Source organism: Acomys minous (genome assembly GCF_964271855.1).
Source record: "Acomys minous genome assembly, chromosome: 9".
Lineage (NCBI taxonomy): Eukaryota > Metazoa > Chordata > Mammalia > Rodentia > Muridae > Acomys > Acomys minous.
In genome coordinates this window covers 760259-900000 of record NC_140490.1, presented here as the reverse complement: position 1 = coordinate 900000, position 139742 = coordinate 760259, and the positions used below count along the sequence as shown (strand labels likewise).

The following is a 139742-nucleotide window of genomic DNA, read 5'->3' as shown; positions in this document are numbered from 1 at the left end:
GTGCTGGGATTAAAGGCGTGTGCCACCCTCGCTGAACCTCAAACACGGTTCTTTTAACTCATAATTTATTGGCAAATTTTTGTTATTTTATTTTTCTGAGTTGGAATTTTTTCACTCTTCTTCCATCTGCCATGTTTGCTAAATTAGAATAACACTCCCCAAGTACTAAAAATTCACTCCTGGCCTGGAGAGATGGCTCAGAGGTTAAGAGCACTGACTGCTCTTCCAGAGGTCCTGAGTTCAATTCCCAGCAACCACATGGTGGCTCACAACCATCTATAATGAGATCTGGTGCCCTCTTCTGGTGTGCAGGTGTACATGCAGGCAAACCACTATACATAAACAAAACAAAAAACAACAACCACTCCTTGTGTCACCAGGCTTGAGATCACTCTGCCAGCTGTACTAATCTCATTTCTCTATAGTAGCTGAAAACGTATGTTGTTCCTAAAATTTGTTTCTCATCATTTCATAGTCATTGAATGTTTATGGGAAAATGGCCAACCCAGGGTAAAGTCCACCGGTGAGTGTCCGTGTGATGAAGGCAGTGATGCGCACAGCTGTTGGTGTTCCTCCTTCCAATGTGGCCCCCATCCTGCTGCCCTCCTGCTGCCCGGAGCAGAGCTCTGCTTTGGGTACTGAGAATGAAGGCCATATCCTAACTGTCATCAGGGTCAGGACTCAAGAGTCTCAAGGACAGTGGAGAGAGCTACGGCCTGCTCCTGTGCTATCACACTGTAGATCTTAGCGGAGAAAGCGATTCTGTTTGATCTGTTGGCATTCCGACTTCTCTAGGCACAGCGGTAGTGGATATAAACATGTTTTTGTTTTGATCCCAAGTGTGGGATGGGCATTGGATGTAAACATGTTTTTGTTTTTATCCTAAGTATGGGACAAGGAACAGACTTGTGAGAGAGCAGGTGATGTTTATCCACTTGGACGTGGAACCACCTCGTGTCGGGGCTTGGGTTTTGCCAGACTCTGAGAGGATATATATATATATATATATACCCAAAATGAGAGGCAGGGGCTTTTTGGGACTTAGCTCCACTCCGAGGCTTTCAGTTCTGGCTGCTGTTCCAGGTCCCAGCAGCAACTTTGGCTAAATTGCTAGTCTGTTGAAATCCTGCTGACTACGCTCCCAGGAACTGAATTCAACAACTTCTACTTCTCCTGCTCCCATAAACCTCTTTTCTCACCTATCTAGGGTAAGTGGGTTGGAAGGGAGGTATAAGAATTTAATTAAAAAATGTATTGTATATCAGTACTTTATCTGCAGAAGAAGGCGTCAGATCACATTACAGATGGTTGTGAGCCACCACGTGGTTGCTGGGAATCAAACTCAGGACCTCTGGAAGAACAGGCGGTGCTCTTAACCACTGAGCCATCTCTCTAGTCCCCGGTTATGAGCATTTAAAGGACCCCAAATAAAGTAGGTTTGGAAAAGGTGAAGCCAATGCACTTCCTTATGTACACAGTTGTTGTTCTCTGGGCTCTGCTGGTTTTCCCAGCTGCAGTTTGGCTTCAGTTGTCAATCGGCAGGCGAGTGAGACTGATCACATGCTTCAGATCTCAAGGTCTACCCTCCTGGAGTCAGGGCCACTCTGGGTAATTTCAGGAGTGTGAGGAACAGGCTCAGTAATGAGAGTGTTAGCTCATTAGTGACAATCAGCCCACGGCCTTCCTGTGTTCCTAGAGGTTGGTCCCTTTGTCACAAATAGTCGGAGGTTCCGTTAGAGGCAGCTCCTCCTCAGGCAAGATTGCAGTCTCACGTGCAAACACGGAAGCTTCTAGCTTTACAGAAAGCAAGGTAGGTGATAAGAACATGGGTGGTGGGAAAACACAGAACCAGGGGAATTGTGAGTGATTTCTCTGATATTGGACTAAACCCTAAAGCAGACATAGGGTCATTTCAGGAAAAATGGGCCAGCAAATATTAAATAAATAAATATTATTTAATCTCAGTTGCATTGGGCTTTCTGTTAATAGCACAAAGACTGCCTCCTGTTAGAGCTTTCAGTGACTTGAAGATTACACCAATGCCCAGTAATGTTTGTCAAGCTGAGTGTGGTGACACAGGCTGGTACTCCCTGAGGCAGAGGAGATCATGAGGCCCAGAATTTGAGACCAGCCTTGAGTTCCAAGTCACTCTTGGTTATATAGCAAGTTCAAGGTCAGCCTGGCCTGCATGACACTCCGACTTTGATATGGAGAGGTTAGCGTGACGGCACACACTTGTACTCCCAAGCCTCAGGAGACAGATGCAGAGGGATGAATGTGTGCCATCTGGAGGCCAAGCTAGTCTATCCAGCGAGGTCCAGGTCAACGAAGGCCTCACAGTAAGACCTTGTCTCAAAGTATGACAAAAATTAAGGCATGGAGATTACTCTCTCTAGAACTTCATTCTTTTGTGAGTTTCTTCTTCCTTCCTTCTTTCCTCATTAATTTATTTTTGTTTTGTTGAGACAGCTTCTTACAACATAGCTCCAGCTAGCCAGGAACTTGCTATTGTAGCCTAGGCTGGGGTCAAACTAGGAATTGTGATGCTGTGGCATCTTTTTTTTTTTTTTAAGATTTTATTTTATTTAGTGTATATGAGTACTCCATTTGCATGTACCTCTGTATGCCAGAAGAGGGCATCAGATCATGTTATAGATGGCTGTGAGCCACCAGGTGGTTGCTGGAAATTGAACTCTGGACCTCTGGAAAAGCAGACAGTGCTCTTAACTGCTGAGCTATCTCTCCAGCCCGATGCTGTGGCATCTTAAAGGCTGCTCTTACAGATGTGAGCCACATGCCAATATTATTCCTTTCCTTTTCTTTTTTTATGTGTGTTTATGTGCTCATACACATACACATGTGTACACACACGTGTGTGAGCTTATACATGTAGGTGCTCGAGGGTATGTATGTGTGTGTGTGTGTGAGAGAGAGAGAGACAGAGAGAGACAGAGACAGAGACAGAGTGTGTGTGTGTGTGTCATGCATGTGTGTGCACCTTGGTTTGGAGGCCAGAGGTTGACAATTGCCTTATTTATTGAGACAAGGTCTTTCTTCCACTGAACCTTGAGCTCACTAATTACATTCAGCTAGACCAGCTCACCTGCAAGTCCCAGGGATCCTTTTGTCTTTACCTCCCCAGTGCTAGCATTATAGACACACACTGCACATCTGGTTTGTTTGTTGTTTTTTTTTAATGTGGGTACTGGGGATTTGAACTCAGGTTCTCATGCTTGCATAGCAAGCACTTTCAGTAAGATGAGCTATCTTCCTAGCCTGCCTTCCTTGTCCTTTTATTATAGGAAAGCAGTCCACAAGATCTGTTATGTATCAAAGACATGGGCATACTGGATTCCTTCCTGCATGTCTTTTTTGCTGTTGTTTACACGGGCTCTTGTGTAATTCCGGCTGGCCTCAAACAGGCTGTGTGGCTGAGGCTGGCCTCAAACAGGCTGTGCGGCTGAGGCTGGCCTTAGACTTGATCTTCTCGCCTCCATTGTCCCACTGATGGGATTATAGGGTACTGTAGTGCACCCAGATTTCCTATGCTGTTCCACTTCTCTGCATTTTTCTTTTGCCCATTTCTTAGATGTTGTCTGTAGTGAACCCCTCAAAAGTGATTTCTCTATGCTTCAGAAGGATGGGCATGCTTTCTCATTATTTTAAATATTTCTCTTTCATTGAAAAGTAAAAGTATATTAGCAGTGGGCAGAACGACATTGTAAGATGGCTAAAATGAGGTAATTAGCATATACTTTATTTCACACACTTTTTTTTTTTATAGAGGACTGGAAACCTATTGTCTAGTGACTCTCAGTATGTGATACATTGTTATTAACTACATCAGATCTCTTGGCCTAATTCCTCCCATGTAACTACAGTAGTGTCTTTTGACAAACACCTCCCCAACCCTCCTCCCGCCCTCCTCCCGCCCTCCTCCCGCCCTCCTCCCGCCCTCCTTACCCCCCACCCCCAGCCCCCATCCTCTGTTGTTCACTGTTCTGCTCTCTGCTTCAGTGTGACTTTGTCAGACTGCGTTCATAAGTGAGACTTTAAATGTCTTTCTGTGCTTACCCCCTTCCCTGTCCTCGAGGTCCATGGGGTTGCAGTGCACGGCTTGCTGTCCACCTGACTTAGTGTGCAGCCTTCCCCTGAGAGCCGTTCATCCATAGTGTAGGGTTCAGGCCTCCTCCTTCAGCTCCCAGTTCCACAGGCGCCCGCAGCACACTCACCACCTGGATGCACTAACCTCATCTCTCCTCCCAAACAGATTTAGCTGTTCTCACCCCAAAACATCATCCCCCCACTACGTGCTCAAATTTCAAGTCAGCCTAATCTTCCCCTTTCAACCATATTTAGCCCATTACATGCAATTATTTTCATCTGCAATGAATTCAAGGACCAGTCCTTGACACAACCCTGATCAATCTCACATCCAGATGACTGTATTTATTTTTTAGCTTGTCATACTTTCTTCCCCTTTAGCACACCTAGTATATGGAATTTTAAAATCCTGCTAAGAATCTTTGAGGACTCCTTTAAAACTCTTGCTATGGCATGTGTGGCCTCCTGTGTGTGTGTGTGTGTGTGTGTGTGTGTGTGTGTGTGTGTGTGTGTGTGTGTACACGCGTGCATGCAGAGTCTATGTAGCCCTGGCTGGCCTGGAACTCAATATATACACCAGGCTGGCTTAGAACTCAGATTCATCTGCCTCTGTCTCCTGCGCTCTGAGATTAGAGGCGTGCGCCACATTGTTCCTTGTTTTGTTTTTAAGGTAAAGTCTTATTCTGCAGCCCACGCTGGCTTGGAACTTACTGTATAGCCAAGACTAACCAATGCAGTCCTGGACTTCCCTCTTCCTTCTTACACGTGGCTTAAGCACATCTCTCCTTCAGTGCTAAACTGAAGATGGTTGTAGTGTTCCATCCCCAGGGCACCCCTGCACCTGAAAGGCTGAATCAAGAGGGATTGTTGAGTGTCTGAGGCCAACTCAGGTTTCAGTGTGAGATCCTATGTCACTCGCACTCTCAAAAGCTAAGTGTCCCTCCTCTCCTCTCCCCTCCCCTCCCCTCCCCTCCCCTCCTCCTCCCCTCCCCTCCCCTCCCCTCCTCCTCCCCTCCTCCTCCCCTCCTCCTCCCCTCCCCTCCTCCTCCCCTCCTCCTCCCCTCCTCCTCCCCTCCTCCTCCCCTCCTCCTCCCCTCCTCCTCCCCTCCTCCTCCCCTCCCCTCCCCTCCCTTCCCCTCCCCTCCCCTCCCCTCCTCTCTTGGTTTTTGAGACAGGGTTTTCCTGTGTATCCCTGGCTGTCCTAGAACTCACTCTGTATACCAGCCCGGCCTTGAACTCACAGAGCTCCACCTGCCTCTGCCTCCCGAGTGCTGGGATTAGAGGCATGCACCGCTGCCACCTCCACCACCATCCTGCTTTACTTTCTCTCTTTCCCTTCCCAGAATCATATACGCTTTGGGCCAACCTATCGGAGGCCATCTTTAGCAAACTTTCTAGCCGTTGCAGGAAACGCCACCATGATGCCCACTGACCCGTGGGATCTGGTGACTCTATAGCTTATACAGCCAAAGGCAGACCAACCGTAAGTCCGCTTTTTCCCTCCTCCTACTTTGGTCTCCAGAATTAGGAATCCCAATCCCATTTGGAAGCAGACTGAATCAGAAGAGTGGTAGTTGACATAAAAAGAAATTGGTCCCGGGAGTCGGGGCAAAGGGGAGGAGTCTAGGGTAGGAGATGGCTCCAGCGAGGAGTGGGGAGGGAAGGCTGAGGCCAGGCCCCAGTGAGAGAATTTGGGGAGCAGATTTTGAAAAGAAGCAGAGGCGTCCTTTCTCTCCAGCGGTACAAAAGAACATTTTGTACATCCGTCGGGACTGTGGGAACGTGGCCTTCTGGGTAAGGTCGAGTAGTACGGCTTTGGGTATCAAGCATAGAGTTATTGACCTTCTGAGATATGAACACAATGCAACAACCAGTCTCTGCCTGTGATGGGTGACCCACTTACTGACCTGTGCTCTAAGTCTAATGGGGACACTGTTTTTAGGCCTGTGGGCCAGGTTAAGGGATTTAACAAAGGCTGGGGAAAGACCTGGGATTAGCAACAGCTGGAACCTATTGCTACTGTGAACCGAAGAGAGCAGGGAGGCAGCGATGTCACCTGAGACTCGGGAAGCTGGAGCTGGGAAGGAACTCTGTGGCCGCGAGAGTGACACAGCCACAGGCACACACAGGGTGTGAATCCTGACTTTCCCCTCATTTCCCATTTCTGGGGAGTAATGCCCCTCTTTGGTCAATTTCCCATCGAAAGCCACAGGGTAAGGGAGCCCAGGGTCTGGCATCCTTGGGTATCATCTCGGACTGTTCCTTACTGTATCTGTAAGGCTGGAGTTCTAACAGCCACGACGTGAAGTCTAAATGGGCCCCGCACTCACGCCACAAACTCCACTGCAGTTTTCAACAAGCAAGCCCTTAGCCTTCCCGGGAGAACTAGGTATTTAGACTCAGCTGTGAGTCCCTTTAGGACCTTACATCCAGTAGTCGACCTTCAGCCACTTAGGACCGTCTACCCAGTGCCGTGTTTCTCTTTCTTAGTGGGTTTGACTTTTTCAGCATCCAAGAGCAGAGATGTTTCCACATCATTTTATGTGATGGGAGTTTTGTGTTACTTTCAGAATCAAACAAACCTAGGATCTTTGTCCACACACTGTGGTCTTTGTCCACACACTGTGGACAAACCTAAAAGTCACCACCAACTGCCTTGTAGCTACTGTGTCTGAATCAGGTGATTGTGGCACTTTGCCTCTCATTCATAAGCATTGTCTCTCATGCTTTTCTGTTTGGTGTGTGTGTGTGTGTGTGTGTGTGTGTGTGAGATACATTCAGGTATGCGTGTTTATGAGGAGGCTAGAGGAGGATATTTGGTGTCTTCCTCCCAGAATCCCAAATGTACATGACTTATTAGCTGTATGCAATGGCTGTCTGCCAGGGTAAATTCCAATAATCCCATAGTTGTTGGGTTTACAAGACTAGATGTCTCGGATGGTCTTCAGTATATGCTGGGGTCCTGAGGAGGTAGCCTCTAAGGCCAGTGAAGAAGTGGGCTTGCCTGTCTCCTTGCCCAGTGGGCCCATGACCGAAGTGGCCAGAGTGGCAGAGGTGGAGGCTGTGCATGGGCTCAACAGCAGGGACTTCTGCTCACCAAAGCTGGCCTGGCTACCGCTGCTGCCGAGCGCCACACCTGCCAACAGCGGAGACCGACGCTGAGGCCCAGATCTGGCACCTTTCCCTGGGTGGACCACTCTGGCAGGAACCACTTCCGTCGGGAGACACCACAAACATTCCATTGACCTGGAAGCTCAGACTTTCCCCTGGCTACTTTGGGTTTCTGATGCCCTTAAGCTAACAGGCTAGGGAGGAATAATAGGGCTGGGAGGGGGATTGATCCACGTTGATTGATCCAGTTGCTTCTCCACAACGGAGGGAATATAGAATGGGTGCTAGAGGAAGGTAGTGATAAATAAGTAAGGCCACATGGCCGGTGGCAGAAATGAGGGTTATATAACTGACATGCATGTTTCTGTCATCTCTTGCTAAGAATGTGCTTGCGCAGATATTTGTGTTTTCTTTCCTCACTTTCTTTATCACGTGATGTAATAGCACTTGAAAGAATATCAGTGGTTATCCTAGTCAATCTTGGAGATACTATGAGAAAGTCCCTTGAAGCACACGGTCACCTGTGCTAAAATGAATAGAGCGTTTGTAGGATACCTATCTCCTGTTAGGCGTGGTTATATGAAACACGACATAGGAGATATGATTGTGCACCAACTTGACAAGGTGTGGCTCTGTGATGGCTATTCTTGGTTGTCAATTTTACTACATCTAGAATTAACTAAGACCCAAGCGGCTGGTACCGCTGTGAGGGTTTTTTCCCCACCTCAATTAAATTATCTGAAGGGGGAAGACCCATCCTACCTCCAGATCTTCTGAGGTGAGATGACCCACCTTAGGTCTGGGCCACACCTTCTGGTGGCAGCCCATGTGAAGACCACGGAAGAAGGAAGCGCTTGGCCCTTGCCTGCTTGCCCTCGCTCTCCCTGGCAGCTCCACGCCTTCACTGGCATGAGAGTCTGAAGACCCGCTGAGACAGCAGTTTTGTGGGCTGAAGAGCTATTGAATTCTCGGACTTTCTGCTGGCTTGACAGTCATTGCCGGACTAGCTGGACCACAGCCTGTAAGCCTCTCTAGTAAAATCCCCGTTTTAAATACACATTTGTTCTCTCAGCTCTCGCCCTCTAGAGAACCCTGACTAATACAATGACGAATTATTATTCTTACTTTTATAAGGGTTTCAGGGCTTCAGAATAAAATAATTACAAGAGGAAAGGAGCCACTGGCCAGTGCTTTACTAGCAGCTTACGTCACACCTACTGAGGTGCATGACTGTCAGCATTGTACTAATGAAGAACTGGGTTCCATCCCTAGTACTGTAAAGAAAAAAATGATAACTTTAGTTAAAAGTAAAAGAAAACAGAAAGAGCTACGTATAGATACCATTCTGAAAATGGTAAAAGTATGAAACAAAAGAAATTATTGCTCACCAGGGATGTTGTAGGGACAGATGAACGGGCCGAGCAGAGAGAGGCTCTGGGGAGGTGAGTACCACAATGATGCACAGCGTTACACAAAGGGCCAGGCTTGGAGGACGAATGACGCCCAGTGACAACTCTGACATCAACGCTGAACCTTAGGGTGAAAATGATGTGCGCGTGCAGCCTCATCCCCTTAACGAGTGAACCACTGTGTTGTAAACGGTGAGGGATGCAATGTATAAGACTTACTTTGTTGTTGTTGTTTTGTTTTTTGAGACAGGGTTTCTCCGGGTAGCCTTGGCTGTCCTAGAGTCACTTTGTAGACCAGGCTGGCCTCAAACTCACAGCGATCCACCTGCCTCTGCCTCCTGAGTGCTGGGATTAAAGATGTGCGCCACCATGCCTGGCATTAAGAATTAATTTTAAAAATAGTTTATTGATTAAAAAAATCTGAAGTGTACAAGCAAAGTTGTAAGGATGATATGGAAAACTTTAAAAAAAAAGTCTCAAACCAGCCTGGCAAGGTGGCACAAGCTACAGTTTCAGAACTCAGTAGAGTGTTGTAAGTTCAAGGGCAGCCTGAGCTGTGTACTGTGTTGCTGACCAGCCTGGCCTACAGAGTGAGACCCTGTCTGAAAAAGGTTGGGGTGGGATAACAAAGCCAAATAAGTGAGTAAATAAATAATAAACCCTTACACAATGTTATCAAAACCAGAGGTCAGCATTGGCAACTATCGCTGCTGACTCCTGAACTGCCGCTAGACTTCATCTGGCATCCAATAATATACCACACGGAAAAACTCAGGTTCCCTTTGGGGGAGAAGCAGGTGGTAGGAAGCCTTAGTCAGTTTTAATGGAAATGCCATTTGATAAAGAGCTGGGCTTTGCCAGCTCTTTCCTTCAGTTTAAACCAGGAACTTAAAAAAAAAAGAAAAGACACAGCTGGGCACGGTGGTGCATGCCTGTAACCCCAACAATCAGGGAGTCAGAGGCAGGTGGATGGATACGAGTTTGAGGCCAGCCTGGTCTACAAAACAGGTCCAGGATAGCCAAGGCTACACAGAGAAACCCTGTCTCAGAAAAAAAAAAAAAAGACAAAACAGAAAAACCCAAAAGAAAAAGAAAAGAAAAGAAAGAAAAGATACAAGCATTCACAACAAATTAAGATGTGATTGACAGCATAAGAATGATTTAGAAGGTGTGACAAAACACACAAGGCGGCTACCAAAACAGAATTCAAAAATGCGTGGCAGAAATGCAAGCAACTTCACAAGTGCTAAAAAAAATATTGGATGAAAAGTCTGATTTTCAAGAAAGCATAAAGCCATGTTCATAAGAAGCTGAAGAATGGAATGGAAGATTGAACGAACTTATCCCACAGAAAAAAAGTCTAGAAACGCTAAAAACATATGGAACACGTTCTAAGTGATTTTTTAAAAAGGCAAGCATATGGGTTAAATTGGCCAAAAAACCCCGAGACATTGGACTCAATTGAAGAAAGATTGGAAGAAACCCACACAATGTGAGAAATTTGGAATTGGACGCCTGAATGGAGTGTGAAAAAAATTGATTGCTACAGCTGAGTTACTTGTGCAAAGGCTTGTAAAGAAAAAAAAATGTATATAGTACGTTAAAAGACAGCAGGGAAGAAATTAGCAAAGCTGGTAACCATAGTAGATATGGCCAAACAGCTCCTACAGTTGTTATTTTTCAGCTTGGTGTTTCTTGATGTGTCTTCTGCCTTTTCCCACGACTTCAGTCTGCTATATCTAGGTCCCTAAAAGAAGGTAATAAAAGGAGCCGGCCGTGGTGGCACACAGCTTTAATCACAGCACTCGGGAGGCAGAGGCAGGCGGATCCCTGTGAGTTCGAGGCCAGCCTGGTCTACAAAGCGAGTCCAGGACAGCCAAGGCTACACAGAGAAACCCTGTCTCAAAACAAACAAACAAACAAACAAACAAAAAAACCTTCAGGCAATTAGATGAGGAATATAAACCACAGGAATCGTCAGACATGGCATAAATCAACAACCGAGAGATGTAAAGCAGATTTGGGAATAGAGGGCAGACAAGGCGGAGAAGAGAGATGTGGGCACAAGCGGCGTGTCTGTCAGCACCTATTTTGCTATGAGAGGCTGGAGAGAAAGCCTCAAACGTCAAGGAGTACAGGCCGTGAAGAAGGGAGATGTGTTCGAGCCTGAAGGAGGTAATGGGTCGGGAGGGGTGGTCAAGGAAGAGGCTCCTCTTCTCTTCATAGACCAGAGCCCACCCCCAACCTCAGAGGCAGCAGCAGCCTCACAGATAGATGCTAGAGACACTTTGGTCACTGTAGGCAAAGTGTAGAAAGAACAGCAAAACTGTAGGAAGAAGCCTCCTTGCAAGTCCTGGAGTAGCTGGCTCACACAGGCACCATTGCTGTGGAATATGGCGCTGTGGATAAGGAAACGGAAAAGAGAAAACGGTGTCCTCAGCTCAGGGTTCGAGAACCAGACTGACCAAAGGTGAGAGCGGAAGGCACCAGGCCTTGCTTTTTGCACAGATCTCCTATCCCAGGACCCAGAGACTTTCGTACATCACCAGGACTTGCTCTGGTTGGTTCTCGTGCCTCTCAGAGTGGTGCTTTTGAACAGATGGTCTTCTTTGTATTAGAACTTTACTCCTCCACAAACAAGAGCCAAGAGGAAGCCCAACGGCCCTAAGAGTAAAGAAAGACTCCGGGAGGTGAGAACTCAGAGCTCCCAGGAAGGGCGAGACCAAAGCCCTGGCAGGATGTTCTTTCAGACGAACTTCAAGGGGAAGAAATGAGTTTTCACACACGCACGCACGCACGCACGCACGCACGCACGCACGCACGCACGCATGCACACACACACATACACACACACATACACACACACACACACATACACACACACATGCACACACACACACCCACCCACCCACACACCCACACACATACACACACCCACACACCCACATACACACCCACACACATGCACACACACACATACACACACACATGCACACCCACACACCCCCACACACACATACACACACACATGCACACACACACACACCCCAGAGGAAATTTACTCAATAAATACCATACAGATTCCCAAGCAGATATAAAGGCCATACAGATAGAAGGGTGTAAGAGCTGAGCTACAGAGCCGACATCAAAGTTTCTTCCAGAGAGATTGAAAAGAATCGGTGAGATATCATCAAAGCTAGTTTATTTGTTATAAAAAGAAAGACTCTGCAATCCATTGAGGGTTATTTAGGCCGGAGAAAACTTGGTAGTTTTTGAAGACAAAATTCACGCATATACGAGGTGTTTGGAAAACACCCTTAAGTTCTCAACTTCCAAATTGGTCAGAGAGCCAAGACTAACCATCAGGAAACCATCCCTCTAATGGACCGCATCCTCAAGGAAGAAGGACTATCCAACCGTGTGTGATGGGGAGCAAGGGCCCAGGGCCCTAAATGGACCATATGCTTCCCTAGGGTTGGGGTTCCCCTTGGCAAAGGATTCTTCATTTATGCCAACCCCATCATAATGCGTATCTTCTACAGAACCAGAGAGACTTTCCCCTGGTGTTCATCGAGCCCACAGACCCTCAGAATTGTCCTTCAGCTCTGCTTGCCACCTGAACTGGAGGCCACTGGTCTGAGTGTTGCTTCCCTCACCCTCTGCCACATATCTGATGTTACAGAGAAGCAGAAAAGCCCGAGGACGTGATGATCAGCTACTTTCTGTCTCTTTGCTGTGGCCTCCTGCACAAAAGCTGCTGTCTCCTGGAGCTGCTGGGAGCCAGCCCTTAGGGTCCCTTCCCACCCCCAGCACATCAGCTTGAAACTGGCCAGGCTAGGAGTTTTCACACCGCTACACAGGCAGGTGCCATGTAAATCCAACCGGAGCTCCGCTGCAGCGCTCCTTCAAACCCCAGGCCCCTCCACACTCCTTATCTGCTGCTCCCTGTCCTCCGGGGCAGCAGTTCTTCCTTATTCTTCCGTCACTGGTGTGTGGGCATCTCCTGGTTGGTCAAGGGCAATGTCTCTGCAGCCTGCTTTTCTTCTGGGCCCGTTTCCTCCCACGAGGTAGATAAAGAACAGCAGGAAGCTGGAATAGATAAGTCTCTTTGTGCTGGCCCAGTCTCTTCTCAGCTGGAACGCATTGTGCGGCCTTTCGTTTCCCTTCTTATTCAGTACTCAACATGGTGGGAGAATGGCTTCTTTACTCTTTTAATTTTTGTTTGTTTGTTTGTTTATTCGAGACAGGGTCTCTCTCTGTAGCCTTGGCTGTCCTGGACTTGCTTTGTAGACCAGGCTGGCCTTGAACTCACAGCAATCTGCCTGCCTCTGCCTCCCGAGTGCTGGGATTAAACGCGTGCACCACCACTGCCTGGCTCTCTTTTAATTTTTAATCACTTTTATTCTCTCTCTCTCTCTCTCTCTCTCTCTCTCTCTCTCTCTCTCTCTCTTTCTGTGTGTGTGTGTGTGTGTGTGTGTGTGTGTGTGTGTGTGTGTGAGAGAGAGAGAGAGAGAGAGAGAGAGAGAGACAAGCTTTTTTGAAAACTGTTGTTGGTGTTTTCAAGCAAGACTTGGCAGTGAAAGCATCATTATGGCTGCTAAGAAAGTGTCAGCAAACTCAGAAACTGCACCAGAAGTTGCTGGCTTTTTTTTTTTTCCTTAAAAGAACTAAATGTTCTTTAAAATCCATTCCCTGGGCCATTTTAGCAAGCTATGTAACTAGGTTATTTTAGCCAGACAACCCCTCTGTGCTGCAGCAGGTGACTGCTAATGAGGCTTAACAAGAGGAGGGGCAAGTTGACCTGGTCTGGAGCTAAAGCTGAAGGCTCCCCCCAGTTCAACTGTAACTGTTAGGAAATGGCATCTTCTTAAAGATTTCAAAACAGCACATGAGATCCTGATGGTTTATTTAGAGGACGCAGCCTTGTGTATTAACAGAAACAGTTCTCCTTCTCACTGATTCTTTTAAGCCTCTGTTGAATTAACTCGATAATATCCTGGAAGCACAGAAAATAAAAATTATTTTATTATTAGGCAACTACGGAGCTTGTTCCCAAAAGAAGAGACCAGAGTCTTTTTCCTCATGTTTTATTTTATATTCAACATATTAAACAAAATTAAAAAACATACAATTTATGCATTAGGGTGTTTTCAGTCATAGAGTTTTTTTTAAAGCCCCATAAATTCCTTAATAATACTAGGATGTATGACCTCATATGACAAGAAGTCTCAAGGGTTGGTGAGTCAGAGCTTCATGGATGCCACGAGGATGCAGGTAACTTCCATTCGTCTGCTTTGCTATCCTCGTTAAGTCTCCTCTGCTAACCACTCTGAGTCCAAAGTTCCAGACAGGAGCTGTTCTAGTCACCCTGCCTCAGACACGCATCTCACAGTAGGAACGCAACCAACGCCTGTGACTTCTGTGCTACCCGATCCACCCCCCACCCCGCCTCTCCCTTTCTTCCCCTTCCCCCCCCCCCACCAAGCAGGAGTGTATGTAATACATTTTTATCAGTCTTCTCTAAGGTAAGAAAAGCCCTTTCACCTCAGCATGGAGGTATGTGTGTGTTAGGAGGCAGAGCCAGAAGGATTGCTGGGAATTTGTGGATAGACTGGGTTACATAGTGACACCAGGCTAGTCAGGGCTACACTGCAAAATCCACCTGAATTAAACAAAACAAACCCTAATCCCCTTTCCAGGAACATCTTAGCAAACCACCCCCACCCCCCTCTGTATTTTATTGCTAAGATCCGAGGCTCGCTCATTGGAGCCAAGCATTCACAGGGAGATTGACCAACACTGGTTAGGTCAGGGAGGGCTTCTTACACTTGGGATTATGGGCATTTCCGGTAATATGACTGTGTGTGGCAGGGACCGCACTGCGTGATGCGGGATGTGGGGCATTTATTGGCTGCTTACAGTGTTTCCCCCTTAAGTGGTGACAATTGGTGTCTAGAAACGGCCCAATGTCTTTTGGAAGAGAAACCAATCTTCCTGCGGAAGGAAAGTCATTGGCCTAGGCCAGCCATTCTTTAGCCTGTGGTTGTAGATCTGCTGCCCCCAGAGCCCACCCAGAAAGGCCGGCAGAGATCAGCTGCCTGTGGGTTCCCAGTGAGTGCCACTCTGTCTAAACGCTCAGTGGTTAGGGTACATAGTGTTGTGATATTTCAGTATAATTCATATCAAAACAGCGCCATGACTTGGGGATGCTCTTATGTCTCTAGGAGATTGTGGTGCCCCTACTGTCAGTGTGTCTTTGCCTTCAGGCCTTCTTTTTAACGGCCAAGACTCTCTCTCTCTCCTCTTGTCCCTTTTACCAGTCATCTGCTGGGGATTAGTGCTCATGGTCTAGACTCTTTTTTGTTGTTGTTGTTGTTGTTGTTGTTGTTGTTGTTGTTTTTTCAAGACAGGATTTCTCTGTGTAGCCTTGGCTGTCCTGGACTCGCTTTGTAGACCAGGCTGGCCTCGAACTCACAGCGATCCGCCTGCCTCTGCTTCCCGAGTGCTGGGATTAAAGGCGTAGCCACCATGCCCGGCCCTATTTTTTTTTTTTTAATGAGTAAAAGTATAAATAGTTCGGTTAACTAGACAGCTGTGTATTGGGTGCCTGCTATTGTCTGGGGATGTGTGTTATAAAGTGGCCAGGCTGAATTAGTAGAACAGAGAGTTAGAGTGAGGTCTAGGGCGTGTCCGCAGTGATGTCACATTTCCGAGAGCCGACTGAGGAATCAGAGAGCTTGGAGGACAACTGTGATGATGGTGATGGTGACGATGGTGACTGTGTGTGTGCTACCTTTGGCCTGAAATATTTTTATCCTTGGAATGAAGGTGACTTTAATTCTTTATGTGATATAATAATTATCAAGATACACAAAGGTGCATTCTTCCTTTGTGGATTTTATTTTCCTTCGAGGCAGGGAATCTCTGTGATGGAAAAAAAAAAAAAAAAAAAAAGGAGCATGAAGGCTGATTCCGGTTACCAGGACACAGGGCTTCCCGCTCCCGCCCCTGCATTTTTGACTTTTAACTAGGATTCTCGGCTGAAGCTGCAGTCTTCCTTCCTGCCGGCCTCATACATTTTTGATTCTGTTTGAGACCCTGGCCTTCGATTACCAATGTCCTGCCTCTCTCTCCCTGTTTGTTTGTTGAGATGGGTTTCTCAGTGCAGTTCAGAATGGCCTGGAAGGCGAGATGCTCCCGCTTCAGCCTAGAGTCTTGCGGTTACAGGTGTGTGGCACTGCGCTCAGCTCCTAGTGAGTGAGTTCAAGGCCGTGCTGGGGGTACGTGAGACCCTGTCTCGAAGTATATTAACATATGAAACTGCTTACCTAGCAGCCTTTAAGTAAGTGCAGCATGACAGAAATCAAGGAAGTCATTTTGTTGGAGCCCCTTCCAAGTTGGACGCTCTCTACCCATGCTGCTCCAACCCTGCCCTTGTCCCATCTGCACCTGGTAAGCCACAAGGATAGTTTGGGTGTCAGCTCAAGGACCCCCTAAAAGCACCGAAGCTGCTATGACTTATGTATTCGGGTGGGGCCACACTGGGGGATTTGACTTAGTACATTTGCTGAGCAAGTGTGTGGGGCGCCAGGTGTCTTTCTCAGTCCTTCTTGACCTTGTTTAAAATTTAAAAATTAGATCTATTCATTTTGTTGTATGTACATTTTGCCTGCATGTATGAGTGTACGCTGCATACGTACTTGGAGCCCTCAGAGGTCAGAAGATGGACATGGACGGCTGCAAGCTGCCATGTAGATGCTAAGAATCCAACCTGGGTCCTCTGCCAGAGCAGGAAGTGCTCTTAACTGCTCTAGCAGCTCTCCAGTCCTGACTTATATTTTTGTTTTCACTTTTGTTTTTTTTTGAGACAGGGTTTCTCTGTGTAGCCTTGGCTGTCCTGGAACTCGCTTTGTAGACCAGGCTGGCCTCAAACTCACAGCGATCCACCTGCCTCTGCCTCCCAACTGACTCATTTTTAACGTGTGTGTGTGTGTGTGTGTGTGTGTGTGTGTGTGTGTGTGTACATATGCCATGGAGAGTCAGCTCCCCACTTCTGACCCATGGGTTCTGGGCATCAAACTCAGACCATCAGGCTTAACAACAGGTGCCTTTACTTGCTAAGCCATCTCATTGGTTCCATTTATTTACTCAATGATTTAAAATACTTATTTCACTCACTTATTTAATGTGTGTGCATTTGTGTGTGCGCGCCATAGTACCCATGCAAGGCTTGGCTGCAAGCACCTATCTTCCCCGACTGAGCCACCTCACTGCTCCTAGTCATTGGTTGTTGAGACAGGGCTGTAAAAGTAACTTTTATTTGCCTGTTTCAATTGTCATCTCCGAGACTTGTTGCCTCTGTCTGCTAACCTAGCCCTGGAAGCCTCATCCAATCTAACCTAGGCCTATACAGGTTGGCCTCAAACTTACTAACGAGCTCCTATTCCTTTATGCCTCCACCTCCCAAGGGGTAGGGGTTCAGGTGGGCACCACCATGCTGTTTATATAGTGCTGGAGGTTGGACCCAGGGCTTTGTGAAGAGTGGACACACAGCCATTGAGGAATGGCCATCTATGACAATTAGTGCTTAGAACTTTACTGGCTGGAAAACCTTCCTAGGCAGAATAATTCTTTGCATGCCCTGTATATTCATGCATGTGTTTATATGAACACACAGGCATGTGGGGGTTGGATGACAAACTTAGGGTTTGTTTCTCGGGCACTGTTCCCTGACAGGGTCTCTCAGTGGCGTGGAACTCACCAAGTGTGCTAGACTGCTGACCAGCAGCAAGCCCCAGGGATCAGGCTGTCTCTGTCTCCACAGTGGGATTACATTCCAGACGACCACACTTCGTTATTTTTTTTTTATGTGAATTCTGGGAATCAATCTCAGGTTCTCATGTTTGCAACGCATCTATTGAGCTGTCTCCCGAGCCAGGCAGTGTGGTTGTTTTGTTGTTTCAGACAGAATCTTGCTATGTAGACCAGGCTGGGCTGGAACTTGCTTCAATCAGGAACCGTTCTCTTCTAAGTGCTGGAACAGGCATGCATGTCTGGCCTCGAAGTTTGGTAATAGCCAACATGTGTTGCATTTATATCTAGATATTATGTTATGGACATTTATGTATAGTTTAGTTGTTTGATTTGGTTTGTGGTTTTTGGAAGAAGGCTTTACCATATAGCCCAGGTTGACCTGGGACTCATCGCAGTCCTCCTGCCTCAGCCTCACAAGTACAAATATTTTATGGGGCCTGTCCCGCCCTTGCCACCTTCCTTTGCTGTTACCGGCCGTTTCATGAGTTAAAGAACGGGGACTACAAATCAGACACAGATACCATTGCACTGAGGTGGCTCACACACTGGCAGCACATTATCATCATCCAGCGTTCTGACTTCCTGGGCTCCACAGGGTTTGTGGTTAAAACCCAGGGCTTTATTTTCCATGTATTTAATACTGCATCTAGGGTGATGGCTGAATGGGTAAAAGATCATCTTGCCACAAAAGCCTTATGACCTGAGTTCCATCCCAGGAACCTATACACACACACAAGCACACGCGCGCGCGCGCACACACACACACATGCACACACAGACACACACGTGCACACAGACCGACTCAACACGGAAAAGCTCATCCTAAATGTGGTCAGCATCACTGCATGGGCTGGGGCTCTGGGCTGAATATGAAAACAGTGCTGAGCATCCTCACTCACCTCCGTCTACTTCCTGCCTGTGGATCCCGTGTGACCAGCTGCCCCATTAATGCCACCATATCTTCTCTGCTTCAAATTGTAAACAACATAAACCCTTTTTAAAAATTAAGACAATCTCTAGATTTATTAACTATATTTTATGAGTGTTTTGCATGTATCTGTGTGTCACGTGTGCCTGGTGCCTGAGGAGGCCATTAGAAGGTGTCAGACGCCCTGAAGCTGTACTTACAGCAGGTGTGAGCTGTGTGTGAGCTGTGTGTGTGAGCTGCCGTGTGTGAGCTGCGTGTGTGAGCTGCCGTGTGTGAGCTGTGTGTGTGAGCTGCCGTGTGTGAGCTGCCGTGTGTGAGCTGCCGTGTGTGAGCTGTGTGTGTGAGCTGCCGTGTGTGAGCTGCCGTGTGTGAGCTGCGTGTGTGAGCTGCGTGTGTGAGCTGTGTGTGAGCTGTGTGTGAGCTGTGTGTGTGAGCTGCCATGTGTGAGCTGCGTGTGTGAGCTGTGTGTGAGCTGTGTGTGAGCTGTGTGTGTGAGCTGCCATGTGTGAGCTGCCGTGTGTGAGCTGCATGTGTGAGCTGCGTGTGTGAGCTGTGCGTGTGTGAGCTGTGCGTGTGTGAGCTGTGCGTGTGTGAGCTGTGCGTGTGAGCTGCCGTGTGGGGTCCTGGGAACCCAGGCCCTCTGCAAGAGCAGCACATGCTTCTAACCACCGGGTCATCTCTCTGGCCTCACAAAGCCCTTCATTCCCCAAGTTGCTTTTCTCAAGTGTTTTGGTTACAAACAATGAGAACGTGACTGATACAGCCCAGTGGGCCTGGGATAAGAAATGTGGCCCAGAGTGACCTTGAGCTGCCAACAGTCTCTTCTCAGCTTCCCAAATTCGGGGATTACAGGTGTGAACCACCATTCTTGGCTTACTTTTATATTTAAAAATTGCTCGCTCCCCCCTCCTCCCCACCCCCCCCCCCGTGTGTGTGTGTGTGTGTGTGTGTGTGTGTGTGTGTGTGTGTATGGGTATCCACACACCATGGCACTCATGCAGGGGACAGCTTTTGGGAGTGAGTTCGCTCCTCCCAGCAGGTAGGTCCTGGGGCTTGAACTCAGGCCGTCAGGCTTGCTGTTAGGCACCTTTACCTGCTGCACCATCTCACTGGTTCTTCTGACATTTTGATATTTAAGACTTCACAAATACGTCATACATATGTTCCAGAAGTTTTTTTTCTCCCTCCTGTGTGAGTCAGGTATTTAAAAAGTTGTTTTGTGTGTATAGGGGTTTTGCCCGCATATGTCCGTGCACCACGTGCGTGCAGTGTCGGTGGATGCCAGAAACGGGAGTCTGATTCTTTGGGACTGGAATTAACACGTTGTGAACCACCGGCAGGTGCCGGGAATTGAACTGAGCTCCTCTGGAAAAGCAGCCGGTGCTCTTAAAGGAGGAGCCCAGAGATCTCAAGTTCACTTTGCCCCTGGGCATGACCACGAACTCCTGGTCCCCTGCAACTACGTCCCAAATACCGGGATTACAGATACGAAGCAACATGCCCAGTGTACAGGTTGCCAGGGATCAAACCCACGGCTTATGGGCTCGCTAAGTAGCTCATTTTACACGTTTGAACTCTGACACAAAACCATACGCCGGGGGTAGAACCAAGATGAGGACCCGGGAGTGTCGGATACCTAATCGTGTCAAGCATGTTAAGGCTCCTGGACCACCGTGGGAGCGCTAATGGACTTGTCACTCTAGCCCTCCTCAAAGATTAGGGTTCTTGCCCTGAGGTCACCCCCAAGCTCCCCAACCTCGGCCACTTGGGGGCTCGCAGGCGCTTCTCGCCAGCGGCTTCCACCTCTCCCCGCAGCGCTCGCGGCCGCCGGCAGGGGGCGCCGACGCACGCAAGGCTCCGCGGCCCCGCCCCCGGGGCAACCGTCGATTGGGCCGGCGCGTGACGTCACGCCGGTTTAGCCAAACAAATGGGTTTCGGGGCGAGCGTTGGGCTCCGCCGCCCAGCGCTGAGCTCCTGGTCCGCCTCAGTCTTGGGGAGCGAGTCGGGCCTGTCGCCGTCGTCGCCGCGTCGGGCTGCCGCAGCCCCGGGCCAGGCCCCGGCCGGGCAGAAGCACAGGTGGGGGCGCGAGGCGGGCGGACACCGCGGCGGGGCCGGGCGGGCGTTGGGGGCGGGGACCGCGGGTGGCCGCGCTCCGGGGTGCCGCCGCCGCCGCCGCGTCCTCCGGGGCTCCCTCGGTCCGCGCGGCCCGGCCCTCCCCACCCTCCCCACCCGGAGGTCGAGCGCCCGGCGGGGTCCCCCCTACCCCGGGCCCTGAGGCGGACGACCCGAGCTTAGGCCTCCGCGGATGGGCTGCATGCGGGGCGCAGGTGAGCGCGGGCGCGTCTCCTCCCCGGTCCCCCGGGGGGCCCTCGGCGTGAGAGCCTGCGGCGGTGAGGTCACAGTTCCGAGGCTCTCGGCGTGCCTGTGATGTCAGGGCTCGGCCCGGAGAGACCGTGATGTCACACGCGGCCAGGCCCCGAGTGGCGACCTTGGCGCGCGGAAGGGCTGGGGAGGACCCGCGGGGAGGGAAGGGAAAAAAAAAAAAAAGGAAGTTCTGTCCTAGCAGATTTGAACCGAAATTGTGGGATCTCTGGCTTGGTACAGTTTGAATGTTAACAATTGTCAGGTGCTTAAACTTCGTTTCAGGAATCATCGTTAGTGCAGTTTAAGGACATTTGGTTTAGAGATAAAGAAATCATGGGGGGGGGGGGGAGCGGGGGAAGAGTATTCACTGTAAGTGCCTTTCAGGAAGCTAAACTCAGTTTGATGGTTTGATACAGCAGTCGCTGGGGAGGGTGCGCTGGGGCAGAACCAACCCCGGGGACTGATAAATTCAGTTGGCTTTATTTACCTTTTTTTTTTTTCTCTTTTGGCCAGTGATCTGCTTGTTAGCGAATGGACACGGCGAGCAGATCTTGAACGAACTTTATCTTGCAAAGAAGGGGAAGCTTGAATTAATGCAACATTCTTAGATATTAGTCAACCAAGGATTTAATTTCTCCAGGTGATTCTTGCTGCGCTGCACCCCCCCTTCATCAGGGATATTTGGTTTTCTGTGATTATAGTTCAGCAACAAACCTCCTCTTTGCCTCCGCCCCCACTCCCCCCTCCCTAAGACTGGGCTGTAACTTAATATAATAACACATCTGAAGACTACCTTTCGGGTCAGGTAATTAAAATTTTGTCGGTAGTGCTTTCTAATGTGAAATTATAAATTTTAGCAGGTGATTTTTTTAAGTGTTGATTTCTTCGGGTTTTCAAGAGAGCAGAGCTGTGTAGAGGCTGCTGTGCCCCACTAACCCGGGATCTCTGCCAATTGGTCCCTTCATCTTCTCCCTCTCCTAGAGTTTGGTTCAAAAAGGTAGGGCCCTTAAAACTGGTTCCAGTGAAGGTTTTCAGCAGGAGCTTCAGTAGGGCCCGTGCTTCCTTAGGCCCAGTTACTTGTAATAGTAGGGTACCCACAATACTTTAAGCCTCCCATTTGTTCTTAACATATTTGCATTGTATTTTAATAACTTGGGGTTTTTTTTTTACAGGGTCTCTTTCTAGCTCTGAGTGGCTGTATTACTTGCTCTGCAGTTCAGGGTAGCCTTGAACTCTGAGCAGTTGCTGCCTGTGTTGCCGTGCTGGGATGGCTTGTGTGCCACCACACCTGCCGTTCTGGGGTTTGCCGCAGCATGCTGATGAAATGCCAGTTAACACAGGAATGGCACCTCTGTCAGTACTGGATTTGGGTGTGTGTGTCCTGAGGTTCAGGCCAGGGTCTCCTACATATTGGCACTGAGCCACATTTCCAGGACTTACTGTGTATTTGACTGGATGTTTCTAAGACAAGACTTTCCCATAAATTTTTTTTTTTAAATCCTCACCAAGCCTTGGTAGCCATTGTGTGTCCCATAGAGCAGAATTTTTCCTTTAAGGCAATTAGAAATTGTAGGGTAACAATGTCCAGTGAAGGCTCTTACAGTAAAGCCTGAGCCGTTGGAACCCCAGTGATTGTATTAATGTGGAACTGCTGACATGGGGTGGGGTTGTGGTGGCAGCCAGCCTACTGTTAAGGCGAGGGAAGAGTCTCACAGGATATGTCTTAAACTTGAACACAATACTGAAAGGGAGTCATTGCCAGGCAGTAGTAGTGTCCTTCATGGCTCTGTGGCAGTGGCTGTCCACCTTCCTAATGCTGCGACCCTTTAATGTACAGTTCTTCATGCTGTGGTGGCCTTCAACCCTAAAATTATTTCGTTGCTACTTTATAACTGTAGTGCTGCTGCTGTTAAGAATGATAAGGTCAGCACATGTGAGGACATCTGATGGGCGCCCCCCAGAGGCGTCAGGACCCACAGGCTGAGAACCACTGCTCTGTGTACATTCACTGTGCTATGAGAAGTGGGAAGGGATGGAAGTCGGTCTGAATAGAAATGTAGAACCCTGCAGTTGATGGCAGTAGCTGTGTCAGGGGTGCTTGTCCACTTCGCTGCCTGTCTTGTCTGGCGTTAGTTAGTAGGTAGAGGACATTTTACCGTGTCGTGATGTTGCTGAGACAGAGTGGGCAGGAAGCAGCCCTGGTAAGGTGCATCACTGCATAACGCGCCACAGCTAGGGAACATTTGTGTTATCTGCTTTTAGCTTTTCACCCACGCTTTGCAGTTTTGGTCTCGGAAGCGCTTTTACTTTTTAAACGGTTTTATGGAAATTAGGGACTAAGCTTATTTCAAGACATTTGTCATTTGTTCACTTAGAGCACTTGAAGGGATGAAACAGCCCTGGGGACCGCGACATCTTTGTGGTGGACAGGGCAGCGTCGTGAGGCGGCAGAGCAGTGCCCGAATTTCTTAGGATGTGCTTATTGTGTCAGTTATGGTTACTAACACGCAGAATTTAGAATCGTATGAACGTCTACTTTATTTTCAACTTAGTTTGTGCTTACCTAGTTTAACTTCCACGGCATTGACATTCCTGCAGAGTTTACTCTTGTCTTAGTATTCGTTGGTAGAGCATACTTGTCTTGAGAGACTTCGTTTGGTGCTACTTTCCAAAATTTGCAGCTGTTTAAAACCAGACACTTGGGGAAGCAGCTCTGAATGCCTTCCTTGTCAGATCATGTGTGACAGGCAGGAATTTAGCAAGTGCATAATCTGCATGCAGTCCTTTGGGAGCAACAACAGAAAGGAGCAGATTAGCTCCAGTGCACCATGGGCCATTTGGAAATGGATTCCTGTACGTCCTTTGTCTAATTTATCTTCTCCACTTCAGTTTATGGGATTTTGAAGCAGATGAACCTACTGTATCATCATCCAGGATGGTGTTAATAATTAAAACGTACATGATCCTCAGTGTTTATTAAAATTACTTAGCCTTTTATTTTCAACTTCATTTTCTAGTTACTGCTCCACCGATCAGCGGCTCTCAACCTTCCTGTCGCTGTGACCCTTTAATACAGCTCCTCCTGTTGTGGGGACCCCAACCAAAAAGTTGTTTTCATTGCTAACTCATAGCTGTAATTGCGATACTGTTAGGAATCATAATGTGTCTGTTTTCTGATGGTTTTAGGTAATCCCTGTGAAAGGGCCATTAAATCCCAGAGGGGCTGCGACCCACAGGTTGAGAACCGTTGCTGTAGAGCATCGTATCATATTTGGCTTCAAAACCTAGCTTGTCTGTTTCCTACCTCAACCACAGTGTAAATCTGTGAGTCCAAGCCCGCACAAGTGTGCCTGCACAACACTGTCAGTCAGAAAACACTTTTTGAGCATCTTTGTGCCAGGGACATGATGTAAAGCCCACTGCATATTCTTACCTGTTTTCTTTCTGTTCTGTGTGTGTGTATGTACGCATGTGTGAGCTCTGTTGCATCCTCCTGTGTGGGAAGTGTGTGGAGACCAGACGTCACTATCAAGATGTCTCCCTCCGTTACTTCGCCACTCTAACCTTTGAGACAGAGTCTCACTTTATCTAGATTTGCTTGGCTAGTGAGCCCACGGGCTCCAACGGTATCTCTCTGGTGGTGGGGATACAGACATGAGCCCTATGCTTGCCGTTACCTGGGTTCTGGGGGTCTGAGCTCAGGTCCTCATACATGCGTAGCAGACAACTTACTCGTGCGCTGAGCTGCGACCCCGGTACCCTCCCTGCTGTTTTAACAGCCACTTAACCAGAGAGCAGAGGGTCTGAGGGGTTAGAGTCACACTGGTGACTGCTCTTGCTGCACTTGGCTGCACAGGTGTTTCATCCAGATGTTAGTTTAAGGATGTGTTAGAAACTCAGAAAGGAGAGAGGTTATCCTAGCCTCAGGCGAGGCCTGCCACCCCCACGTCCCTGATCTGTGTTGGCCTGGGATGAGTGGAAGGATGAGTGGCTGCAGCCAGAGCTCGTCTGTGTGGGCAATCAAAATTCAGAAAAGGAAGAGAGCCGTCAAATACCTGCCTTCTTTCCCTTGAAATGTTGGCTTTTTGAGGCAGAATATTACCTTCTAGTTCAGACTGTCCTTGAACCTACAGTGTCCCTGCCTTCCAAGGTCTGCGGTTCTGAGCGTGCTTCCCGTGTCTGGCCGTCTTCTGTCTCAGACGTGTTACTGTGAGCCCTCTCAGAGCATGAGCCTCTCATGGCCTTCGTTTTTTAGCCTTTTCTCTTCCTGACTTAATTTTTGGGGAAATATTAATCACTACAGAAAAATATTTGAACAGTTGAATACCTAAATACCCACCATCTAGATTCTGTAATTCCTTAATATTCTGTGAAATAGCTGAATTGTTTTATTACCTACATGGTTCCCTCCTTTTATTGGTCAAGCTTATATTTTTGTTTCTTTTATAGTAAGTGTACTTCACATTTACACACTCCAGAATCTTTATCTTTGTTTATTTAATTTTTGCTAGCATTTATAGTGAAATGTACAAATCTTTTACATGTCCATGTAACCACGTATCCTGTCGAGATCTCAGGACGTTACCGTTGTCACAGAAAGTCTATCGGCTTACGTGGCCTTTAGTCTTTTGCTGTGCTACTACATTCATTAGTTCTTTCTGAAACCGTCCGTTTGAAAGACCCGCTCACTGGCTCTGTCAGCGCACACTTGGGCAGGCTTGGCCGCAAATGAGGAGGGAAAGCTGTTTACTTCACAGGTCAGGAGCAGAGAGCCTGATGAGAGGCCTTGAGACCTGTCTGACCTTGTCGTCTTGTGAGGAGGTCAGAGACGCTCTGAGCCTTCTAGCCTCCAGAACACAGCATTGATTTCTGTTCGCAAAGACCCTAGGCAAGGTGCTGTGTTTCAGCGGCACTACCAGTGAGGGCGAGAGCAGCGCCTTGAAGCAGTGGCTGAAAGTGTGGGGCTGGCTTTGGAGTTGGGGGAGGGAGACAGTAGAGCAGTTTGGGGAGTGGGCTGCGGGGAAAGGAACTTGAAGGACAGTGCACCGTCACCCTCGGCAGGAGTGAGGAGGGGCATGGAAACTAGAGTGCTGCTGGACCGAGTTTACAGTGGACGGAACCGGACAGATTTGTGCTGGTGCCCTTTTTGGAAAACACCTTCCGAGCAGCAGAGAGTGCGGCAGAAGCAAAGTGCTGACAAGGCACATGGCCTCTCCTGACTGCTTATAGTAATACGGGGGTGACAGAAGCAAGTATGCGCACAGGAGACTTCATAACTAAAAGGGACAGAGAAAGCAGAGAGTCGATCTCAGTTCAGACTGGCCATGCTGTAAGTGCAAAAAGACACTCAGCAGAGAGCATGCAGGGTGTAGCCAGGTGAACTTTGGTAAAGACATCAGTGTAGGCTGATGGATGCCAGGTGCTGTTCATCAAGACAGTAATCCCTCAGGTATGTCTGATCTTTACAGCTGCCCTACTCATCACAGGCCCTGGATGACTTCAAGGTTCTGTTCCCTGCAGTCCAGTGGCTGACACCCAAGGTGCAGCGTAGGTCACAATGGCCGTCCCTCCGGAGGTCTCATACTTCGGCTGTGTGTGGCGCAGGCTCCTCTAGAGCAGAGTGCCTAAACGTGTGTCACTTGGATTGCAAAGTAAGCTGTGGAGATCCTGAGTCCAGGGACACCCCCAAGAGGTGGGACACGATGGGGAGCACCCCTAAGCTCAATAGCTTTAGGGATACGGCTAGGCCATAAGACCTCTGTAGAACCCTCAGCTTGAGGACATCCGCAGCTTGTGCTGTGTCCCTGCAAAGCCGTGGGAGTGGCTACTGCTGGATCCTGGGTGCCCCATCCCCAGATAGTTTGTCTGGACAGCAGGAGATTAAGTCAGAGAGAATATGGAACTTTAAGGGTTAACATGCTTGTAGGAGGTTCTGTGCTAAGTGATAGTTTTAAGAAATGACTTATTTAGCCAGGCACCATGGTGCATGCGCCTGGAGGCAGAAGCAGGTGGATTGATGCAAGTTTGACGCCAGCCTGATCAATTAAGTAAGTCCAGGACAGCCAAGGCTACATAGAGAAACCCTGTCTCAAAAAACCAAACCAAACCAAACCCCCACCCCCCCAAAAAAAAGACTTATTTATTTTGAAGTGCATGTTTTATCCTTGTGGAGTTGCGCCTGACTCACTATGCGTTGTTTGGTTTTCTAGGCTGGTGCTGCAGGCAGCCGCTCCCTTCACAGGAAACCCCACCTTTGATTCTCATTCGTACTCACTCAGAGGAAAATCTAGGCTGTAGATTTTTGAGTTGTTGCTGCAGTTGGTTAAGATATTTGGGGCTAAGCTGGATAGATGGCTCAGCAGTTAAGAGCACTGACTACTCTTCCAGAGGTCCTGAGTTCAATTCTCAGCAACTACATGGTGGCCCACGACCATCTATGAGATCTGGTGCCCTCTCCTGGCCTGCAGGTGTACATGCAGATAGAGCACTCACATACATACACACGGAAATCTAAAGAAAAAGTATTTGGGGCTGTTGTTAGAGAGAGGAGTGAAGATATTTTGTATGACTGTGGGAGAAGTGGAGGTGAAGGTTGGTGGCTTGAGTGTGTCCCCCAGATCCCGTGTTGAATCCCATCTCAAGTGCAGGAGCTTTAAGTTGTGACTAGGTGAGCCCTGATGAAGACAGCTAGTGCCTTAGAAAGGTCTAGCAGGACCCCTGATCCTTCCACCATGTGAGGCCATGAGAAGGTGCTCCCGTCTATGAAGGACGGGTCCTCTCTGCTGCTGTGTGGACTGTAGTGTCCAAGCCTCAGGCCCTTTCTGCTGCTGTGTGGACTGTAGTGTCCAAGCCTCAGGCCCTCTCTGCTGCTGTGTGGACTGTAGTGTCCAAGCCTCAGGCCCTTTCTGCTGCTGTGTGGACTGTAGTGTCCAAGCCTCAGGGCCTCTCTGCTGCTGTGTGGACTGTAGTGTCCAAGCCTCAGGCCCTTTCTGCTGCTGTGTGGACTGTAGTGTCCAAGCCTCAGGCCCTTTCTGCTGCTGTGTGGACTGTAGTGTCCAAGCCTCAGGGCCTCTCTGCTGCTGTGTGGACTGTAGTGTCCAAGCCTCAGGCCCTCTCTGCTGCTGTGTGGACTGTAGTGTCCAAGCCTCAGGGCCTCTCTGCTGCTGTGTGGACTGTAGTGTCCAAGCCTCAGGGCCTCTCTGCTGCTGTGTGGACTGTAGTGTCCAAGCCTCAGGGCCTCTCTGCTGCTGTGTGGACTGTAGTGTCCAAGCCTCAGGGCCTCTCTGCTTATGGGTGGACTGTAGTGTCCAAGCCTCAGGGCCTCTCTGCTTATGGGTGGACTGTAGTGTCCAAGCCTCAGGGCCTCTCTGCTTATGGGTGGACTGTAGTGTCCAAGCCTCATGTCCTTTCTGCTGCTGTGTGGACTGTAGTGTCCAAGCCTCATGTCCTTTCTGCTGCTGGGTGGACTGTAGTGTCCAAGCCTCAGGCCCTCTCTGCTGCTGTGTGGACTGTTGTGGCCAAGCCTCAATTAAATTCTTCTCATCAGATAGAGACCTTTACTTAAGGATCAGAGAAAAGAACTTTTGTGTTCTTTTTTAAGAGAGTGGAAATTTTGGTATAAAGTATCAGTAGAAGTAATTTTATGGCTTGAATTTAGATAGATTTAAATTTTTTAAAAAATTTACTTTCTGACGTTAATGTTTTCCTGTTGTGTCCATGAATACCATGTATTTCCTGATTTGTTCACAACCCCAGAACTGGAACCACAGGCTGTGCGCTGCCGTGTGGATGCTGAGAACTGAACCTGTGCCCTTGGAAGAGCTGCCAGTGCTCTTAGCCACTGAGCCATCTCTCCAGCCCCTCTTTTTTTTTTTTTTTTTTTTTGGTTTATCAAGACAGGGTTTCTCTACGAGTCCTAGGCTGTCCTGGACTCACTTTTGTAGACCAGGCTGGCCTCGAACTCACAGCGATTCGCCTGCCTCTGCCTCCTGAGTGCTGGGATTAAAGGCATGCGCCACCACGCCCAGCCTCCAGCCCCTCTTAATGACGTGTTTTGAGAAAAGAGTAATGTGAAATGTAGACTCTTTTCCTGTGTGTCATCATAGGTTCTGTGACTTCAGGACTTGTGTTCTCTCTCTTCTTTCTTTCTTTTTCTTTTTTTCTATTTTTAAATTTTATTATAGTTTATTCAGATTACATCCCACTTGTTATCCCCTCGATTGTATCTTCTTGTTCCCACCCAGTCCCCCTCCCCTAGACCTGACAGAAGGGGACCTCCTCCCCCATAGTATGGCCACAGCCTGTCAGGTCTCATTCCAATTGTCTGTTTCTCCTTCCTCAGTGGCTGCTGGGCCTCCAGGGGGCGGGGCCTACACAAACTGTTGCCCCAACCTGGGACAATGCTTGCAGTAAACCTAGACCCTCTGTTCAGAGCTAGCCAATGGACAGCTCATTCTCCATGGGTGTGTGTGGGGGGGGCACTGCCTCTGACAGGAACTGTGGTGTCCTCTCTTCTTTCTTGTTGCCTGGTTTTTCTCCTTTGCTAGCAGTTCTTTCCCGGCCCTCTGCTGTTCCTGACCCTCTTCAGGCTGCTCAGTGGTAATTCCTGATGCAGTTATGCTTCTGTTTGTACCCCATACACTTTAATTTGCTAGGTTTCCATCTGTTAAGAAGAACACCTCTTTTGTGTATCTGTTTGCCTTGCACTCACTGTTCAAGTCCAAGGACGTATGGCGTTCTCGGTAGTAGTTGTACCAAATGGGATTTAATGAGAAAGGATTTGTAAATGTTGGACCGTCTACATGAAATTGAGCTTCTAAGAACAAACTCCAGAGTAATAGAGCAGAGTTTGCCTGCTGGCTGCGTACTGCCAGCACAGACCTAGTACCAGTGTTTGAACCAGAAGCTGCTGCCACTATACTTGATGGCATTTTTGAGAGAATGCCCCATTATTCCTGTCTTTATGTGAGACCATGGCTTCCATGTGGGGCCATGACTGGGGTTTGTCTGCAGTGTCCTGTGAAGAACTGAGCTTATTCTCCCAGACTATCTTTTGCTTGAAGATAAAATCTTTTCTAATCTTGTTGTAGTTTTCTGAGAGAGTCTTAGTAAAATCAATGGTGGCATTAATTTTTAAAATGCTGTTGTAATAGAAAACCCACTCACTCACTGGCTAGCACCGTGAGAAGTCCAAAGACGAAGTCTGACTGAGTACTTCTGTTTTTTGACCTCAGTTTCGCTTGCTTCCTTCCTTTATTTAGTGAGCTTAACTTTTATGCGCTTTGTCCCTTTGTGGTCTTGGTACATTTGTCATAATTGAAGTGCCGTGTCCCCATGCTATGTGCCTCCACCTGAGGCCACGCAGAGGGAAAGAATTCTGTAGAAGCTGTGTGAGGGCTCCTAGGCTGTTGCACAAGTTCCTTTGTCAGTACGAAGTCTGAGACCCCTTCTCCTGAGCAGAACTTGACTGACACACTACCTACACGTTGTTGGAGAGGAGGAGTTCCTGAGGCCAAGGGCCTGTAGATGCAAACAGCAGACGCTCCCTGTGCGAGCCTGAGTCCACAAACAGCAGACACTCACTGTGCGAGCCTGAGTTCACAAACAGCAGACGCTCACTGTGCGAGCCTGAGTTCACAAACAGCAGACGCTCCCTGTGCGAGCCTGAGTCCACCTTCTCCTTCGTCCCATTAGACAAGCAGTCGCCCGATTGTAGTGACTTTGTCTTCTCCTGTTTAACCTTTGCCATCCTCTAGTGTGGAATAAGCATAGTCTGGTGGATTGAAGGAAGGAAACTGTCCTGAACTGCAGGTTGGTGCTGTCCATCAAAATTCAGTTTACAATTGTCTATGAAAAACGTGTCCGTCTGTGTGTGGTTTTTGACAAAAATTCCAGAGATGTTTCTCTCGTCCTTGCTTTTATCACTTTCTCTCTTTGAGGAATGGTCTAACCAAGCTGAGCCAGAGCTCAGAGTCCTCCTGCCTCAGCCTTACATCTGGCGATACTACTTTTGAGTTTGAACCTATTCTGTTTTTTTGTTATCATGCTTAAAAATAATTTTTAATTTTTTAATATGACCCTACTCTACTCTGAGGGGTTCCCTCAGCAACCCTGGTACTCAGTTTCTTCAGCCTTGCCTTTCCTTTTACACTGCCTCAACTAAAATGAGTCAGATATGGTGGCATAGCCTGTATTCCCAGAATTTGGAAGGTGGAGGAGCATCATCAGAGTTCAAAGCCAGTGTAAGCTATGTTTGAGGGCAGCCTGGGCTACATAAGCCCCTGTCTCAAAAAACCAATAATCAGACTCAAACCAACCAACCACAGTCTTCCATTATAAAACAAACAACAAAAACCCTGTTTCCTAAAACCTCCTTGGACTCTCAGTTCCTCCATGCCTTTCCACATCCTCAGGTGTGCATACAGAGTACTTAGCTAGTTAGTACTTGGTGTGCATACAGAGTACTTAGCTAGTTAGTACTTTGGGTGCATATAGAATGCTTAATTGTTCTCTAATCATCTCGTGTGTATTAGCTTTATCTTTCCTCTTGTGAATGGTAAGCCTCCTCTCTCCCTGTGCCCCTAAACCAGAGGCATATATTTGAAGTTAGCTTTTCCTTTATTTATGTTTGTATCCTTAAAGTTGTTAAAGTTATTTTGTTTTCTACTCTGTTGGCTAACTTTGAAATACATTTTTTAGCATGGAATTTATGAATTTGTGTGTGCGTGTTGCTGGAGATTAAACCCAGGGTGCATTTTAAAAATTAAAACAATTATGTTTATATATTGCTTATATGAGGCCATAAAGCCACTCTAGAAACTACAGAGATAATTATTGATTAGCTGGGGTTTCTTAGGATGAAATCTGTATTTGATAAGGATGGCTCTCTCAGAGCACCACTTTGGTTATTGTTGAAGGACCAGGAGAGGTGGACCAGTTTCCAAACTAGGGCAAGAGATCTTATTTCAAGTTGAGGCATCAGGCTCAGCCTCTGTGTTCTCAGCGCCTTCACAGCCCCACTCCCTTGAGTTGTGGGGTGCAGGTTTCCTCCGTCACGCTGTTCTAGATGACGAGCTCTATCAGTGTCTGGAAGATACGTTCAGAGAGGGTCTGAGGGCGCCAAGCTTTCCAAGAAATCAACCCCTCTTTCTTTAACACGACGAAATATAAATATGTTAACATTTTTAATTTGTGGAATTTTAGTACCCATTATTTTCTGGGATATGTAAGCTAGGCATTGATGCTAAGTGCATTAGTTAGTAGTTTTTGTTTTTGTTCATGTTTTGTTTTTGTTTGCTTGAGACAGTCTCTTCCTATATAGCCTAGGTTGGCTTAAAACTCAAGGTCCTTCCTGTTCTGGTGCCTGGGTTACAGGCGTGCCCACCAGCCTGCCTAAGCTCTGTCACCTTTCCTCTTAGCCCAGTTTCACAGATTGTCTCGTCTTTGATAAGTCTAAGTCTTTAAGAGTTCTCCCATTTTCTGCTGTTTCCCCTCAGTCCCTTATGTAGCACCCCCTTTGCTAAATATGTAGTGATGGTTATAAGTAATCAATTGATTATTAACAGCCATGTACATTATTAACTTCACTATAGGGCATACTTTTGTCCTGTTAGCTGGTTAATTAAAACTTCAAATTAAGATGTAACTTGACATTTTAGTCGCATATATTTTAAAGTATTGGAAAAATATTGTTACCTTAAAACTTCAATAAAAGGGCTTGAAACTTAAAAGAAAAACCAGTCTGATGATCTTGAAATTTAAGTGAAAACTTAAACTTTATTGCTGTAGTATTTATAAATCTAAATCTAAAAGATGAATTATTGTGAAATGCATTGATTTAAAGAGTCTGTATTGGGGATGATCTCAGTAATTAAACTATTGTATAAGATACTAGAAAATCACATCTGTTCTTACAGTAGTTAAATGACTTTGGGACTCTTTATCTTGCTTGCATTGCCTGAAATGTGTCTGTTTGTATGTGGGTGAATGCATTTGGAGAGGCTAGAGATGGACACCAGGTGTTTTTCTTGATCATTCTTCACCTTACTTATTTATTTATTTTGGTTGTTTGAGACAGCGGTTCTCTGTGGGGCCTTGACTATCCTGGACTCACTTTGTAGACCAGGCTGGCACCTTATTTATTTTTTAAAGACTTGTTTATTTTTATTTTGTGTGTATCTTGCCTAGAGGTATGTCAGTGCACCCTGTGTGTGTGGTGCCTGTGGAAGCCAGAGGAGGGCATTGGATCCCCAGGGACCTGAGTTACGGCTGGCTGTAAGCCCCATGTAGGGCCGGGGCACTGAACCTGGGTCACCTGCAAGAGCAGCTGCTAGAGGCTGAGCTCTCTCCAGGTCCATCCTTCTTACCGTCTGAGACAAGGTCTCCTGATGAACCTGACATTCACTGATTGACCAGGCAGCTCTCAGAGCCTCCTCTCCCCCCACCTCCACCCCACGCTGGGGTTACAGGCTTAGTCTGAAATGGCCGCCCTGCTTTTTTATGGGTGTATTGGGGATTTGAACTCAGTTCCTGAGGCTTAGTAAAGAAACACTTTACCCTGCTGATCCACTTTCTCAGCCCTTGATTGAATTTTAGTGAAGAGTTATAAAGCTTAAGGATTTACCCCACCCTTAACCTGCTTTAAGAGATGAGAGAAGGGGAGTACATGTTCCTGAAAGGTATTATTAGCCTGACATGGTGCCCATGCTTATAATGCCAACACTTGAAAGCCAGAGACCAGAGTTGAGGCCAGCCTAGACTGCATGGCAAGACCCTGCTTCAGAAAAGGGATATGGTAAGTTGTTTGGCAAGATAGATCAGTTGGGTGTCTTCCATCAAGCCTGACAAACTTGGGTTTTCTCCCCAGAATCTACATAGCAGAAGGAGAAAGCATACTTCCCCACGTTGTCCTCTGACCCACATCCATGCTGTGGCACACAAATGCACACAAAATAAAAATGTAATTAATAGAGCTGGGTGTGGTGGCACACACCTTTAATACCAGCACTTGGGAGGCAGAGGCAGGTGCATCTCTGAATTTGAAGCCAGCCTGGCTTACAGGGTGTCCAAGACAGCCAGGGCTGTTACATAGAGAAATCCTATCTCAACAAACAAACAAAACCCACAAAAACCCAAAATGACAAAATTGTAATAAATACATTTTAAACATTTATAAAATGACATTGTATTAGAAAATACAGCCTTGTCTTCAAGAACACTTCCCTTGAAAGGTTAGTGGTTGTTATCCGTGCCACATATATCCCAGAGCACCCACTGCTGACTAAGGATTGCTGAGTAGTCGATGGCTGTTGTCACTTTCCAAGCCTATTAGAAGCAATCTAATGTTTGGCTCTGTTTTGTTTGACAGTATTGGGGACTAAACCTTACAAATGCTTGGTGATCACTCAGCTACAGTTTTAGCCCAGCATGTGGTTTCTGTTGCTGACAACCAGAGTTGACTTTGGTACTTTCTGTCTTGCCTCTGTCCATCACTTGATTCCCTCACACCTAGGCTGTGGTGGTTTGAGTAACAATGGCCCCACAGTCATTAGGGAGGGCTTAGGAGGTGTGGTCTTGTTGGAGGAAGTGTGTCACTTGGAGGGGGGGTTCTTTCTTCCTGCTGCCTGTGGATGTAGAACCCTCAGCTCCCTCCCCAGCACCTGGTCTGCCTGTGTGCAGCCGTGCTCCTGCCATGACAGTGGACGAAACCCATGAAGCTGTAAGCCAGTCCCAGTTCAGTGCGTTTTTAAATAAGAGTTGCTGTGGTCACGGTGTTTGTTCACAGCAATAAAACACTAAGACTTGGGGGTTCTTAGAGTAATAGTTCCAGCATTATTTAAAACTATGGCTTTTGGGGAAAAATGTTTTCTGATTAGGTCCTGTGCTTAACTGGTTGAGAGTGCTAACGGTGACGCTTCCTGCTTCGGTAGGTTGATGCCCACTCCCAGGTGGCTGTGTCTCACCTCCTCTTTTAGCGCAGACTTTGTTCTCCCACCTTATAAAAGTTTAGCTTTCATTATCCCTCCCCCCATAAACCTTTGTGTTACTTCCATTTCCTGCTGGCTGCCCCTCATGCGTCAGCGGAGCTCCTGTCTGCAGCAGGGCTGGCTGGCCCCCCCCCCTGGTGTGGCTTATGCTGTGAGGGTTGAGTGCTGTGCCACCTGCAGTGCTGCAGCAGTGCTCTCCCAATCACAGGATGCCTCTCCTTCACCCTTGTTCCTATCGCTGCCTTGCTTTCCTGTAAAAAGAAAGAAGGAACGGAGAGCGGTGCTCAGTGGTTAAGAGCGCTTGTTGCTCCTTCAGACCTGGGCTCAGGGCCCAGCTTCCATGTGGTGGCTCACAACCCTTACAGCCCTAGTTGCAGCGCTCCCCAGGCGTGTGCATAATGCAGGCAAAACAGGCAGACACACAAAATAACCCTAATTTTAAAAAGAGATACATGGTACTTTGCTTTTTTTTTTTTTAAAAACATTTTTTGTCAATCTTTACATCTTAGTATACGAACAAAGCGTTTGTGAGAAAGCAAGCTGGAGCAGTGGGATAAAAACACATTTGCGATGCACGAGTCCAGGCGGCACTTAGGCCTGGGGTGGTGTTTGCGATGTTGCTCTGCTCTTCTGTTTCTACAGGACGGTATAATTAGCACAGGAAATGCACCTGCATGGATCGCTCAGTGCATCGTTTTCACTTGTCTGTACTCACGGAACAAGTGCTGCAGTCATGAGAAGAGTCCTCTAGCCTGTCCGTCTGTCCTTCCCGTCCTTTACTTTTCAGGTTGTGTATAGGCTGTGTTCAAGGGTTGGTCCACGGCCTCAGTGACCAGTCTGCATCTCCAGTCCAGGCAGTGTGGCTCAAGGACCAAACAAGGTCTCCTCTAGCTGCTGCTGAGTCACAGCAGTTTGTTAGCTGGGATGCATTGCTGTGGTCACAGTGGAAGAAGGGAGCCTGGGAAGTGCGGGCGGCATTGCGTCTTTCCCTGGCACAGACAGCGCCACCGTGAGCCCTTGCTGCTGTGCTACTTTGTGGATGAAGCCGTAGAGTTGACCCTAGTGTCATCTGCGGAGTACACCTGCTTTTTTCTTTTTTCCACCTGCCTTTTCTTTCTGTCAAGGTTTTTATATTTGCCAATCCCATAAAAGAATTATGGCCAAGACCAGCTCTTATCTGCCCAGCAGGATAGGTAGAAAAGTAATACCGTCCTAATGCCCTCCTGTACTGACAGCGCCTTGACAATGCCGACTGCACGTCAGCTACTGCGACGCTGCGTCAGATGATACACAAGCAGCACGTTTCATTGTCCTTAGTTCAGTCCTAACAGGAAACTAATGGCCGGTGGAAAAGCAGACAGGCTCTAACTCACAAATACTTCAGTGTGCTGACAGGAAGTAGTATTTTCCAGGAATCATTACGTTAATTGAAAAGTAAAGTAAGCTTAGTGTGTCAGTGTGCCCACAGTCCAGCTGAGGGGAGGGCTGAGGGAAGAAGACACTTGACCTAGGAGCTTGAGACCCTCTGTCAGAGAAAAGAAAAATGAGATCCGGGCACAAGGCTAGGTTAGCTGTATGTATGTACATATGTATGTAAGTATGCATGTATGTATGTTTGTTTTTTTCTCCCATGTACATTTCTTTCCTTTTTTTTTTTTTCTTCTTTTTTTTTGTAGGCCAGGCTGGCCTCGTACTCACAGAGATCCACCTGCCTCTGCCTCCCAGGTGCTGGGATTAAAGGCGTGCGCCACCACTGCCCGGCCACCTGCTCCAGCCAGGTGTTGTGATTTCTAATTGTTTATGCATGTTTGTTTTTATATAATTGTTTTGTTGTGGTTCTTTTACATTTCTGTTTGCTTCAGACGCACAGGCTGTATCTGCAAACGCTATGCAGCTGTCTCTTGAGGCCTTCAAGTGCATTCTGTGCTGGGGTGGTAAGGTGCGCCTGTAACTGCAGCGCTCGGCTGTATGACGTAGAAGATGGTAGTTTGGGGCCATTTGGAGCTACACAAGGAGGTTTTGTTTGTTTGCTTGTTTCTGAAATTTAGCCTTGGCTGTCCTGGAGCTCCCTCTGTAGACCAGGCTAGCCTCAAATTCACAGAGACCCACCTGCCCTGCTTCCCAAGTGCAGGTGCTGGGTTTAAAGGTGTGCAGCATCACCACCTGGTGGGTTTTTTTGTTTGTTTGTTTGTTTGGTTGGTTGGAGAGATGGGTCAGCAGTTGAGTATTGGCTGCTCTTCTAGAGGACATAGGTTCAATTCCCAAACCCTCATGGCCGCTCACAACTGTAGCTCAAGTTTCAGGGGCCCAGCTCCTTCACACAGATATACATGTCAGCCAAACACCATGAAATGTACATAAAAATTAATTTAAAAAGTACAGATAGGAGCTTTCTGTTGGGCTTAAGGAAGAAGTTCATAGTTCTGGCTAATACTATATAGAGTATTATAAATTATCTTTACTGCTGACATAGGAGATTGGAGCAGTTAATAAAAGGCAATCTGTAGTCCCAGCTACTTGGAGTCTGAATCAGGGTATAGACTGAGCCCAGAACTTAAGCACCAGCCTAGGCTGTATAATGAGTCTTGTGCCCTCTCCCACAAGAACAAAAGTTTGTATATTTTTCTTATATCACGTGGAGAGGGCTTAGCAGAAACCTCTTAGCTTTCATGGCATATGGCATATAGCACCTGTACTCAGAGTATATACTAGTTTTGCTTTTTCCTCTCTGAATTTTTGGAAAGTGTTAGAAAAAGGATTGTTTCTGTATTGGGTACCTCTGCATGGATGTTACCAGATACCTGAGAGAAATGGCTTAAAGGAGAACGAGTTTATTTTGGCTCCTGGTTCCGGAAGGAATTCTGTCCATCTGACAGGGAGAGCACCAAGAGTGGCCCTCTTCCTGGTGGTTGGAGCATGAGGCAGTGGCTTGTTTCATGGTGGCAGGCTAGGAGGCATCCAGAGCAAGGGGCAGATTTGCCCATCAAATGCCCACCCTAGTGGGACCTTCCTCTAGCCAGGCCTTGCCTCCTATGGGGCATGGGAGGTTGCATTGCTTTCAGAATAGCTCCACAAGGTGGAAACAAGCGTCCAAAACATAAGACAGCAACGGACCTTCTGGGTTCCAACCACACCAACTCAGTACCAGTGTGCTGCCTCTAGGGGGGAGGGAACGTACGTATTACAGGGCCACTGACTGTACTTTTGAATTATCACTAGTTGCAGCAGCTTTGATGAGCGCTCAGTGCCTGTGAGCTGAGACGGGTTTCACAATACTTCTAGTTCAGTATCATTCCCGTGTCTGGAGGCCAATTTTCTATACATTTCTTTCTTTTTAAAAAACAACAATGAAGCAAATCAAAGAATAGGGGAGGGAAAGCCTTCGTTCTACTAAGGGCTTTGTAGTTAAACTTCAGGCTCTTTCCTAAGGTTTTTATGGCTTAGAATAGAAAATAGTGCTGGTCATGAACCTTGCACTGAAAATTGCACAAACCATGGTGTTGGGTAGAGATTTGTTAAACAAATGGAGGGACTGGAACTTCAAGAAGCTGCTGGCAGCGTCTGATGTTTTGGTCATTGGTAAAACCCACCATTACTTTTCTACATTGCTATCATTAGATAAATTTTTTGTTTGTTTTTTCGAGACAGGGTTTTCTCTGTGTAGCTTTGGCTGTCTTGGACTCACTTTGTAGACCAGGCTGGCCTCAAACATCAAGTGATCTGCCAGCCTCTGGCTCCTGAGTGCTAGGACTGAAGGTGTGCACCACCACACCCCGGATATTATTTATTTATCTTTACTTTATGTGCATTGGTATTTTGCCTGCATGTATGTTCATGGCTGTCAGATCTTGGAGTTATAGACAGTTGTGAGCTGACATGTGAGTGCTGGGAATTGAACCCCGGTCCTCTGTAAAAGCAGTCAGAGTTCTTAACCACTGTGCCATCTCTAACTTCTTTAGACTCTTTTCTCATACATCGCCTCAAGAATGCCTGTGCTGACCACTTACTTACTTCGCCACTGATGGTTTTCCTTTGGCTCCCCAGCACTCTTGTGCTTCCCCTCCCGAAGTATTACAGTCAGTTGGAGACAAGTGTAGGTTAGTGGAAGACTGAAGGGAAGGCAGTAGGAACATCTGTGACACGTTTTCTTGTCATTATCAGCAAGCTCCTTGGGTGCTGGGTGCTGGAGTTAAAGACGTGTGCCTGCTGCACCCAGCCTGAAATGCCCTGATGTGTACGTGTTTCTGGTACTTACTGCCCTTTACACTCTGTGCAAGTCCTCGAGAGCTTTGTCTGTCTGTCTGTCTGTCTACCACATCCAAGTCCTTAAGAGATGCTCAGAAGATACTTGTCATATGAGTAAAGGTAAGAAAAAGGCAACATGGTAAAGTTAGCAGTAAAATAGTTTACATAAAAATACTTGTCTTCAAAAGTATTTTCACTAATTAAAAAGTACTTTAGGAATTTCATGTAATAAAAAATTATATTGGAGATCACTGTGTTCTTTAGTGATAGCAAAGCAAACAACTGTATTCGAGCTGAGTGTTGAACCCACAGGATTGCACATTCTGGGCAAGTCTTCTACCACTAAGCTACATCCCCAGCAAAGACTGTTTATTCTGTTGGGAGAAAAGGGACTGAAGCTTTTGTTGTCTTTGTTTGCTTGTTTCTTACACAGAGAAGCCCTGTCTCAAACAGTAACAGAGCCCTAGCTGTCTGGGACTCAATTTGTAGACCAGGCTGACCTCAAACTCACAGAGATCACCTGCCTGTATCTCCTGAGTACTGGGATTAAAGTTTTAGCTTGTTGACTCAGTTCAGACTGCCAGCACTCACATAAAAAGGCAGGCCCTGCAATAAGCACACGTTTGTAATCCCAGCATTTGGGAGGCAGGCAACCTAACTGAATCAGTGAGAGACTGGTCTAAAAAAATGAGACTTCTGGCCTACACCCATGTATTTGTGTGTACATATAACACACACACACACACACACACACACACACACACACACAGAGCTAAATAGTGAAAAGAAAGGAAGTTATGCTGTCTGCCTCATGCCTAGTGTGTAGTGTTTTTTCAGCTCAATAGGGGATAGTGAAAGAGACCCCACTGGGTTTCAGTTGTCCACAGTGTGCAGATGAACACTTTCCTGCTCGGGGCTTCAGCACAGTGAGGTATGGCAGTGCGAGTACCTTACCTTTCTTCATCCTTAATGTGGAGCTGTGGTCTGAATCCAGAATGTCCCCCATGGACTCCTGTTGGTTTTTTCCGTAGCGCAGCGGTGCTCGAGGTACGGCTGTGAAGCCCTGGCCTTGCTCATAGGCCGTGCCAATCTCTAAGCTGCACCCTCAGCCTTTTTAAACCATTAGGGTTCCTATAGTTGCTTAGGCTGGCTTCCAATTTAGGATCCTCCTGCCTCAGCCTCCAGACTAGCTGGGTTTGCAGATCTGTACCTCCAGAGTTATAGTGTCTCGTGTGGTTGTAAGCTTCCCTTCTCTGACGGCTAATGTGAGCAGCCATCTCTTCATGTTTGTTAGCAGATCCTTTTATGGAGAAATGTCTCTTCAATCCTAGCTGTTTTCTTGAAGATTGAACTCAGGGCCAATGCATGTGCATGTCTGGTTACGTATACTTCATCTGGGGTGATGTTTTTCTTCCCTTGTTGTTTTAACCTAGTGCAAGGCCTAGAAATACTGTTTGTCTTAGTTTGTCCTCATTGCTGTCATGAGATAACTGAGACTAGATAACGTTTATTTGTACTTTCTTTGTTAGGACATGATCTGTTGTAGCCCACAATGGCCTTGAACTCACAGTGACGAGGAGGATGGCTTTGAACTTCTGATGTTCTTGCTGCTGCACAATTGCTGGGATTAAAGGTGTGGTGCTACTTCTGGTTTGGTGTGTTGCTGGGGAGCAAGCCAAAGGCTCTGAGAATGGAGGGCCGTGCTTCTCCTGGCAGGGGGGATACTGTGATGATGAGGGTGGTTTTCCCAGGCAGGGCTTATCCATTGCACTCTGATGTGCTGACCCCTGCCATTTCCCCAGATGTGGGGAGCTGGACTGCATGAGTTCTGGCAGTGGGGGAGGATGATAGGCAAGCACTCTGTCAAGGGAATCACGTCTCTAGCACTTGAGAACCAGTTACTTTACTCACAGTTCTGGAGGTGCAGAGCATGGGTCTAGAGCAGGCTTAACTCTGTGAAGACTTGCTGGTGATGGCGTCACAGCAGTAGAAAGGCCTGAGAGGGAGAGATCACTTCTGGAGACAGGGACGGTTGGGCTTGCTCTTTCTTGTACAGATAATTCACTACTGGAAAACTGCCTTAACCCCTCTGAAGGCGATCTCTTCAACTAGGGCCACTTGTTAGCAGCCGTATCACTTCCCAAGGGTGCTGTGCGAGGACAACACTCCAAACACTTGAGGCCCATATTCAGAGCATGCGCACAATGTCTTCCATGATAATAGGTAGTGACGTGAGAAAGACAGACTCGAAGGAGGGACCAAGACGCCACGTCTGAGAGTTTAACAGAGAATGAGTAAACACCTACTGGAACACATTTTCTGGCTTTAAAGGTAGGCCCTAAGATACGAGTTTTGCCAAGAGTTAATCATAGGCTAATGATGGAATTTAAGTGTGAATATTATCATTGTTTTTCTCAGTCCTTATGCCTTGGTCTCTTTGGCCTCTCTGGCTTTGGCCTCTATGGCTTTGCAGCTGAGTGTTTAATGAGCTACTTTCAGACTTAGACTTTATTACTCTCATCCTAGATTATTAATGTATGGGCCAGTGAGAAAGTCTCATGTTTACACGCTTCTGTGTTCCTTCTGAAAAACCAAACTGTCATGCCACTTTTAGGCCGTTGGCTATTACTGCCAGTCAGTACCAAGAGATAGATTTCTAATTATTTTCACTAATAAAGAGCATGGCATTTTCCTGGCACACATCATCCTTTGATTCTGCAGTGCTACACTGGATGTCAGAGTAGAAATGGAAAGGTTTTGCCTTTTGCCTTTGACTACTATAACTTTCTTGAGAATAATGTAGGATTTGTCATATAAATCTTCATACTTAATCTTTGGAGGAGGACTGTTCTCCTGCTAACAAATAATCTCATGGGTCGGGTGCCTGCCTGGGACTCAGCAGATGGGGCTGTGCTGGTGGTAGTCAGCAGGCTGTTACTGTAAAGGAATGTAGTGAGGACACTGCTGGGCGTCGAGCATGGAGTCATTAGAGGGAAGACTTCTAAGACTAAGCTAAATCATAGAGAAATAGATGGCCTAATTCAACATACACACATTCATGTAGTTAAAATGCAAAATTAAGAGGTCTCGGCGGGGCTGGAGAGATGGCTCAGAGGTTAAGAGTGCTGACTGCTGATCTGGAGGTCCTGAGTTCAATTCCCAGCAGCCACGTGCTGGTTCACAACCATCTATAATGAGATCTGGTGCCCTCTTCTGGCCTGCAGGTGTACATGCAGGCAGAACATTGTATGCATAATAGATAATTTTTTTTTAAAGGCCTCAAAGCATGTTAAATAAAAGAATATATGTATTAAATGTAGGATTCTGGGTAAGAAAATTAAACAAGTGATTTTCCTGCTTTTAACATACACAAAAGAAAATAATATTTAGATTTATTGCTTAGTTACTGTGCATATGGCTAAAGTTGTTAGTAAATGCCTCAATTCTAATGAAACTGGCTCTAGGTACATGATGATGCTTATAAGTTTAGTATTTGCTATGGTGGCTTCATTTTACCACTAAAAACTAAAAACTCTGCCATGCCTGTGAGTGTTGTGCTCTTTCTGCTGTCAGTAGTGGGTGTGTTCACACCGCGGGACACTAGTCTTCTAATCACTGGCACAACTCCTCTCTTCTGTGAAAATGTTTTTAAGGATATTTGGAGGCGCTAACTAGACATGATCTAAGGCCATCGAGAGTGTTCTGATTCACAGAAGTCAGTTGCAAAGCAGCCACAAACCCCACGAAATATGCAAGCTGCGGCTTCCCAGTGTCAACAGACTAGGAGTTTCTTTACATCAAAGTGTGTGGGGGGCGTTGAAATGGTTAGTCTTTTGTTTGCTGTGTTTTGTCAGTTATTTTTTTTTTTTTTTATTTAGACCATTAGGTAAGTCCTAAAATGTGGACTGTTGATTTTCTAAGTTGGTTTTGTTATTCTAAGATGAATTACTTCCAAGCCTGGCATGATGGCGCATACCTGTAGTCTCAGCACCCGGGAGGCTGAGTCAGGGGATCGCTGTGAGTTTGAGGCCAGCCTGCTCTACATAGGAGTTACAGGCTGGTTTGGGGCACAGTGAAACCCCAACTGAAAACTCCTAAAACAAAAATTCCCACTCATTTCTGGCATATAATTTAGAAAATTTTTGTTGTGTGTATTTTTGGCAAGTGGTGGAACTTGATTTGTTTTCATTAGCAGCTTTAGTCTTGAGTGTTGTTTTTTCCTATTAAGTCATTGTAAATACCAAATAATTTGGGTGCTTACCCATTTTGTTGTAATTGTTTTTCCAGGCTCAGCGTGTAAAGTGTTTTGTTTTTGTTTTTGTTTATTCAAAATGTTTTTGAAGAGGCTGAGGAGATAGCTTATTGGGTAAAATGTTTGCCTTGCAAGCATGAGGCCATGCATCTGATCCTAGAATCTAGCTTTGGTTTTGTTGTTTTGTTTTAAGAGTTTTTAAAGCAGCTCCATCTGGTGGCACATGCTTAGAATCCTAGTGCTGGGGAGGCAGAGACAGGTGGGTCTTCTGAGCTGGCTCACAGTCAGCCTAGCCTACTCGGTGAGCTCCAGGGCAGTAAGAGGCCTGTGGTGGTGGTGGTGGTGGTGACTCTTTCCAAGGTTGCTCCTGGCTTTCCCACCCATACACACAAAACACACAGTTGCTTTTGAGAGAGAGATTAGAAGCTTGGGGCTGGAGGAGGAAATTGTAGTCACCAGTAGCTAGGGGTTGCTGATCAATTTGGTAGAAGTCTCGAACAGGCAAAGTGGAGGAGTTTGTTGAGTGTTGGCAGCTCCATTTGAGTACTAGCTCTTAGTGTCACAACTCTGAGTGTCACTGTAGCCCCTGTAGCATTGCTTTCCGTTCTCTACAGCTCCTTCACCGCCCAGTCAGCTCTTGGGAGCCCTTCACTTTCTGTGGCCTCTCTCTGGCTGCTCTTAGCTCCACTCTAGCAGGTGACTGTGCTTAGAGCTAACCTCTCCCTGGTGTCTTCTGTTCTCCACACAGCCAGCTCAGCCTACTCTACTAGAGTAAGTAGATCTACTAAGGACAGATCATAAGTAGTCAGTGAAACCAGTAAGGTTACTGAACGAAGTCTTGCTGTTGCCTGTTATACAGCACAGGGAGGCAGTGCACACAAGGGATGTCTCCCGGATTGAACCATTTGAGGGGCAAGCTGGTTTTATAGCCAGCCATGCATGTAGTCATATTAGGCTGCCTGAGAATACTTGGTTTACCTAGCCTGTTTTGAGGCAGGAAGGTACAGGGAGGAGTAAAGGCTTTCACAGTAGGGGGTGGGGTGAGCAAAGTTTCCTAGGGTTCTGGCAGCACATTTGAATAATTGTGGCTGGATTGCTCTGAGTCAGTGGCTAATATAGTAGCCGTTGAAAGGGGCTGAGAGTCTTTGTGACTGGCTATGAGGTGTTTAGAGTGTCCATTGCTGGCTGTCACTAGGACAGTTCAGTGGATCAACAAAGAAGTAATTTATTCAGGGCTCAGTGAGTGGGAGAAAGGTGCTGGCCACCAAGCCTGACAACCTGAGGTCAGTCCCCAGGATCCAGGTGCGAAAGGAAAAAACTAACTCCCGGCTTCTGAATGAATGTGCCTGCGCACACATCACACTGATTATTTGGTGGTAATTCTGTGGCTTCTGTAGAAGTGGCAGAGTTAAAGTTGTGGGTGCTGCTGCCTTTGATGAGACCTTAGAAACAGCAGTGCCACTGTGTTTAGATTTTTGTCAACCTGACACAGCTAGAGTCATTTGGGAAGAGTGAGCCTTAGTTGAGAAAATGACTGTCAGATTGGCCTGTAGGTAAGCATGTGGGGCATTTCCTTTCTTTTAAATTTTTGTGTATATGTGTTTTGCATGCATATTATGTCTGCACCACTTGGGTGTCTGGTGCCTATGCAAGCCAAAAGAGGCCATCAGATCCCCTGGAACCGAAGTTACAGACAGTTGTGAGCTGACATGTGGGTGCTGGGAATTGAAACTGGGTCCTCTGGAAGAGCAGCCAGTGGTTTTGACTTTGGGGTCGTCTCTCCAACCCATACAGTTGAGTTATGTGACCACCATAAAAAACAGTTGCTTAATGCTTTAGACTTCATATAACTGAGAGTGAAGTTAGGAAAACCATATGGAAGGAATCTTTTTTTGTTTGTTTGTTTTCTCGACAGGGTTTCTCTGTGTAGCCTTGGCTGTCCTGGACTCTCTTTGTCGACCAGGCTGGCCTCGAACTCACAGCAGTCTGCCTGCCTCTGCCTTCTGAGTGCTGGGATTAAAGGCGAGCGCCACCATGCCTGCCAATTCTTTGCTTCCTGAGGCGTAAAAACAGTAGCGCCCTCGTTCTGTTTCCATCCACACCGAATGAGTGTGAAGTGAAGTTTGCTTTAGGGTTGTGGCACGTGAATACTTTGAAAGTCTTGGTGAAGTTGCTTCTGCAAAGCATCCTTTTGAACATTGTATCTCACGTGTAGCATCTAGTGCATGTATTTTAAGTTTACAGGATTATATAAGGAACTAAGATATGATCTTTCAACTCTTGGTCTTTAAGAGCGGGCCTTATGTATGGCTTTGAGAAAGGAAGCCTTTCTCTGATAGTACTTTTCACGTTGTAAAACTTTTATTGTGTAAGGGAGAAAGGGCACTTCATCTGCAGAAGGCTCACTCCTTATTCTGTCCTGTTAGCTAAATCCAAGATTGTTAAATGTGATCTCCACCCATTTCGTTTGGCTCTCATGAACGGAAGACTGGTTACTCAGAATTGCTGTGTGTGTTTACTTTGGCACAGCATGAAGGTGCCCTAATGACAACTGCCATTGTCTTTTAAACAGCTTGTAGTTACCACTACAAATAAAAGGGCACAACAGGAGGCCTGGCAGGTCAGAGCTCTGTCCCTAATATTTAATAAAATCTACCTACACTTCTGTTCTTTTCTGTTCCCTGAACCACCAACTTACTGTATTTTCTGTACAGTGTTCCCTGTCAACTAAAATATGTTTGTGTTGTCACTCAGACGGTGACATGTGTACGGTACATCTAACCACTAGACTTTTTTGTTCTTGTTAAGATGAGGTTGTACTGTGCTGTCCAGGCTGGCTTCAATCTCCCTTTTTTCACAGTGATAACAAGCAAAGCAACATGTTGGAAATTTGAATGGCCTTGCTTGTTTGAGTTTAATTGTATGTTTAAATACTTAAGTACTTAAATAATTCTGTGTGACTCTTGTCCTTCAAATGTTTATTTACTTTTATCTAGTTTAGAATTTACCCTGTTTGGTGGTGCTCATTTTTTGGTTTTGGTTGTTGTTACTTGTTTTGTTTTGCTGTTTAGCTCTCTTAGTTACTTTTCTATTGCTGTGAAGAGACACCGAGACCAAAGCAACTTACAAAAACATTTAATTGGAGGCTTCCTTACAGTTTCAGAGATTGGGTCTATGGCACTGTGGCAGGGAGCATGGTAGCTGCAGGTAGGCATGGTGGTAGAGAGCGGATGAAGCCGCAGACAGAAGGCAGAGAGAGCCTGGGCCAGTCCTTGCCTTTGAAACCTCAATGTCCACCCCAGTAGTACCACTCCTCCAACATGGCCACACCTCCCAAACCAGTGTCCTCAACCTTCCTGACCCTGTCACCCTTTAATACAGGCCCTCATGTGTGCTGACCCCAAACACACATTATGTTGTTACCTCATTGCTGTGATTTTGCTTCTGTATTGAGTCATAATGTAAATATTTTTGGAGCTAGAGGTTTTGCCTTAGGAGTTGCAACCCACTGGTGAAGAACTGCTCTTCTAATCCTTCCCAAAAGAGTTTCACAAACTAAGGACTAAGCATTCAAGTGTATGAGCTGTGTAGGGGCCGTTTTCATTCTAACCCACACTCTGTTTAGCCTGAAACTGGCAGTGTGTACCGTCCATGGCCTTGGACTCATGACAGTAATCCTGCCTCAGCGTCCCGAGTCCTGGAGCTACAGTTGTGTGCCAGGATTCCCAGCTGTCATTTCCCTTTAAACAAGGAGGTTCTGGGGCTGGAGAGGTGGCTTAGCAGTTGAGTATAGGCTGCTCTTCCAGGGCCTGAGATTCGGTTCTCAGACTCATAGTGGCTCAGACCTCTTACCTGTATCTCTAGTACACAGGGGCTTTAACACCTTCTTCTGGTCTCTGCAGGCACAAGGCGTGCTTGTGGAGCAGACATACATGTAGACAAAACACCCATACACATAAAAGTTAAAACAAAACAAAACATCAGGCTCTATGCAAAAAATAATTGCTGTCTGCTGACTTTAAATTAAGGAGAAATTCTCTGGTGACATGAGACAATTGTGCCATATTTTACTACAGTTCTGTTTTCTCTTAAACTTCTGTTAGGTGACAGGGTTTCGCTCTGTAGCCCAGGTTGACTTGGAGCCTGTGGTGATATGCTTGCCTTCTAAGCTAGGACTATTGGCACCTTACCCTTTACTGTGTCTGCTAAGTGATGTGGAAAGAGGATGTAAAAAGCCTCAGGGTAGCACTCAGGAAAGCTTCCTTATTCCTGCAGAAGGGTCCCTCCATACTGCATGCTTGTTGGCCGCTGTAGGAGAGCCCCCGTCACGGTGCCCTTCCGTGCCTGTTACCATGTATTCCCATTTTATTGACTGACAAATGGGGATTCAGAGAAAACAGACATTTTGCTTAGAGTTGCAGGCACATAAAGCCAGTCCCTTTATATACTTACGGTTTTCACCTTTCACTTCATCAGATGCTGTTTGTTCTGTTCATCTGATTCTGCTGAGCTGAGGTGAGAGCCAGGGCCTTGCACTTGCTAGGCTGGTGCCTGCTACTGAGTTGCTAAGTCCCAGCCCCAGACCCCTTCCTGACCTTTACTTGAACTGACTATATTCAAAGTCAGTGACAAGACAGTGAGTACATCAGAATTTGCTGCATAGTACTACACCTGAAAAGAAAGACTGCTGCCTTTGCTTTCTCAGGGGACACACTGTAACAACCCTGGCTTGAGAACATAGCACTGGGGCATGGTGGCACATGCCTGTAATCCCAGCACACAGAGGCAGATGTAGATAGATCTCTGTGAGTTCAAGGCCAGCCTGGTCTATAAAGTGAGTTTCAGGACAGCCAAGGCTATACAAAGAAACCAAACTGAAAAAGGAGGGGCGGGGTGCAGGGGGAGCAGTGAAGGAAGGAGAAGGGGAGAGCAGCTCTGTGGTAGTAATCGGATTCTACAGTTTGCATTTTAAATTATTTTACAATCTGATAATTGTCTTCATTTTATGTGTGTGGAGTTAAGGTACAAGCCAAAACTGTGGTGTTTTTTTCTAGGTTGAAGTATATTGTTGTTTACACTGTATTATAAGTATTAATTATTACTAGATTTAAGAATCAGATTTTCAGAAGAATATGGTGATTTGCTGTAAGACCGTACCCAGTACTCAGGGCTTGAAAGGCTTTAGGCACTCGGGGTGCACATTCTTGCTTAGTTTCGCTGACATTTAAATGGAGGAGATGGTAGGAGGTGGTCATCAGTACCTCACTGGGAGGTGCTGTGGTTTACTGAGTTTTACTGTGTGCACATGTGTGTGTGGAAGCGTGCTAGCACACATGGAGGTCAGAAGACAGCTTTTAGGAGTCAGTTCTCCACTTCTGCCAGGGGTTTTACGAATTGAATTCAGGTCAGCAGGCTTGCTTGTTTACATACTGAGCCGTCTTGCTGGCCTGCTGTTTATGTTTTAAAAGCTTGGGGGAGTTTCGGGAGGGCTGTACCTGTATTTGGATGGTGAAAAAGTTACAAAACAATACTTACTTTCATTAATTTTTAATAAAACAGTATTTTCTTTCAATCTAAAGTTTTAGCAATACCTTTGACATTGTCATCAATAGGATGTATAATTACTCTTCTTTAAAATTTTTTTAAATTTTGAAGTAATATATTAAAAATTTTCCCTTCCCTTTCCTCCTTCCAACCCTGACGTATATCCCTCCGTGCTCTTTCAAATTCATGGCCTATTTTTCACTAATAGTTATTTTCTTGCATATCTGTCTATGCATATGCATGTACGTCCCTAAATATAACCTCTAGTCTGTGTGACGTCACTTGTGTTTGTTTTCAGGACTCATGTGCTATTGGAGAACCAGTTGGTGTGGTCTGTCTCCGCTGGGGAGGACCTCCTCTCCCACTCCAGCTTTCCTCAGTAGCCTGTGGTTCTCTGTGTAGGGTTGAGGCCTTGTGAGCTCCCCCTCCCCCACCTCAGATCTGTCATGCCTGTTGGTGTCATTCTTGTTGAACTCGTGTTTGGGCAGTCGTGCTGGTGAGACTTGGGGCTGTAGCTTCTGACGTTGCTGGAGTCACAGTGTCTCCGTAGACACCCTGATCCTCTGGCTTTCCACTTCCTCCTCTGCAGTGTTTGCCCAGCCTTGGGCATGGGAGCGTTTGTAGCTATATCCATGAGGGCTGTGCTCCACAGCTCCGCGTTTTGATTGGTTTTAGTTTTCTGCAGTGGTGTCCTATGTTTGTAAAGAGCAGTTTCCTTGCTGAGAGGTGACTTCTGTACTTACTTGTGGGGATAAAGACAGATGTTTCGGTTGCTGTCAGGGATTGTGGGTTTAGTAAAGCCATGCTTGTAGGTTCTTCTCTGGTCCCAGTGACTATACTGGCACTGAATAGCTAGCTAGGTTTCTAGGAACAGTCATGGTTTCCCTGTTATTGAACAGGATAAGAAATCTCTTGTCACATCCTGCTTGCTGCAGATAACTTGTAAATATTTATGTTGGTCACAAATTAGAAATTAAAGAATAAATAAACTATTAGAGCCTATTGCTTAATTTGTTAAAAGGAAAAACTAGACGCAGAGGCAGGAGGATCCCTGCGTTCTAGGCCAGTCAGGAGTGCACAGTGGACCCTGCCTTTGGTGGCACGCTGGGCTTGGGATTCAGGACTAGAGTGCTCGCCTATAGTATGCCTGGGTCCCTCCACTGTGAGTACCTCCACAAACCTCCACACACACTTCCGTTTAAAAATATGCTGAGAGGCTGGGCAGGCCTTTAATCCCAGCACTTGGGAGGCAGAGGCAGGCAGATGTCTGAGTTTGAGGCCAGCCTGGTCTACAAAGCCGTCTTAGACAACCAAGGCTATACAGAGAAGCACTGTCTCAAAAAACCAAACAAAACGCTGAGAGGAAGTAAAGGCTCTGCCAGGGAACCTATTGCACTCCTGGATGAAACATTAGGGATCAGATGGTCTGGTTTAGCAGTGTCGTCCTGTGAATTGATTGGAGTGTTTCCTCTAGCAGAGTGAATTAGGGGTTCTAGAAAGATAATCTGTGCCTATGTCACATTTCTCTGAGTTCACATAAAAGCAAAGGGTCAAAGTAAAGATAAGTTTGCAGTTCTGGCTATGTCCTTTTTGTTGATTTTTTTTTTTCATCTCTATTTTGGATACACTTTTTGGGAGGATAAGTCTGTAAGGAGCTTTTCCATTTGAAGGGTGTAGGAGAAGACCTCCTGAGGTTGCCTGCTGTTGGTCTTCCAGGCAGGAGGACTAGCTCGCCAAGACCAGCACATGAACTGCACAACGCATTTCTGACACAGGAGAGCAGCGGGGAAGCTGCTGTACCTTAAGAGCATCAGGACATTTGCTCTTGACTGTGAGGGGCTGGGAGTGACGGGGATTCAAGGAAGGAAATAGTAATAAAAATCTTAATATTAGTAAGAATACGTGGAAAATAAAGGGCTTGACTGGAACATAAATGCTGCCGGCGTGATGAGGTGGTGAGCCATATTCCGAGTGTGACAAAGTGTCCTTACACGGGGTAGGGTGGGAATTGCATGCCCAAGTTACACTGAATTTCCAGATCTTATCAGTCAAGTGCTAGGAGTGACTGTTTTTAATCCTGATAATAAGGCAGTTATTCCCTGGAGGAAACTTAGTCACTGCCAGGATTGTCAGAGCCCTGAAATAGTTTAGGAAAACTCAGGATGGAAAAGAGCAAACTGTTTCAAAACAGATCTGAAACTTGAGGCTGTTTTTTTTTTTTTCAGGCTAGTGAGATGGGAAATGATGGAGGTGGCATCGTCTCTTCCCCGGGGAAGCTGAACTTCCCTGAAGTGGTGAGCTGCTTCCTAGAAGCCAGGGAAGTCAGTATTGGTTACTGATCGCAGTATCGAACAGTTTAACAGAAAGCTTTGAATAAGATTACATTGATAACAGCTGCTAGTCTAGGCTTAGATTCTTTATATAAATTGGAAACCTTAAATTTACATTAGGACAAAGAAATCTGGTAGCAGCTTTGTTTAAAAAAAAAAAAAGATGTGTTTTTATTTATCTGTAAGTGTGTCTGTGTGTGTACCACACGTGCACAGGTGCCCGTGGAGACCAGAAGAGGGTGTCTGATTTCCAGGAGGTAGAGTTCCAGGATGTTGTAAACCACCTGACATGGGTGCCAGGAACTGAACTAGAATCGTCTAGGGAGAGCAGCGAGCTCCCTGGGCCACTGAGCCATTTCTCTAGGCTCTGGTAGCAGCCTTTTGAAAGAAAATTTGAGTAGCATTTCACGCTGTGGGATTACTCTTCTGGTGTTCTAAGAAGCGGGGCCTGTTGATGAGCCTACAGATGACAGCACCCTTCAACACCAGGGTTTTCTAATAGTGGAGACAAGGTATTTTGGTCATTAGGCCAAAAGAGGATGAGAAAGGATCTTTTTTTTTTTTAATGTTAGGATTTAAAAATTAATATAACCATGACTGCCTGCTTACTAGCACAGCAAGCTATGAAACCAGCTTTAAATCCAGAAGTAATGATATACCAGATTAAAACAAATCAAGTCACTCTTAAGGAAGTAAATGTACATACGTGGCTGCCTCGGTTGGTCTGTAGTCTACATATTGTCTCAGCTGTCTGTGCTAAGCAAGTTCTTCCTTAAATATGATGCCGTCGTGGTCATTGTCATCCTGTCTGGAAACAGTATTGCTATCTGAATTGTGTTTACAAAACTCAGGCCATGGTAACGTTTCTAGCTAAGTAAGACTCAGCTTTGAAGCCTTGTGACGAGGTGCGCTGATTGGGCTCAGCGGTTAACAGCCCTGGCTGCACGTTCTGAGGGCCTGAGTTTGATCCCTGGAGTCCATGGTGGAAGGAGAGAGCTGACTTGAGAAGTCCTCCTCTGACCTCCACATGTGCCTGAATGCACACACTCAGGAATAGTAATAAAACTAAAAATGCTCTTAGAAGTCATGTAAAGGTGTAAACTAGAAACAAATGGTGTCTCAGTTAAAGCAGTGTGTTTGCTATTTCATATCATGTTTACATACTAGAAATGTTAACCTCAGTGTTGGGAATAGTAACAGTATATTTATTATTTATTATAATAACATTATCATTGTTATTAAGATCAAAGTTAGTGGGGCGGGGGATGTATACCTTTGATCCCAGTACTCAGGAGGCAGAAGCAGGAGGATTTTGGTGAGTTAGAGGCCAGCCTGTTCTACAAAGTGAGTTCCAGAACAGCCGGAACTACACAGAGGAAGAAGAAGAAGAAGAAGGGGGAAAAAAAAGATCAAAGTTGTTGCCATCTTAGGGGACATTTGAGGATTTATTGACTTGATTATTTTAATTTCTCACACAGCATTAAGTAGAAATAGCCCCTTTGTAGTGCTTTGAATATTGTCTTAAGAGAAACCGGAGTATCACCAAATGTATGAACTATTGAGATACCTTCCTTTTTTCCTAATAATAGAAATAAAACAGTTAAAAATAACAGTTATAAATAATTTGGAATATTACATAGAATCAGCTATAGTTTCATTCAGGTAATAATATACATTTGTTGTAGAAACTTGGATTATTATAAACAAATGAAATTTTCTTTCGGGGACATTTTTTTATTAATGTGAACCAGGAGTCATGAGGGTGGTTATGAGCGAGGTGGTGCAGTTAAAAACACTAAGCTCTTGCAGGGAATGGATCAGCACCCATGTGGGTGCTTTACAAACACCAGTAATCCAGCTCTAGGGCGCCACAGTTAATAAAAATCTTTTTAAAAGGAATTACAACTTAAATAGTTAAATTTTTGTTTTGTATTTTTAATCTAAATACTTAATGCATGCAGTTTATTCAATAGCTTTGTAAGAGTTGGTTTGAAGAACAGCATTTTATAAGCAACGACCTTTTTTTTTTTTTTTTTGGTCCTCAACTTCTCCCTAGAGGCAATACTTTTAGCTTAATCATTTTTTATTTACCTAAATGTTCTTTAATACAGCCTTATTCTGTAGCCCAGGCTGGCCTCACACTCATGGCAGTCTTCTTTCCTCGGCCTCTTAAGTTCTGAGATATGGGTATTAGCACCAAGCCTTCTTACCTCTGGGCTAGTAACTGATTGCGTCCTCCCCTCCCTCCCTCCCTCCCTCCCTCTCTGGACTTATTGTTCTCTGGTTTTGTCTTTTGAGTTAGAAATGTTTACGTTCTTGGTGGCTTCTTGTTTCATAGTAGAATTTGGATAGGAAAGCTCTGAATATACAAGTCGGACCTACCAGCTAATGGGTAACTAACTTCCCAGATTGAGTTTGGAAGCTTTTTACATTTTTTTCCCCCTGTGATTGGATTCCTCAGAGACTTTCAGTTTCCCTCAAAGTGAAGAAAGACCGGACTGTCAGCCTTTTGGGAAGGACATTGGTAGATGGAGTTATGGTCAGTGATGTATTAAAGGTGGCTCAGATGTGAGAAACGTGTAGTCGGGATGGAAAGATGGCTTAGCAGCTATGAGCACCTGCTGTCTTCTTCTGGTCTCCTTGGGCGGTGCGTGCCCTTGGGAGCTCTGGGCTAAGTAACGTCGTGTGCTGGCTGGAAGCATTTGTGCTAAGGTGCCTGCAGCTCCCGAGTCAGCACACACTGCAGATGCACATATTTGGATGTTGACTGTACCTCACGGGCTGGAGGGTCTACGTGCACTTGATCACTTTATAGGTGCTAAAGGAACTTCCCTTTCCCCCTCTGAAGGCCCCATAATTGAGTTCTGTTGAAATAAACCACAATAGATTAGCAGGAGAGAAGTCATGCTTTTTTTGTGTGTGTGTGTATTCTCTTTAGGAAAGCAGGAAGTTGGAGATGTGTGTAGTTTTTGAGTATTTTGAGTAAATGTTTTTAAGAGGCGATGAATAGCCTCAAAGAACAGGCAATACCAGTCTGGAGCAAAGCTCATCTGGGCTCTGGACATAGTGTTATCCCAGCCATCTTCCCTGAAAGTTACTCTTTCCTGTTCTACAGGTTTAGGGAGGAGAACTTAGGACTGCCATCCCTTTACTTGGATAAAGGATCTGGAGAGCCTCCTTCCTGTGCTTTGAGGGAGACAGAAGGAAGGGAGGAAGTTAGCGACCTTGGTTTGGAGATTGCTGTAAGGGTAGTCAGCATGTCAGCATGTCAGCATGCCCAGCCTGCAACATTGCATGTCATCACCTCAAACTGCCGCTCCTCAAGTCCAGACCGCGTCTGTTCTCACGCTGTCAGAGGACCATAAGCTTTTTCCAAGTGGGGGAAGGGAAGTTACATGAAGAGTGACAAAAAGGTAGGGAAATTGGACCGTATTTCAGAAAAATGTTAGTCATCCCATTTTTAGCCCTGCTACTACTTCTTTAAAAATTGCTGGGTGTGTAGGTTTGTTTGCGTGAGCACACATGTATGTTCATATGGAGGTATCTTTCATCTATTTCTGGTTATTGATACAGAGTCTCTCACTGAACCCACAGGTCACTGGTTCTGGCTAGTCTAGTCATCCGGCTTGTCCTGGGAGTCTGCATGTCTCTCCCAAGTGCTGAGATTATAGGCAGCTGCCCACACGTCTGCCTGACATTTACCTACCTGCGTGCTGGGCGTCCAAACTCTGCTCTTGGCACTTATCAGCAAGTGTTCAGTCCCCTGAAGCAGCTCCCCGGCCCTTGACTTCCTGTTTCTGGGTCTTTCAGGCAGTGTTCTCTGACACGTTACAACTCAGTGTTCTTCAGCAGCTGAGGCCTTTACTTCATTTTTCTGTTTCCAGAAATTTCTGGCTGTAATCTCAATCTCTCTCTCTGTGTCTGTCTCTCTCTCTCTGTGTCTGTCTGTCTGTCTGTCTGTCTGTCTCTCTCTCTCTCTCTCTCCACCAAGCTGGCCTCGAACACATAGATTTGCCTGCTTCTACCTCCCAAGTGCTGGGATTAAAGGAGTGTGCTATTACACCCAGCTGTGATGGACTACTTGATAAAATACACAAATGATTTCACCTATTAAAGGGATTTCAGAATTGACCTAGCCAATCTCTTTGTTAAGACTGTTAAGGCTGTTAAGACTGTCAGTGCCAGCGGCGCCTACTGGCACACCTCTGTAATCCCAGCACTCAGGGAGGCAGAGGCAGGTGGATCTCTGTGAGTTCGAGGCCAGCCTGGTCTACAAAGCGAGTTCAGGACAGTCAAGGCTACACAGAAAAACTCTGTCTCGAACCCCCTTCCCTTAAAACAAGACTGTCAGTGTCCTCCATGTTATATAGTTCAGGTCTCCACGTTCTCCTGCCTTGTTCTTTTACTTACAGATAAATCACCAGTCAAGAAATGTCATGGGAACCAAGGTGGTGATGTCAGTGGAAACAGGACCTCAGAGACAGAGGCAGGAGGATCGCCACAGGTCAAGACAAGCTTGACACCCAATAGCAAAACAAATGGGGAAAAAAGGTGGAGGATGGGGGTGTAAGCTTCCAGGTCATTCCTGGGCTGAGTATTGAATGCAGGATTTTGCACGTGCTTGGCATGTGCTTTACTCCTGAGTTGCGTACCTGAGCGTCACGCACATGCTCTCCTGAGTTGCGTACCTGAGCGTCACCTCGTTTCTCAGAAGATTGTTGTGGTTTAAGACAGTGACTGTTGTAACTAAAGTGAATAGATTCCTGAAAGTCCCTTTTGACACTGGACAGACATGTGACTTGCACTGGGACCCAGGTGTGAAGAACGGTAGCTGTCTTAGTCACTGTTTTATTGCTGTGAGGACACACCATGACAAAGGCAACTTACAAAAAAGGCGTTGAGTTGGGGGCTTGCTTACAGTTTCCTAGGGTGACTCTGGCCACTGTGATGGGGAACATGGCAGCAGGCAGCCATGGCACAGGTGCTGAGAGCTCACAGAGGGAGAAAGGCTGGGTTTAGGGCAGGCACCTCCAGTGACACACCTCCCCAACAAGGCCATACCCCCTAATCCTTCCCAAACACTTTTACCAACCAGGAAACTAGGCATTCAAATGCATGAGCCTTTCTTACTCAGATGGCCCTGGTGATCTTCGTGAAGCCTGTGGGGGATGCCCAGCTGCTCTGCTCCTCTTCTCAGTCTCCTCCCATGTGAGGAGATGTAGGTCAGACTGCATATGTGCTGGTTGCTGTCCTTGGCCTTCCTGGTTCCCTTAGACATCTCCTTTTGAAAGGGGTGGCAAGGGGAATCCGGCCAGGCTTCTTTGTACGCGTATGCTCGAGACAGACATTCTGTGGGATCTGGAAGGACCTTCTCCTGAACTTCCCACACATGAAAAATTACCTAGATTTGTATGGTCAACAAATTACCTTCAGTGAAAAAATGGGATCTGCGTCCTGTGAGTATCACTCCTGCCTTCCTCAGAAACAGCCCTGCATTTGCTTGGCATTGCCCACAACATGCATTTGAAGTACCAAATCCCTGAATAAGGAGCGGTGCCTTTAAGGGATGGTCTAGTGAACATTACATAGGGTTTGTGTTTAATTTTGCTGGACTGAGGACTGAGTCTAGAACCTTGTGCACACCAGGAAAACAATCTACCATTTAGCCATTTCTGTAGGTTTTTAAAAAGCTTATTGAGGCATTGGGCATTGAAGAGGTGACAGTGAGGACCTGGCTGACTAGACCCCTCGACAGGCTCTTCTCTTGGCCTGTACATGGCAGCTCTAGAGAGCTGGGAGAGCCAGAGCTGCGCCGCTCAGCCGCTCATTTGCCTCTCCACAGTGCAGTTCCCAAAGACAGGGCGGGGCTTGGGGGAGATGTCCAGCCTGGGCCTTTTTTCTGTTTATAGTATGGTAGAGGGTGCTTTTTTCTTTTCTTTTTCTTCCCTGTCCTAGAGCTAAGGCAGAAAGACTGTTTGAGTCTAGCTGAGGAAACATACTGACACCTTGTCTCTAAAACTCAGAAGTCCATAAAACTCTGAGGTGAGAAAGTTTATATCTTTTATGCACAGTCATAGTGTTGTTAAAACTTAGGCGAAAGATGGCGTGCTGCTGATACAGCAGATGGCCGTGGTAAAGTGAGAACATGTCAACTAAAAAGAAACCAATGTGGGTTGAATCACAATTAAAAATATCTCTATGATTCACCAAAATATTTTTCATTTGGGTTAACTTGTTAATGCTGTAATCTTGTTATATTCATCTTCTGAGAAAAACCAAATACGGAAGTCGACAGAGCAGGCTAGCAGGACGGCTCGACGGCCTCCTCCCTCTGTCCTGACCTCCACATGCCCACCACGGTACATGGCATTGTCTAAAAAAATAGACAAAAGGAAGTAACCAAGGATGGCTTTAGAATTTCTTCATTGGTAAATTTTAGAGCTTGAACTTTCTGAAGTGAAAGAGTCTTAAGGCGGTTGCTTATAGAAGCTGGGGACGGGAGGGGGCGCGGCTTTTGCCTTCTCTTCACTGAGTTGTCAGAAATGATTGCCCTTGCCAGGAATACCTGGTGGTCATGTCAGGAGATTATAACCAGATGCCTTTCAATGGGCAGCCTCTCACTGTCCTGCCAGGAGGAATGGCGGAATGGCCAGCCTCAGCTTCCTCTCTCGCATAACTGCCCAAAGTAGTGTGTGTGTCTGTGTGTGTGTGTGTCTGTGTGTCTGTGTGTGTGTGTGTCTGTGTACACTTAAGATTGCTTACAGTATTTCTGATTGTTGCACTGTAGCTGTTTTGGGTTTTTCATGCCTAAAATCTTACTGACTCTAGTTAGAACTGAGTCCCTAGTGAGTCGATTGTCCTTTTGTCAGAAGGAAAAGGAGAGTGTTCTAAGACTCTCATGGAGGTACAGGTCCCATTTATGAGGTCTCCACCTTGATGATCTAAGGATCCCCTAAAAGTCTCACCTCCAAGTGCAGTCACACTGGGGCCTAGGGTTCAGCATAAGGGGCACACACAGCTGCTGACCAGGACTGAGTAGTTCCCTTAGCAATCTGTTGAGATGGCTTCTTTACGCTGTCAGTGTTTCAGCCCCGTCAGCTCTGCACAGCACCCTTGGCTTTCCCTGCTTCCTTGTTTAACTTTAGTGGCTCTTTATTTGCAGCAGAACCATTGCATGGGAACCTTGTAGGTCCTAGTATGTTTTAAGTTCATGGCCAGTCTGAAACCTGTAATGCTGAGTTCTGTGATGGAGTAGAGCTATGCATAACTAAATAGAGCCCAACACTTTTGTTTTCTTTAGTTTTACTAAATTACCAAGTAATTTAAAATTTTTTGTTACTTAAGAGTCAAAAAAAAAAAAAATATATATATATATATATATACACAGTCTAAAATTGGCTCTTTTGGGCCTATCTCATTCTTGATAAGAACAAAGCCCCAGAATGCTTTACACTTTCAGCAAAGTGTCTTGTTACTATGGTAACAAGGAATTAGCTTATTCTGAGGCAGGGTTCTGTTCTGTTGTTTTCAGGAGGATATAAAAACCAATCCAAGTACCTTTTCCTAGACTTGACAGCACGGCCTGTTGAGGGTGTATGTGAGCACCCTTAGCTTACAAGTATGGCAGCACAAGTAAGGCGATCGTAAGGGGGAGAGCGCTCCCCTGCATTGAGGCGTTGAGATCCAGTCACCTTGCCGAGACTTCAGAACAGGTGCAGGTGGACTTTGTACATGTGTCTGAGGGTAACCTGACAACTTCCTGCTCAGTGTCATCCCCATTCCGCATCCCTCTCCCAGTCCGCAGACCAGGTCTCTGTGTGTAGCCTTGGCTGTCCTGGACTCACTTTGTAGACCAGGCTGGCCTCGGACTCACGACCATCTGCCTCCTGAGTGCTGGGATTAAAGGTGTGCGCCGCCGTGCCCGGCTAGAATCATGTTAATTTCAGTGGCATTTTCTTTATTGATATCCTTCCTTCCCACATTAAATGAGAAGCATCTACATCTGCTGTCTGCCATATGTGGGGTTTGCTCTCCTAGTTTCTGGTGTCCCTCTCCTTCCTCTGCCCTCGCCCTCGTGAGAGCCTGTGGACGAGACAGTATGCGCTTCTAGATTGATGGCTTTCTCTAACTGTGCCAGAAGTTTATAGCTAAGAGCTGGGTGTGGTAGTACATGCCTGTAATCTCAACACTTTAGAGGTTGGACAGAAGGGTCATGAAAAAGCTCACAGCAAAGCAGCATCACGTAGTCGTGATGCCATTCTGTTCTGTGCACATTTAGTTTCAGGCTTATGAACTCTGGAATTCCTCTACACCTTTAAAAAAGATTTATTTATTATTTATACAGTATTTTTGTATATACACCTGCACACCAGAAGAGGGCATCAGATCTCATTTAGATGGTTATGAGCCACCATGTGGTTGCTGGGGATTGAACTCAGGACCTTTGGAAGAGCAGACAGTGCTCTTAACCTCTGAGCCATCTCTCCAGCCCTTCCTCTATACCTTTACTAAACCAAGGAACTTTATTTATTTATTTATTTATTTATTTATTTTTGGTTTTTTGCGACAGGGTTTCTCTGTGTAGCCTTGGCTGTCCTGGACTCACTTTGTAGACCAGGCTGGCCTCAAACTCAGAGATCTGCCTGCCTCTGCCTCCCGAGTACTAGGATTAAAGGCGTGCGCCACCATGCCCAGCCTACAAGGAACTTTAAATCAGACTTTCAGTGCAGCTGAAGGAGGCCTGTCTGTATTATTCCATCCTCCCCAGCAGTATTTGGAGGTCTCCATGTGTTTTCCTAAAAATTTCAAATCTGAGACTTTAAAGACTGATTTGACTGTATACCAGGATTGGCTTCAGTCCCCAAAAGATGTTCCTGTTTTGTGTGTTTATCTGTGGTAGCCTGATGCTCTTATCCTACTTCTGTCATTTAGCTGTGTTCATATTGTCTTCATGGGTTTTGTATCAACACCACCACCTTGTTTTGTGATCTGGTCCACTTCAGACAGGAGCCTTCTGAAGTCTTTCGCCTAAGTCTGTTACTTGTTGTGTGTACGTATTCACTGTCCTTTCTGCCCACAGCCTTTATTCATTTAAGTATAGTGTACTCTATAAGCCCAGCTCTCAGTTAGAAGGCTGTGCTAGCCTCTTAGAGTATGCTTAAAATCTACTCAGGTGCTCAGGAGCCTGAGGGACTGACTACAGGGACCGATGCTTTGGTGCCTCGAGGATAAGTAAGCCTCAGAACTGTGGGATTTGAGGGACTTGACCATCCAAATCAGAGGCTGCAATTGCTTTATACTTGTTAAATGAAATGGCAGACAATCCCTACAGTTAAGCATTGCATTTCTAATAGCTGAATCTCCGCAGACTCTGCCAGATGCTTTCCGTTTTAGCACTACAGAGCTGTTATAGATCTGGAGGAGGTGCACCTTGGAAACAGTTGCTTTTGTGGGTTTTATTAAATCTCTGGTTTATATCTGTTAATAGCTTTTCCTACACTGTTCTTCTATACTGAATAATCATATAAATTTGAGTAATGAATTCTATCCAAAAGAAATTTACTGATGTCCTTCCATACATACAATTTTCTAGTTTTATGTTCTATGATCATATGTGTGGTGTTTTGGTTTTTGAGACCGGGATTCTCTCTGTAGCTCTGGCTGTCCTGGAACTCACTTTGTAGACCAGACCAGAACTCACAGAGCTCCACCTGCTTCTGCCTCCCTGAGTGCTGGGACCAAAGTTGTCACCCACCACCCCACATGTGTGTTCTTTTATAACAAATAAGTAAGATACTCTTTTGGTACCAGTTCAACTAATAGTGGCTTGACACTGAGGCTGATACATGCAGTCTACGTGCAGGTCCCACGTAGGATGTCATCTTATCATTTAGGCGGGTGCTCTGGTGAGTGCTTGTGCCCCTCCCCCAGGCCCCACCCCCACACGCCTGGTTATAAAGATACCTGGCAACTCTGCCCTCCACCGTTCTGTGTGAGCTGCTGCTGAAAGCTTCTGTAGCACATTTTTAGTTTTCATTTTACCTTGACAAAATCAAGGTTCTTGGTACATTGAAACTTACCTATCTTTAGGTGTTAAAATATTTTCGTAGTGAATCCAAGAACTAAGAACATGATATTCATTAGCTTGTGGGGTTTAATATTTTAATTGTACAGTCTGTTCAAAGGCAAAATAATGTTTGACTATAAGAACTGACTTTTTAGTTGGGCGAGGTGGCGCACGCCTTTAATCCCAGCACTCGAGAGGCAGAGGCAGGCGGATCTCTGTGAGTTCGAGGCCAGCCTGGTCTACAAAGCGAGTCTAGGACAGAGAGACCTTTCCTTTGCCTCTTTTTCTTTCTCTCCCCTCTCTCCCTTTCCTTTCCTCTTTCCTTTTTCCTTTCCTTTTTCTTTTCCTTTCCTCTTTCCTTTTTCCTTTTTCTCTTTTTCCTTTCTCATTTCTCCTTTCCTTTCCTTTCCTCAGCATCTCAATGACCCAGGCTGGCATTGATTTGCTATTAGTTGAAGGGGACCTTAAACTTCTGTGCCTTTTCTGAATGCTGAGATTTCAGGCATACGGTGTTTGTGATGCCTGTCTGAAAAACCTGGCTTCAGGGGTCTGTTGGAGTGTACGGTGGGTCTAGACCCCCCAGGTCTTCCCAGCACCACAGGCAGTGCAGCCTAGCTTTAGTTTTCTTCCCAGTAAAGTGGTTAATCAATGTAAATTTTTTAGATAATTTTTTCAGATTGTCTTATATAAGCTGCCTAATACTGAGAAATATCTGTTGTTGCATACATGGTAGGACTAAGTATTAGTTCCTGAAGTAAACCGTATTGCTAAATCTTTTCATAGGGTAATTTAGTATACCTACTTACATTTTTTATTTAAAACTGTTCCATTTTGTTTCTCAGTGTCCCAGGAATGTTGATCTATGATGTAATGGTTGTGTCTGTGTTTGTTGGGATTGTTCTAATTAGGTTTCAGTTACTGTAATAAAAACATTGACTAGAAGGGACTTGGGGAGAAAAGGGTTTATCTGATGTACACTTCCAAATCACAGCCCATCACTAAGGACCTCAGTGCAAGAACCTGGAGGCAAGAACTGAAGAGAGGACGATGGGGGAGCCCTGGCTACAGCGCACAGAGGGCTGTCGTCCACACCCTACAGGCCAGCTCCAAGGGAACGGGTCCTCAGGCGAAGGCCCTCTGGTCCAGTGGTCTGCAGCTTGTGTCACGTTGACGAAAACTAACCAGCACAATGGTCTTGAGCTGGTATTGCTTTCTGAGTGCACATCTCCTTTTCTGCATAATGGTTGCAGGTTATGAGTACAACTGTTGAGGGGCTTACAGATGTGCTAACATCAGGGCTACTAACAGTGTGGAGAAAGGATCAGCCCACAGAGTGGCCCCAGGTAGAAGTGGTTCAGCACCAGAGAAAGAGGCGAGTGGGGTGCTGTGCTGCTGGGGGTGGGGGGTGGGGGGCGAGGGTTTGCATCTGCTGCTGCCTTACTTTTTCCAAATGGCTACCGGTGACTAATAAGCCATGGAAGGAAGTAGCATCCTGTCGTGAGTGTGGAAAGGAACAGGTTGGACCATGTCTCACACATTCCAGCAGCTTGTAAGCTGTGGCTGTGATTGCTTGTTTTCTGTAAGATTGACAGTGTAGAGTGAGTTTGTAAAGTAGAAACTGTGGTTGAAGAAGTCTTTATGTCATTACTCTTAATCACATTTCTATTTCGGTTTTTTGGCTTTTCTTCTCCACATGTATCTGTGCTATATTTCTCCTTCCTGTGGCAAAATACTTGAGAAAAGCAACTTAGCTTGCTCACATCTCCTGGGACTTGGAAAGAGAGACCCAGAGGAGACTGGGCATCTCCTTTAATTTTTTTAAAGATTAACTTTTATTATTTCGTGTGTATGAGTGTTTTGCCTGCACATGCATCTGCACAGCACTTGTGTGCCTGGTGCCCAGGAAGGTGGTGCTGGGAATGACGCCGGGGTCCTTTGCAGCGACAGCAAGCGCTCTTAGCCGCCGAGCCGCCTCCCCAGCCAGTTGCTAGTTCCCTGTCCACAGTTCCTTAGCCTCCAAAAAGCACCACCAGCCGAGACCAAGTGTTCGAACCCAGCACCCTGTGGGGGACGTTTCTTTGAGTCAGGTCGATGGGGGTTTTCTGTTGAAGTTAATATTTTATATGTTTTTAAAATAAATGATTTCCATACAGAAATGACCAGGACACAATAGGACACAGCTTATATATTGGATAACACGCCTCAGAGTGTTTTTATGTTTCTTGCCATTCTCTTCCTTTCCAGTCTGAGTGCTTAGGAGTCTGCGTATCAGGAAGTATTTGTGCTGATAGTAGTTTGGCCTTTTTTTGTTTTTTTAAAAGAATCTATGTAGACATTCCTCTTAGGCAGCTGTGCTTGGCATGATGAAGAGTCATGGGGGAGACCTTTTAACACTTCTAGTTAAAACTTGGTGCTTTATACTTTAAAAACCAGGATCTGGGGCATTTGAAAGTGAGAGCGCAGCTGCTGGGCACTGCACATCCAGACTGTTCTGTTCCAGAGGCTTTTAGCAGCATGTGAGTTGAAGGTGTTTTTTTTTTTCTATCTAATTTGACAGTATTAAAACCTAAATGACTTTATTGTAAAAGTGATTGGTTTCACAAAGCTGGTGTCCATAATTTTCTTTAAAATCTGACATTGCATTAGAAATATTTGAAGTAACTTAGAATGCTGGAAAAAAGCTGCTACTTCAGCCAGGTGAATGCTTTGCAGGAACCTAACCAAACCTGAGTCCTGTGGCCTAGACAGCGCCCTGTCTCTTATCCTGCCTCACCTCTCACCTGCGATGTGGGAGCTCGGGAGGAAGCACAAGCTGGGGAAAATAATAGAAGGAATTGCTTAGTTTCCTCAACTTCCTTGGCTGCTCAAGTGCGGATTAAGTGGCTCCTTGTGTCCTGTTTGAGAGGTTTCTATCTATTGGCTGGTGCAAGTCCTTACATCTGGCATCGCTTCCTCGCTGCTTAATGTGTGCCATGTGTAAGTCACTGTGGTGCAGATTCTAGGGGACACAGCAAAGAATTAAGATTATCTAACTATCATATAAGATAATTGCCCCTAGGGAAAGCACAGTTCTGTCAACTTAAAAGAGGCATCTAGCGGCAGTCAGGTAATGTTGATGGGTGAGGGGAGGACAGTGAGTGACACCTGGGCAAGGAACAGTGATCAGAGCAGTAGCTCATCGTTTTTCAATTACAGACCCTTTGCAGATGACTAAAGCACACACATAACTGACTCTGAGGAGCCAGGCGTGCTGTCCTGCAGCAGTAGCCCAGTGCTTAGGAAGGAGAGGCGGGTGACTTTCAAGGCCAGCCTGGTGTACATAGCAAGCTTTAGGCTAGGTAGGCTACATAGTTAGGGCTCTTTAAAAAAAAAAAAAAAGGCTTCGACAAGATTCTGGATAAGCTTTAGTTTTCCTTGTATTTTACATTAAGGGCAGCCTGTTTCTGACCCTTTGATTTGTCTTTAACATCTTTATCACCTAAATAAAAGCATTTATTCAAATAGCCTAGAAGCCCACACAAGTCTTCTTGCCTCAGTCTCCCAAGTGTCTGGATTACAAGATAGACGCCACCACATTTGGCCTGCTGAATTGCCCAGGGAGACCTTGAACTTGAAATCCTCTTACCGTAACTACCTTGTCCCTTCTTCCCAGGAGCTGGGTGTCTTAGTCACTGTTCTCTTACTGTGAGGAGACACCGTGACCAAGGCTACTTATACAAAGAAGCATTTGCTTGGGGGCATGCTGACAGTGTCAGAGGGTGAGTCCATGGTGGTCGTGTGGGGACAGTGGTGGCAGGCAAGCAGGCATGGCCCTGCACTGGGAAAGTAGCTGAGAGCTCACGTGTGACCCACAAGTTACAAGCAGAAAGCAAGGGGGACTGGGCCCACCATGGACTTCTGAAATCTCAACGCCCATCCCAGTGGCACACCTGCTCCCACAGGGTCACAGCTGATCATCCCAGTGGCACACCTGCTCCCACAAGGTCACAGCTGATCATCCCAGTGGCACACCTGCTCCCACAAGGTCACAGCTGATCATCCCAGTGGCACACCTGCTCCCACAAGGTCACAGCTGATCATCCCAGTGGCACACCTGCTCCCACAGGGTCACAGCTGATCATCCCAGTGGCACACCTGCTCCCACAGGGTCACAGCTGATCATCCCAGTGACACACCTGCTCCCACAGGGTCACAGCTGATCATCCCAGTGGCACACCTGCTCCCACAAGGTCACAGCTGATCATCCCAGTGGCACACCTGCTCCCACAGGGTCACAGCTGATCATCCCAGTGGCACACCTGCTCCCACAGGGTCACAGCTGATCATCCCAGTGACACACCTGCTCCCACAAGGTCACAGCTGATCATCCCAGTGGCACACCTGCTCCCACAGGGTCACAGCTGATCATCCCAGTGGCACACCTGCTCCCACAGGGTCACAGCTGATCATCCCAGTGGCACACCTGCTCCCACAGGGTCACAGCTGATCATCCCAGTGGCACACCTGCTCCCACAGGGTCACAGCTGATCATCCCAGTGGCACACCTGCTCCCACAGGGTCACAACTGATCATCCCAGTGGCACACCTGCTCCCACAAGGTCACAGCTGATCATCCCAGTGGCACACCTGCTCCCACAGGGTCACAGCTGATCATCCCAGTGACACACCTGCTCCCACAAGGTCACAGCTGATCATCCCAGTGACACACCTGCTCCCACAGGGTCACAGCTGATCATCCCAGTGGCACACCTGCTCCCACAGGGTCACAGCTGATCATCCCAGTGACACACCTGCTCCCACAAGGTCACAGCTGATCATCCCAGTGACACACCTGCTCCCACAGGGTCACAGCTGATCATCTTTTCCAGACAGCTCCACTGACTGGGGCCCATCGAGCCTGTGAGGGTCATTCTCATTCGGAGCCCCCCACTGGGACTGAAGGTCTGCACCACTAGGCCCAGCCAAGAACTATTTTCTATTAAAAAGAACTTTACGTGACTTTGATCTGTGACTTAGAGAGTGGAAAAATAGGATTAAAGGAAAACAATCAAGTAATTGTGCTCACTGAGAGGGACCTCTGTAATTGTTGATTATTACATAACTCATAAAACATTTGTTGACTGTGACTATTCGTTATACTATTTTAAATGTATTTATATGAATGTTTTACCTCCATTGTATGTCTGTGCACTCCATGCATGCCCCCTGGAGGAGGCCAGAAGAGGGTGGCAGGTTCCACAAGCCACCATCAGTTTTTGGGAATCAAAACTGGGTCCTTTGGAAGAGCAGCCAGTGCTTTTAATTGCCCAGCCATCTTTCTAGCCCTCGAGTCATAAATTCTAATGATAGTTCCACATTTGTGAAATGAGAATATTAATTATATTAGTTGTATGTAGCTAAGAGGTCAGTGTTTAATAAATATTAGTAGCTAAGTTGCTGTGATATTTACGTAGTGTCTTTTCTCTCTCCTCACTTAAGTGAGCGTGGGCAGCTAAGGCTACACAGAGAGACCCAGTCTTGAAAAACCAAAAGTAAATTGATTGAACCAGCTTTGTTGGTCTATGCCTATAATTCAAGCCCTTGATTTTCATGTTGCAGGCCACCCTAGACTACAGAAGTGAGGCCTTTTCTCAAAACAATACATCTTGAGCTTTCTTTAAAAGAAAACGAAAAAAGAAAGAAAGGAACTGGTTGGCATTTACCATTGTCACCTTTAGTCCAGTTCTTTTTTTATTACTTGATTTCCTAGTGTATCTCCCTCTTCTTTCTTTTAAATTGCTTCCTGATTTATTTCCTGTTAAGTTTTCAGTAATGGGTGTGGTGTGGAATAATAGCGTGTGCCCCTTGTCTGAACCAGGAAGGGGTAAGGCAGCCAAGGGACGTGTGGTGCAGAAGTTGCCTCACCCAGCAAACCTCTCTCCGGTTAGTCAGCCTGTAGCTCCACACTGCGTATAGATAACGAACATTTCAGGGCCCGTTTACCCAGTGTTTTCCAAATGCGTCTATATATTTATTTCTCTTTTTAAAAAACCAGTAAATATAGACAAATAATGTCTATTTGTCAGACAGAATGGCATAGTAATGAAGCTTCAACAGTGTGTCCCTCATGTGGCTCAGGGTGGCCCTGAACTCCTGGCCCTTCTGCTTCTGCCGTCCGGGTGCTAGGACTATGTGCTCATTAAGCCCCTGACTCTTCAGGACCAGGGTCCTTAATAGAGTAAAAGCTACAGAACGCTGATGACTGAGTCTGTCATTCCGTCTGCCTTGTAACCACGGCCTGTGAGGAAGTAAGTTTTCGTTTAATACTCTGCTATCTTCAACTGTATTTTTGTTTGAGTTAATATCCTCTATGACACTGGTTAGCAGTGATAGGCTTTGGTATTGAGATTTTCAGTATATTATATACCGAGCGAGTACTTAGTAGCAGTAAAACTGTAGTTCATCCAGTCAGTGTGCTGTCTTGTACTACTTAGTCATTTTTGAGCTTGTTAGGGTTTAGTTTGTGTTCAAGTTAACATGTACCTAGATACTATATATAGCTGTTTTAAGTGCTCTGTCGTGTGTGTGTGTGTGTGTGTGTGTGTGTGTGTGTGTGTGTGCGCGCGCATACCTCAAGCAATAAAGTCTAAAACATGTACTACAGCCTTAGTATTGGTAGTTTATTGAAGACATTGGTTTTGTTGTTGGATTTTTTTTTTTTTTTTTGGTTTTTTTGAGACAGGGTTTCTCTGTGTAGCCTTGACTGTCCTGGACTCACTTTGTAGTCCAGGCTGGCCTCGAACTCACAGTGATCCGCCTGCCCCTGCCTCCCGAGTGCTGGGATTAAAGGCGTGCGCCACCACGCCCGGCCCCATTGGTTTTGTTGTTTTTGATCTTTTGCTTTGTTTTTTTTCCCCAGGAGTAGGTACTTTTTCAGGACACAGTCTTGCTTAGTACTTGTTCTGTGTGCTTGGCTGGCCTCAAACTCCTGGCAGCTCCCCTTGTCTGCGTCCCTCATGTGCGAGGATTACAAGTATGTGTACCGTCCCCTTTGTAAGAGAGCAGGCAGGGAGGACCCTGTGTGCTCAGGTTCTCTACAGTAAGGTTTTCCTTCACAACTGCCCATTTTCCATTTGAATGTGCTAAGGCATCTTGGAGCACATCTGGTATCTTCTAGGGCCTTCCCGTCGTCTTCTGCTAATGTTTATACCATGATTGCACTTTTGTACCATTTAAAAGACTACATCCTGAATCCTAGTCACCTATTAAGTGCTTTATTTAAAGCAAATAGCTGAGCGCGGCTGCTCAGAAAGTAGAGATTGCCTGGCTCGGTGAAGTTTCTGTAATGGGACTAGTAGGGGGGATTTTCTTCATTAAGTCTAAAAGCAGCCATCTACTACTGGATGTCTTTTAAGCATTCTTACTGCTTTTCTTCTTTGAGAACTTGTTTAACCTCAGTGCCATTTAAGAGCTGAGTAGCCAGGCGTGGTGGTGCACGCCTTTAGTCCCAGCACTCGGGAGGCAGAGGCAGGTGGATCACTGTTGAATTTGAGGCCAGCTTGGTCTACAAAGCGAGTCCAGGACAGCCAGGACTACACAGAGAAACCCTGACTCGGGGGGTCGGGGCGGGGGGGAAGTGGATACAAAAGATATTACATGACATCATTCATTCAGATTCAGCAGTGGTAGAGCAAGTCCTGGGGTGCAGTTAAATGGGACCCCTGTGTCCACTTCTCCTTTGCTGAACTGTCTGAACAGATCTAGAATTCCTTTTAAAGGAGGTCAGAGCTGGAATACAAGCCAGCTTTTAGAACTTCACAGCATAGTGTCCTGTTGCTTTGAGTTTTGTATGCTGAAGTCACTAACAGACTATCATTTTAGCATACAGAACTCAAAGCAACAGGACACTATAGCCAATATCGCACTCAGGAAGACAGAGGCAGGAGGATCTCTGAGTTCGAGGCCAGCTTGGTCTACAAAGCAAGTCCAGGACAGCCAAGGGTACACAGAGAAACCCTGTCTTAAAAAACAAACAAAACGATAAAAGATCACATGTGCTGTAGCGCACATGAGATCAGAGAGCAACTGAGGCCCTGCTTCCACAGTGGGCTCCTGAGGTCAAACTCAAGTTGTCAGGCCTGCTCATTTTTAAAGAGGCTTTTTGTTTTGTATTTATTTATTTTTAATGATTTGTTTTTATTTCATATCCATTGGTGTTTTGCCTGTATGTATGTCTGTGTCTGTGTGAGGGTGTCAGATCCCCTGGAACTGGAGTTACAGACAGTTGTGAGCTGCCATGTGGGTGCTGGGAATCAAACCTGGGACCTCTGGAAGAGCAGCCAGTGTTCTTAACCACTGAGCCACCTCTCCATCCCCTCCAGACTCTGTGCCATCGTCTCCCAGTTGTGCCACCACATCCAGGTTTATGCAGTGCTGGGGACCAACCCCAGGGCTTCCTGCACACTACACACTACACCGAATGAGTCACCGCCCTGGATAAATGAGTGTTCTGTGAGTCAGCACTCCATGACGTAAGTCTGTGGACCTTGATGAACTTTAGAGGGTGCCCTGTGAATCTCTTGAAACAGTGACAGACCTGGAATATATCTGCCATTTCCTCAGCACTAGTCTGTTTTCTTTGATCAGTATTTCAAAGGATTTACTGACTGGGGAAAGAGAAAAGGTTAGGTGATCACCGTGCTTGATATCAAAGAGACTTTAACTAACACGAATGATAACATTTTCCCTTTCTGTATGTACTTCTCAGTGAGTTAGAAGACTGCGCACTGTTCTCAGCAACGAGCTCTTGAGTCACCTGGGGTTACATACAGTTTCTATCACTTAGCTTTCCTGTTTTGTTTTTCCATACATTCCCTCCTTCCTTCCTTCCTTTCTCTTCTCTCCCCTTTCTGTTCTCTCTTGCCCATTTCTTTCCTCACTATGTAGACCAGGCTGGCCTCAAACTCCGTGACCCACCTGCCTCTGCATGTCCCCCATGCCGGGATTAAAGGCGTGTCAACACATGTGAATCCTTTTGTTATTTTTCTTTTGTGTGATTTCAAGGCATATTAAACCTGGAAAACTTCTGTATGTACTTTACTGTCAGGAGCTATTCCCCCGTCATTATCTGTTGCACCATTATCGGGAGCCTCAAAATGTGGCTACATTTAAACAGAGGACCTTTAAGGAGGAGGGGACAGTGACTTAATATGACGCTTTGGGATCAAGGCCTACTCCGGCGGGACTCCTGCTCCTGCCTGGCTATTTCATTGTCTCCTGGAGTTCACCATACATTGTTCATTTTTTGGAAATTAGTTTTGTTTAGTCTTATTTGTGGTATAGAATGCATATAACAAAGCCAGGCGCGGCGGCGGCGCACACCTGTAATCCCAGCACTTGGGAGGCAGAGGCAGGTGGATCTTTGTGAGTTCAAGACCAGCCTGGTCTACTAAGTGAGTCCAGGACAGCCAAGGCTACACAGAGAGACCCTGTGTAAACAACAAGCAAGCAAACAAACAGAAGAATTCAGGTAATAACCTTAGGCAAGTGGGCAGTGTGTCTTTTAGGTGCCATCGAGGGATGTAAGATGGTCTTCTGAGCTGCGTGGTTCCAAAGGCCGTTCTCTCTAGGGTAGGGAAGGTGGTGGTGGTGGTGGTGGTTTACAGAGATAACAAAAGATTTTTTCCCATTATGCATTACTAAACCAGGTAACCATCCTGGGACAAAACCAGCCATGAAGCTTTGGTGGACGCTCCTTTAAAGCCATGTGTGAGTGGATATGGCCACCTGGCTACGTGGACGGTCAGAGGATACTCGGGCCCTGAGTTCAAGACTAGCCTGAGCTGCATAGTGAGGCTCTGCTCTCTTACATCACAAGGGACAGAAGAGCTGAGCTCCTTCTGGATGAAGTCATCACGTAGTCTTCCAGGGATCATTCTCACACACGGGCTGTTTTGTTGTGCTCTGTGAGAGCGGGCTGCGTCTTGTCAGTGCCTAGAGAGGTGTGCAGTACATTTTGTCCTGTACTTCGGTCTGTACTTATACCTCCTGCTCTTGGTGCCTTTTCCAGTTAGTTCTTACTGGTGGAGTGAGTGTCTTGTGCCTTTGAAACTTGCTGATCTGATAATGTCTGCATCAGCCCGTCTGTCATCTTTCGTGGCATGTAAGAGAAACTGACATCATGTCAGAGCTAAAGCTCTCTTTATGAATGCCCTCAGAATCTTGTATCATTTTATTTGTACTGTAGATGAGCGTAGGTGGGTTTGGTTGTTACGTTCCTGTTTTGTTAATGAGGCCCTGTTGTGGTGTCCAGGCTGGCCCTTAGCTCGGAGCTAACACAATCTTACCTCATCCTCCTGAGTGGCTGGGTGCAGGTGTGTGCTAGCATGCCAGCAGCAACCTGTGGTCAGCATTTTAGATTTGTTTTTTGTTTTGTTTTGTATTATGTAGTCCAGGCCAGCCTCTCAACTCTTGATTCTCAGCCTCCTCAGCGTCTGCTTCACATGTAGGAGAGGACAGTAATCTAAGAGGTTCTGTGTGTTTTAAAGACTTACTTATTTTTACTTTATGCTTACGAATGTTTGCTTGTATATATGCATGTTCCACATTCGTGTCCTTAGACGCCAGAGGAGGGTGTGGGTGGGGCCAAGGGCTCTTAACCATGAGCATTTCTCCAGCTGAGCTTGCAGCTTTAGTCTTAATATAATCTTAATTTTATCATGACCTGGCCATGGGTCTCCAGAAGTCATGTGGTAATTATTTGTCTTGTTACTGTGACAGAGTAACCTGACAAGGCTAATGTAGAGAAGGAAGGGTTTGATAGGCAGCTCCAGGCGTGCAGTCACGGCGGGATGGGAGCGGCAGGGGCAGGAGCTGGGAGCGCAGAGCTCACATTTAAAGTAGATCTTCCACCTCAGTTCACCTCATTTAGAAGCTTCTCAGGGTTGGGCTGGAGAGATGGCTCAGCTGTTAAAGGTGAGGCTCACAACCAAAACCAGAAGCAGCTCCTCAGGGACATGCCCACACACTTGCTTCTGTGGTGGTGGACAGTCCAGATTAGCTATAAGTCATGTACCGCCTCTCACTAAATAGACTCAGTACCCCACCCCTACGGGCACACGGGGGGAGTGTGCTGCTAGACCCCCACCCCCACGGGCACACGGGGGAGTGTGCTGCTAGACCCCCACCCCCACAGGCACACGGGGGAGTGTGCTGCTAGACCCCCACCCCCACTGGCACACGGGGGAGTGTGCTGCTAGACCCCCACTCCCACGGGCACACGGGGGAGTGTGCTGCTAGACCCCCACCCCCACAGGCACACGGGGGAGTGTGCTGCTAGACCCCTACCCCCATGGGTACACGGGGGAGTGTGCTGCTAGACCCCCACCCCCACGGGCACACGGGGGGAGTGTGCTGCTAGACCCCCACCCCCACGGGCACACGGGGGAGTGTGCTGCTAGACCTGCCTATAGCTTGTGTGATCCTCGGGTGAAGAAGGTGCAATACATGTTTTCTGGGAGCTGTTTTTATACATTAAGACAGGTTCTTAAAAAAATTCTCTGCCAGATGGTGGCACACACCTTTAATTTCAGCACTCGGGAAGCAGAGGCAGACAGATCTCTGTGAATTCGAGGCCAGCCTGGTCTACATAGTGAGTTCCAGGACAGCCAGGGCTACACAGAGAAACCCTGTCTTGAAGAAAAACAAAACAAAACAAAACAAAATTAAAAATCTTGAGTCTTTTTCTTGTTCTCATCATATATCAGCTTTTAATCCCTTATTGATCAAGTTTATCCCTCCGCCTAGTTCTAACACGTGAGAGGCTGAGGTAGGCAGGGTCTGGCCTGGACTACACACTAAGACTCTCAAAAGACTGAGCTGCAGCTTCTTGGTGCTCTTGCCTCGCACGGTCGAGGCTCTGATTTAATTGCCAACACTATACACGTGAAAAACTGACTTTGACTTTTTCATGGGTTGGTTCACACAACTTTTGTTGGGGCCGGGGCTGCGGTGCGTGAGGTAGGTCTCACGTCAGAGCCCTGGCTGGCTGGGACTTAATAGAGCAATTCTGCTTCACCTTCCCCGATGCTGGACTGCACGTGTGCTACCACGCTGTGCCCTAGACACACTTTTTAGCACATATATTTAACTTTTGTGGCTTAACTTTGTGATTGTATACTATTCAGGTGAGAGTTTTTCCACTTTTACTTATTTTTATGTGTATCAGTGTTTGCCTGCATGTATGTGTGGTACCAGCACCATATGAATTCAGAAGATGGCATTGGATACCCGGAGTTGGTTACAGATGGCTGTGAGCCAGTCTGTGTGCTAGAGTAGGCTGTGCTCTAACCACTGAGCCTCTCTCCTGCCTCTTCCCAACTGTCTGTGGGCTGGAGTACACAGTGTCTAACCAGAATACTCTAGCTTTGACAGCTGGGTTTTGGCCATCACTGTGTGAAGGTGTCCAAGTTTGAGCTGCTTGTTGATAATGTCCTCACATTCCTGGGGACTCGGTGTGATCAGTGTCCTCCTGGCCACACGAATGACAGCTGTTCTGATCAGTGCTCCCTGCTTTCTGCATGGCCCTTCCTCAGAGTGGGCAGCAAGGACCCGCCACCAGCTGACACCCCCTTCTCCTAGCCACAGCCTACCATGTGAGTGAGTGAGGTGCTGTGTGCTGTTACTGGGTTGTCAGGGACTAGTCCGATCTTCGTTTAATTTGGCTTTTTGAGATAAAGTCTCGTGTGTGTGTGTGTGTGTGTGTGTGTGTGTGTGTGTGTGTGTGTGTGTGTGTGTGTGTCACACTCACATTCAGCAGGGTGAAGAATCGGATGAGCAGCAGTTACTGCTGCTTCCCAGTAACAGTGCTCACAGGCATGCACTATCCTATTCTTACACACGTTGTATTATAAAAGTAACAATGTACATGTGTATTGTGCAGAATTTGGGAGATGACTTTCTGAAGTCCTTTAGTGACAGCTGTGCTCTTTCCTCCTCCTACTTGACCTCTTAACCGACTGTTTTGCAGGCTCCAAGCCGCACGTCTCTGAGAACATGACCCTCCCTCTGCCTCCCTTCTGCACCTCTGACAGCCATCTCGCTGCCATCCACTGAGAGGAGCCATCCTTCATGCAGTTGCCAAAGCCGTAGGTTTGAGGATCCTTGATGCTTCTCCTCCTCTAACTGTGATGAGCATCTTGCTGTTTACAAACCATCTCTGCACTGGCGGGATCTTAGCTCAGACTCCTTCTAATTACCTGCATTTCCCCAAACCAGCTACACTTGAGGCTGTTAGGACCTTGTCTTCCTTCAAGGCTTAGCTTACAAAGTGAGGACCTCTGTGCCAGGCCCACTCCTCCTCTCCTCTTCCCTCACGGCTCTCACAGCACCCATACTAGCCTGTGTATGTAACCTACATAAGCTATCACGTTCTGCTGGGCTTGGTTTCTGTATCTTTGTACGAGTGACTCTGACTTACAGTTGTGCACGTGTCCAGTCCTGTGGGGTTAGAAGGGGGAAGGACATTCCTGGGAACAGTTCTGAAGCTGTCTGTTTTATGGACCCCGTTGCTTTAAAGTTGATTTGGGATGTGACTAGCTTTCATCTTGTTTGTTTAAGAGAAAGACACAGAAATACATCTCTTTACATCTCTTTACCCAGCGTAGGAGAGATACTTCGGCACAGACTGCGTCCTTGCTTCCTGTTACAGTTCTGCCTCACTTCTGATAGCCTCCCTAGGCCAAAGCCAGAGCCCATCAGTGCCCTTTGCTGGATGTGACAGACACACAGGCACCAAAGCTCTTGATAACCTTAGTGTAAGGTTTAAAATAGAGTCTGGGCCTAGTCCCAGGAAAACTGGTGAATGATCCTAGGCAGCTTAATTTTCTGAGGACCTTTCTAGGGGCCTAAGAACTGATATGTAGGTGCTGTATAGGTTTGCATTTTATTTAATTACAAGAGAGGAGTGTTTAATTATAACAGACTTTGTTTAAAACAGGAAGATGTGCCCAAGCTGGTCTCAAAATGACTATGTAGTTGAGGGTGCCCACCAACTGACACCATCCTCACTGCACCTCAGTCCTCATCCTCCTGTCTCTGTGTCTACAGAAGGTGCTGGGAATGCTCGCATGTGCCATCATGCCTAGCTAATTATAGCCGACTGTTATAACAGGAGTTTGAGGGCTGGGGATGTGGTTCAGTGCTTGCTGAGCACAGACCCTGCCTCTATGGACAAGATTCTAGTTCAGTGATGAAGAGATTGGCACCCATAGAAGCCTGGATGGAACTTTCCAGTGTGTTTATTTCGAGCGTGGGATGGGGTTAGACAAAATGCTACCATCTGTTTTTATTTTGGGGTTTTGTAACAGATGCCCTGGTACCCTGCGCTATAGCCTTAATTAACGCTGATTTCAACCAAAACTAAGGTTTTTGTGGTCTGTGTCTTACCAGACCTTCCTATTTTTTGGCTCAGAACTTTTAGGTGTCCACCAAGGGAAAGGGAGAAGTTGGCATCCTTCCACCCAGCAGCAACCTAAGCCTGGAGCCTCCTAGGACTCCCTCCCCGCAGTCAGCTGGAGGATGGCCCTTCCTCCCTCACCCCTGCCTTTGGGCCACCTCCAGTTTTATCTTGCTGAAGCTGTCACTCACTCGTCAGCAGAGCGGACCTTACAGTGTAAACGAAAGCCTTCCCCAGTCTCCTCACACATCTGTACTTGTCAGGAACAGCGCCTCGTTACTATTACTATAAAGAAATGTGATGACCAAAAGCAAATTGCGGAGGAGTGAGTTTCCTTGGCTTACCCTCGTACATCACTGTCATTGAAGGAAGTCAGGACAAGAACTAAAAAAGGGCAGCAAACTGGAGGCAGGAGCTGATACTGAGGCCATGGAGGGTGCCGCTTCCTGGCTTGCTCATCTTGGCTTGTTCAGTCTGCTTTCTTTCTTTTTTTAAAGATGTATTTATTCATTACTATGTATTCAGTGCTCTGCCTACAGGTACACCTGTAGTCTAGAAGAGGGCATCCGATCACATTACAGGTGGTTGTGAGCCACCATGTGATTGCTGGGAATGGAACTCAGGACCTCTGGAAGAGCAGTCGGTGCTCTTAACCGCCGAGTCATCTCTCCAGCCCCATACAGCCTGATCTTATGAAGGCATTTTCTCTATAAATTGAGGTTCCCTCCTCTTAGATGACTATAGCTTGTATCAATTTGATGTAAAAGCAGCTAGCACACCACACAGCACCTAAAGTACTGGGAGGGCAAGAGAGGCAGAGAAAACATTGTGCAATACAAACGCGCACACGCATTGCTGCGGTAGGCTTAGGTGTACTCACAGGTGTTCTGTAATGAGGTCATCCTGTGATCATTTATTATTCCCCCCTGACCTCCAGTGCTTTCATTTCACTTACAAGAGGTTATGAGAGCCGGGCGTGGTGGTGCACACCTTTAATCCCAGCACTCGGGAGGCAGAGGCAGGTGGACTGCTGTGAGTTTAAGGCCAGCCTGGTCTACAGAGTGAGTCCAGGACAGCCAAGGCTACACAGAGAAACCCTGTCTTGGAAAACAAACAAAACAGAACCCAAGAGGTTATGAAAATCCAGCACACAGTTGGGACAAAGAGACAACACTCAGTATGACTCTTACTTATTTACATGTCATCCTGGTTGGTTCTTTTGGGAAGATTAAATTGTTGCAAAGGACAGAAAGCTATTACAATGTTAGGATGTTCGTGTTAAGATCTACTCCAGGCAGCTGAGTCCCCACGTGGGGGGTGAGGGCTGTGTGGGGCCGCTGCACCTCTGACATGTACTCTGGTACCCATGATTTGGTCACTGCCCCTTGGCAAGAGGACCTTGGGAGCACACAGGAAGGGGATGCAGGCTATCTTGATGAGACCTGAGAGGCTGTGGCCAGACAGTGGGGTAGGCGGGCCCTCCCATCAGAGGTCTAGGGGAGGGCAATAGGGCAGAAGAGTAGGAACAGGAAGATAAGAGCAAAGGGATAGCAACAATTGAGATGTAATTGAATAAATTATAACAAAATATACATTTAATAGAGGGGGGGGGTCTGCTCCTGGACGGGGAGCTGGGGAGCTGGCTCCCTGTGTAGAGGTACTTGCCACCAAGCCTGGAGACCTGGGCTTGACCCCTGACGTCACACAGTGCAAGGAGAGGTCTCCTCCTTCCCCAAATGTTGCCGTACAGCACACGCCTGTACTTACAGAGCAATGTAAAAAAGGAAAAAAAAAAAACCTTTAAAAGGGAGAGTTTCTATTCACAGTTAGAAGACAGCTGCAACTAGGCTAAAGAGCTATGCAAGTTACGAAGAATGTGTCCACTCCAGTCAGCACTGATGCCTGGAGGTAGTTAAAGGCCACCATGTCACAGGCGCTGTGACTTAGCTGCCCTCCAGGAGGCAGGTCAGAAGTCATAACCTCAGCCAATGTGAATCTCCACATACAGGTCTGAAAGTGTTGTAGCCTCACTCCCACAAACCTGTAACTATAGATTTTTATTGTGGTTGGTAGGATTATTTTACAGGAGACCAGACTTCCCTAGAGAGAGCAGTCTCTTCACTTCCAGCCAGGGTTTTGTAGCAAGGGTGTGGGTGCTTGCAGTGCCTCATGGCTGAGCCCTTCCGTTAGCATTTCTACTCAGGACCAGAGAGGAAGTGCCCTGCCAAGTTATACCTGTCCCCGCCAGCTAGCCAGTCATCAGCAGAGACCAGGACACTCTGAAAGCCTTCCATCCCCATCCCCTGACCAGGAAAGAGGAAAAAAGGCGCCATGTTTTTGTTGTTCTGTTCTGTTTGTCTGAATTAATTGAAACTTTTTTAGAAATGAGTATAAGTTCTTTGTTTTATTTAACATAGCTGGGAAGAATGTATAGTTCATATGAGTAGATTATTTAGAAAGTTTAGAAAGCACACAGCAGACAAATGACAAGTAACAGACAGCAAAATAGCCAGAGCTACAGGAATGGTTGAGGAAATAATAGTTATTTTTATATGCAACCAATAAAATGCTAATTGTGATAAACTGGGAAGGTAAACTAGGCCCCAAGAGTTACTGCCAGGCCTCTAATCCAGCACTTGGGAGACTAAGACAGGCAACTCAGGCCAGCCAGGATTACACACTGAGAGGCTGTCTAAAACAAAACGCGCCCACCAAACAAGACACTGTCCTCGGGCCGGGCACACGCGCATGCCCGCTGTCCCAGCACTGAGAGGGAAGCTGAGCAGGAGGAACACATGCTTGAGAGCAGCGTAGCTTACACAGTGAGACACTAGTTACAGGGGCGGGGCAGGGGTAGAGCAGAAAGCCTGGGCCAGCCTAGCCTACGTGAAACCCTAAAAGGAAGACAAATGATCAAGGTAGGGACATTCAGAAGGTTCTCTAATCTGTGCCACGGTGTGATTTTTAAAAAGCAGATTTGGTGAATTCAACTTTAAAGGATTATTTTACATTAACTAATAGCCCTCTCTATAATATATCAGTCAAAATCAGCTTATTTTCTGGCCCATAATTCCTCAGGAAGTGGTTAGTTTGCTTTGTGCATTAGAAACAAGTCTTTTGGCAAAGACTTTGGAAGTGGGGAGACAGTAGGGTGGCGGCAGGCACGCCTTTAAATCCCAGCACTCGGAAGGCAGAGGCAGGTGATGACTGTAAGTTCGAGGCCAGCCAAGGCCACACAGAGAATCCCTGTCTGTAAAAACAAACAAAAAGAACTGGGGAGATGGTATTTCTCCTACTGGAAGCTGCAGCAGAATACCTAAGTCGGCTCTGTTCTCTCCTGTCCCAGGGCATCTGTTATGCACCTGAAGCCATATTGGAAACTCCAGAAGAAAGAGCCCCAAGTCAGCAGGCACACGCTGAGCACGCCGGTGAGCCACCAGAGCACTGTCAGTGATGAAAAGGGCAGAGCTAACTACATGAAAGCAGCTGTCTTCCCTCCAGCCCCCCTTGTCAAAGCAGCATCTAGAAAACCTTTTGGGATTCTTTCTCCAAATGTTCTATGCAGCATGAGTGGGAAGAGCCCTGTGGAGAACAGCTTGCATGTTAAAGCCAAAAAGAATGTGCCGTCTGCAACTGTGCACCAGGGCGAGGAAGAAGGGGGGGTGCCTGGGGGCTGGACCATTGTCAAGCCTGGAAACACGAAGGAGAAAATTGCGTTCTTTGCAGCGCACCAGTGTAGCAGTAGGACAGGATCTATGAAAATCAAAAGTCCCTGGGATCTCGACGGGAGAGCCACTAAAAGGAGGAAAAAATCGGGGGGCCTTACGAGAGCCAAGGTGCAGCTAGAAGTGATGAGGGAGCTCAGCAGCCCGTGCTGCCAGCCGGAGCCGTTTGCATGTGGCATCGAGCACTGTTCTGTGCATTATGTGAGTGACAGTGGGGATGGTGTCTATACAGGGAGGCCTCTGTCAGTGATACAGATGGTGGCCTTCCTTGAGCAGAGAGCCACTGCTCTGCTAGCTAGCTGCACAAGTTCACCTGCCATTGTGAAGATTTCTGGCCAGTGCCGAGGTGTGCCCGCTGCGCCTGAGCCCGTCTCTGCTCCAGGAACTTGTGAGGGACCCACAGAAAGAGAGAGTCCTGCAGCCGACCGGTCACAGGGTGAGCCAGTCCGTGTCCTTGACATGGTAGCCAAGCTGGAGTCAGAGTGTCTAAAGCAACAGGGCCAGCGGGAACCTGGGGGCTTGTCACGGAGTAACAGCTTCCGGCGAAATGTGGGCAGGGTCTTGCTCACAAACGGTTCCCAGGCCATTGAAAAGGGCTCCGAAGACACAGCTGACGCCCAGCTGCACCCCATGCAGTCGGCGCCTGTGGGTGAAGGACCCTCGGCAACTGACCGTTCTGCAGGGGACCAGGCCTGGGATGGTACTTCTCAGGGCTGTCCCTCATTGCCAGCAGGCATGACTTTCCACATGGACAGCACAGAATTAGAGCCACGTCAGCAAACAGCTGTGACCAACTGCAACCGGAATGACGTAGAAATGACGGATGAATTTGGTGAATTGCTCTTTTCTTCCCGTACCTGTATCCAAGCCACTGAGCTGCCCACAGATGCCATCAGCTGTCGAGGCAGAGAGCATGTGCCACTCCCAAACCACAGCCCTGATCAGAGGAAAGAACCTTTGTGCATCAGCGTCACTGTGTGCACAGTAGAGAAAGACCCACCTACTGCTCTGGACTCCCTGGAAGAGCCTCTTCCTGGGATGTTGTTTTTTCTGTCACCTGGACAGGAGCAGCCACAGTGCTCCCAGCTGAATGAACACACAGCACAAGAGGCCTCAGAGGCCCGGCAGCCTCGCTCCGCTGCCGAGGACAACAGTGCATGCGAGGAGAAAGGTGGTTCTGTGGAGCCACTCGGCCCAGCGGCCTCTGCTGTGGAAAGCCCGTTACCGGTGCTTGAGACATCCAGCTTGAAGAGGCAGGTGTCTCGGGACTTCCTGGAGACCAGGGTTAAGCTCCAGCAGCTTCTGGAGCCGCAGCAGTACCTGGCCTGCCTGCCGCACCACATCCTGGTGAGGATCCTCAGGCTGCTCCCCACCCTGAGCCTGGCGGTTCTCAAGTGCACCTGCCGCTACTTCAAGTCCATCATCGAGTACTACAACATCAGGCCGGCGGACTCGCGCTGGGTTCGGGACCCACGCTACAGAGAAGACCCCTGCAAGCAGTGCAAGAAAAAGTATGTGAAAGGGGACGTGTCCCTCTGCCGGTGGCACCCCAAGCCCTACTGCCAGGCGTTGCCGTACGGGCCTGGGTACTGGATGTGCTGCCACCAGGCTCAGAAGGGCTTTCCCGGCTGTAAACTAGGCCTTCATGACAACCACTGGCTACCTGCCTGCCACAGCTTTAACCGGGCCGTCCATAAGAAAACAAGAGGCAGCGAAACGGAAGAGGAATACTGAAGTCCACAGAGACGCGCGGGGCTGTGAAACACCTGGGTCAGCCTGGAGGCGTGCGACCTCAGCCGCCCAGCAGTCTCTTCAGACCAGACTGCCATTATCCAGGCATTCTGGACTCTGAGTTCATTTGCCGGCTGAACAAGAAATTAGTTCCATGGTTCTGTATAGTGGTGCCTCACACTTAACCCATCCAGCTGTGAAGAACTCTGCCTGTTTTCCTTCGCCACGGACGCTCAGAGCTCACCAGGCAGTCTCCACAAGGGGACCCTGCAGTGTTCCAGCACTGGCTCTGTATTTGCAGTGAGTGAAAAGGAAATCGAACCTTTGAGAATTATGCCTAAAAAAGAAAAACCAGGCACCTTACCTGAGACCTTGTATGCTTGATCCTGTGAGAATGACGTTTGGATATGCCCTGTGGTGTTTACAGTGTACATAGTGCTTGTGTTTTCATAGGGCTGTGGAAGTGCACATTAAACCGAGCGCCTTTACCTGTAGATGAGTGCTTTGGCCCCTCTGTAAATAATGTGATTGAATCCAGTATTGTATATTATGGACAGCTGACTAAACATGATCACCACAGAACAAGACAGTATCATATAATAGATTAAAATGTTGTGCATCCTTTTGTCTGGTTAAAAAATTTCTTTTTAAAACTTCAATAAAAAAAAATACACATTTTAAGTGAGGCCTGAGCTTACAGTAAGATTTTATTAACTTTATCAGTGTTTGGCTGCAAATGTGTAATTGCAGGCAGTGTTGGTGGAGACCAGGGAGGGGTGTTGGCTCCCGAAATTGTGCTGGGAACTAAACCTGGGTCTTCTAAAGGTCCCTTATCTGCTGAGCCTTTGCAACCCAAAGATTCACTGTGTGTGTGTGTGTGTGTGTTTGAGTGTAAAGCACCAAGGAGGAGGAGGATGAAGGTGGCAGAGCCCCCACTGTGGAGCTCAAGTTACAGGCTGATGTGAGCCAACCAATGAACTGAACCCGAGTCTCCTGCCTAAATCGTCTCCCCAGATCCTGCATGTCATGGGTTGGAAGGCTCTCATGGATTGAGTTGTAATTAAAGATAACAAACTGGGCTGGAGGTATGGCTCATCGGTTAAGAGCACTTAAGCTGCTCTTCCAAAGGTCCTGAGTTCAATTGTCAGCAACCACATGGTGGCTCACAACCATCTACAGTGAGATCTGGTGCCCTCTTCTGGTGTATGGGTGTACATGCAGGCAAAACACTGTAAACCCCAAAACAGCAAACCTTTGATGTGTATGGACATTTTGCCTCCATGTGTGTCTGCACCACCTACTTGCCTGGTGCTTGCAGAAGCCAGGAGGGCATCTTCCCCTGGGGAGTTAGAGCTCTCATGGGAATCAAACCCTCATCCTCTGGAAGAACAGCAGTGCTCTTAACTGCAGAGTCACCTCCAACTCCCTCATTAAGGTCCTTACCTTTTAAGGTTTTGTTTGAGGACCTTGTGGTGGCTCAAACTCTTAAGGCCAAGGCAAAAGAATTGGTGAGTTTGAGGTATGCCATGCTTGGGTTACAGGAGGAGACATTTCAAATGTATGCATCCTCAGGCAAGGTGGTGCACCCCTGTAATCCCAAGCACATGGGAGGTGGATCTCTTGAGTTGAAGGCCAGCCTGGTCTACAGAGTGAGTCTAGGACAGCCAGGGCTACACAGAGAAACCCTGTCTCAGAAAATACACAAATAACTCAAGTATACCCCTCAAAGTTATTTGGAAGAAGGGAAGATAACCTGTTTTATGACAAAAATAATCTTTCCTCAAATTGTAAGTTTAAATTTCTGTTTATTTTGGTTTTTTAAGACAGGGTTTCTCTGTTGTGTTGGATGTCCTGAACTCACTTTGTAGACCAGGCTTGGCCTCGAACTCACAGCGATCCACCTGCCTCTCCCTCCGGAGGGCTGGGATTACAGGCGTGAGCCACCACGCCTGGCCATGTTTAAAATTTTTTGACCTTTCAGCATTTTATTTTAAATTTTTTGTCTCTCCAGTACCTGCCATGGTCCCTGTGTCTAGGACAGTAACTGCCAGGGGGTCCCCGCAGCTTACCCACCACAGCCGCTCAGAAGCCTGAGAATCTCTGCAGGCTTCAGGCTTGCGGACGTGGGGTACTTCACAAAGCTGGAGAATCCTGAGCCGCCAAAAGCTGGGGCTCTAAAAAGAAGCAAACAAAATACAAAAACTAGATTGGCCTAAAGTCAAGTACTGAAATACAACAAAAGAAACAAAGCCTTGTTATCAGTGCAAGTTGCACACAGGGAGAACAGGTGACAAATGTGGGTGAGTGGTGGGGAAGACAGTGGCTCCTTTACAGAGGATACACATTTGGCCAGGACTCAAAGGGAGCAGAGGGCCAGGCAACACTTAGGTAGAGCCAGGTTGGCCTATGCGGAGCAGAGGGGGCATGAGGGTGACAGGCTTACAAATGGGAATCTAGTAGGTTTTTGGGGGTTGGGGGGGGGAGGGGAGACCATGTGAGTGCATTTGTCCTTGTAAGACAGAAGCAAGTATCAGATCTGCTGGAATTACAAGCAGTTATATTGGGTCTGTGGCTCTTAACTGCTGAGCCATCTCTGGTTTGGGCTTTTATCCTTAGCAGTAACTGCTGAGTGACCCCATGCCAGGGAGGCCACGCCCTGACTAACGGGCCACGCTGTGCTGCAGACTCAGACTTGGTCTGACAGGAGCACTAGAGGCTGAGAACAGCTCCTCTTCCAAGACATCTGCTGCTGCCTTCTGCCAAACTGGCAGTCTGAGTGTCCCCTAAGTTTGTTGTGACTCATAATTGGGATTGAGGGAGGTAACACAGGACAAGCAGGGGTGTGACTTACCTTGTGCACTGTGTTGAACCCTTGCTTGCTGTGCTGCTCCACGTGGGTACGCAGCATAAACAGCTCTGGGTCTTCGTGAGTCAGCATTCTTGACCTTGTTATCACATGCTATGCAGCTGTGGGCTGGGCTGGGCTGAGAGCAGAGCCACAGGATGGCCCCAGTGCACTTGGCATTACATCAGAACTCTGGCTGGACACGCCAGCATGTTCCCAGCATGCAACAGTGGTATCAGAAGACACCTGTGCTGGTCTCCACTGCTAGACCCTAATGGTTTCTGAGAAAGATTCTGTGGCCCCCTAGTGTCGAATGTAAAAATAACCCACTCTGCAGCTCTGTAGAGGCCAAAGGGACATATGTCCCCTCAAATCAGAGCTGCAGACAGCTGTTAGCTGCTCTGTAGGTGCTGGGAACTGAACCCAGTCCTCTGGAAGAACAGCCAGTGTTGACCACTAAGCCTCTCAGAAGCCCTGGGGAAATGGCCCTCTCATCTCCTGCCGTGGTGCTCCCCTCCTGCTAAAAGAGCACGAAATAAATGCTCCGGGGCCTCCTGTCCTGCCCCAGCCACCCTCAGCTCTTACAAGAGGCTCTGAACGCCTGTTAAGCTTCTCCTGCCTCTCATTTTAAGTCCTTACTAGGTGAACCTGAGAGTTGGCTCCCATCCCATCTGGGGGATGGTCTGACCCTCTCCCTGCCAGCTGGCAAAGAGACCAAAGGCCTGTGCTTTGTGCTTGACAGCATAACCTGTAATCCCAGCACTCAGGAGAATCAAGTCTTTGAGGCTGTCCTGGGCTACTTAGTGAGACCCTCTTAACAAAACCCACAAACATGATATGCTTGTCAGTGTGTCTGTCCCATCCTGCGGACTGATGGCTCCACTGAAGCACTGCTGGATCTCAATCCTGTCCCTGCTGCTGTGTCAGCAAGCACGCATGTGCCTCTCAGGGGCCCCAACAAGCCCCTCTGGGTACTATGTGTGGAGTTCCTTAGACTCAGGGTAGCTGGTTTGAGTCCCTACGTTCAGAGCTTCTTCACATGGTGTACCTTACATTCCACAGCATGTTCACAGTCATGCGTGACTAGCAAGCTCTCTATAAGACCAATTCAGTACCCTTTACACATTTTTTTTAAGAGAAAGATGGTCTCAGGTAGCCCAGGCTATCCTTACATTTATGATCCTCCTGTCTCAGCCTTCTGAGTAGCTGGGGTACAAGCATGGACCACCAGACCTGGCTTGCTAGTGCCAATTTGATGTGACAGTTGACCCTGCAATCCACATAAAGGTGGATAGATAGTGGACTCCACAACGTTGTCTTAAGATCTGCACATGTGGGTTGTAGCACACACACCCTTTAATAACTTCTCTAATTACTTTTTTTTTTAAAAAGCCAGTGAAACCGTTACCCTCTAAGGCACTGGTTCTGAGCCTTCCTGACTTCCTTCACACAGCTCCTCACTTTGTGCTAGCCCCCAAACATGAAGTTATTTTATAACTGTAATTTTGTTACTGTTAGGAGTCATCATGTAAGCCTGGCGTGGTGGCGCACGACTGTTATCCCAGCACTCGGGAGGCAGAAGCAGGCGGATTGCTATGAGTTTCAGGCCAGCCTGGTCTAAAAAGGACAGCCAAGGATATACAGAGAAACCCTGTCTCAAAAAACAATACAAAAAAGAATCACATAGCCAGGTGCAAAGGCGCCCACCTGAAATCCCAGCCTGGTCTATAAGGCAAGTCCAGGACAGACAAGGCTACACAGAGAAACTGTCTTGAGAAACGCGTGTCCCAATGGTCTTGGGCGACCTCCAGGCTGAGACCAGCTGCCCTAAGGTCTTTTAGTAGAGGCCAGGGCCTCAGGGTCTCCACGGGCATCTGTTCTAGAGGGTTTTTCTTTTCATTCTAGTGTTGGGAGTCCAACCCAGAGCCAGACTAGGCAGAGAGGTCACCACTGAGCGGTTCCCCTGCCCTTTTAAAGCTTGGTTTGCTGGGCTTTAATTTTGAGGTGGGTCCCATGTTGCTCAGGTTGACCTGACCTTGTGGCCACTCTGCCCCTCATGCTCCCTACCAACTCTTTAAAGACGGGCTCTCAGGATAGAGCCTGGCTACTCCTGCCTCCTCCCAAGTGCTGACATCACAGGGATCGCCAACATAACCAGCTCAAGTATTTTTATGTTGGCTTTCCAGAACTAAAAACAAGTAGGCTCGCCGGGCCGTGGTGGCGCACGCCTTTAATCCCAGCACTTGGGAGGCAGAGGCAGGCGGATCGCTGTGAGTTCGAGGCCAGCCTGGTCTACAAAGTGAGTCCAGGACTGCCAAGGCTACACAGAGAAACCCTGTCTCAAAAAAAAAAAACAAAAAAACAAAAAAAAAGTAGGCTCAACCAGGCAGTGGTGACACAGGCCTCCTATCTCAGCATTTTGGAGGCAGAAGGAGGTGGCTGAGTTCAAGGCCAACCTGGTCTACAGAGTGAGTATCAGGCCAGGCAGCGAGCACTGTGACACAGAGAAACTGTCTCAAACCACAGCCCCCCCCCCCAAAAAAAGGTGTAGACATAGGGACCATACCATCCCCAGTATTTGCCAAGCCCAGGACAAGGACAAAACCCACCTTTGGCCCCCGGCCACCACCTCTGCTCCTTTCTTGCCATCTATAGAGCCACACGTTCACACACCCCAGGGGTTGTTTGGTTGGTGCAAGGCCTCACTAGTAACCCTGGCTGTCCTGGAACTCACTGTGCAGACCCTACTAGCTTCCCAATGCTAGGATTAAAGGAATAGGCCACCATACCCAGGCAAACATTCAAGATCTCTTCTCCGTGGAGGGCATAGTTTAAGGCTCATCCTTAAACTGTAGAATCAACTTCTGGAAAAGGAACTCCTCAGGTGAGTCCAAGGTGGCAGCCCTTGCTTCACAAGGTGTGACAGAGCCAAGGGCTGAGTATGGTGACAGGTTTGAGGGCTCACAGGCCTGGGAGGAATGGAGGCATCAGAAGCTGTTGCAGCCTCTCAGTCTCCTGGCCATTGAACAGGAAGGAAAGACCCTGGAGGGGCAAACAGGAGGTGACACAAGAAAGCCCTGTGCAGAATATACAAAGCAGGGAAAGTCACTGTACCAGATACTTTGGCCACTGCAGAATCTCCCCCGTGTCTGGAAGAAGGAACCTACGGCCTAAGTCAGAGGCTCTTCAGAGGCCTTCCGTACTTAGCTATTTCCTATCTCAGAATGACAATTGCTTTTAATGAGACAAGCAGATCACAGGCATAATTTCTATTATTCCCTGCCCCCCCCCCCATCTTCAGCAACACCAAGAGCTGTAGAAAGGAAGACAGACTTAGCGGGCCTGAGGGATGCTGGTTTTGCAGCCCAGGCTCACCCAGCAGGAAGTGCTAGAGCAAGCGTCTTGGGCACAGTGAGTGCAGCAGCAGCAGCAGCAGCAGCAGCAGCTCTGTTCTTAGGGTCTTTCTCTAAGGCCATCAGGGGGACAGAATTCCCTGAAGCCATCACCAGCGGTGCCCACCAGAGTGTAGGAATCTCCCTGTCAGCAGGTGACCGAGCGCCATGTACTTGCTTATGCCCCATCAGTGTCCTCAGAATTCCTTTACATTTAGGAAGAGGCCCCACTGAACAAGTGCAGGAAAGTACTTTCCTCTGAAGTCCTAGTAAATGCAAACACACCGCACTCAGAGTGCGCTCTGGGAGCATCAATAACAGAACAAGAGTCTTCACTCCTAGAGTTTGCTCTCAGCTGGCTCCAGCCCATCCTCATCACTGACCTTGAACCTCTGGTCAACTTCTTGGCTTCTGAAGGCAGGACACACCTTTAACCCTTTAAATACAGGAGGCAGGGGTGGGCACACCTGAGTTTCCGGCAGCCAAAGCTACACGGTGAGATTTGTCAGACTCACTTGTCTGTGTGTGAGTGCTTTGCCTGTATCTGTGTGTTTGCAGCACACACATGCCTGGTGCCCACAGAAGCCAGCAGCTGTCGAATACCCCTCTGGAACCCCTCAGGTGGTTGTGGAGCCATCATGTGGGAACCTGAAACCGAATTAAGGTCCTCTGCAAGAGCAGCAAGCACTCTTCATCTCTAAGCTTTTATTTCTTGCATTTTCAGTATGTTAAAGTCCCCATCAGAACCCTTCTCACATCCCAGTGCTCTGTATTCTTTCTTACAAACACCTGACAACAACAACAACAACAACAACGCGGCTCACAAGTCTGTGTCTGGTTGTCAAGGCAGCCCAGTAGGGGAAAGCACTTGCCACTAAGTCCACCACCACAACCCGAGTTCAATCCCTGGGACACAGTAAGAGGAGAAAAGATTCATTTAAGTTGCCATTTGACCTTCACAATGTACCTGTGTGCCTGTCCCACACACTCATGGACACAAATGATTTTCACAAGTTTGTCACCCTGGTGTTTTCATATTCACTTCAGCTTTTGTCCAGGGTGTTTTCTTACTTGAATGGAGGGTGTGGCTTAACAGCTTCCCAACTGAGATGCTCAGATACCCACCCAAGCCTGGGTTCAAACTCCACTCACCCTCACCCTTCCCATCTGCCTCACCCCTGCAGACAAATGTAACTGAAGCCCACATTCTCTCTCAACAGCCTCCCTTCCCAGGCAGCCCTCCATGTCCTTCCCAACTGTTCTGCCCGGCACTTACCCACCTCCACCTCTAGGTGGCTCCCTACATTACCTGGCAGCTGCTGGTGCCCATCTCAGATTGATTACAAAAAGGGGTCTCCAGAGCTAGTGACTCCTGTGGCTGGAGAAATCCTGTAAACCTTCTCTCTCGTCTTGAAAGAGAGAGCAGCTTCCATGATGGCGTCTCAGAGGCCTGCTCCTTTCCCAGAGGAAGAAAAACATGCCTTTTAAGAGAATGAAGTATGGGGGCTGCAGAGATGGCTCAGAGGTTAAGAGCGCTGACTGCTCTTCCAGAGGTCCTGAGTTCAATTCCCAGCAACCACATGGTGGCTCACAACCATCTATAATGTGATGCCCTCTTCTGGCCTGTAGGTGTACATGCAGGCAGAGCACTGTACACATAATAAATAAATCTTTAACTGACAAGCAACTATTTTGTTTGCCAAGATGGACCATCATCATTAAAGCCGCCATAATCAGTAATTTAAAAATAATTTTCTTACCTATCATTAGCTTGCACTCTTGCTCCTGACATCAATGCAACAACAGAATATATAGTAAGGAGGAGAAGGCACACTCAGCACTGTTAAAAGATTTATTGCAGCAATACAATAAAAGTTTAGAAAACATCTGTATGACTCAACCTGACTTGGAAGTTTCAGACCCAGCGCGGGGCCTTGACACTGCAGTTCCTTCCCCCGTATCATGGTGGCCTAGCTAAACTGTGCCTGCGACCAAACTTTCCTTGATTCTATTCAGTTACATAAAACGTCTTCTGTAAGACCATTTAAAGCAGCCTATGTGGTGCCTCTGAGTTTCTGTTAGTATTACCTTGTTTCAATAAATCATCTTAAAATGGAAAACATGACCAACTTCTATGGCTTTTGGTTTTAAAAAAAAATACCAGCTTCATTTTTTTCAGAAAGCTGTTTAGGTATGGTTCTGGCACCTACATGAAAGGTTTCAAAGAGCAGCAAAGAGTACTGGGGGAGGGGGGTGTAAGGGGGCGGGACGGGGGCAGTGGTTGAAATGTGTTTTTAAGACTATTTACAACAGGTGGATCCAGTGCAAAAGAACGAAACCAACGTGTTTCAGCAGCCTAGGGCGGTGCGTGCTGGATCACTCATTGTGACGTAAAGTGATAAAAGTGCCTCTAGTTGATACCAAAACCAAAATACCCATGAAGCCCTGCATTTCCTGCATCTGTTGTTAAGTTGCTGTAGACTTAGCTGGTGACCTCTGCGCTTTGTGTAGCTTCCTCCCAAGCTCATGGTTTCTTCTCAGCAGCCATGTTCACCCCAGCAGACTCAGTCTATGAGTTCTAGAAGTAGGTAGCAGACAAGTCCAGCGATGCGAAGCTGAGCATGGAACAACTCCAGGCAAACAAAGGAGCCACAGGAGGAAGCTGCCTCCTCCCGGGTGGACCACCGAGAGCTGGAACATGCTCCTGGGTAGGCTCAAGTCAGTAGCACCCCAGGCTGCAGGCCAAGTACCAACTCTACCAAGAGTGAGCAGGAGCTAGGGCGCGGCAGGCTGCTGAAGGCCTGCCTGAGGTACCATCGCACCAGCCGCAACAGGAAGATGTGACAACACCCGGGAGGGTGCTCTCTCACTGGGTTGCTGTAGTCTGTCACATAGAACTTCTTTTTTAAAGTTACTAAAAATAAAGAACTACTTACAATGTGAACATAATGCCTCTCGTTATAGTTTTCTGTACGATTGTCATGAGAGTGGTCTCTTGGAGGGAACTCCCTGATCGCTGAGCAGCACTTCCTGGGACGGCTGCTCAGTGCCACGCTCTGCCGGAGCCTCGGAGACCAGGAGGGTTTCCCCGGGAACAGCTGCTACTAGTTAACCCCCCTCTGCCCTCTGCTGCCCAGAAGAAACTGGACAAGAGAGTGAACGATTAGTCAAGTGTCCACCTGTGCCCAGGCAGCTTTGCTCATCTAGGGAATGATAAAGGCAAAGTCCCGTGTGCAAGGGAGTGTAGTACAGAGCTCCAGTGACTCATTCCCTCCGAGTACAGGAAGCTGTTTAGGCGTCTCTAAACACCCCCGTGAGCAGACATGGGTCCACAGCGGTGAAGACTTGGTTTCTTTGGTGTGTGGTGGGAATCAGCAATGTAATGCGGGACAGCCACAGCCATCACCTCCCTCCTCCCCCACCTCTCCCTGATGAGACCAAAAGATGACAGAAAAACAAACCCAGCTGTCTTTCATTCCTCATCACCAAGACAGGCCAGGCTTCCCTGTGATCTGACAGAAGACGGGGCACCCCAGGAACCAGCACACTGTGGGGTCTAAGGGGCCCAGGAGGCCACAAGCCCAGGTCAGCCCTCTGGGGCCCAGGCACTACCGTAGCTACACAGACAAGGTTAGTAGAGTGCAGCGGGGAAGATCTCGTGACACAAAACCAGCATGTTTGGTCCACACTCACTAGCGATGTCCAGTGTAAGCTTTGAACCAAGAGGTCACGGAGGCCGCGGCAGAGGAGATCATCCCTCCGGCACTGCTGCTGGCTATAGGTGGGGACGCCTGGCTGCTCTGGCTCTGGGACACGTCCACCGGCTGGGAAGGGATGTCACAGAAGCGCGGGCTCGGCAGGTTCTCCCAGTCTGTGCCCAGGTCCGTCTCCTCGTCGCTCACACGCTCGTCCCCACTCGCGTCAGAGTCCCCAGCAGCTCCAGGGTCCACAAACTCCATAGACTCCTCAAGCTCCGCCCGGACTTCGAAGGGTCCTGACCTGTGTGCAGACGGGCAGCTGCCTGAGGCACCGTCCCCACCCCAAGGCCATGAGCTGGCATCACTGGGTATGAGGGAAGGAAGAAACTTGCCTCGCTGCATTTCTTTGTTGTGTGTGTGTGTGAGTCATGACAGCAAGCAGAAAGGAGCAGCATGGATGTGAGGCCACACGACAACTTTCAGGACTCTTTTTTTTTTTTTTTTTAAGAGCTGTACACACCAGGCAAGATGGTCTGCAAGCTTCTGAGTGATTCTCCTCTCTGGGCCTCCCACCTCACCCACCCGGCTTTTTTCCATGGGTTTTGGGACTTTAACCTAGCTTGCACTGCGAGCCCATGTCTCCCTAGCCCATGAGTTTGCTCATGATTGAGGATTTTTTTTTAAAACTTCCAGGGAAGCAATTTGAATCCTTTGGTTTTGTTGTTGTTGTTGTTTTGTTTTGTTTGTTTGTTTTTTCTCCTTAATTGGTTTCCAATGTAGCCCAGGCTGGCCTCAAAGCTGCAATCCTCTACGTCTGTTTCCTGAGATTAAAGAAGCCTGGTTTTGTTTTGTTTATATTACTGGAAACGAGGCGATTATAGCAAGTCTGTGGGTGGGAGTCATTTCTCTCGTTCCAGCCCGTGGGGCAGGAAGATGTAAGTCAGGTGATTAGGCTTAGTGGCAAGTACCTTTACCTCCTGGGCTATCTCACTGCCCTAGCCCACCCCACCCCACAATAAACTTTTTCAAATTAACTTTAGATACACAGTTTGGAACAGGGCCAGCCCTGACTATTGTCCCCGACTTGCTGCCAATGCTTCTGGGTGAACGAACTTTGGCATCAGTCTGTCTGAAGCATCTGCTGCGGTTTTCACCGTCATCCCTGTTTTAGCCGGGAGCAATGAAGCATGCACCAACAAGCCACCTTGTTTCTTTCTACAGATGCACCCCAACTTGGGAGATGAAAAGATGTCGAGTCAAAATGCAAGAAAAAAAAGGTATATGCTAGGCTGGTGTTCTGCCGCTCAGCCCCACCGCTGCCCCTCTAGACAGGACCGTCCTGCAAGCTGCCCAGGCCTTGACCTGCGGTCCCTCTAGACAGGACCGTCCTGCAAGCTGCCCAGGCTGGCCTTGACCTGCAGTCCTCTTGCTCCAGCTTCCTGAGGGCTGGGGTTACAGCACCTGCAAACTCCGCCAGCTAAAGACCATAGTAATAAACACCAACCCTTGTGTCTAACTTATACACTAGTGCTAGGCTTACACTAGCCTACAGTCTGAACAAAATCACCTAATAAAAGCCCATTTTCCAAAGAGTGTACACATCAGCCGGGTCCAATCTCTGCAAAACGGAGGCACATACTGATGCGAGCCAGTGGGTAAGGGCTGGAGCGGGGACCAGAGGTGAGCCTCGCTGACCTTGTGCGCTTGTGTGCTGGGGGCTGAACAGGCACCTGGAATGACTGAAGCGTGAGGGGCCAGGGCTTGCGGTTACATTACTGACTTCCGCTACAAGCAGATAACTAGCACTCACTCTATGAACTCTTAACAAATGGCGACCAAACTGACCTGGTGTTTAAAGAAATTTCATACACATAGTCTATGCAAGCACAAAGGAACACACACAACAGACAGCACAGCTGCAGGGGCAAGCTAGGAAAGGAACAAGAGAAACACATGGTGGCGGCCAGGCAGCTGGGCTCTTCCACCAGATGGCGCATGCTCCATGGACTCGGACATGACACAACAGGACCCTCGGGGTATCGGTACAGAGCTGCACACCCTCTGTCCTTCCAGAGATGTGGGACGTGGAGAACGCTGCTTACTACGCCGGCGCGCACGCTGGCTCTACTGGAAAGCAGCCACAGAGAAGCAGTGCTTGGAGAAAAGCCCCACACCCAGCCGGCTTACCTGCCAAGGTGCTCCGAGTGAGGGCTGACCAGGTGCATTAGGTTCCTGAGTGTATGCAGTGGCTGTAACTGATCTAAATTCACGTGCTAGAAAAGGCAAGGCCTTGATTAGTACTTTCAAATGCACAGCAAATTAAAACTGACTTCGAGGCACAAGGCTGGTACCTGAGAAGAACAAAGGTGAAGGATGTTTGTGTTCAGCTTCCTCACTGCGCGGGTCAGCTTCTGCTTGCTGAGGTTTTCTCCACAGAACTCACTGAAAGACAAGCAGGCGGCTCTTGAGATTGTTCTCTGAGGAACTCTACTGAAGGGGGCACCTGAACTACAGGCAGAAGCAACAGCGCTTGTTCTTCGTCCTCAGTGAACTGCTAGCAGCAGACACTTCCTCAGCACCACCTGCCGCCCTTGGGGAGGCTCTGCTCTGCTGGTGAAACTGCACCCACACAGACCTACCTGACTGAGCAGCTCTGCCACACGGCCTTGAAATGCTATGGAGGTGATACACGCAGGTGGAGGGAAACTCAGCGGCCATCTACTTTGTGCAGAGTGACAACCGCAGGCTCCCGTGGAGCCCGTGGGTGCTCCTCTTCATCTCTGCGTCTCCCTCCTCCCAGGACTCTGTGCCCTGTCTCCAGGTGTCTTCCCTAGTGCCCCCTCCATGGCTTGTCCCCTTCCCGCTTCATGGCCTGGGGTCAGGGAAGGGCTCTGAGGAAGAGATGTTTGCCCAGCTGGGTTCAATCCTCAGTACATAAAAACGCAGGAAACAGAGTAAGGGGGACATCACATGCTCCTCCTGCTTACAATGATCCATGGCTCTGGCTGTTAACTACTTGAGGCCAGCCACCAGATGCTGGGGCAGGAGGATCGTGACCTCAAGGCCATGCCAGGAGGGCTATATGATGAGACCCTGCTGTGGTAACAGGTCTTCATGCATGGAAATGTAAGGGGCACGGGAGGGTGGGGCTCTTACTGTGAACTGGGTGGGATGTGCCTTTAAATTTTTAAACACAGGGTTTTCATAAGAACAAAACAACTCCCCCTCTACACCCCACTGTTACAAAGACCTGCAGCACCTCCATGCATACCCGGATCTCCCCAAGATTCAGATGGGTTTTCTGGGGTCTCTTCAGGACTCCTGCATGACTGTTATGAGACTGGTGTCATCCTCTGAAACCAACTTTACCATTTTAGTCAAACCTTTTCTGGCGTACACTAGCAAGTGCAAGGGCACACCAGGAACACGAGACACTGACGATGAAATACTGCCAGCTTAATACTTGCCTGTTGCACAGCTTTTTAGGAAGATTGACATCAAGTATGTGAGACACGATGTTGACCAGCTGAGTGGCGTAGCACAGCGCGGCGCTGATGGTGTAGGCAGGGTTGTTGTGCTCCATGTCTGAGAGTGGACACAAGAGTCACAAACAAAGCACCTCCATGTCATCAAAACCATCACCTGTAGTTTCTTAATTACATCACTGATAACTGGGTTTCACTCTTACTGCCTGGTCAGACACAAGCATCCTACTAGGCCAAGCAAGAATGGACTCAGGATCTAGACTGACGGGACCTGGCATGTGTCACCTAAGGATGACCAATGTGGCCTGTTGTGGTGACTCATATGTTACTGCAACACCAGGATGCCGAGGAAGGAGAATGAGACATCTGAGGAGCCAGCCTGAGCTACATGAGACCCTTCCTAGCACTAAGGGTGCTGAAGAAAGAAAGAAAGAGTGCTGAACACTGGCGTGAGTACCTGCTACAATGTCTTGCCCTCGCTTTTCCCCAGTAACAAACAAACCTGGAAGTGCAAGCAAAAAAACCCTTTCTCCTAAAGCTTCCTGCATCTGCCGCTGCCTCCTGAGTGCTGGGAACAAAGGCATGCCACCCGGCTTTTTTTTTTTTTTTTTGGCTTAGAATTATCTTTCTTACATGTCTTTTTCTCTGAATTAAATAATATGAACCCGAAGGTAAATAATCATCAATCCATCAAGTGATAAAGATATAAAATGTGGTATATCCATACACTTGAGCAGTATTTAGCCATGAGAGCAATGGAGGACTAACATAAGCCATAGTATGACTTTGTAAAAGGCAGCTAAATGAGACAAAGCAGACACAAAGACGACACATTTCATGACGTCACTCCTGAGCTGTCCAGGATAGAAAATCTACTGCTGGAGAGCACACTGCTCCCTAGAGCTGAGGAGAGGAAACGGGAGGCGTGACACCTTCCTAGCACGGGGTTTCCATCTGAGAGGAGGAGGAAGAGGAAGTATTTCACAACACTGCACTGTGCATGCACTAAACCCAACTGCTCACTGCAGCCCTGTTCACTCCACCATGGAAGCTTCATCTCACAACATATGCAGATACATTTCCAAAGACTGTCTCTGCTTCTCACCGGGTCCTTGGGTTGTTTTCTTCTCTTCTACCCAATTATAGTAGGCAGAGTAGTCCCCGTTGTTGGGCAGGCTAATCCAAGGGCCTGTAATGCTAATGCTGGTGTCACCGTTGTGGTCGTCACAGACCCATCTCCCAGAGTGGTAGGTTGTCCTCCGGGCCTCGGCAAGTTTGCTCACCATGCTGGAGGACATGGCACCGTCACTCTCTGAAGACACATCTGCAGGGTCTCTGCAAACGAACAAGAAAGATTATAGCAGCAACCCTCCAGCCGCAACATCACACGGCGCAGCATCATGGAATCGTATGGTCTACATTATGTGCCACATGACTACATTGGTGCATGTTTTCTTGGTTTAAAATTTTTTTTAACCTTATTAAAAAAGTTGAAAAAGATTAAAACATTGAAAGTGTTTAAATTTTTACCCAAATTGCCAATTAAGCAAAATTCAATGATCAAAATCAGGAAGCCTAGAGTCGATCCTCATAATGAAAAACAGCAAAATAAACAACACAATGAAGGAATTAGTCTGGTAAGATAGGATTCTCACGTATCCCAGCTTGGCCTTGAATTTGCTATGCTACAGAGGCTGGTCCTCCTGCCTCAGCATCCTTAGAGCTAGGGTACATGTGTGTGCCATCACACCCAGCTACTGTGGGACCAAAATCAGGTCATTTACACTACAGTTCTACTAAAACTCATCTACAGACCCAACCCTGTAGCTGCAAGAGCCCTGTTAAAATCCTCTTTTGTGGTCCTTGATACAAACCCAGAACCTGCTGAGCCACCAGGTCACAATGTCAGCACCAGCTTCTGTTGTTCCGGCTTCTCTCGGGGCCTGCCCACTCGATGTGGCAGCTTGACTCTTTTCCATTGATCCAAAATATCTGCCAACTGTGTGTGTGGACTCTTTATCCGCACTCAAGAACTGAACCTAGGCCTTCTGCTCGCTGCCTAAGGGCTCTCGCCACTGAGACAGAGCCTTGACCCCTCTTTATTTTTTATTTTGAAACAGTCTCCTTACGTTGCCCAGGCCAGCTGTAACCTGACTCTGCCTGTGTAAACCTTCCAATTATCTGGGATCACAGGTCTATGCCACCAGCCCAGCTTTCCCACCTCTTGGACTGAATGGGTCCAGGAAGCCAAATCTGGCAACATAACAAAGGGACTGAGGGAGAGGCGAGAAAGACTGGTTACTAGTCACCCACCGTCAGTCCAGGCAGAGCAAGAAAAGACAGAAGGCCCTCATGGGAGTTTCTGGTGGTGGCTTCCACACCCCGTGTACATATCTATAGAACACTGGGAGGTGCAGCAAGAGGCTAGAATGCGCACTCTGGCCTCAGGTCCCACCTCGCTTTTTTGGGAGTCCTGGGGATTGAACCTACCAAGGGCTAGCCTGCCCCCTTTTTAAAGTTGAGACGGGATTTCAGTAAGTTGCCCGGGCTAGCTTTCACCTTGAAACCCTCCTGCCTCACCCTCTAAGAGACTAGGATTCCAGGTTTGAGCCACTGGGCCCCGTGTGGCTTTTCCAAAAGCCCGGCAGATGACTGATAGCTGGCGAGGTAAGGAGCCACTGTCCGCCACCTCAGTGTCCTCAGGTTCCCTGTGCACTCGAGGCATGGTGATGTCTCCTCAGCAGCTAGCAGGATAAATAAAAGCCCACTACCAGGGAAGGGTACGCCCAGGCACTAGGTGTGCCCCTCTACAGTACAGCAGATGACGTCCAACCTCCATCTGACAGACAAGGAAATCAGGTTTGTGGGTTCAAGAGTGTGTCATGTACCCACAACTAGTAAGTGCCCTGGCTAGCATGACTGAACAGATGGTCTTTCCCCAGGAGTGTGTGTCAGCAAGTGCCATGGAAGCTCTGTGACAGAGCACAGGCCACCCACCCCGTGGCCTGGCCGCCTCCCCAGCTTTACTGTTTGCTGAGGAAGATAAGAACCAAGTTTCATTACCGGGAAAACCAACAAGCCGGGAACAAGGCCCAGTTACTGGCATGCTGGCTGACCAGTCCTCAGCACCTGGTCTTCATGCAAAGCCTCTGTACTGTACCTCACAGTCGCCTTCACTTCCTCGATCGGAAAGATGACGGAGGTGAGCTCCAGGATGTGGGACCTCCGCAGGCGTGCCAGCCGCTCATGGTGGCCCCTCAAGTCGAGGGTCTTCTTCTCCACCAGGTCCCCCAGCTTGCGGTTATGCCGCTGGATCTTCTCCTTCTTCTCCTGGTGCCGCTGGGCTCGGCTGCACAGCTTCTGGTTTTTCTCCTTGCTCTTGAGCAGGCCTTCAGAGTCTAGGGCACAACCGCAGGCCTGGGTGAGCAGCCCGCACATGGCAGCAGCAGCGCGGCCTCACTAGGGCGACCCACAGACCCTTTGGGCTACGGAGTCTGAGACTTGCTAGGGTCATTGTGCTTAAGTTATCTTTCATTTGAGTCACAAAAATCTGTGCACTCCTAAGACAAACACCCAGGAATCACATTCTCAAGGTTAAAACCAAGCTCAGGGCCTTCCCAGAATAGGAATGTCTCCTCTAGACCTGTGCGCTGCCTCGGCAATGCCTGCGCTGATCCCACTAGCCGGTCTACAGCTGACTGAAGCTTCTCTGCCCTCACTGTTGCTTCCAGCTGCCTCTCACTTAAATGCCGCCCATCTCTCGGTGGCTCAGCTCCAACCTACTTATGCTCTCCTTCTCCCCAGTGTGTGTGTGTGTGTGTACACGCACACATGCACACACGCACGCATGCACCCATGTGTAAATGAATTCTTGCCTCAGCCTGCTGAATGCTGGGATTACAGCTATGTGTCACCATGCATGGCTCTTGCGCAATCTGTATAAACTACAGTCGATGCCTGGCAGCTCTCAAACACAGACTAAACTTTTTAACCCTGGCTATGTTCATTTAGTGCCTCCCGCGACAGATCTTCTCAGATGGACCCACGTAATGTCAGTGACTGGATGAACTCTGAAGCAGCTACCACCCTGCAGACACTCATCCCTACGCTGTCATCCAAAATACTATCTGGAAATGTGCCACATTTGCTCCAATTTCCAGATTTTTCTCACTAGCAACTCTGCTCATAACTGCTCCGCAGACCTTTTCCTCCCAGCCTGACTGGCATCTGCTGCTCTTAGTACTTCACACCAGGCCCACTGACGCCTGGCAGCCTCCTAAGAAGCTCCCCACAAGTGCCTGTGGACACCTCTTTCCCAAGCCAGGCCCATGGAGATGCCCGAGGAAACATCCTGTGGCTTAGTCCCATTCATGCTGACTTGTATTTAGTTTTCACTCTGCCATGGCCATTGTATTTCCTGACCCTTAGCAAGTACGCACAGGAATCTGTCTAGCCGTGGCCCTGAGTCGGAGGACAGCTTAAAATTCAGTATCTTGCCTAGCACAGATGACGGGATGCTCGGTCACCCATCTGCAACCTGTGCTGATTTTGGAAGTCAAGGCACCTCACCTCTGTCCAGTGTCTCCCCTAAAACATCAAAGCCCTTGACACTAGTTCTAATCTACTCTGCAGGCAGATCAAACCCACCCCTGGAATGGGTGTGGCTAACGCTCCCACCCATGCATAGGAGACTAACCCACAGGCTCCACAGCCACCAGTCTGTGCCCTTTACTGGACCACACAGGGTGTACCCAGCAACACAGCTTACAGAAAGAGTACTGGTAGCAACCTCTTCACCTGTGAGCGTGGGTAGCTTTAGAACAGCTTGCAGGAGTGTGGGGGCCCTAGAGGGCACCTTCCATCAAGCAACAGGCTTCAGCTCTGGTGGTCACCCACAGCAGCCCAAAGTGAAGCCGGTGGATCTGAGCTGACAGCAATATGGAAATCTACAGTAAGTGTACAACAGAGCACTATGCTGCTGCCATACTGCCTGGGTGTCCATGCGGTCATGAGGTCATCTCATCTGCTGAATGTGCTACATCGCCCACTGCTTTATGACCATCTTATTGCTTTCAAGGTGAGGATAAGCTGATTACAGTTTTGCGCATGGACGTGTTTAGCATGCTGTGCGGCCTCCACAGGGTCGGGCACCACCAGAGCATCATGGGAGGATGCTGGAAAAATGGGGAGCCAATGTTAAGTAATAACTTCTGCTGAACTCAAGGCCAGGGAGTGCAAGCACAAGTCGGGGTCCCTTCTCCCTGCAGATCCACACCTATATAGCAGTGCCTGCTGCCCTAGCTGTCCAGGAACACTTCATGAGAGTAAGCACCGTCAAAGGAGCTCTGAGACCATCACATGCCACCATGGAGCATGTCTCATTCTAAAATGAGATGGCTCAGACTCCTATGTCTGAATGGCCTCCCGCCTGGAGAAGACAGCAAAGACTAGGAAGTGTGGCTGGGGGAGGGGCGGGGTGACTTTCAGGCCTAAAAGGCTTCCTGCTTTGTTCTGTCTCCCCAACTCTGCTTCCAGCTTGTGGCTTGAAAGGCGAGCTCTCAGCTGCCCTGCTCGACACTAACTTCTGGAATCATAAGCCCAGTTAAATGCTCTTTCATAAGCTGTCTTGGTAGTGTTTTACCACAGCAACACAAAAGTAATTAAGACAGGAATCTCGAGAAATAAATGTCTCTAAGAATATAAGTTTTTTTAAAAGAGGAAATAAATTTTGACAACCACCTATGATGACATTTAAAGCATTTATCTGTAATGTGATAACAAGTACAGGCTTTATTATGGGAATTCACTGGTGGGGAGAAGCCATGGTTTCACATTCCCGCTTGAGTACTGAACATTACAAGTGAGTCCCAAGTCAGACTCTGCCCTGCCTTTTAGCTACTGCAAAGCACCCTGTTGTTTGGTTTTTAGGGTGTTGGTGATCAAGAGCTGGAAGTTTGCAAAGACCTAAGGTGAAGTACATTCTCAGCCCTTCCCTTTAAATGCAGAGTTACAGAAGGCCTTGGCAAAAGGCCCTATGGAAGCAAGCAGAGGCTCAGCCTCCCTGGTGAGGCAGTCTAGAGCACAGGGCTGTGTAGCGTGGCACTCAGAATGAGGAGAGGAGACGCTTGTGAAATCCAGCTGACCTGGGCTAGGTAGGGAACAAGACCCTTTCTCAATAAAGAAATCAATCTGAACAGTGAAATGCTCTAAAACTAGAACTTTCCTTTTCCTTTTTAAGATAGAATCTTACTATGTAGCCTTGGCCCTGGATGTATAAGCCAGGCTGGCCCCAGACTCACAGATCCATCTGTCTCTGTCAGAGTGCTTGATTAAAGCCGTGTGCCACCATGCCCAGGCTTAAAATCCAAACATTTTGAATGCTGACAAAATGCTACAATTTTGTTGCCCTCCCCCACCCCCCCCACCCCAGACAAGGCTTCTCTGTGCAGCCCTGGCTGTTCTGGAGCTCACTCTGTAGACCAGGCTGGACTTGAACTCACAGAGGTCCGCCTGCCTCTGCCTCACAAGCACTGGGACTAAAGGCATTCACCACCATGCCTAGCTTTGCTACAACTTTAATTTCACACTTAACTTAATATCAAAGTTAAAACACGAAAAATACTAAATTAAAATTACCTCCAGAGTACGTGTATACAGTACCTATGAAACACAATGAATTCAACTTTTAGATGGGGTCCCAGCGCAACACACACACACACACACACACACACACACACACTCACTCACTCACTCACTCCCTCCCTCCAAGATTCTAAGAAACCTAAAATCTAAAACGTTTAAGAGTTTACAGGCATTTCAAATTAGGGATTTGAGATTTTCAACCCACAGTACAGGTCTCAGAGTCACTAATACCCTGCAATGGTCAGTACTGCTGGCCTGACAGGATCAAGGCCCACAAGCGACAAACCTCTGGACATGTTCGTCAGGAAGCTCCAGATTGAGTTAACTGAAGCGGGAAGACCCCATAAGTGTGGGGGGCACAATTTCTTGGGTTGCTTCCCAGAGTGCACAAAACGTAGCAGCAAGCTAAGCAAGCAGGCATCTCTCTGCTCCCTGACAGGGGATGCAATGTGACCTGCCGCCTCAAGCTCCTGTTGCCACACGGATCCCTGCCTTGATGGGCTGCATCCTCCACCTGCGAGCTGAGGAAACCCTTCCTTCTTACTGAGGGCACTTTTGCCAGGCGTGTACTCACAGCACGAGAGAAGATTAACCAACCCCACCTCTCAGGGTCCCACCCCATGAAACCTGCACGGGCCTCTTACTGGGGCTACACAGAACCAAAGTACTTACTTTTCTTCATTTCTTCATTTCCTTTACATATTGTTTGTTTCAGCTGTTCAATCCTCATTTTGCACGACATTATTTTCCATCTCTTAAAAAATATGCAACAAATATCACAAATGTTAGTCTCATAGGATTATCTACTTCAAATTACTGCTTATTTTCCAGTCTATCTTAGAAAGTGGTGTAGAAAAAGCTATTATAACTGCATTTGCTATAACTGCTATAATTTGCTTATGGTAGGTTACAAAAGGGAAAGCAGTGTTCTGGTTCCATACAGTAGCTGCTGGAAAATTAACAAGATGAAACTATGCAGCTTCTTCCTACGGGTCAGAGCACAGAGGAAAGAAATGCTTCTAAACTTTCCCTGCCCGGTGGTACCTACCTACCTACCTACCGCCCTAGCTAAGATGGCTGCACTTGTGTTTAATTAGAATCCTAGCACCTGGGAGGTGGAAACACAAGGTCAGGATTTCAAGGCCACTCTGGGCTACATAAATCCCTGCTTCAAACCCATCAAAGCACAATTATAACAAATAAAATATTCATTTCCCTACACTATCCACATGTCACAGGGTCGTCAACGACACACAAGGCTGGTGGCTAAGGCATGGACAGAACAGATCACAAAAAGGCCAACTGAGTTCCACACTCAGAGGACTCAGAAAATGACATGAAGCATGAAACTGTCCCTTTACATGACCAGGAGTGGCACAGCGAGGCACAACTTCCCTGGGGAATAAAGCAACAAAGCTTATAGAATGGCCACACGGGCTCATGTTGTTTGAATACATGGTCCTTAGATAGTGGAACTATTTGGAAAGATTAGGCGGTATGGTTTTATGGGTGGAGGTGTGTCACTGAGGGCGGGCTCTGAGGTTTCAAATGACTCTCAGTACGTATGTGTGTACACACACACACACACACACTCTCCCTCTCTCTGCCTTGCGGTCTTGGATCAAGAGCTCTCAGCTGTCCCTTCAGTTCCCATAACAGGCCCTTAATGCTCTCAAACACTAAGCCAAATGAAGTGCTTTCTTTTATAAGCTGCCGTGGTCATGGTGCTTTGTCACAGCAATAGAAAGAAGCACTTCCAGAGATGGCTTATGCTTCGAGTCAGCGACCAACATATGGTACGGCTCCCCCCTTAGGCAGGATCCATGGTCCAGGAATGAAGGGTAGAAAATGGACCTCCCAGCCCCCACTCTGCTTCCTGTTACCATGACCTTAAGTTCTGCTGGCTCAGTGGCTTAGGTTGCAGAGTGGAGACCACCCTGTCAGGAGACACAGTAAACACCCCACTGAACCACAAGCTCAGATTGTCCCTTTGACCACTTTGGGTTTCTGGTGCTCTTGAGCCAACAGACTAAGAAAGAAATACAGTGTTTTGGTGTGTGTGCATGTGATCCAGGCTCCCAAGGTGAATTGGACTGCTTCTCCTCAATGCAAGTAACAAAGATTGTGTGTGGAGTGCGGAAAATCCTCCAGGGAGTATCTTGGTGCTATCGTGCCATGGGAAACGACCACAACCTAGTCCAGGCAGGATGACAAAGGCAGCCCCTTCAGCTCTGAAGGTGCAGGACCCTCCTCCAGGAAAAGAACAAAGGCCTGCTGAGGTGGAGGAAACACAGAGTGGAGAGTAGAGGAAGTTATAAATACCAGATAAGGCCACATGACTCACTGCAATAAAGTGGGTTATAACTGGCATGGATGTTTCTGTCATATTTTGTTAAGAATGTACTTGTATACATTTTTTCTTTACCGTGTAATATAATAGCATTAATTGAGATAATATCAATGGTTATCATATTTAAGCTATGACACACTAAAAGAACGTCCCCCAAGGGACACTGCCTCCTATTCTAAAATATATGATGTTTGTGGTTGTACATAGGAGATATATATGTCATGCTAGGTGTAATTATGGTCTAGTTATTGTTTTCACTTGGAAATTAAGTATGACATAAGTAAATATGATTGCATGTCATGTTGACATGGGGTGGTGCACTTGTGCTGGCTGTTCTTGGTAACCACGATTCCGTGTAGAATCAAATCCCCAAGCAGCTGGGCATACCTGTGAGGGGCAGCTGCTTAACTGGATCATTTGAGGCAGGAACATCCTCCTTAAATATGGACCATCTGACGCTGAAGACCCACCCTAACCCTGGGCCACACCTCGCGGCAGCCCCTAGGAAGCATGGAATGAAGCTTCTGCTCTTTTGCCTGCTTGTCCTCATCCACCCTGCTGCTGAGGTGCTCCTTCCAGCATTAGAGCCGACTTCGGGATTCTGGCATGTGCTGAAGACACCAGGTCTTGTGGACTGATCAACTCCTGGATTCTTCAACTTTCCTTTGGGAGACAGCCACTGTTGGACTAGCTGGACCATAGCCTGTAAGCTATGCCAATACATCCTCTTTCTACATATGTAAATATTCACTCTATCGGTTCATACACCTGGTTGTTTTTGTTTGTTTTTGCGAGAGGGATTTTCTGTGTAGCCTTGGCTGTCCTGGACTCAACTTTGTAGACCAGGCTGCCTCCCTGAGTGCCTGGTGCCTGCTCCTATTTTAATCTTGTGAGAACTATGGTATTATATAGTCCAGCCTGGCCTTGAACTCATGATCTTCTGCCTCTCCAGTGTGCATCAATAAGTCAGGTTGAGGATTTTACAAAAAATGACAATGTTATAAGAATTTTAGAAAATAAATTTAAAAACCAGACTGTCAAATGTGGTGAAAAACTAAGTTAAAGCCGGGCATGGTGGCACACGCCTTTGATCCCCAGAACTCGAAAGGTAGAGGCAGGCGGGGATAGCTGTGAATTCAAGGCCAGCGTGATCTACAAAGTGAGTCCAGGACAGCCAAGGCTACCCAGAGAGATCCTGTCTTGAAATTAAAAAAAAAAAAAAAAGTGATTTCTCTAAGCTGGATGTGGTGGCATACACCTCTAATCCCAGCACTCGGGAGACAGAGGCAGGCAGATCGTTGTGAGTTCAAGACCAGCCTGGTCTACAAATCAAGTCCAGGGCAGCCAATGCTGACACAGAGAAACCCTGTCTCAAAAATCTAAAAAACAAAACAAAAAAGAAGGAGGAGGAGGGGTAGGAGGAGGAGGGTTTCTTTAAGCTCTACCAACTCAAAAAGATGCAGACTCATTTAGGAAGAATATTAGCATAAATACTTTCTGCAACTTACCAACTGATCTGTTAGCTGTTTTCCTTCCATAGCTTTTAGCACTCTGTTTGGGAAAGAGACAAATTGAAACCCTTAATGAAAGTCTTACAAAGCTCAAAAGATATAAATCTATGTTTACAAGTTATTTATTAGTGCATGGGTTTTCTGCCTGCATGTGTATGTCGGTGCGCCATGGGTGGGCCTGGACCTGAGGAAGCACCAGATGAGGGCCGTCTCTTAAAAGCCGAGCCATCTCTCTAGCCCTTATTTTTTCTTTTGTTTTCAATACTTAATACATGCCTGTGTTCGCCTTGAACTCAGCCTTGCGATTACAGGTGCATAATGCCACCCCTGGCTAAGATCAGCTTTTAGTAAAAGTCAAAGGATAGCAGGCTCCACCAGGGAGCTACAGAGTCAGTTTAGGGCAAAAGGTTCTACAGGAAAATTCTCAAAGCTAAGGGCTAAGAGAGTCCTAACGGTGCTGGCTAACAACTGGGGCTTAGGGTTCACCCTAGCCTTACTACATCAGAAATGCCTGAAGCTAGAAGCCCAAGTATCTGCACCTTAAAACATCCCATCTCAGGCACTGAATTTTGGTATAGACAGCTGGAGCTTTGCGGCCCTTCACTGATTGCCGAGGAAGATGAAGAAAGCAGTGAGGTAGGTAGGTCCTACGAGAACCACCTGGGTGAACTCAGAGCCTACTGCTCTAGGCCACCTGCCAACCCCAGGGAGCAGGGCCAAGAGCACCGAGGGATTGCTGGGGAAAGACTCCAGGTCTGGGCCAAGCTTTTTGTAGAAAGTTGGTGTTCTCTCCTGCTTCCCTTTTCAGACACTCTTTCCTCCCTGACACTGTCAAAGTCTGAGACTCCACACACTGAGCTATCAGGGTGTTCCTCTCAAAACTTTAAAAGATAGTCTGCTAAGTAAGTTGGCAATTCATAAATATGCACACCACAGCAACAGATTAAACCCAGTGGCAAGAGACAGCCTCTACAAATCAAAATTAAACAAAACAAAACAAAAAAACTTACTCTTTCTGAAATTCTTCTTGCTTGCTTTTAAGTTGGCTTAGCCTTTCCTTCTTGTCAATAAACCTGTAGGGAAAAAAAATCTTAGTTTATTTACACATCCTCCTCCCCACCCCAGTTTAATGAGACTCCACCAATTCCTGAGCTGATCACTTCTGCAAAGCTGGTGGAAATGCCTATATCCTGAAAGTAAACACTTTCAGCTAGGCTGGCCTGGAGCTCACAGTGATCAGCCTGCCTCTGCCTCCCCAGTGCTGGGAGTAAAGGTGTGCGCCACCACGCCTGGCTGACCAGGTATTTCTTAACCAAGTTGGAAGTGCCAACTTTAAAGCTCTTTCCTGGCTTTATAAAGTATGTTTGTAGACTCATCCTGTACCTCAATGTGGCTGTTTTCCAACACACACGTCAGAATACTAATATTAACTTCTGCTTTTTGAGATGGGGTCTAGTTCTATAGCTCTGGCTGCCCTAGAACCCCCTGTGCAGGCCAGGCTGGGCTTGAATGCTCAGAGATCTGTCTCTGCCTCCCAAATGCTGACTATTCACAGCACACCCACTGTGAATCTGAATACAAGGAAGCTGAGGTGTTCCTTGTGATAGGAACCTTAGTGGCCAGGCTTAATCACGCTTTCCTCTATGGATCGATCTCCCAGCTTCTCCCGTGGACCGCTTGCTCTCCACTGGGAGCTTACAAACCCAGGGAAGGCTAGCAGGCCCAGCGCTGCTAGCGGTCTGCTGCTATCGCTTTCATTTTCTTCTGACTGTCCATTTGGATTTAAAGTGGTAATTAGGATAATTTATCTCTTAACTTAAAATTTGGCATATTAAAAATTAAAAATCAGGGCTGGCTCAGTGGTTGAGCACTTGTATTCTTGGAGGACTGAGCTTTGATTCCTAGCACCACATGGCCACACACAACCCTATGTGACTCCAGTTTCAGGAGATCCAGGCCCTCTTCTAACCTACACACACACCAGGTGCACACATCAAAACGTGCATACACAGCCGGGTGGTGGCGCACACCTTTAATCCCAGAAGCAGAGACAAGTGGATCACTAGGCCAGCCTGGTCTACACGGTGAGTCCAGGACAGCCAAGGCTACACAGAGAGACCCTGCCTCGAAAAGCCAAAAACCAAAAACATATACACATGCACTCATATACATAAAGTAAAGGCATTTAGAATTTTAAACTTACCAGGTGATGTTTTCAAACATAAGTGAATTATGTAATGTTTACATCCGCTTTAGCACAACAATCTCCTCACACATCATGTCTTTATGATTTATCTTATACAATTATCTATAATCGTCCTACTACACAGCAGGACTTCCAGGTCTTAACTAAATCCAGGATGCTTCCGGCACTCTCCCTCCTGCCCAGCCTCTAACTGCCATCACAGACTCTCAGCTACGACCAAGGATTCTAGGTCACACATGCAGGTAAGACTGTGGGTACTTCTCTCTGTGCCTGGCCTCTTCCACTCAGCACTAGCTAGCTCTCTAGTTCTGATCACGTTGTTAAGAATACTTTTTAATAGACTAGGAAATTGTATTGAATTTTTTTTTTCTGGAGACAGGGTTTTCCTGTGGAGCCTTGGCTATCCTGGACTCTTTGTAGACCAGGCTGGCCTCAAACTCACAGAGATCTACTTCTCCCTCCCCGGTGCTGGGATTAAAGGGATGTGCCATCACTGCCCAACTTAGGATATGGAATTGTAAATGTCCCCTATCAGCATCAGTTCAGCTGTAGCTTGCAATTTCTGATAGTTTGTATTTTTATTAGTTCTTTGCCCCATAATTATTGAGTGTCATCAAGGTTTCCATATTTGGAGGCGTTTTTAGGTAGCTTCATATTACTTTTTTTCTTTGCTTGGTTTTTGAGACATGATCTCACTACATAGGCCTGGCTGGCCTGCAACTCACAAGAGATCCACCTGCCTCTGTCTCCTAGGTGCTGAGTTAAGTCTTGATACTATTCTGTAATTTAATATTGTTACAGTCATGAACTATACCCCATGAGATTTCAGGTCTATATTTTTTCTGTCGGTGAAAGAATGTTTCTACAGCCACTTGGTACAATGCATATAACTGCCATCAAGTTGACAGTGGCCAACAATATCTGACACCTGTGGCTTGTTGTGCAATTGGGATTTGGGGATGAAAGTATAGCAACAATTATGCAAACAATTAGGAAATGAGCAAATACCAGCTAACATGGTGTGGAGTCCAAGAACAGGTTCTTGGTGTCTCCTGAAATCCCAGCATAAACACAAAACATGGAACACAACCACAGAGAAAAAGGAATCAATCCAGACAAACAGCTTTCTAGAACACTACTTCATAATACTCATGTTTAAAACATACCCGATCAGGCCGGGCATGGTGGTGTACGCCCTTAATCCCAGCACTTGGAAAGCAGAGGCAGGCGATTGCTGTGAGTTCAAGACCAGCCTGGTCTACAGAGTAAGTTCCAGGTTAGCCAGAACTGTTACACAGAGAAATCCCATCTCAAAAAACCAAACCAAACAAACAAAATAAATAAATAAACACACCAGGTGCTAACCCAGTGGCCCTCAGCCTCCCTAACCCCATTAGGACAGCTGCTCATGGTGCAGTGCACCCCAACCATAAAATTGCTTTCACTGCTACTTCATAACTATAACTCTGCTACTGTTACGAATGCTTATATAAATATCTGATATGCAGATGGTGTTATTCCACCTCTACTAGGGTCATTCAACCCCCATAGGGGTCTCAACTCAGTTTGAGAACCACTGCTCTAAGAGGACAGGATAACATGATCTGATCATGACCTTATCACGTAGCACTGAAAATATGCAACAAATAAGCCAAGGCAAGGCAGGTGTGGTGGCGGTGGCAGTGGCAGTGGCAGTGGCGGTGGTTGGTGGCGCACGCCTTTAATCCCAGCACTTGGGAGGCAGAGGCTGGAGGATCGCTGTGAGTTCAAGGCCAGCCTGGACTACAAAGTGAGTCTAGGCCAGCTAAGGCTACACAGAGAAATCCAGTCTTGAAAAACCAAAATAATAATAATAATAAATAATCATACACATACGACCACCATCACACACAATGCTGGAGAGCACGACATTAACACAGCTGTGAAGTGAATGAAGAGTTCATTGCCTTTCTGTGCACTTCTGTGTTTTACCAGTTTTCTACAATACCATTTACCTTTTTAAAAGAATTTATAACTGGGCTCAGGCACAGTAGCACACGCCTGTGATCCCTGCACTCACGGCGGCAGAGGCAGGAAGACAGCTGGGAGTTTGAGGCCAGCTTGTTCTACAAAGTGAATCCAGGACAGCCAATGCTACACAGAGAAACCCTGTCTCAAAAACCAAGGAAGGGGAGGAAGAGGAGGAGGAGGAGGAGGAAGAGGAGGATTATTTTATGTGTACCTGTTTGCCTGTAGGAGTTTCTGTATACCATTGCCGATGCAGGAGCCCAGAGGACAGAAGAGCTCACTGGGTCCCTGACCTGGACTTACAGGTAGTTTGTGAGTCACCATGTGGTGCTGAGAACAGGACAGGGGTCCTAAGTAAGAACAGCAAGTTGTCTTAACCAGTAAGCCATCTCTCTAGCCCTAATCAATTACCTTTAACCCCAGGGAGAAAATATGTATTTGTTGTAACCTGCTTAAACTTTTTTGTGTAACTATAGCCCCTCTGTTGAGACCTACTTTAGTTCTTAGCATAACTGTAGCTCCTCTTTTAACACCACGACAGAAGCCATTTTGTTTAAGACTCCACTTTGATCATAAGATGAAGGTAAGTTCCGGTTCTCGGGCACTGCCTGCCTGAAAACTTGAATAAATAGGCTTTTATTTACAACTCAATACTTATTGAATGTTCTACTTGAATTAATGATGCATGTTCTACTTAAACAAAAGCACAATACGCTGCTATGTTCCTTTCTCCTGAAAGGTAGAAACCTGGAAAGTCCCCAAGCCTATATCCTAGCCAATCAGCTTAAAATGCTTTGTCTATCTATCTAGATACAATGTACTCAAAACAAAATCAATTTGTGTAGCTGTCAAAATGATGTAATGCTGCCTCCCACCCCCACTTACTACTCCTGGGTACCTGGCTACAGTTTTTCTTATTAAAAAGCCTGCCTTAGAAACAGACCAGGCCAGGCTTGGTGGCACATGCCTTTAATTCCAGCCCTCGGGAGGCAGAGGCAGAGGCAGGCGTATCGCTGTGACTTTGAGGCCGGCCTGATCAAGCCCAGGCTAGCCAAGGCTAACACAGAGACCCTGGTCTTGGAAAAAAAGAAACAGACCAGCACCACAGATAGTCTCTCAAGCCCAGGTGTCCCTGACCAGTCAGTCTTTATTCAGCCTTCCATAAAATTCTATCAGTCTTGAGTCTGGTATCCAAGTGGCCAATGTGGCTGGGCGGTGGTGGGGTACATCTTTAATCCCAGCACTTGGGAGGCAGAAGGAGGCGGATCTCTGAGTTGGTCTACAAAGCAAGTCCAGGACAGCCTCTGACTCAAGAGATCCACCGCCTCTGCCTCCTGGAGTGCTGGGATTACAGGCGACTACCATGTGCGTGCAGAGGGCCTGTGAACTGCAGTTATGGGAGCTGTGGGCTGCACCACAAGAGCAGCCAGTGCTCTTAACCACTGCGCCATCCCTCTAGCCCTCCAAACTAAATAGTGCTTGAACTGAGGTACTAACATGGAAACAATCAATTACTAGTCAGTACGGTTTCATTTTCTGTTTCTTCTTTCATGTTGGAAACTGAACCCAGAACCTGACACACACTGTACCGCTGAGCTAAGCCCTTGCCCCTTCTTGCTTGAACTCAAGAAATAGGGAAACAGGATACACAAAGGGCAGTGCTGTCACCTCTACAACAGAATGTCTCTGATGTGAAGAAATACAGTACAGTAGTCCACAGAAGGCAGAAGCAGAGCACTGCTCAGTGTCCTCCCTCATGACCAGGACACTTCCATGCCACCTGCCCAGAGGACAGAAGAGAACCCCAAAGTATTGTGCTCAGATACTCAGCACACAGCATGTGCTGGTCTCAAGCTCTGTCCTTAGAATCCTACATCTTGTTCTGCAATAAGTCAAACTACAGAACCATGTGGTGACTGGGGGAGCACAAAGCTGGGACAAGGCACTCCTCACATTTGTGCTTCTGCAAACACAGAAGCAGAAGTCACTCTGAATCAAGACATCCTTTGGGAATTAAGGTAGGAAAATTCCTTTTAGTATGAAGATAGTAAATAAAAAGTAAGAGATCTTAATGTCAGATTTTTATTAATTTATTTTATTTTATGTGCATTAGTGTGAAGGTGTCAGAGCCATTGGAGCTGGAGTTAGACAGGTGTGAGCTGCCATGCGGTTGCTGGGAGTTGAACCTGGGTCCTTTGGGAGAGCAGTCAGTGCTCTCAACCACTGAGCCACCTCTCCAGCTCTTAATTTTGGATTTTTAAAAATGTTTATAAAGGAGTAATTAATATTCCATACAAAAGCTGGACAGTAGTGACACACGCCTTTAATCCCAGTACTCAGGATGGAAAGGCAGGCGGATCTCTTGAGTTCAACACCAACCTGGTTTACAGAGCAGGTTCTAGGAGAGCCAAAGCTACAGATAAACCCTATATTAAAAAAAAATAAATAAATAACATGCCGGGCATGCTGGCACACGCCTTTAATCCCAGCACTCCAGAGGCAGAGGCAGGCGGATCTCTTGAGTTTGAGGCCAATGTGATCTACAAAGTGAGTCCAGGACAGCCAAACTACACAAAGGAACCCTGTCTCAAAAAACAAACAAAAAACCCAAAGCATATATTTATATACATATGTGTATATATGTGTGTGTGTACAGGACATTAACATGGAAGACATTATTAATTACAAAAAAAATAAGATCTGTAACATGTGTCCTGTGGTCTCATCTTGGCATGAAAAGTAATGTGTTTTGTTGTTTTGTTTCTGGTTTTTCAAGACAGGGAGGGTTCCTCTGTGTAGCCTTGGCTGTCCAGGACTCGCTTTGTAGACCAGGCTGGCCTCGAACTCACGGAGATCCACCTTCCTCTGCCTCCCAAGTGCTGGGATTAAAGTTGTGAGCCAAAAAGGTAGAGTATATCTGTTACAGAAGTAGCCCTATTGTGGGCTGTGAGAATTATATATCAATATTTCAGATCAACATCTTAAGTGTTCAAATGCTGGACTTAAACTTAATTTTCTTTGCAAAATGTACCTTTTCACTCACATATAATGACTCAAAATACTCAAAAATCTGTGAGTGAATGAGCAAGCTGTCATGGAGTTATCTCCAAGTAGAGGAGCCACTTAAGTGATCTCTGAGACCCAGACTGCAGTGCTTACGCCAGGCAACAGCCTCACCACAATCTGGAGCACGGTGATTATGAGCAGAACGGTAATGTTCAGTTGTAAGACCCTGGACTAAATTGGACCTGGGTGCTTGCCTGGCTCCAAATAGAAGGAGCCCAGTCCAGTCTAAAACACCACTAATGTCTGATTTCCTAGTCTTGACCCCTGAAGTACACTCTCCTCTCTGGTGATCTCTAAATGAAACCCTCACCCACCCAGCCATGCCAGTACTGCTCTGCCATGCTCAGGCAAGCACTGAGCTTGCACAGTCATTACAGCAATGCAGAAACTCCCCTAGCAACAGCATAGCAGAGCAGCCCCCAGGACTAGCTTCGTAGTCACATTTTATTTTTCATGAAGCGCTCACTGCCTCTGATGCTTTGGAAAGATCTGATTATGAGCCGAGTGTGGTAGTGCACACGCCTTTAATCCCAGCACTGAGAGGCAGAAGCAGGTGGATCTCTCTGAGTTCGAGGCTAGTTTGTTCTACAAAGAGTCCAGGACAGCCAGAGCTCTGTGTAACAGAAAAACTCTGCGGCTGGGGTGGGGGTGGGGGGTGGGAAAGAAAGAAAGAAAGAAAAGAAAAGAAAAGAAAAGAAAAGATAAGATAAGATATTTGATTTGATTGTGATAGGCTTTGTGTCTTAGCAGCTGGAGAGAACCCTCTACTGTTTGGCCTGGGGCGTACTCAACTATGGCAAAATGGCAGGTGGAGCTGCCTGGGAGTGAGAGGACCCTGCTCACCAGGAACCTCACACAGAGCCAGGAACACACGCCTGCGGTGCTGGTTCTCCAGGCTTAACTCTAACCTTTAGATGACTCATTAAAATGCAAGTGACCCTTTTAGATACATCTTAAATCTATCTATAAGAATCTAACATTTTCCTTTCCTGTTTTACACATGCATGTACAGACACAGAAAACATAGCTGACATGTGACCTGAACCTGAGAAACAGGAGAGCCCAGGTTGGCCACCAAGTCTGAGCGCAGTTTCCTCATCATTAAAGCAAGTCCATAATTTGAGTGGAAAGGAAAAACTGTGACAATATATAGGAAAGCCTTTTATAAATTCTAAAAGGTATAAAGACTACTGAAAACAAAAGCTGTGTTTTCTTAGCACATCTGTATCTGCTGCTGGAATACCATTAAAAGGCTGTGTGGGATAGGAGCTGGGAGTAGGAAGGACATAACCATGCAGTAAGAGATGGATAAACTTGCTCCAGCTGCCTGCAGTGCTGAGCTCGAAGAGAGCTCTCTTTCATTATAACCAAGTGGCTTCTTAAGTTTTCTTGAAACCACATCTCCAGTCAACAGCAACAACAAAGATATTAGCAGGGCCGGATGAGAGGTCTCTGAGGTTAGAAGCACTAGCTGCCCTTCCAGATGACCCAGCAGCTACACAGTTGCTCACAATCATCCCTAACTCCAGTTCTGGGGACCTGACAGCCTCTTCTGACCCATGAGGTCAGCAGGCATGCACACAGTGCACAGAATACACTCGGGCAACACACACACACATACAGAAGAGAGTAATTTTTAAAGAAAAGTATTGTTTTATAAAATCTGTATTATCTGTATTATCAGTAGGCCCAGCTAGCAACCAATCAAGACACAGACACCTGTTATATTTTAAGATAGCCTTGGTTAACCTGAGGCAGGGCAGATATCAATCCTCTAAACTACCTCCCATAGTCGGGCAGGCATGGGATCCCGGCCTCAGTCCCATGCTATCTGCTTCCAATAACTCCTATCAAGCTACCTCCCATGCATAACCCCAAATACTTGGTAATGTTTTTTATCTGGGCAGGATTCTCCACCTACGTCGGCCATGTGCTTCTCCTCCATCTCACCCATGGCGGCCTCCTCTCTTCACCTCAGGTCTCCTTTCTCTTTATGGCAGTCCTTTTTTCCCCCAGAATTCCTTTCTCTCCTAGCCCCACCTATGTCCTGCCCTGCCCAACAGAAAAGCCTTAGCGGCCGGACGTAGTGGTGCACACCTTTAATCTCAGCACTCGGGAGGCAGAGGCAGGCAGATCTACAGAGTGAGTCCAGGACTGCCAAGGCTACACAGAGAAACCCTATCTTGGGGGGAAAAAAAAGAAAAAAAATTCAAGAACAGAAAAGTCTTAGCAAAGGCAGACTCCTTTCTGATCAGCAAGTCATCTAGCACCCCAGAAACTACTCCACAGGACAGAGATGGACAACCAAAAAGATACCAGAGGGAGAACAGAGCATCTACATGCACTTTGGCCTCGCCTTTCCCTTAAAAATTTCAGGAACATCTAAACCTTTTCCTCGCCCTTTAAACTCAGCTCCATTTTCGTAGTCCTGTACTTCTGCTTGTGGGCAAAAAAATGCAAGCATGTATTTCTCAGTCACTGGTGAAGCTAACACAGCACCATCCCTAAAAATGTACTTCTAAAGCCTCACCATGTGGCCAGAAACGGATCTTGCTCTCTATGCACGCTAGGAAAGTGCTGCTCCTAAGCCAGCAGGCCGCCCAGCTGCTCTGCTCACGTTCCCACTGGCAGTCCTCCAACCTGGCGCCCAACAGGTGCTTCCCAGGTTCGAGGAGAGGGTCTCTCAGCCTGTCAGTTTCCCACGCGTCACGGTGCTCCTGAGCGCTAGAGGAGTGCACAGTGCAGAAAAAGCCAACTCCTGGTAAGACAACAGACTGTCCAGCAACACAAGACTTTGTTGGGAGTGCTGGTTCCTATCACAGAGGGGAAACATGTTCCTCGTTCTTTGCAGTCTGACATGGTAGCACCTTTAATGCCAGCACTTGGGAGGCAGAGGCAGGTGGATCTCTGTGAGTTCTGGGCCTACAGAGCAGGTTCCAGGGCAGCCATGGCTACAGAGAACCCTGTCTCCAAAAGCCAAAAAAAAAAAAAAAAAAAAAAATGTCGAAAGACACGACAGCAGGGTCTGAGAGCTAAGGCCTATAATTCAGAACCACGGCACTTGGCAGGCTAAGATGGGAGATTACTCAAATTCAAGACTAGCCTGGGCAACATAATTCCATGTCATCCCCCCAAGTCGAAACAAAACGCACATGTATTTTTTTTCTAAAGGACCTAATTATTGTGAGATTTACTCCTTTATTACCTAACTTTCCTTGAACTGCCAAACTGTTAAACACCGCATATTCAGCTGGTCTAGTTAAGATGTGCTGTTAGGCTCCAGATTGTATTTCCAGGTGGACCCAGTCAATGGGAGGTATATGTAAAAGGAGTAAAAAGGCAGGCACAGAATACAGAATTTTTTACAAGTAAGACAGCAGCACAAGCAACCTTTGCTCCCACAGCTGAAGGCCTGCCAGAATCAGCTACGCCCTTGAGAGCATGGCAGGCCTTCTCCTCAGCTCCCTGACTGGCATGCAACTACAACTCCTACAAGGTACCTAGTTTATCGCGACAGTGGGTCATCCTACTGGCACTGGGTAATGTTCTGGAAACAAAGGAAGGCTGACAAACCGCTTCTGAAGGCAAGTTCAGGAAAGGGAAGGATGAGGAGAAGGGAAGCTGGCCAACAGACCGCTGCGGTGCTCCTGTAGGAGGTACCTGCTCTTCTTTTTTCTGCTTAGTTAGGAAAAGAAATCCACTATACCAACATCCCTCTTCAGAAAAGTTGTTTTGTTTTTTGTTTTGACAGGTTTCTCTGTGTAGCCTTGAGCATCCTGGACTCTGTAGAGCAGGCTGGCCTTGAACTTATACTGATCCGCCTGCCTCTGCCTCTGAGCGCTGGGATTAATGGCGTGCGCCACTGTGCCCGGCTCCTAGATAGACTTTTTAACTCAGCCTTTCAGACAAAGTTAGAGAGAAGTGCAGTAGCCAGATCACATGGAGAGCTGCACGCCAAGATTAGATTTTAAATGAAGTGGAAAGCAAGAGAAGGGTTTGAGCAATAACTGACGTGATCTTGCTTAGCAGAGGTGGTTATGTAGGCATACAAGAAAGGGCTACACATAGACCTGGACCGTAGCTGACAGAGCAGCTGCTGGATGGCTGATCATTTAGATGCTGGAAATAAGAGAAAAAAGTCAAGTCCGAGAAATCGCCCAGATTTTTGGCTTTAGTAATCAGTGGAACATGACAGATGACAAAGAAAAGGTCTTAGGGCTGGCTGGTAGTGGCCCACAGAGCACTCGAGGCAGAGGCAGCCAGATCTCCCAGTTCCAGGCCAGGCTGGTATACAAAGCAAGTTCCAGGATAGCCACGGGTACACAGGAGTGTTCTTGGACTGTCAACGAAGCCAAGAAGATACAGCTTAATAGGTAAGGGAGAAAAATAACAAGAGATTAGGTCCCAGGAATTATATGTAGGAATTTTGGCTCAAGATTGCAGTTTTTGCCAGGTAGTAGTGGTGCACACCTTTAGTCCCAGCACTCAGGAGGCCGAGACAGGAAGATCTCTGAGTTTGAGGCCAGCCTGGTCTACAAATTGAATCCAAGACAGCCAAGGCTACGCAGAGAAGCCCTGTCTAGAACACAAAAACAAAAAACAAATAAAGAACAATAACCAAAAAACAAAAGATTATAGCTTTCACTTTTTGAGTAAAACAAAATCACCAGAAGTTTAGAACGGAAGAACAGTGTGGTATTACTCCTGTAATATGTAAATTACGTTAACAAATAGGGTCCAGGAAGCATTAATCCTTTGGTGGATTAGTCTGTGTAATGAAGAAAGAATCAGATTTAGGCTAGGTTTTGAAAAGATGGAATTTGTTGATGAAATTAGACTGACGGATTACTGAGGATCAGTGGGGGGGGCGGGGAGGGTTTGGTCTGAATAAAGTAAGGACGGTATTGCAATTTACTATATTGAGATTATGTGAAAAACACATTCATTAATATAAAATGAAGAGTCCAGATTGTCATGTTAAAATAGGGATAACAACCACAAACAAGGTGATGAAAGGGGGAAAATCAAATACAGACTTGCATGCTGTGTTCTAGACTTCAGAGAGATCTGGGCTAGAGGTACAAGAGTGGCAGTTTTCAACATCTAGTTGGTATTAAAATTAGAAAAATAGGGCTGGAGAGATGGCTCAGAGGTTAAGAGCACTGACTGCTCCTCCAGAGGTCCTGAGTTCAATTCCCAGCAACCACATGGTGGCTCACAACCATCAAGAATGAGATCTGATGCTTTCTTCTGGCCTGCAGGTGTATATGCAACCAGAGCATTGTATACATAATAAATAAATAAATATTTTTTAATTAGCAAAATAAATCTAGGAAGATGAAGATGCTAAGTACTTGATAAGGTTCAAGAATGAAACAGTCCCATTTCCTACCTGGTTTCCTTATAACAAAGCTAGCTTAATTTTTAGAGCTATAACTTAGAACCCCAGTCTATGCTCTAAAATCATTAAGTTTGTCCATAAAAAAACAGGAGTGAACTAAAAGGACTTTGTTACACCAATTGTCTTCTGAAGAAAAGGCTGTTTTACATGTTAACTTGGTGGGGGCAGAGTTTCTCTAATAGCTTTGGCTGTCCTGGAACTTGCTCTGTAGACCAAACTGGCCTTGAACTCAGAAAGATCCAACTTGAGTACTGGGATTAGAGGCATGCACTATCAACTTGCCTGGTCTGCAAGGTTGCTGTAAAAATAAATAAATAAAAAAACGCTTCAATTTGCAGCTTAAAATATGTACCAGTCAAGCCGGGCGTGGTGGGCCACACCTTTAATCTTAGCCTCAGGATGCAGAAGCAGACTGATCTCTGCCTGCTCCAGGCCCACGTTATCTTTATAGTGAGTTCTAGGACAGCCAGGGCTAGGTGAGGCGCTGCCTCAAACAAATGAAACAAAATAAACAAAGCCGGGTGCGGGCACACTCCTCGAAATCCCAGCACTCAGGTAGATTTTGGTGAGTTCAAGGCCAGCCTGATCTACAATGTGAGTCCAGGACAGCCAAGGCTATACAGAGAAACCCTGTCTCGAAAAACAAACAAAAAGTTATCTGTTTTACTATCACCGAAACTACATTATTGGAACAAAAGTTAAGAGACAAAGACTCTCCACCTAAGCATTCATTTCTCAATTATTTTGATTCAAAAGAAAACCAAAATATCTCCCTAAACTCATATAATTTTAGCTAAGGGCTTACAACTCAAAACACATTCCCAAAGACACAAATTCGTCTTTGGGATTACAGAAAATGGGGCAACCTCCCAATCCTCGTCCACCCGGAGCTAGCTAACAAGGTCCACCTGCGACACAGACACGCGCGCCCACTCCCTCCCCAACAATTCAGCTCTCCACCGCTCCCTTCTGTAAAAAGTACGTGTGTCTCAAGACGAGGGAAAGGTTAAACTAAGCTTCTGAATGGGCGTACAGCGACGAACTGGGACTCCTCTACACAGCAGCAGAGACTTCTCCAGAGGGACACTGTTTTCTTTTCCCAGTACCCAAGAGCACAGTGGGGAAACTCTGGTGGGTGATGGGAGCGGCGCCCTTCGCTCACCTGGCTCCCACTGCCACCCGACCCACCGGCAACAAAGCGCCGGCGCAGAGCAGCTACTCTCCCTCCTTCCACACTCGCCCGGCTCTAAGGCCCGGACTGGGGCGTCCAGACTCCAGCCTCTGAGCGCTGGGCCAGGGGAAACACTGAGGCAGAAACAAAAGGGCCGTGACGGCCGCCGTACCTCTCCCGGTCGCGACCGTCGAAATAGACGAAATCACCGCTCTGGACGCACTTGGCGCAAGTCAGTCGCCGGCGAGTGGTGTTGCACAGAGGACACCGCTCCACCGCCACGTACAGCCCCTCGGCGTCGTCCACCGAGTCCACCAGGTCCCGAGCTAGCGCCCGCGGCCCAAAACCGGGAGCCTCGGGCGTCCAGGATCCCTTCCCACTGGGAGACGCCATGATGGTCTGAACGCAGAGCCAGTCACGTGGGATTTTGTTTTCATCCAGGTGCATCCTGGGCCCGGGGGCGGAGCCTGCAGGCAGGGGCGTGGTCTGGAAGCCAGGTGGTGGGCGGTCTAGAGGCCGGGGGCGGGGCCCAGAGGCGGACGGTCTGGAGACGCGGGACCTCCTAGTCCTCCTGCGGCGGCTGCGCAGTTTGGCCGCTGGGCGGCGCTGTGGAATTCCTTTAGGTTTTGCAAATTATAGTAGTAGGTGCCTCAAGCATTCTCTGCGAAAGGTGTGCGCCACCACATCTGGTTCTAACAGCGTTTGTGTCTTCCATTCACTTCCTTTTTTCTTTGCTTTCTGTCCGCATCAGAGACTGACTCCTAATTAGCTAGAGTCCCACGCTCACGTAGGAACCAGTCCACATCACTCACCTCCTGAAGGTGGAGAAGATGATGGCTGATAGCTGTTGGTGAGAGATGAATAGGGACCGACTGATCTCTCTCAAGGGAGAGCGTCTAATCTGTGTCTTCAGTGCTACAAATCCATGTCAGTTGTGTCACAATTAATGATTGCTGACCCCTAAGACTCTGAGAACGACAATGGTGCAAGGTTTTCCTCTAGTTACTTCCTGTGTGTTAAAACTGGAAACTGATAAAAACAGCTCTATCTTGTCTAAAACTAGGAACACAAGACACTGAGCAGAAGTGGGTGGGTCCCCAGAAGTCATTTTTGCTGATGATGTCACTCTTAGGTCATGCTGTGGCGCTCACTGGGATAACACTCCATCCCCATTTCTACTGAGCCCTGTATGACTGAAGGCAGCATCCATCCACAGGATGGCAATACTAAAGGAACTTCCGCTCTGGGGTATGTGTTTTGGGAGACTGTGACTACAGCCTTCTTTACTGGAAAGAAATGCCAGCCATGCGCGGTGGCACATTCCTTTAATCCCAGCACTCGGGAGGCAGAGGCAGGCGGATTGCTGTGAGTTCAACACCAGCCTCGTCTACAAAGTGAGACCAGGACAACCAGGGCTATTACACAGAAAAACCCGGTCTTGAAAAACAAAAGTCTTGTTTAGGGATAAGCCCCCTTCACTGTTTTCATCCTTAGCACGTTGTACAACTGTGGGTCTCTGCATTCACCTCTGTTCACTATAAGGAGAGGCTCCTCTGTTTTAAGGCTGTAAAATAGGTGGATATAGACGTAGGTACTTAGAAGGTGGTATGATGGGAAGTCAGTTCAGCTAAGCAGCAGTCTTCAGCTTCTTCTAAGGACCCTAGAGCTCCGCGGTCTTGGTTTTGGGGCTGGGTTGACAGTATTCTCTCTCTCTCTCTCTCTCTCTCTCTTGTTTTTTGTTTTTTGAGACAGGGTTTCTGTGTCTCTGTGTAGGGTTCTCTGTGTAGCCTTGGTTGTTCTGAACTCGCTTTGTAGACCAGGCTGGCCTCGAACTCACAGTGATCTACCTGCCTCTGCCTCCCAAGTGCTGGGATTAAAGGCGTGCGCCACCACGCCCAGCTGGCAGTATTCTTCTTGTAGAGTGGGCCTTAGAGCAAATCAAGCAATGGTTGGTTACCATGACAGTCATACCAGGATCGTGCCAATATACGTCTTGCCTGCCTTGTTGATATTATAGTTTGTAGATTTCACAACTAGGTAGGAGCGTTCCCTCCTCCCCCCGCCCCCGTAGCCTGCATGGCACCTACCCAGCAAGAAGGGAGCTTCCAGCTCAGTTCCAGTTTGATTTCTCCTTATTTTTCCTGCAAGGTGAGTGGAATCTTCAGCAATAGTGTCTTTCTTTCTTTGTTCGTTTTTTTGTTTTTTTGAGACAAGGCTTCTCTGTGTAACCCTAGCTGTCTTGGTGTGCAGGGATTAAAAGAGTGTGCCACCACAGCCAGCCCAGCAAAAAGGTCTTTTAAAAACTTTTTTTTAAAGCTGGGCATGGTGGCCCACACCTTTGATCCCAGCACTCAGGAAGCAGAGGCTGGCGGATCGCTGTGAGTTCCAGGCCAGCCTAGTCTACAAAGTGAGTACAGGACAGCCAAGGCTACACAGAGAAACCCTGTCTCAAAAAAAAAAAAACTCACAAAACAAAAAAAAACTTTTTTTGAGACAGGGTTTCTCTGTGTAGCCTCGATGTCCTAGACTCGCTTTGTAGACCAGGCTAGCCTTGAACTCACAGTGATCTGCCTGCCTTGGCCTCCCCAAGTGCTGGGATTACACTCATGGGTGTGGCCTACTGCACCCAGCAGTTTTTTAAAAACTTTTTATGCCAGGCATGGTAGCACACACCTTTAATCCCAGCGATTGGAAGACAAGAGCAGGCATTTTTCTGTGAATTTAAGATCAGTCTGATCTCTATAGTGAGCCCCACAACAGCCAGAGCTACACAGTGAGATCCCATCTCAAAATATAAACATATGTAGGCTCAATTTTCTTTTTCTTTCTTTCTTTCTTTTTTTTTTTTAGACAGGGTCTCTCTGTGTAGCCTTGGCTGTCCTGGACTCACTTTGTAGACCAGGCTGGCCTCCAACTCACAGTGATCTACCTGCCTCTTCCTCCCAAGTGCTGGGATTAAAGGCGTGTGCCACCACCACCTGGCTAGGCTCAGTTTTCTTATCCAATATATTTTATTATAACTTATTAACCCAGCATACACTACCTATAGCCTGACTACCCAAAACAATAGTAAAAGAGGATTAACGAACACAATAACAAAACCGTAAGGATATCAGTTCCGAGGAATGATTCTCCTGGCGTACTCAGCAGGATTTCTTCTGCTGGAAACTGGATCACCCAGAACCCGGAACCTCAGCAGGGGCCAGAGCCCCAAAGCCTTCCCTCAAGCCGTTCTCTCTAGGAGTAGCTCGAAGTGGAGTGATGAACATCCAAAACTATCCCAAGTCTCCAATGAGCCTCACCTCCTGTTTTGGGCTAATTTATATATCTCATCCCAGAGTTTGTTCACGGGATCTTTTCAGCTGGCAGCAATCAAGCTCCTGCACGAGGTAGTTGGTCTTCTAGTGGATTAACCTCACCTGTTTTCTCACAAGAGCATTCCAATCCCACACTTGGGATTGTAAAAATCAGGTTTATCTCTCCTTCAAACATATAAACAAAATGACAGATAAATAAAATAATTTTTAAAGTTTACATATGTGGGTGTTTTGTATCCATGTCTATATGTGCACTGTGTGTATCTGGTGCCCATAGATGCCAGCAGAAAGTGTTGAATCCCCTGGAACTGGAGCTACACATGGTTGTGGGTCACCATGTGGATACCGGGAATTGAACCTGGGTCTTTTGGAAGAGCAATCAATGCTTTTAACCACTGGGCCACCTCTCCAGTCTAGTAATAGAGACTTACCAACTGACTGTGGCGGGCAAGAGCAATGGGAATAGATTGTATTATTTTGGAGACCTCTGCAGCCTCCCTGATCAACAACCACTTAGTTATCCCACACAGGGCACTGGCTTTGGTTTAGTTACCCATTGTGTCAAGGCTGGCTCTTGGAGGTGCAGGCAGGCACCACCACACTCAGCTAGAGAAGATTTTTAGGAGAAGTAAATCTGGAAAATGTGAGGTCTAGAGAGATAGTTCAGAGATAAGGCTCACACTTAATCTTCAACAAACTCCCAACAAACTGGATACACCCTGGTTAGCATTGAAAACTACAGCCAGTTGTTTCTGCGGGACCTGTTGCTCTTTTTTTTTTTTCCAAGGCAGGGTTTCTCTGTGTAGCCTTGGCTATCCTAGACTCACTTTGTAGACCAGGCTGGCCTCTGCCTCCCGAGTGCTGGGATTAAAGGCATGCGTCACCATGTCAGCCTCACACTGATCTTCTAAAGGCTGAAAGTTCATTCCCCAGAACCCACACCATCAACACCTATTTCTGTAGCTTCCTTTTAGGGGGCAGAGGGATGGAATGGCAGTAAAGAGTGCTCACCTGCCGGGCGTGGCAGGCAGGCAGGCAGATCTCTGTGAGTTCGAGGCCAGCCTGTCTACAAAGCGAGTCCAGGACAGCTAAGGCTATACAGAGAAACCCTGTCTCAAAAAACCAAACCAAACCAAACAATCCCACCACCACCCCCAAAAAAAAAAACCCAAGAAAAACCAAAGATCTATGTTACAGGACCACTTCCTTAATTTTCCCTTGGTGATGAATAAAAGAGCCTCAGCATTTCTTAATCCCAGTTTAACTCTGATGCAGAAGCAGGCAGATCGATGTGAGTTGGAGACCAGCCTGCTCTACAAAGCAAGCTCAGGACAGCCAAGGCTAACACAGAGAAACCCTGTCTCAAAAAACAAAACAAAACAAAACAAAAGTGCTCACCTGAGTTCAGATCTCAGTAAGTTGGGCTACTTAGTACTGCCTGTAAGTCCAGGTTCACCCTCTCCTGCCCTCCGTGGGCTGATATATATATATATCTCACACATGCACATAAGTAAATATAAAACCTTTGAAAATAGAAAAATAGGCCAGGCAAATGGCACATGCCTTTAATCCCAGTACTTGGGAGTAAAAGCAAGCTGATCTCTATGAATTCTAGGCCAGCCTGGTCTATACAACAAGCTCCAGGTCAGTCGGGGCTACACAGTAAGACCTTGTTTCAATAAATATATATCCTGTTAATCCCACCAATCGAGAATAAACTACTACCATAATTTTATGCCAAATTTGAAGCTAGTTTTAATGAAATACTGACCAGGAAGATGGGCTCTGGCCAGGTCCCTTTCTAGATTCCCATAAAATGGCCATGAGTCAAGTTTTGCAGGGTTTTAAAAAGGCAAAATCAGCCGGGTGTGGTGGCACACACCTTTAATTCCAGCACTCGGGAGGCAGAGGCAGGCAGATTGCTGTGAGTTCAAGCCAGCCTGGTCTACAAAGTGAGTCCAGGACAGCCAAGGCTACACAGAGAAACCCTGTCCTGGAAAAAAAGCCAAAAATAAAAAAGGAAATCCGTGGGGCCACTGTATTTCCCAGCAGGTCCAGTCAAGGTATATTTTTCCTGTTTTAGTTACACAATATATCTTTAGGTCATAAATGATAAATTATAGAAAGTATTTAAATGGGCCACAGCCTACCTTAAATATAAATATTTCCATATAAATAAATATTGATTATTCACAAGTAGAGGTTAGAGCAGCTTCCATAGGCTCCAGATGGTGGAAGTGCTGAGGAAGGATTAGGAGGTGTGGTCTCGTTGGCGGAGGTCTTTCACTGGAGAGGGCTTTGAGGTTTCAAAAGCTCTGCTTCTCGCTTGTGGATCAGATATGAACTCTCAGCTACTGCTCCAGAGTCATGCCTGCTGCCATGTTGCCCACTATAATGGCCAGGGACTCTTAAAAAAAAATCTGGATCTGTAAGGCCCCAATAAACTCTTTCTTCTAGATGATGCATTGGTCAGGTGTCTTTTTGTTTGTTTGGTTGGTTGGATTTTGGTTTTTCAAGACAGGGTTTCTCTGTGTTGCCTTGGCTGTCCTGGACTCACTTTGTAGACAAGGCTGGCCTCGAACTCACAGAGATCCATTTGCTTCTGCTTCCCAAGCGCTGGGATTAAAGGCGTGCGCCACCACCACCCGGCTTGGTCATGTGCCTCATCACAGCAATAGAAAAGTAACCAAGACACAACTAGTTGATATTTTAGAGACATTTAGCCAGGATTACCAATTTTAGTTTGAGAATGTAAAACTTTTGGGGTGCTGGGTAGATGGTGCAGTCTGTAAAGTGCTTGCTGCACAAACAGGACTTGACCTCAATTTCCACCATGGATGTAAAAGCCAAGAACGCCCCGGTCATCCCAGCACTTGAGAGGTGGAAACAGGAGGATACCCAGTGCTTGCTGGTGGGCCAGTCCAGCTGAGTCTCGGAGCTCCAGGTCACTGAGAGACCCTGTCTCAAAAAACAAGGTGAAGAGCAACAGAAGGAGACAGACAACAACTCTGGCCTCCACATGTATGTACATATACACTTGCATAGTGCCTCTCCATGCACGCGCGCGCGCATGTACACACACACATACACACACACACACAAATAAGAACTTTGGAACCATTTGGGGTTTTTGTTTGTTTGTTTGTTTTCGAGACAGGGTCTCTCTGTGTGCCCTTGGCTGTCCTGGACTCACTCTGTAGACCAGGCTGGCCTTGGACTCACAGCAATCATTCTGCCTCTGCCTCCCGAGTTCTGGGATTAAAAGCATGCGCCACCACTGCCCGATCTATTTGGTTTCTTTTTAAGCTCTTAAGCAATTTCTAAAAGCTTCTAGAAGCTGGGAACCAGGCCTCAGCCTCTCAAGTACAGTTATGCCACTTTTAGGCCTGGACTATGGCCACAAAAAAAAAAAAAAATAGAAGTCTGGTCAACAGGTCCAACATAACAAATGAATGGGAGAAGTTCTGTTATTTTGCTATACCCTAGGGTAACTATAGTTAACAATCATGTATATTTTAAGTCTAGAAAATTTTGAATGTCTCACCCAAAAGAAATGACGGATGTTTGAGGCGATAGTTGTGTTAATTACAACGGTCTGGTCATTCTGCAGCACACACACGTATCACAACAGCCGCGGCTCCCTATAACCCTGAAGAACTATTTACCAGAAATCAGCAAGAGCTGTAGATGGAATTGTGGTGTTGAAGGAATGTTAAGAAGGGCTGTTTTGAGGCCGGGCGTGGTGGCGCACACCTTTAATCCCAGCACTTGGGAGGCAGAGGCAGGCGGATCGCTGTGAGTTCGAGGCCAGCCTGGTCTATAGAGCGAGTCCAGGACAGCCAAGGCTACACAGAGAAACCCTGTCTTGAAAAACCAAAAAAAGAAAAGAAAAGAAGAAAGGCTAACTGCTTCTGGTTCAGGTCAGAGCAGGACAGGTGTAAGTTTATCCCCTAGATGTGGAAGAGCAGAGGCTACCTCCTCAAATACACAGTATGAGTTACTGTATTAATTAATGCAGATGTTTGTGTATTTTATACTGACATGTTCTATTTACAGCAGCTAACCTGGAGGTAGGACCTGCCACAGAACGGGAAGCAAGCTCACTACCTGGGTCCTCAGTTGTTTCCGCTTTTTTTTTCCCTGGATGTTATGATAAAACACTCTGACCAAAAACAACTTAGGGAAGAAGGTGTTTGCTTCAGTTACAGAACACCGTTGGAGGAAACCAGGGCAGGAAATCATACAGGAACCATAGAAGCATTTCCCGCTGGTTCACTCAGGCTCATGCCCAGCTCTGTTCCTTATACAGCCCAGGACCACAGGCTTAGGAAAGAGCACTACCGCAGGGGCTTGCCTCTCCTTCCCCTTTGACCGTCCCCCACAGACATGTCTTCAGGCCTCTCTGACTCAGGCAGTTTCTCAGATGGGGCTCTTTGTTAAGAGTTACTGTTGCTGTATTAAACAAATGCAGATTATACGCTAGGTTCCGTGAAACCATCAAAAAGGCATCATCACCTTTCACTGGTGTTGGCAGGCACTGAAAGGCCCGCACTGGGAAGAAAAGCAGCCCTTTCACAATGTGAGCTTGAGGATGATTAATGCAATCACAGGAGAACTCTGGGAAAGGCACAACCAAAGTATAAAAACAGGGCTGGCAGGATGGCTCAGTGGGTAAGCCAGGCAACCCAAGTTCAATCCCTAGGACCCAGGGCATGGAAGAGGAAAACTGACCCCAAAAAGCTCTCTGGCCTCCACACACCTGTACACACACACAGAGGGATAAATTACTGAGTACAAAAATAGTGCCCCCTCGTCAACAGAAGAAATTCCTTCCCTGGTGGTTCTGCTTTAGTTACACTCTCAGACGGGCCAACTCAGCAGGGCTCACTCCTTCTTTTCCCTAAAACCTTACAATCTAGTCTGCAGTTTACATTTTAACTTTGACTTAGTCACTCCACAAGCAACTTCCTAGCAGTCTACTTGTCCTTTAAATGATTTGTTTATTCTTATTTTATGTACACTGGTTTTGTGTGAAGGTGTCAGATCCTCTGGAACTGGAGTTACACACAGCTGTGAGCTGTCATGTGGGTGCTGGGAGTTGAACCCAGGTAACTCTGGAAGCACAGCCAGTGCTTTTAACACAGAGCCGCCACTCCAGCCGCCCTAACAATCAACTTAAGAGAAAGCAGTGATGGAGTCTACACAAACACAGCACAGCTCTAGCAGAAACAGGGGCGGGGAATGGAAGTAACACAAGCAAGGCCTACAGAGCTGAGAAGCTAAAGGGAACCCTGGTCACTCAGACAATGAGATTATTCCAGCAGCTGGGTGCAGAGTAAGTGCTTCTCACTTAGCACCCAGGGAAAGCAGCAAAATGCCAGCAGTGCCAGCTGCGTCCTGACAAATGAGGAAAACACCTGCAAACAAAGCCTGGTTTGAGTATGTTTACAAATCTCATATGAGGGCTGAGTTTGCTATTTCAAAGTAAGTAACTCCACACTTTTAAAAAAGGATTTTTAAAAATCCTACATAATGACCGGGCACCGTGGGGCATACCTGTAATCCCAGTTCTCAGGGAGGCAGAGGCAGGTGGATCTCTGAGATTGAGGCCAGTCTGGTCTACAAAGCAATTCCAGGACAGCCAAAGCTACACAGAAAAACCCCTGTCTTGAAAATCAAAAACAAAGAAACAGCAAACAAAGAAACCCTACATAATTAATAACACAAAGCATGAATGCAATCCTTAAAACAACCCTGTGCTGTAAGAAACTACTGAAGAATATAGCAAATAAACGCATCTTAGCATTGAAAAACTACAAACTCCACACAATGCAGAGCTTGCAAAAAAGAAAGAAAGAAAGAAAGAAAAAGAAAAAAATCACATGAAAGAAATTACAAAATCAATCAGGTGGTGGTGGCACACGCCTTTAATCCCAGCACTCGGGAGGCAGAGGCAGGCAGATTGCTGTGAGTTTCAGGCCAGCCTGGTCTACAAAGCGAGTCCAGGACAGCCAAGGCTACACGGAGAAACTCTGTCTTGAAAAACAAAAACAAACAAACAAACAAACCAAAACAAAATAAAAAAGTATATTAGAAATGGGAGATGCTATTTGTCAGCATAGTTTAGGTGACTGTGAGTGGGATTAGAGCCAAGTCAATCATCATGGATTTGGGGCAGAGAGCTGCTATGCCTTTTCTCATTATCAGCACATCCAAGGAACCCTCATCACAGACAGCAGCCACTTTTTAACATTCCAATTGAATATGAGATATGAGATATAAAATATGTGCCACACAACATATGTTATATGGAGAATTGTATTATATGAGCATGGGGAAAGGACAGAAGGGGTCCAGGGAGAGACAAAGACAGAGAAAGAAAGAGCGAAACAACAAAGAGAGGGGAAGAGAGAATTAGAAAGGAGAAGGGTAAGAGAGTGGAAGAGGGGAGCAGGAGGGAGAGGTAGGTGGCTTTGTCCCTTTATACACTCCTGGGCAAGGACACGCCCAGCGGCAGGTAGGTGATGACATCACAGGTTGCTAAGCAGACTGGGGCAGAATCCTAACAACTGGCCTGGCCTCTGCCAAGCAGCAGGGGCAAAATGGAGTCTCCATTTGCATGGGAAAGTGTGTGTTGGGTTCTGCCTCTGTCTTCTCGCTAAACTTTGTAAACACCTCGCTAGAATAAACTCAAATTTTGGGGGAATGTAGAGTGTTGCTTGGTGTTAGAGTGCTTGCCCAGCACGTACAGGCTCTGGGTTTGATTCCTAACACTGAAAAAATAACAATCTTTGTTTGTGTCTACACACATGCTATACAAATAGACTAAGTGAGACATGACTCCCACACACACACATGATCTCATCCTCCCCTTAGGAGTTAGTATATGTAGAACACTGGTTCTGACAGGCTTAAATCATGTTACATTTACTACACAAAACCAAACTTTGGAGATCACATTGGTTACTCATGTAAACAGTTTCTTTCTTTCTTTCTTTCTTTTTAATGTGCATCGGTGTTTTGCCTGCGTGTGTGTTTCTGTACGGGAAGGTCAGATCTTGGAGTTACAGATTGTTGTGAGCTGCCTTATGGGTGCTGGGAATTAAACCCCAGTCCTCTGAAAGAGCAGTCAATCCTCTTAACTACTGAGCCATATCTCCAGCCCTGTGACAGGTTGTTTTGTTTTGCTGTTTTTGTTTTTTATTCTTGTTTTTTACTTTCTCGAGACAGGGTTTCTCTGTGTAGCCCTGGCTGTCCTGGACTCACTTTGTAGACCAGGCTGGTCTTGAACTCATAGTGATCCACCTGCCTCTGCCTTCTGAGTGCTGGGATTAAAGGTGTGCACCACCACCGCCCAGCTGAGAAGAGCCACTTTTAATCCAGATATTTTGAAGTGGGGAGATCAACCTTTAATCTGGACCAACCTTCTGGTGACAGCCGATAGGACATGGAAGAAGGAAGTTCTGCTTCGCCGTCTTGCCCTGCCTCTCACAGGTCAGCCATTTCTTCACTGGAACAAAGGCCACTCCCTCAGGGTTCTGGCCTACACTGCAGACCAGCTGAGAAGTCCAGCCTCGTGGATTCTGGTACTTTCCGCTGGTAGACAGCCATTGTTGGACTAGCTGGACCACAGTTGTTAAACCATTCTTTTTTTGGTTGATTTTGTTGCTGTTGTTGTTTTGTTTTGTTTTTTGAGACAGGGTTTCTCTGTGCAGCCCTGGCCTTCCTGTAGACCCAGGCTGGCCTTGAACTTACAGAGATCTGCCTGCCTCTGCATCCCCCAGTGCTTGGATTAAAGGTGTGCACTACCATGCCTAGCTTTGCTAAGCTATTCTAATAAATTTCCTTAATATAAATTCATTCTACTAGTTTCATTAGTCTAGAAAACACATAGACAATTAAAAAATAATAAGTCACAAGCTGGGAGGTGGTGGTGCATGCCTTTAGTTCCATCGCTGGGGTGGAGGCAGAAGCAGGCAAATCTCCGTGAGTTTGAAGGCAGCCTGGTCTACAGAAGAATTTCCAGGGCAGCCAGAGCTACACAGAGAAACACTGTCTTGAAAAAACTACTACTACTACTACTACTACTACTAATAATAATAATAATAATAATAATAATAACAACAACAACAACAACAACAACAACAACAACAACACTGTTAACATCGGGCGTGGTGGAGCATGCCTTTAATTCTAGCACTCGGGAGACAGAGGCAGACGGATCGTTGTGAGTTCGAGGCCAGCCTGGTCTACAAAGCAAGTCCGGGACAATCAAGGCTAACACACAGAGAACCTGTCTTGAAAAAAAAAAATACTGTTAGGGTTTGGTGTTCTTCTGAAGAAAGACTCCAAGGCAGTAGGCAAAAACAAAGAGTGTTTTTATTCTAGCACATTAGGGTCGCCTCTCTCCTCTAGAGGGCCACCCCAAAATAAGCAGTTGGAGGGATCTGTGACCGGGGATTCAGGACCTGCTGTTTGGTTGGTTATTGGGGACTTTGGAGTCACTGAAGTTTTGGCTCTTACTCAGGAGTTGGCCTTTAATTTGATTGGATGGGGCCAGCTGTGTTCTTTACCAAGGCCATGAAGTAATAAAAACACGGTATCTGGTCAATTTGTTCTATAAGCTGATTAGCTGCCCATGAGCTGTCCATAACTTGTGTTTTTCTTTTCCCAGGAATTGTTAGAAACTTGGCCTAGTTAGACAGAGTGAAAACCTGAAGCCTGTCATGGAGTTGGTCTAGTCAAGCAACTGGGGTCATTGAGGGGTTTGGGGTCCCTGGAGTTGGGTCCCTTCAATATTACTAATAATGTCACATCATGAGTAGGAACACATTGCTTTAATGCCAGCACTTGGGAGACAGAGGCAGGTGGATCTTTGCAAGTTCAAGGTCAGCCTGGTCTACAGAGTGAGTTCCAGAATAACCAGGGCTAATGTGTGAGACCCTGTCTCTCTTTTTTTTTGTTTTTTTGGTTTTTTTTTTGTTTTTGTTTTTTTGTTTTTCGAGACAAGGTTTCTCTGTGTAGCCTTGGCTGTCCTAGACTCACTTTGTAGACCAGGCTGGCCTCGAACTCACAGCGATCCACCTGCCTCTGCCTCCCAAGTGCTGGGATTAAAGGCGTGCGCCACCACGCCTGGCTGAGACCCTGTCTCAAACAGAACAAAACAATAAATCTTGGGCTGGGTGTGGTGGCGCACACCTTTAATCCCAGCACTGAGGAGGCAGAGGCAGGCTGAATGCTGTAAGTTCAAGGCCAGCCTGGTCTACAAAGCGAATCCAGGACAGCCAAGGCTACACAGAGAGACCCTGTCTCAAAAAGCAAACAAACAAATAAACAAACAACAAAAACAAAAAGTATTTTAAAAGGGGGAAGGGGGCTGGAGAGATGGCTCGGAAGTGAAAAGTCCTCTTCCAGAGGACCCAGGTTTGGTGCCCAGCACCCACATGGTGACTCACAGTTATGCATAAATGAAGTTCCAGAGGACTCAACACCCTCTTCTGGTCCCCCCCCCCCCCGCACCATGTATGCACAGAGAAACATTCGGGCCCAAAAAAATGGGGCATGGGGAGGGGGGGCAGAAGGAGACCCGTGGAGGTGAAGCAGACCACCCGGAGATGAGCTCTGCTGACCCCCCCAATAACAGGCAGCGAATTCAGTGAGGCGTCCTGGCAGAGTCGAGGAGGAAGTGGTGACTGAGGCTGGGCCTGCTTCACAGAGGAGGCGGCACAAAGCAAAGTTCACAGTTACTTAAATCATTACTCTCAAGGCATGCCCACCCAGAACCTGTGAGTGTGACCTCATTTAGGAAAGGTCACTGCCCTGGTTTGAATGAGGACGCCCTCCATGGGCACAGTATGTTTGAATACTCGGTCCACATCTGGTGGGACTGTTTTGGGAAAGATAGGAGGCGTGGCCTTGCTGGAGGAGGTGTGTCCCTGGGGGTGAAGCTCTGAGGTTTTTGTTTTGTTTTGTTTTGTTTTTTGGTTTTTCGAGACAGGGTTTCTCTGTGGAGCCTTGGCTGACCTAGACTCGCTTTTGTAGTCCAGGCTGGCCTCGAACTCACAGCGATCCGCCTGCCTCTGCCTCCCGAGTGCTGGGATTAAAGGCGTGCGCCACCACGCCCGGCTCGCTCTGAGGTTTTGAATGCTCATGCCAGGCCCAGCATCACTCTCTTTGCCTCCTGCGTGTGAATCAGGTATATCTTCTCTGCTACTGTGCTTGTTGCCATGCTACCAACTGTGATGGTAACGGACTGTACTCACCTCCTGAAGGTGTAAGAAAATCCCCAGTAAAATGCTTCTTTTCAGCCAGGCAAGGTGGCGCACGCCTTTAATCTCAGCGCTCGGAAGGCAGAGGCAGGCTTATCTCTGTGAGTTCGAGGCCATCCTGGTCTACAAATCAAGTCCAGGACAGCCAGGGCTCCCCAGAGAAGCCCTGTTGAAAAACCTAAACAAACAACAAGCAAAATGCTTCTTTTTATATGGGTTGCCCTGGTCTTGGTATCCCTTCACAGAAATAGAGAAATAATTAAGACAAGCAGGACATGACAGTTTTCCAATACAATGTGCCTCACTTCAAGACTCACACAGGAAGCAGGAAGGTTAGTCAAAGGCAGGTCAGCTGGACAGACGTCCCGTTAATGTCTGGATGCACAGATCCTTCAGTGTTTGGCTATGAGAGCCAGGACAGGGTTCAACCCCTCATCAAGAAAACACACCCCTGCTCTACAATGCAAATGACACGGCGAGCAGAACGTGACCCACGGTGCCTTTGGATCTTTCATTTCTTCCTTTCCAAGCTCCTGCCTTTGAGAGGGCCCCAGGCCTTACAGCAGTGAGGAATGGATTCCCCCAAATTAGCACTACGATGAGACTCACAGACTCACATTGTTTGTTAAACACAGATGAGCACTCAGTGGTGTGAGGATCCTCTGGGATGTGCTTAATTTTAAAATCACAACCCAAGCACTTTATTTTAAACTGCCTGGCTCACAGTAAATTAAGCAAGCAGAAGCCACCTAAATTCCAAACCAAAGAGAAAGATTGAAAATTAGAAGTCAGGGCCGCTTGTTCCTTCCACTTCATGGCACCCTAAATCCTCTGAAGCCTGAGTACTCCCCATTCTAGCACCTCCATCCTTAGAGGACACATGGCCTAGAAAGGAGACCTGGGACAGGCCCCAGACAGTCACCAAAGCAGGCTGTAACCCCCCACCCCCATCCCGCCTTGCTGTTGTTTCAAAGTTGCATATCCCAGCTACAGACAGTGGGGCAGTGGAGGACAGGAGGCCAACCTCCAGATCTTAGTATGCTGTAATAGCGTTAAGTGTTAACCTGGTAGACTCTATAGAATCACCCAGGACATAGTCCTCTTTAGGGACTACTTTAGGTTAAGGCTAGCCTCTGTCAGTGGCTGCGGAGGAGTGTCTTGATTGTGTGAACTGATGTGGGATCACCCATCTTTACCGTGGGCACAGCCATTCCCTAGCTGGGGAGGCAGGACTGGATACTGGGGAGATGAAACACGCTGGAACTAGAAGGCAGCCTTGTCTGTCTCCCGGTTATGGATGTGACGGCACCAGCTACTTTGAGCTCCTGCTGCCTTGAGTTCCCTGCCATGATGGGCTGTACCCTGTGTGAGGCTTGTGCAGGGAGAGTCTTTTCCTGGAAGCCCCAATCGGAGATCGAGGTAAACGGAAGAGGCTTTTATTGATCTGTTGTGAAGGGGTCTACCTACCTTCGGGAAGGAGGAGACCCTGAGCAGCGGAAGTAGTAGGTTTTTACACCCTTTATAGAAGCAGACTTTAGCAACCGTGATTAGTACAAACGTGATTGGCTGGGTAAGCGAGGGGACCAGGGCCAGATCGCAGGAGGGAATTTTTCGTTTGTTCTGGTCACTGTGACCTGTAGCTCTGATTGGTTGGCCCCGGGTGCAAGCTCCTAGGAACAGTTGCTAGATGTGTGTTTGTGGCTCTCTCTGGAAACTCTAGGGATGGGGGTGGGGGCGGGGGTCAGGTGCTCAGGCTCTGAACACAAAATGGTGTTGACTTGGTCTCTACACCTGAGCCAAATAACCCTTTTCTCTTGAGTTGCTTCTGTTGGGGTGCTTTTATCACAGCAACAGGAAAATGAACTAAGACACAGGTTGTAAGAGCAAAATCAATGCTATATTCTATATGAAATGTATATTCTACAATTAATGATGGTCTGTATGAGAACGTGTCCTCCAGGTGACCCTTCTCCCTGTGTTCTGGGAATGACACCTGCCAGCAGTCCCCAGAAACTCCACCGGAGCGGTTTCATACAATTAGCTCCCAATGTTCCTCTGAGATTAAAATAAATAAATTAAAATAATAATAATAATAATAATAATAATAATAATAATAATAATAATTCCCCTGCAGACTCAGTCTCCACCCAACATGCCAAAAGGTCGACATTCCTGTGACCCATGACTTCTCTGAAGATCCAGGCTCACCCCAACCTGCCTAAGGGTTGACATTCCTGTGACCCACAACCTCCGCTTCCCTTTACGAACCCATTGCCCTTGAAGCTCCTGGTCACGCTCCTATCCTGCTGCGTCAGGAAGGACTGGGATATGAAGCTCTGAGCCGTAATACAGAACCCTGTGTATGTTGCATCGGTATCGAGTCCTGGTGGACTTTTATGGGGGTCTCTCGATCTGGGTCATCTCGGTATTACACCGAGCGATCTCGGTATAAAAATGACCTAGCATCACTTTACCCGAATGTGCTATTCTCTTTTCCTGGTTTGGGTGTCATAATAGTGTTTGTATGAGAAGCTACTACACGCCAGGGAGACATGCTAAACATCTTATAGTTCTTTGTTATTGTTTTTTTAGACAGGAGTCACTTAGGAGCTTTTGAGGATCCCGCTTGAGGTTTTGTTAGGGTCCTGAACGTGCTGAAGAAAAGACACACACACACACACACACACACACACACACACACACACACCGACACACACACTCAAATAGTATGCAAGCAACAGAGAGCATTTATTCTGCAGAAACCCAGCATGCTGGAGTCGCCACTTAGGCACAACGGTGACCCCGAGGTGAGCTCTCGGAGTCTTTTCTTAAAGACATCTTGGGGCTTTCTAAGAGGGTTAGGCAATCTTTAACATGTTTGGAGCATTCAAACTAGAAAGCCCAGGCAAGCTGAGTTAAGGCAGGTGACCCTAGTCAGCAGTCATGAGTTAACCATAAGGCAGGAGATTTCCAGACCGGCAGTAAATCTTCCTTAAGCAATTAGACCAGCAGTAAACCAACCTTCCTCCAGGTAGTGGCTAGGCCGTCTCTGATCATCTGCCCATGCTCCGCAGTATTTCCAGTGACCTCTGAGCTCGTTTCTGAGGAATGGGGACTTAGGCCTGTTCTGAACTAACAAGGAACTGAAGAGCCTGTCGTGGAGTCAGCTGGGCTTATTTAACCAGGCGTCTCAGTTTGACAAGACACGGAGACATCTGAGGGGTTTAATGCTGCTGGCCTTGTGCTGGGGCGGTCGTCTCTCAGCCAGCTCCTAACCTATCTCCGCCATTGCATCCCTCCACGAGGCTCTCGTGCCTGCTTTCCAGCTCTGCCTCATCTTCCTTCCGTTCCCTTCTGCATCTCTCCATTTCTCCTCTGTCTCTGGCTGCTCTTTTTTATATTCCTTACTCAGTTGGTTTTTGGGGCCTACACGAGGAAGGTCACCTTCCCCACAGGCTGCTTGCCTTTCTTTTTTCTTTTGTTTTGGTTTTCAGTTTTTGGTTTTTTGAGACAGGGTTTCTCTGTGTAACAGCCCTGGCTGTCCTGGACTCGCTTTGTAGACCAGGCAGGCTGGCCTCAAATTCAGAAATGATCTCAGAGGTCACTGGAAATACCACAGAGCATGGGCACCTGCCTCTGCCTCCTGAGTGCTGGGATTAAAGGCCTGAGCCACCACACCTGGCTTTATTTAGGGTTTTTAAATGCTTTTACCTCCCTTCCTATCCAACAACCAGAGATAAGGGAGAAAGGAGGTTAGTAGGAAAAGAGGGTTGTGGAATTTTGTAGATGTAGTTCCCTGGGGGCAAGTCCACTCTTTGTTGTCAGGACACCAGAAGTCAAATAGCAAACACCAAACAGCAACACAATCAGCAGCAGCAGGGGCATGGCCCGTCAGAAACTGCAAGGCTCAGCCAGAGAGAGTGCCTCGAGACGCTGTCTGGAGCGTTTCTCTCTACGAAGTGATGTGTAGAGAAACCACAACCAGCGAAGTCATGCGATCCATTGCAAGGCATAGCTCTTCCCGGAGTCGTCCACACAGGGATCCCAGAGTCCACACAGGGATGCGCAGTGGATGCAAACATGGTTTTTTTGTTTTGATCCCAAGGTGTGGGATATGAAACAGACTTGTGCGAGGGTGTGTGATGCTTGTCTGATGAGCTGTGAGAGAGCACATGATGTTTGTCCACTAGAAGTGGACATGCAGGTGCAAATCCAAGTTTGCTCAGATCGCTAGACCCCGGAAATGACCACCAGGACTCGATACTGATGCAACAAACACAGGGTCTTGTATTATGGGCTCAGAGCTTGGGTCATAGTCCTTCCTAATGCAGCAGGATAGGAGAGTGACCCCGAGCTCCAAGGGCAATGGGCTTATGAAGGGAAGCGGGGTTGTGGGTCACAGGAATGTCGGCCTTTAGGCAGGTTGGGTCCAGGAGGCTGAATCTCAAGGGAAAGTTGTTTTATCTCAGAGGATCATTGGTATTTAATTGTATCTAATCTCAGGCTTGGGACTTATCTCACCAATCAGAATTGTGTCCTGATACACCCAGCTTCTAAATTCATCAAATCTGGCCTCAATATATTACCCAAGTGATCCGGGGAACATGAAAAAATAATTCTCCTTTCTTTATTCCTTTTTTCTCACTCCAAACCCTGTTTCATTCTGTCTGGTCTCCTCCTCCATGCTGGGTAAATGTCTTGCCTCTATGTTTGCAACAAGTTGAAACCAGATGGGATCAGAGGCTGCAGTGTACGTGTACACACACACACACACACACACACACACACACACACATTTTCCACTGCAAGCCTCTGCTCTCAAAACCACTTCTGAGGTACGTGTACATCATTTGTCTAGTAAATTTGATTTCAAATTTTAGCTTGATTCAGCCTGCCCTCGTGGACCTAATCACTCCTCCCCATCAGGCAGCCAGCTTGCACTCAGCAAAGTGCCCACCACTCTCTCTTCATGGGCTATACGTTGGCACACCTGATTTCCACTCTCTCTTCATGGGCTATACGTTGGCACACCTGATTTCCAGGTTCTCACTGCCTCACACAAATGATTCCCATATATCTAAACTTGCTCTGCTCTATGCTCCAAAAGTCTCTTTTCTCTAAGGCTCTACTTCCCAACTCCTTTTTTTTTTAAGATTAATTTATTTATTAGATATACAATGTTCTGCCTGCATGTATGCAGAACCAGAAGAGAGCACCAGATCTCATTATAGATGGTTGTGAGCCACCATGTGGTTGCTGGGAATTGAATTCAGGGCCTCTGGAAGAGCAGACAGAGAGCTCTTAACCTCTGAGCCATCTCTCCAGCCCTTTAAAAAAAATTTTTTTTTTCCGAGACAGTGTTTTTCTGTGTGTCCTGGCCTGCCCTGGACTCGCTTTGTAGATCAAGCTAACCTTGAACTCACAGCAATCCACCTGCCTCTGCCTCGTGAGTGGTGGGATTAAAGGTGTGTGCCACCACCATCACTAGGCTTACTTCCCAACTCTGGAAAAAAAACTCTTACCTCTGATATCTGTGTACTCTGCTCTCAAAAGGAAAAAAAAAATCTTAAGAGTTATGCTATAAGCTTTTATCTAAGTAATTTATAAATTAGTCATTGCATGTAGTTTAAAATGTATATAATCTGCAATAATTTTTTGCTTTAAACGTGTATAACAGAAAGCGTATAGTTTTATATATATATATATGATTCAGCTTTGTGTGTGTAACTCTAATTCAACTCCATCTGGGTATATATGCATGTAACTTGAATGCAACTCCCATTTAAAGGTATGTATTATTGTTGTATAAAATATATGGACTATTAATTTTTATTACTAAAGGCCTATAATTATTACATGGTATTATCTAACCTACTATCATAATCAATAAAAGACACAGACACTTGCTGTGTTTAAATAAGCTGGGCAGATAGTACCTCCTAATCTATCTTGTTACCTCTCGGCCCCACATCCCAGGCCATTTGCTTCAATCACTCCTATCTGGGCTACTTCCCATCCATGACCCATAAATACTTGCGCATGTTTTCCATCTGGGCCGCTCCTCTCCACGCCATTCTCAGAGTCCACTCCTCCTGGCCCCGCATGGTTCTTAACCTGTCCCATGCTCGTCTTCTTTCCCCTCCACCTCTCTCTCTCTCTCTCTCTCTCTCTCTCTCTCTCTCTCTCTCTCTCTCTCTCTCCCAAGATCCTCTCTGCCCTTCAAGCCCTTGAATCTTCGCCATGCCTACCTCACTTCTGCCCTGCCCGGGTGTGCAGGCGACTTTATTTAGCCAATCAGGGACAATTGGGGAACATTCCTTACATCACACGGGTAGAGAAGTGGTCCAACCTCCATCACCATGGCCACGGCAGGGCACTGAAATCAGCATCTGAAAGCACAGTGCACGGAGGCCCTCCTCCAGCAATGTATCTACAGAAACACAAATGTTTTTAAATAGCACCCATCTCAACCACAAGGCTTGCAATGTGCCGTGTGACTTCACCATTTTAAGACAGCCACATGGTACAAAGCAACATTTATAAAATGTCTTATTCCTAATGGACTCTCTGCTTATTAGAATCTCCTTTTACTGAGAAAGCAACAAGTCTTATCTTAAATTGGTATGGATTTTTATATGATGATAGAAATTCAAAGTTATATGTTTACAACATACTATATATGTGATTCAACCTTGGTTTAAAATATTCTTTTTTTTTTCTTTTTTTCAGTCCAGGCCCTTTATTTCTTTTACACATCAGGCCATGAATTCATAGGGAATGGGCTCCAGCAGCTCAGGCTCCTTCCCGTTAGTCCTCACGAAGTGCGCTTCTCTGGGTGGCGCAGGCTGGAGCTTCAGCTGGACCCAGGTGCCCTTCTCCTTGGCCTCCTTCTTCTTCTGCTCGTTCTCCTTCACACGCTTCAGGAAGATGTCCCTGCTCTTAGAGCGCGTGATGTGCTCGATGCGACGTTGATTCTCTTGGCGAGAATCTTGCCCGTGAAAGCAGCCTTTCAAAAAAGCTAAAATATTCTTTATAGCTGGGTGTGGTGGTACACACCTGTGATCCCAGCACTCAGGAAGGCAGAGGCAAGTGGATCACTGTGAGTTCAAGGCCAGCCTGATCTACAAAGCGAGTACAGCACAGCCAAGGTTGACTCAAAAAAAGCAAAAAAAAAAAAAATTATTTTTATATGATGATGAAATTTCAAGTTATAAAGGCTTATCTAGATTAACACAAGCAAACTTATGTCTTTGCTAGAATGTGGCCATTACATATTTATGCTTTATATGTCTTATAGACTATTTATTGAATTATAATTTATTGACTTAGAAATTACTGGAT

The 139742-nt window shown here is 47.1% G+C and overlaps 2 protein-coding genes across 11 annotated transcripts; one reads left to right on the top strand and one right to left on the bottom strand.

Moving 5' to 3' along the window:
* The first annotated feature begins 19407 nt into the window (after window positions 1-19407).
* FBXO34 (F-box protein 34) lies at window positions 19408-81728 on the top strand. Of its 10 annotated transcripts, none has more exons than XM_084796624.1 (4): window positions 20325-20442; window positions 21244-21370; window positions 74159-74276; window positions 78933-81728. In XM_084796624.1, the coding sequence occupies exons 3-4, from the start codon at window positions 74260-74262 to the stop codon at window positions 81043-81045; spliced, it is 2130 nt and encodes a 709-aa protein (XP_084652750.1). In that variant the 5' UTR covers window positions 20325-20442; window positions 21244-21370; window positions 74159-74259; the 3' UTR covers window positions 81046-81728. The 10 variants fall into 10 exon arrangements, with proteins under 10 accessions (XP_084652746.1, XP_084652751.1, XP_084652750.1 ...); XM_084796622.1 differs by lacking the exons at window positions 20325-20442; window positions 21244-21370; window positions 74159-74276 and adding exons at window positions 40490-40593; window positions 41184-41291; window positions 55499-55590; XM_084796625.1 differs by lacking the exon at window positions 21244-21370 and having other exon boundaries at window positions 20303-20442.
* A 7389-nt stretch (window positions 81729-89117) lies between these two features.
* ATG14 (autophagy related 14) lies at window positions 89118-119252 on the bottom strand. Its single transcript, XM_084796632.1, has 10 exons — window positions 118989-119252; window positions 105976-106038; window positions 104963-105005; window positions 101777-101858; window positions 97623-97860; window positions 95568-95797; window positions 94441-94562; window positions 93329-93415; window positions 93165-93250; window positions 89118-91278 (listed from the first exon to the last, which is right to left on the bottom strand). Exons 1-10 carry the CDS (start codon window positions 119207-119209, stop codon window positions 90972-90974), a joined length of 1479 nt encoding a protein of 492 aa, XP_084652758.1. The 5' UTR covers window positions 119210-119252; the 3' UTR covers window positions 89118-90971.
* Between the last annotated feature and the right edge of the window lie 20490 nt (window positions 119253-139742).

Bases quoted from the DNA above. Each gene is read 5' to 3' on its own strand.
- FBXO34 (XM_084796620.1), top strand. From the start codon at position 20,294: ATGGGTTTCGGGGCGAGCGTTGGGCTCCGCCGCCCAGCGCTGAGCTCC. The intron at 20,443-78,932 runs GTGGGGGCGCGA...CTCCTGTCCCAG, and splicing joins CCGGCCGGGCAGAAGCACAG to GGCATCTGTTATGCACCTGA.
- ATG14 (XM_084796632.1), bottom strand. From the start codon at position 119,209: ATGGCGTCTCCCAGTGGGAAGGGATCCTGGACGCCCGAGGCTCCCGGT. The intron at 101,859-104,962 runs GTAAGTTGCAGA...ATATTTTTTAAG, and splicing joins AACAGCTAACAGATCAGTTG to AGATGGAAAATAATGTCGTG. The intron at 91,279-93,164 runs GTAAGCCGGCTG...GTCTGCACACAG, and splicing joins CACTCGGAGCACCTTGGCAG to GTCAGGACCCTTCGAAGTCC.